At 37.5% G+C, this 126,405-nt stretch overlaps 2 protein-coding genes and 1 non-coding gene across 7 annotated transcripts; 1 reads left to right on the forward strand and 2 right to left on the reverse strand.

The window, feature by feature from the left end:
* The first annotated feature begins 5,199 nt into the window (after positions 1–5,199).
* Positions 5,200–57,142, forward strand: SPARCL1 (SPARC like 1). Of its 2 annotated transcripts, XM_054591760.1 has the most exons (12): positions 5,200–5,550; positions 40,660–40,724; positions 43,463–43,639; positions 44,051–44,204; positions 44,301–44,974; positions 46,265–46,337; positions 47,391–47,509; positions 48,612–48,732; positions 50,271–50,407; positions 52,223–52,371; positions 52,975–53,123; positions 56,705–57,142. In XM_054591760.1, exons 2-12 carry the CDS (start codon positions 40,671–40,673, stop codon positions 56,731–56,733), a joined length of 1,836 nt encoding a protein of 611 aa, XP_054447735.1. In that variant the 5' UTR covers positions 5,200–5,550; positions 40,660–40,670; the 3' UTR covers positions 56,734–57,142. The 2 variants fall into 2 exon arrangements, with proteins under 2 accessions (XP_054447735.1, XP_054447734.1); XM_054591759.1 differs by having other exon boundaries at positions 5,202–5,550; positions 44,051–44,974.
* Positions 57,143–68,735: 11,593 nt separating this feature from the next.
* NUDT9 (nudix hydrolase 9) lies at positions 68,736–110,615 on the reverse strand. Of its 4 annotated transcripts, none has more exons than XM_054591762.1 (8): positions 110,552–110,615; positions 96,447–96,686; positions 94,674–94,769; positions 91,971–92,057; positions 87,157–87,268; positions 85,371–85,517; positions 83,687–83,771; positions 68,736–70,634 (listed from the first exon to the last, which is right to left on the reverse strand). In XM_054591762.1, the coding sequence occupies exons 2-8, from the start codon at positions 96,641–96,643 to the stop codon at positions 70,456–70,458; spliced, it is 903 nt and encodes a 300-aa protein (XP_054447737.1). In that variant the 5' UTR covers positions 96,644–96,686; positions 110,552–110,615; the 3' UTR covers positions 68,736–70,455. The 4 variants fall into 4 exon arrangements, with proteins under 4 accessions (XP_054447737.1, XP_054447739.1, XP_054447736.1 ...); XM_054591764.1 differs by lacking the exon at positions 110,552–110,615 and adding an exon at positions 105,719–105,841; XM_054591761.1 differs by lacking the exon at positions 110,552–110,615 and adding an exon at positions 105,446–105,841.
* A 5,361-nt stretch (positions 110,616–115,976) lies between these two features.
* On the reverse strand, positions 115,977–116,081 carry LOC129085456 (U6 spliceosomal RNA). Its single transcript, XR_008530710.1, has one exon. It is a non-coding gene; the product is annotated as a U6 spliceosomal RNA (small nuclear RNA).
* Between the last annotated feature and the right edge of the window lie 10,324 nt (positions 116,082–126,405).

Genomic DNA, 126,405 nt, shown 5'->3' on the forward strand with positions numbered 1-126,405 from the left:
GAAGTCCTTAGCTCCTCCTGGTGGACCCACCCAACTCATCCCTCAGGCATGTCCAAATTTAATCAGCGGCACATAAAACTAGGTTCAAACTGAACCCACAGACCAGAGATTAGAATTTATTCACAAACAGCTGTTACATTTTTGGTGGACTTTAGCTAATATTAACATTGATGAATAAAACATCATAGATAATTTGTCAGTGTGTCACAAAATTTCTTTACTTACTTGGACTTCAATTCTTGTCCAGTACCTATCCACCAAGGCATGTTGTAGGAAACCACAAATAGAAACATGATATTGGCACGGTTGCTATAAGGCAACATTTGCTGCTTTACGCAGTATCTTATGTTTTTCTGGATTTTTTTTTTTTTTTACATTACAAATTCTACCACTAATCATATTTTCCTCATTCCTTTGGTCAACCAGAAGTCTGGAGTCAAATCTGCAACTCACCTTGTAGTGGATTGAACTGTGTCCCTTGAAAAGGCATGCTCAAAATCCTAGTAGCTGCAAATGGAACTCCATTTGGAAATAGGGTCTTTGCTGATGTAATTAAGATAAAGTCCATATTGGATTAGGGTGGACCCTAGATACAATTGCTGATGTCCTTATAAGAAAACAGGACACGGAAACTCAGAGACGACACATGGGGGAAGAAGACCATATGAAGACTGAGGTAGAGATTAGAATGGTACAGCTACAAACCAAGGAATGCTGGAGATTGTTAAAAGCCACCAGAAGCTAGAAAGAGGTAAGCTTCCTTACTTAAAGCTTTCTTAAGGAGGCTGCGACTGCTGATTTCAGACATCTAGCCTCCAGAAGGCTGAGAAAATAAATTTCTATTGTTTTAAGCCACTCAATTTTTGGTAATGTGTTATGGCAACTGTTGGAAACTAATAGAAGTTTTGGTACTGATAACTGGCACGACTATACCAAACTCCCAGAAGTGTAGAAGTGGCTTTGGAATTGGATAATGGGTGGTAGTTGGAAGAATTTTTGAAGCATTTATAATAGGAAAAATCTAGATTGCCTTAAAGAGATTGTTGGTAGAAATATGAACATTAAAGAGATTGCAGTAAGAGCTTAGAAAGAAGGAAGAACTGTAGAGAAAACTTCTATCGTTTTAGAGAATGTCTATATTATCATGAACAGAATGTTGATAGAAATATAAATGTTAAAGGTAATTCTGGTGAGGTCTCAGAGGAAATGATAAACATGTTATTGGACCCTAGGAAAAAGGCAACCCTTTTATAAAGTGGTAGAAACTTTGCAGAATTATCTTCTACTGTTGGGTGGAAAGCAGAACTTGAATATTGAGCTGAGATTTCCAAAGTATGGAAGGCAGAGCCTGGTTTCCCTTTGCTTCTTATAGTAAAATATGACAGGAAAGAGATAAATGGAGGAAGAAACTACTAAGCAAAAACAGAACCGGAACTTAATAATTCTGAAAATTCTCAGGCTCCAAATCACAAAAAATGGAAAGCACATACTGGAAGGAACATCAAGAATGTTGCTACAGAGATTAGGCATGTGAATGTGACCCATGGATACAATCGACCTTCTCGGTGAAGCCAGGAATACACGAGAATTTATGCAGGAAAACACTGGGGAGGACCTTCTTGTCTGATAGCTTAGACCCTCATAGAGTACACAGGAGACCCAAAAGTTTCTTGAGAAGGTTATACCAGCAGATATACATTTACTCTTGGCCAAAAAAGGGAGAGACAGAATGAAAAAAAGACTGCCAGAGTTCTCGAATTTTATATGGTTACCAATGTGTATTATCCTTCAAGGAAAAGAAAGAATGACTCACGTTATTCCCATAGGCTGAATTGGGTCTCCCCAAAATTCATATGTTAAAGTCCTAACCCTCAGTAGCTCAGAATATGCCTATATTTGAAGATAGGACCTTTAAAGTAATTAAGGTAAAATGAGGTCATCAAATATAACTGATGATCTTAGAGGAGCTTAGGACACAGGCCCACACAAAAGAAAGGCCATGTGAAGACACGGGAAAGATAGTCATTTGCAAACCAAGGAGAGAGGCCTCAGAAGAAACCAATTCTGTCAACATCTTGATGTTGGACTTGTACCCTCCAGAAATGTGAGAAAATAAATTCCTGTTGCTTAAGGCATCCAATCTGTGGTATTTTGTTATGGTAGCCCTAGCAAACTAACACATGGTATAAGTGAGGAGAAGGGTCCTATAAGCCAGGTCCTAGCCAAGATAATTATCAACACTATTTTCATTGCAACTTTCCTTCATCCGTACTCACTTCCACTATTCCAAGGGAACCATGCCTCCTTCTGACAATGAGTGTTATGTCTTGTCCCTTAGACTCCTAATGGGCAGGAATGATGCTATTACTTTCGTATCACCCAGAAAACTTGCACTATGTATAACAAAAAGGCTCATCCAGTGCCTGAGTATAGATTTATAAGTTCTCTAGACCTTCATTTGAATCAGAAGTTCTTAACTTTATGGAATCCCTGAGTGCAGGAGTTAATAAATGGATTTTAAGAGCTTGTCCACAGCTTGCATCAAACTCTCAAAGGGACTCCTAGCACTAGAAGGTTAAAAAACACTTAAGCTTTGATAATGGCTTTTGTTAAACCCTTCCCTCCATGCTGATGTTATGTAGGTCAGCTCATATGCAGTCATGCAATAAGCTCTTCATTATTCAAAATTCTCTCCTTACATTTAGACACTGGATAGGCTTCTAAATCTGAGCTACAGCTCCATTTGTTAAGTGGGTATTGCTGTAGGTTTATTGTCCTCAGCTTCATGAGCTGTTTTTCACAAATGACAACTTCAGAAACAATGAGTTTGGATACCTGCCCACAAACATTCCCAAAATAAAGCCATACTTAAAAGACATCGTAGATTCAAGGTCCTTTTATTTTTTTTTTCAAAAATTCCCTATATTCTATTTATAAGAAATACATGGAAAAAAAGAAATACAGTGGATCATTTTAACCATGTCATAGATTAATAAGACCTAAAGAAAACATCCACTTATACCAGAGTCAAAACTCTCAAGCTTTGTCACCTACAAATGAACCCTCTAGGTACATATTTACACTTAATGTATAAGTCCAGTTTACTTTGAACAAATTATTTTTTATGTTAACATAGGTTTCTATAAGAAATTTCATTTTGGTCACTTTATAGAAACATATATTTACCAATTTTAATATTAGAAAAAATATTTTTGGTGGTCACAAATCTCTTTTCCATCACCCTCCAGCTAAAACTTTATCTACACTCTGTTGATGCAATCACCTGAAAATAAATATCATAAAACTATCTCAAATAAATGGGGAATGGTGTTAGACTAAGGAGTTAACATTTGGGGTCCCAGAGAAAATTTGCTCTAGCTAACTGGGCAAATCTTGAGAAATGCTTGTGCTACATACCCTGCAATAGCCCCACCACACCCGTGGCCCTTAGCAGCTGCTGGAGAAATGGTGCCTGTGTCTCCCAGACCCAGACGAGCCCAGAGGCAGAGGAGAAGCAAAGTCAAACACAGCCTACCCCTTTGATCTTTCCTCTGAGGAGACTGCCCACACCCTAGACCTTGGCTGAGGAAAAACATCCCATTGTCTGAGGCAAAAGGACATCACGTCATTTCATCCTGTGCCTGGAAAGGCAGTTTGAAACAAGTCGTCCTGATTCTAAAGACGTGAGACAGTTCCCAGCTGCGCCATGACTTGTTTTCTGTTCCTAGGCAAATTGCCCAGTTTCCTCTGCTCCTAAATTTCCCCAACTGCAAAAGAGAGGTAATTCCTGTTACCTTTCTCTTGCAGTGTTCTGAAAAATAAACAGGGCCAATGCAGATAATATAGTGCTTGGAGACAGTTGTCTGAGGACAGATTTGCCTAGAGCTAGAGGAGGACTTCTATTTATTTTTGCTGTTGTTGTTTTCTTTTGGCCTGACACTGGCATAAATGTAGAAAATATAAATTAAATTACATTGCAACGACTCATCTCATGATGATGGAGCATTTACAGTACGCTAAGCATTGTGCTAGGCACATTGAGAATATAAAGGGGGCAAGTTTCCACCTTCAGTGAGCTCATAGCTCTCTCAGAAAGAGGTGTTATAGCATAAAGGTTGTATAACACATCATAGCCATTGCCGCGGTAGCTGGGTTGAAATCCCACTCTACAGCTGACCAGCTAGGGACCCTGGAAAAATGACTAAGCTTTACCAAGCTTCAGTTTTCTCGTGCAAACCACAATAGCTAATATGTGAGTGTGTCTGCTGAGTGGCAGGAGGTATTCTATGCACTGAAATTTCCTTAAAACTCAGAACAACCACCTGAGGTAAATGCTATTATTGTCCCTATGCTTGTAACCTCCATGTTATACATACGGTTGCCGACGCTTAGAAAGGTTATGTAACTTGTCCAAGGTCATACAGTTAGGAAGTGGTTAAGCCAGGATGCAAACCCAAGCTGCATGGCCTCAAAGTGTGCAGAATTTACCGCTGCACTACACTTCCCTCAAATGGAAGCATAGTAATACCTCATATAGACTTGTAAGGACCAACTAAAATAATGCATAAAAAATGTTAACATGGTATCGGCAGCATAATAAATGTGCAGTAAACAAAGAACTAGCAGAAGAGATCAGACATATACAAAAATCACCAGCATGTCAGGTCAAAAATAAATGCATGTCTCTAGGCTATTTCATGGACAAACTCCTTCTTGTAGACCAATCACTATACAGGGGGTTATAGTAGGAGGTTGTGCTGGGGAAGAATAGTCTGTGAACTACAATATTTGAGAATTGGATACAGTGATCTGTAATCTGAAAGAGTGATGTTTCATACATATGTAAATTTCTGAAGGTCATTTACAGAAAGGTTAAGTATCTGAAGGACCCTACCATTATTAAAATTCAGACTGTCTTCGTGAGAACAGTTTCCAATTAAGCAATGGGAAAATGCATCTGCTACAATTCTCCCCTTCCTTTACTCCCACCTCCCAATTTCCTTTAGGAAGAAAGAACTGCATGTAGTTTTTGTTGTTTTTTTTTCCAAAGTCTTAAAATAAAAATCCCCTAAAAAGGGATCCGGCTTTTAAAACCTTTTAGAGTTGTTTAGGGAAAAAAAATGCATAAAGAGCCAAGCGCTCATATTCTGGCCAAGTTATGAGCTTCTGAGAACAAGAGCTTGAGGGGAAGGCTGTTAACTCTTTCCCAGCAGGTTCGCACTGCTCGTAAAGCTCATCGCGCCCTCAGCAAGAGGGCCAGCCTGCCAGAGAACTGCAGGACTCTGCAACAAAAACGATGACAGTCTAAAATACGCCCTGTGCTAACTTCCGAACTGATCTGTCACCTCAGACTCTGCCTCGTTGACCGAGCAGCAGAATTTCAACTCCAATTAGCTCAAATGTGTTTCTGGGCAAAGAAGCAAAGCTAACGAAAGAAGAGATTTAAAGAGTATTGGGTATTTGTCAAACTTTTATTCTGTGGCTGTGTGCAAGGAGGGGATTCGACTTCCATTTTCTGCCAAGGCTCTGGGTCCAGCCACCTACCAGAAGGTAAATTTTAATCAGTTTACTGTATCATCTAATTGCATTTGCTTAACTGATTTGCATGATCTGATAAAGATATCTAAGATTTTTGCCTAATACAAAACTATTCATTTATTTTCTTTAAATCCTTTTGTATGATTTATAGAAAAGCTACTTAATAGGGAATTTTAACCCCTGTGTCATGTTTCCTTTCCTCCTCCAAGATTAAGTAGTAATTACTAGTAAATGATGGTTTCAGTGTAGAGCAAGAACACAAATGTAGAACTACTGTCAGCTGGAATTGCATTCAGATCTTGGTTAAATCTAAATCCTGAACTATGTTTTGTAGAAATACTTTACTAATTATATTAAATAAATATAATGAAAGTAGTTTTAAAAAACTTTCAAATCTATGTAGCGTGTGTGTTTTCCATGCCTAAATCACGTGAAGTTATTCAGTCACCACTGTTGCCCCGGTCTGTGCCTCACAACAATGTAGAAATGGAACATTTTGCTTTCCCAAAAGGTAGAAACACCCCTAGTACTATATTCTTCTGTGATTATTCTTTAGTTATTGTGACTGTTATTCCTTTACTGGTTCCCTTTTATAGTTTTATGACTTTCTCCTGTCTCCTATCATTTTAAAGGTATTCATAAAGATATGTAAAATTTCTCTAATTCCTAATTAGGTCTTATTTATGAAGGGGAAAAAAAGGAAGGGTACTCAAATTGCTAAAGAGATGATTATAACTCATACCATAAGCTACGATCATTTCTGGCTCTATCTTCTAAAATGAAATAAAAAAATAATGCAAGTCATGCTTATTCATTCCTCCAGGTATTAGAAGTCACCCTGCAGGAGAAAACCATGCTTTCTACTGCAGCTTAATACTGTTGATACTATAACCAAGAGGTACTGCAGAAAGAGAATCTTTCTTGTACAGCCTTTCATCTGCAAGGAGGTTAAATATGTCACCTTGGCATTGTAGCTGAGCTGTTTTCTGGCCCAGGGCCTAAGTACACTGAATAGAAATGTTCACTCGTCCCACTCAGCAGAAATCCTTTTTTAAAAATTGCCCCTTTCTTATGAATACTAGCTTTATTCAGTTCACAGCTTTTTCAGCTAAACTTTGATAGTTGTGCCCATTGTTAACTATGATTACTTACAAAAAAAAGGACACCCATCTTAGGCAAGATTTAAGTACACATTTCTGTTCATTCAACAAGATCTAGCAAAGCCAAGCCATCTGTTTTACCTACTTATCATCCAATCAACTAATGCTGCTTTCTACATTTTGAAAAAGAATATGTACATGTTATTAATAAATCTTGCCTTTTCTCTTTCAGGAAATTTTGTACAGCCATTTAGCAATTAGAGTACTGGGTTTCCTTTCCAGGTCCTGTGGGATTTAATCCCAATAGTTTCTCACATGCAGTTTCACTTATCAACTAAGTAAAAATAATAAAAGGTGATGACAAAATAAAATGAATAGTCATGTATCTGGCCAACTCCAGAACATTATTCATTTTATTTTCCTCTTGACCACTTGTTATTTTTATTCAGTTGATTTGTAAGAATATGCAAACACTGCTGTTTTAGGGAAGTTTAGCATGATGTCCAGAACATGTTGCGAATCTTCTTCCACCAAGGACATAAACAAGTATTGTTAAAAAAACTTCAGGTGCCCTTTTCCTTCACACATCATTCTGCAACAGCTTTTCGTGAAGGAGAAGGGAGCCCCATAAATCCACGGGAATTTCCCCAGTAGACCTGGCTGCTCAAGAGATGCCCAACTAGCCTGGGGTCTGGTTCGTGCAGGGCCCACAGGTCATCTTACCCTAAGAGCTTTGTTCTGGGCATCAAAATGTAGACAGAATCCTGGGAAACAGAGTGACTGTAGGGAGGTGGTGCAATAAAGTGCCTAAGATCGGGGGCTCTGGAAGCATACAGACCTGGTTTACAACTGGGCTTCATAGACTCTGGAAAACGACTCTTTGAGCCTCAGTTTCCTCATTTGTTGCAAATGGGGATCATAAAATTAGCTGCTACCACAGAGGCGTGTTGTAAAAATTAAGTGAAAAAAACAGCTATGCCAGGTATATGAAGCAATCAATCGATCATAGCTAGTATTAAAGCACCAGCCTACCTATATGTCCTTATTGAAACTCTGTAGGAGGGAATTCACTCCAGTTTTTCCCTCAAGGTTTCTTCCTTATACTTACAGCTTTGCTGTATAACAGAATGTCAGTGCCCGGTCTCTGCCTCAGAGTCAGCACAGCAAGGTGGACAGAGCATGGGTTTCAGACCCTAACACCCTTGGGTTTGAATCCTGACCCTGCCTCTTACAGGTTGTGTGGTTAAGGCAGCTACTCAGACCTCCAGGACTCAGTTTACCCATTTATTAAGCAAATAGTGACACTATTACCCACAAATGGGGTTGTTGTAGAAATTAAATGATTTTTTTTTCTAATGCTAAGTATAGCAACTGGCAGAGTACTGAACACACAGTGAGAAAGTATTTGGCTATTCACTTAGAATGATTTTTTTGGTATTAAAATTGGCAATCAGGAAGGAAATAGCCTTTAAATTAATTATCTTTTTTATCGAAAGAAATGAAAAAATAAATCTGATACTACTGCATTCCCTCAGGGGCCTCAGCATGAAGTATTTGTTACTGCGAGTATGCTTCATCAATTAGTTGCCAAGTCAAATGAAACCAGAGCGTTTTCTGTTTCAGATTGCCGTTAAGGAAAATGAGAAGAAATGCTGCTCTGCAGTCAATTCTCTTTGATTGGCCTACTTGGACAGGGGAGAAGGCCCCCAGCATTTCCCCTTTCTAATCTTTTCTAAAGGAAAGAATAGGGGTTTTGACTTGCTCTAAGGGGTATTTTCCCTCTCTAAGTGAAATTCAAATGAGAGGGTTTGTTTTTTGGTTTTTGTTTTTGCAAACCTCTCCCCTATGTTCCTGTCATTGAAATGTCAGCTGCTTTTTCTGGCTACACGTAGCAGGAGCAGCCTGTCGTCATAGCAATGAAAGGGTATAGAGGGACTCAAGTTTCATGACCCACTCTGTGAAATAACTCTTAATCTGCTTTAAAATCCTTCTTCAGAAATGAAATCTCTAGTCCTGGCTTGTTTCCTTCCTATTATGCAACCAACTTATGTATACCAATTGCAGTAGCTAAATGTCTTCTTTAAAGGCTCAATGAATAGATGTTAAGAAAATGAACAAGGAAACTACTAGCATGGTGACCAGCTTATTGTGTAGTACAGGGGAAAAACAACTAAAAAGGCAAGGAAAAAGAAATAGAAATGACCTCACTTCATAGCACACACTTCACACCCAAAACACATCTGTTTTGCAAGTTCCCGTTGCCTCCTCCCAACCTCGCGATGTGCAACAGATACTGTAGTGGTTATCGAGGGGGATTCCGGAGCAGGCGGCCTGGACTCTGGTCCCAGCACTCAAAACGTCCTAATTGTTTTGTTCTTTTATCTTATCCACTTTTTGCCTCCACCTTCTAATATTTAAAATAGAAATGATAATAATAGTCATAAAATTGTCTTGGGAATTGAATGAGATACTGTATGTAAGTCTCTTATTATACCATCTGACCAGTGGTAATGGTTGGCTGTTAAGCCCGACAAACTTCAGTTTCCCCTTATTGTTAAATGGAGAAAACAGCAAATGCATGAGATTGTTGGAAGATTAACTGAAATAATGACTATAAGTGCTCAATAAGTAGTTCTTTTAATATTTTTCATAAAAGGTCTAACTCTAATTAAAGAATGGCTTTTTTTCAGTTTTGAATCTCCCAGTAATGAACTAAGGCCTCTGAGGTATTATTGTGTAAACATGAACCACTGATTTACTAAAGAGGAAAAAAAGAAAAGGAATAAGGCTTTTTACATTTATAATGACTAAAGAAGATTCTTGATTAACAGTAGGGCAAAATGTATTAACACATCTTATCTTTCATTAAAATGTTTTTCATTAAAGTTTCTGTTTTAGTTTCTCCAGTGTTTTCTGGGTCATGCAATTATGTAAATAAGTACTATTTTAATGTTATGTATCAAACAACTAATGTATTCAATGTTCTATCTTAGGCAAAATGCCAGAGACACTAAAAGGAGCAAAACTAGAGAGGGGCTGTGATCTTGTAGTTAGGGAGAAAGTCATTAATCACATCATCGCATTAATACAAAGTGTATATGCTCAAACATAAAGTGACCTCGTTACAAAGCCCTCTTCATTTCTGTAATGAAAAGTCCTCAGCCAAAGTCTTTAGCCAACCGAAATGCACAGGTGGATAATATAATATATATATTCAGGATACTTACTCTGTTGTCATACATGCATATTTTGAAATCTCATTTTATTGTAAGTATTTTTTACTTATAAAAATGACTTCTTCCCATAGTTCATGAAACAATTTTGTTAAACCTTTCCATATGCATCTTTAACATCAGGGCCTGTGTGCACTGCATCCGCTCTGTAATCATCTACTGCAGAGTGCACCATCAAGCCTCCAAATGTTGTTTACAGCACACTTCTGAAAAATCTGCTGATGCTGCACATGTGATCCCTGGGCAGGAATTCTCATTCTGTGGTGACGATCTCTACATGTTAATTACTTACTATATTCTTTTTACCAATGCTCTTTAAATGGCTTATTTGAAACCACTTTAGTCTGTGGAGTGTGGCTTTCTAAAATTGTTCTGTTCCAACATTTGCAATGAAGTCATACCTCAGGAATAATTACTAAATCTGCTTTTAATATCTTTGTCTTCTTTTGTATTGTCAAGGTGAACTTAAAAACAAAAATAAGTATTGCGTAAGGTCATCCGAGGCTCTTTTCTTGAAATGGTACTTTATTGTTCAAAATGAAATAATTGAGAAAATGACCTTTAATATGCGAGACCTCAGAATTACTGGAATATAAATTAAATCCCTCTTTTTTATAGCATGATGTTAGGGGGTAAAAAATTCAAATAATATTCAACATGTATCGTACATAGTTATACACTGACATAAGTGTTAAGAAGGCAAAGAGGGCAAAGCACTTGTGTTCTAAGAAAGTATGTGAGGAGTCTGACCTCCATTCAAGGTCAATGATGGCTTTTCTTGATGCAAAGTTTAGAGATTAACTCTGTGGGGGCGGTGTGTGTTGGGTGGTGGTACAAGTGGATGCTTGGCAAGAGAATTCTGAGAGTATAAACACCTTGCACAAAGACCCTGCAGCAGGTGGGACTATGGCCTATTCTGCAAAGAGGGAGAAGGCCAGCTCCTCTGAGCAATGGGTAGAGCAGTGGGAGAGGCAAATCCCACGCAACTCCCTGTAAGGTCCTCTTCCCTGAGCACTAAAGGTATTTATCCTCTGCTTGATTCATGTTTAATGTGTATCTTTCATGTCTCTGTTGAATTCTGGTTAGAATCAAAGTCCTGAGAGGCATGAACCGTGTCTATCCCTAGCTCAGATGCTCATGGCAGTAGGCTCAGTTAGGAAGAATTATAGGCAGTTGAAGGTCAGAGCTCCAGAAAAGTATGTACCTTTTGAGTCTGAATATATTATATACACTCCTAGGACAGGGCACCTTGATGTCAGATGATGGTGACTCAGCAGAGAACTCGAATTAGAAGAATATCTTCTTTAATCCTTCAGATAACTTTAACCCCAAGCTATAAAGCTTTCCAAATAGACTCATTAATACTTTAAAAATCCTAAAGCATCAGTGTTAATTCTGGATCAGGTAATAGCACATATATGTATGCCAAAATATGACTAAGGGGTTTGCTCTCTGATAATGAGGGCTTCAGTTATCTTGTAAAGACAGAGTAAAGGAGAATGTTTGGTTTAAGTCTGATTATTAAGTATCTTTAATAATCATTTTGTTTACTGCATTTTTCTAAAAGGAAATTTTTTCATAGTTATAATAATTACTAAAAATAGCATCCTGCAAGTTTCCTCTGATATAAATGAATTCAGCAGAAGATACCTCTTCTTGTTTGGAAGTGTGGAGGTACATACTCCAGGAAGTGATAAGACCATATCACTTCCTAGAGTATGGAACAGTACTCCAGGAACAATAATAAGAAAACTACAATAACAGGGAAACAGTCAATGTAAACCTCTCCTTCTTCTAAGGTATATGGTATGACTTTCTCAGGCCTTTTGCCTTGAGACCAGATAAGATGAACAGATCAAGAAGCAATCATCTATTTTGAAAACCAAAAATGCTAAAGTGGGGTTTTTTTGGTCCAGATGGAAAGGGGACGGACTTTAAGTGACTGAGACTGCCAACTGAGGAGCCAGCAATTGGGGCGGAACTCAGGCAAAATGAGGAAAATTCAATTAGAAAGACTTGAAGCAATAGCTACCAGCACCAAAAGTTCCACGAAGTTGTTGCTATAACCAATACAAGAGATGGAAAAAAAAATATACTCCAAGCCTGGTCCTCCCTTTAGAGGTATGGATGACCATGTTTACACCCATCCACACCTCCTGGGACCAGTTCAGCGGTGGTCAGTTTGTGAAACCCTTAAAAGAAAAAGAAAGAGAAGGGAGATAAAAAGAGAGAACAGGGTCCTGGTCAGATGGCTAAGTTGGTTGGAGAGTCATCCCATACACCAAAAGACTGTGGGTTCGATCCCTGGTCAGGCACTTTTGGGAGGCAACTGATAGATGTTCTTCTTGCACATAGAAGTTTCTTCTCTCTCTTCCTCTCTCTATCCCTTTTTTCTCTCTCTAAAATCACTAAAAACATGTCCTTGGGTGAGGATTTCTTTTTAAAAATTTACTAGAGACAAAAAATTTTTTAAAAAGAGAGAGAGAAGAGATATGTATAAGGAGACAAGAAGTGGCCAGTGGAGACATAGTTAAGTAGATTTAAGTGGCACAGCAACATGCAGAGCTCAAAAACAATATTTATCATTGTAAATGTAAGTTTAATTGTGTAAATTACTTATATTAATGTTAAAAGGCTATAGGAACTGAAAAGAAGTCAAAAAGAAAAATCTACTCTGACCTAACTTTATTCTGCTTTAAACTTTTAGAAAATATCATAGAAACTGAAATGGCACCAATTACAAATAAGAATTCAAAATGAACCAGAGTGCCCAAAGTCTATTCTAGTTGTTTGCGCAAATTCACTCCTAAATCTAGATGGAGAATGATGTTCTAGGGTGTGTCAAGCTTTCAGTGTCCTCCCTTTCTCTAGGAGATAGACATTTAAGACCAAGAGTCAGGGTTTCATTCAGAGGAATGACCTGTGTTTCCTACCAAAGGCAATGTCCGAGCAATATTTGCTGTTACACGCACTACTCTCCACCCCCGACCTGCAGGGCCAGGCACTCTGTCTTGGAAGCCAGAGCTGGCGCTGCTCTATGAGAGACTGGGGTGGCCGACACACACATAGTCCTTTCTGCCAGTGCCTTTCAGACCAATCTCAGCAGGCTCAACGGGGCTATCTTTCCAGCTAGTGGGGAAAATTTTCAGGTCCTTTTCCTGGTTTTCCTAGGGACAGAACTTGTAGACCTGCTGAGAAATCTAATTACAGTCTCCTTTCATAGTGAAATCTAATTATGACCTCTCCCTTGGTGAAAGCCAATTCTTTTGATACAAAAGGAAGCAAAATAAAGAGGTCTTGTTCAGGGGATGCGCCTGTGTTCTGCCTTCTCTCTTAAGCAACTATGCAAAAAGGTTACAGTGACCTTGGCTTGCTTTGCTTGGAAACGATAGTCATAATCTATTATTACCCTATTCCCCTAAGAGGAAAAATATTTTCTAATCTAATGCCAGGATTTTCTGGGGATTTTTCAGGGATTCATTTTTTGGGTAAAGTGAATTTTGAGTTACCCTCTTCCCAAGAGAACTTCTCTTATTGAACTTGGAAGGTAGCGTTAGACAAGTGAAAGAGGTGTGAGTTACTGAAGCCCCCATCATCTCTTTCTGACATCTTCAGCGTTCTTTGCCACCCTTTCAGCCAATTTGTTTGTTTGGGAATAATGAGAAAATGCACTGCTGCTGGGAGAAATAGCACCTAAAATTTCTAACACCTAATTGAGATCAATGGAGACAGTTATCAAAATACCCATTTATGGAAATACATATTTTACAAATACCTGGCATAAGTCTATAATTTGAAACAATAAAATTACTAACTAAGTTCTAATAAATCTTTATCACTACTATGTAATCACTCTAACCACTGAATAGGAATGAAATCCAGATTTGCAGCTTATCCCAAAAAATGGGCAACATTCAGTCAACTAATAGGTTTTTAACTACAAGTGTGGTGAGAAGTGGTAAATGCTTTATTTTGTTTTTTAATGGATGAAGTTTAGCTTAGGTTTAATAAAAGTGCTGTGCACTTTTTATCTATGTTGGTAATAGGAGTAAATAAACAAGGATGAGAATCACTATTCAGAGTGACCTTCAAACAACTTTGAAAGCAGAGCTTGTTTACTGTGCTTGATTCAACTTAAGTTACTTAGTCATCCATATAATATGATAGGGTCCCAGTGTGAAGGTGGCCTGAGATCTACAAAAGTCAGAACAATTGAATCTTGATTATGGGTCAATGAAAGCATGTAGCTGGTTTCAAGACACCGTGTGGTCAGATCTTCACACTCTCTTAGCACATTGGAATTATTTGTAACTCTCAAGCCATTAGTTCAGAGGATTCTCCAAACTTTTTTTGGAACCAAACAACTTAGAGCTAACTCTAGAGCAATACAGCATTTTCTAAAAAACCAAATAGAAATGCTAAACCCTTCTTTTTTCTTTCCTTCTTTTTTCTTCCCTGATACCCAATTTTAGCGCATAACAGTAGGCTTTGAGGACCTACCTCATAGTGGGATGTAGATTAAGTTCTCTCTAGGAAAACTTTTCAGTTATCTCCTTTTTTAAAACCACCAGCTTTTTAAAAAGATTTTTATTTATTTATTTTTAGGGAGCGGGGAAGGGAGGGAGAAAGAGGAGAGAAACATCAATGTGGGAGAAAAACATGATCAGGTGCCTCTCACACGTCCCCAGTTTGGGGACCTGGCCTTCAAACTTGGTGTGTGCCCTGACTGGGAGTCAAACCATCCACCTTTCAGTTTGCGGGACGATGCCCAACCCACTAAGCTATACCAAATTGGAGCATAATTTCTTAAAATACAGGTAGAGGAATACTAGATTTGTTTTAATCTGGGAAACTTTGGGGTTAAACCTTGGTACTCCCAAGGTTGAATTCAAGTGCTCTTGAATTCAGTAGCTTCCTAGAGAGACTTGGGGTGGTGGGGAGTGGAGTACCAGCATCAGCTCACTGATAAAAACAGCTCATCAATCTCTTCTTCTAATCTGAAAATAACTTAAAGTGATTGATTTCAAAAGCAAATGTTTTCTTATAATTTAAAAAATACTCTGGGTGGGAATGTAGGGAGTTATTATAGCCTGACGTCTGAATATGATTAACTTTTCTTTCCCAAAAGGTGACATACAAAAATCTAGCCCATGCTTACTCTGTTTGGTTCTTTGTTGTTTTATTATTTCTCAGATTCTATGGATGACAGCCACAGTAAGGTCTGTGGTCATGGCTGGAGGGAGCTGACTCACCTCAAGCTTCCCAGCATCTTGATAACAGGGTTAATATCTCTAATAGCCTGGTTATTAAATGTGGCGTGTACATTTTAGTGCCATGGAAACAAAATTATTCACCATCCAAAAAGAATTTACAACAGATTCCCTTGCACAGTACTATTTACCCACTTTGTTTCAATTGGCTAATTAGGCTACTTTTCATTAGACAAATTTCTATCTGTTCTGGGACTAACTACCCAAAAACAGTGTTTTTAGAACAATGTTTAAAAAGTTCAGTCGATTGAGTTAACGAATTGGGTTCCCTCTGGGTTGGGAAGGGAAAAGAACAGAACGACTAATTTACTTCTCAAGGTTCTAGATTAATGTTGATATCATAACAGCCGAGAGATTGCATGAAAAGAGAAATGGGGAAGAGCACCATAAAGCAAAACATGCCATGTTCCAACACAAAATTCTCTCAGAGCTAGTTGCCCATATTTCTTTCTGAATCTCTTCAACTCCATAGCACCTGCAAGTCTTGTGATTGTATCACCGAAATCATCTTTATTGCGCGCTCATCGCATTTTAATACCTTGTAGCTTTTGATTTCCTCCAAAGATAAGGCCTGCTATGCTTCATTTAAAAAATGTGTACCCACTAAGACAATGTAGGTAAGGAAAAACTTCTACTTCCTTAGGTTTAGTAATTGGGCCCTGCAAACTAAACTGATAGAAGATAGGTTAACAAAAGAAAATGGCTTATTCATTTGCACATAGGAACCAAGAAAGGTACTGACTCCCTAAACTGTTGAAGTTAAATGCTTATATACCTAACTTAGTAGGAGAAAGAGAGTGGGGAGAAGCGGCTTCTGTGGGAAGAACAAAAGCATTTCATTAGAAAAAAAGACAAACGGATGCTTAGGAAAAACGGGAGATAAAAGAATTTGTGGTGTTTGTCTCAGAGGTATAAGCAGTCTTTTTGTCTTGTTCCAGGTCAGAAGTTTCCCCTGGAGAAGCATTCATAGTAGGTTCACTCCTGTGATCTCTCTCCTGGGAGTAGAAGCCTCTCCAAGAGGAAATTTATGGCAGTTCTCATGTCTCAGAAGTTTTTGTTTTTAGTCAGATAAGGGAAGCTACAAAAAAGTTTCCTTCTGCATCTGTTGAATCTCAAACATCTTCATTTTAAAATAATCTTGATACCAACTCTAAGGTTCCAAGTAGGTCCTCACAGCAACTATAGGAAAACTTAAAACAGGGCAGCACTGAGGAGCGGGAGGCAGCTTCGTTGGCAGGAGATATGAAATTATTCACGTCCATGAATCCTAAACTTTGAATCAAGGGTTGGATTGGTCCCTGTCCCAGTAAGGAAATGATAGATTGAGGGAGGAAAAAAAGAATTAGGGATTGGAGGAGAGTATAATTTAAGGGGTTTTTACCAAGGTGTAGGTTAGGGTATAAAGGAGCTACAAGGGGTTGTAGGAACAGGTTAGTAAGAATTAAGCTGGCAGGAGCAGGGGAAAGGAGCATTTTCTGAACCAAGAGGGACACAGTCACAGAGAAGGAGCTGAGAAAATACATACCCTGATTTTACTCCCCTCCTTCCCTCAAATCTCTCCTGCCAGTGTTTTCTATTGGCCGAACCCAACAGAAACCATCAGGCGTGAGGACCTGATCATGCAATTCACTTGGGCCCCAGGACATCTCAGGGTGGATCAGGTGGAGAGTGGGCGTGAAGTGACTCTGGAAGAGCAAATGCAAAGTATCTACATATTTAGAAAAGAAAATCTCTTTTCCATAAGGAAAACAGGATTCACAGCTGCAGACCAGCAGTATCCCCTCCTTGTGCGAAAGAACCTTCTAGTGCTTTCTTTATGAAAGCATAAATAAACAGGTTTTCCGCCTTATTTTCAAAGAACTCTTCATTCCCCAGCCACAAAATCCATTAGGATCTATTGTACCTGCTTCTTTCAGAGAAGGCAGGTAATGAGTAACGATGCACCACTGGGGAAAGCAATCATTTCTCCTCTTCAATGCGCTGGCCCTCACCAAAGCACAAGAGAAGCGCCAACCATGTGCTGAATTCTGGAGGGACTTCTGCTTGGACTCAGTGCTTTCATTAGTGGTTCAAACAAGAACTGCTGGTCAAAGCCTACATTGTTCCTCCATGAGTCCCAACACCATGGGAATGAGGTTACTTGGAACTGTTCTTAGGTATGATTTGCTGTTTTCTTAATCCTGGAAGACAACTACCCCAGTGAATAATTCTTCGAACATTCACAGAGCTGAAAGCATTTGACATTCCTCTCCCAGCTTTAGCAGAACTTAACAACTGACTCGCTCTATTAACAAAAGAAGAGAAACTATTTCCACTGAATCCAAAGAGGTTTTATATTATGTTGGCAGAGTTTAACAAATAAAGAAAATTCAAATGAGAGTAGTCAGAAGAGAAAACTAAGAACCTGACATTCAGGGCAAAGAAATTCCAGGGAGGTGGAGAATAAAATAAATTAGGGGGTGGAGAGGAGAACTAATGGCAGAAAAAGAATGGGATTAATGGATCTGATCATTTTGGTGGTGAGGTAGGCTTCCAAAGGTGAATCATCATGCTATTAACACTGTGCAGCAAATCATTCAGATATTATTAGGTTCTGCAACATAACAAATGCCACAGGCAACGTGATGAGCCTTACTCAAGAGTGGATCAGAATTTATGAAGTTTACACAATGTGTAGTGTCCTCTTTTTTAAAAAATAGAAAAATCAAAATTAAGTACAGGGCTTGCACAAGTGAGAGCTGAAGATTTTTAGCTTCATGGTACATCCACCCATGGCCATAACCAAATGTCTGTACCCCAAATAATATGCAAAAAAGGGAAGGGGAAGAATAAATAAATGTAAATATTAGAAAACCTCACATTCACAGATAAAGAGGAAATGAAAGGATAGATATCATAATATGATTTGAGCAAAGAAAAACAAATACAGTCAAAATAATTTCTCCCATTGCCCCAGGGGGCAGGGTGTGGTGAAGACTTGCTGAAGGGCTAGCAAATGCCTGAGGAAAAGAGCAGGGCACTGACCCCACGGACCCGTTCCACAAGGAGTTGTGAAATGAAGCCTGGTGAGGCCAGCTGAGTGGTGAGTGGACAATAACATGAAGAACTCTGAAAGGAATGATGAAGAAGTGTGGAAATATGGCTATTGCACAATCTTGCCAAAGATAAGTTGTAAGGATCCTCTAAATACAATTAAAGTAATCCTTCAATTCCACATTATAGAAGATGGAGAATGTATTAATTTCACCTGAGCTAGAAAAAGAAAGATCTATGAAAATGTCCCCCAAAAGCCACCCCTTTTGAAATTTTCACATCCTATGGCTTCCACGCTTATTTGTGACTGGGCACAGCGGCACAGAGGGATGTGCAGGAGGCTCTCACTGGATGGATATGATATGGAGGTCAGGTCACAGTGGGAATGCATGAGTGTACATAGATGAAGTGCTTGGCATTGTACCTGACTTGTAATAAAATCTCAAAAACTGTAAGTTATCATATTAGCTACTATATTCAACAGTCAATGATTAAATCTACTTTTTCAGTAAAATAGGAATTTGTGAACATAAATGATTCTACTACTAATGAATATATTTGAGTACTATGTTACTCAAGATATTTAATGTTTATTCAAATAATTTATTGCTGCTTACAAGCTTAGTGACTTAAAACAACAACTATTTCATAATATCTCAAGATTTTGTGGGTCAGGAGTTTGAGTCAGTCACTCGAAGGTATGGAGAAGGTATGGAGAAGTGTGCAGGGTTGTCCAGCCCATGGACCACTGGCTGCACGTGGCCCAGGATGGCTGCGAATGCTGCCCAGCACAAAATCATAAATTTACTTAAAACATTATGAGATTTCTTTTGTGATTATGTGTCACAATGTATTTAATGTGTGGCCCAAAACAACTCTTCCTCTTTCAATGTGGCCCAGAGATGCCAAAAGTTTGGACATCCCTGCTAGAAGGTCTAAGGTGGCTCTACCACATGTTCTGTGTAATTATGAGGACAGGTGGACAGCTAGGATCTGCAGGGACTTTTGAACAGTGTCTTCTGTGGCATGACAGCCCCTAAAAAGTGGCTCGAGGCTCCCAAAATAAGTGTTCCGAGTGATCCAGGTCAAAACTCCAAGACTTCTTATGAATTAACCTCCAAAATCCCAGAACATCACTTCTGTCTCAGTGAGTTGATCAAGTCACTAAGGCCAGCCCAGATTCAAAGGGAGGAAAATTCAATGGAAGAGCAGCAAAGAACTTACAGCCATCTTTACTATACTAGAGTGTTTATATGTATTAAAGGGAAAAATGTTAGAAATTGTCTCAAGACTGCTACCCACATGACTTGAATAGAGTTGACGGTCCCAGTGTTTCATGAATAGAGTTCCATGCCCAGTGTTTCATCTGGACATTTGTTTTGATAGTATACAGAGCTGGCCAACAAAAAGACTCTGGACATTTGAAATTCCAAATCCTGGGTTTCCCCAGAAAGACCATATATCAAAAAAGCAGTTTAACTGTCATCTTTCAAAATTCCAGTTGAGGTTCTCCTGAAAGTTTGGTAATGAGACACTCTGTTCCTAATGGAAGGAAAAGGCCCTCCTCGAAGTTCTGCGCCACCTCTCATCTTCAACTTCTCCAGACCCATGAAGAGGATTGGTGGTTCAGGGTGAAGAAAGAAATAATTAAGAACTCTAAGTAAAGGGATGAATTCATGTCTCTGTAATTATTGGGGTTTTTAAGCCATTTTTTGCCTTATGAGTGTCTAAAAAAATTATATTTCACTTCATGTTTATAGTTGGTAAAATAATCAAATGACTATATACAATCACATTTGGGTATCAAAACAACAATAGAAAATAAATAGGAAACATACTATTATTTTTCCTATTTTGTAGGTGAAGAAACCTGTCACTTGACAAAAGGTAGCTCAGGTCAGGAACTTAGATCTTCCAATTCAGTACCAAGTATCCTTTCAACTATGCTTCTGCTTTTGAATAAGCTCATATATTTGGGAAAAATAATGTCTAATTTCACTTCAACAGTGCTTATTTAAATATTTAAGAATAATAACTCTGTATTTAAAAATGTGTCAAATTTTTCCATTTTTCTCCTCGTTTTATTTGTTCTTCTGCAAAAATAATAATCTGTGTTTGTAGAAAGTGCACACCAAATTTGAATGTCTTAAAATATATGACTTTTTACTTATCCAAGAATAAATGGTATTCATCATACTTAGCAAGAACATCATGGGTTTTATTTTCAAAGTACTTTGCAAGTAACAACTAATTAAGCCTCCCTGTAGTGTTCAGTATGACAGCTGTTTTCAAAATATCTCTCCTTTCTCAGCACATTTGTTCAGTTCCTAAAATAAGAAGCTAAAGACCATGAAATTATTTTGATGAATGTGTGGCAAATACAATTAGCTCATGAGACAAAAATGCCCAGTAACTTGTCTAAAGGACAATGTGGAACTCAAAGCCTTCTACATTCTAGTTACTGGATTGTTCCACAAGGTCTTATCTTCCAAAATTCAGCACAGGTATCTGCTTTATAATTGAAAACTTGAGGTGGTTTCCCAGTTGGATCATTCTAAATGACAACCATAGTCTGCCTTTAAGTTTTGTTTTCAGTTTCTGGATGGAAATATAAATAAACATGAAGGCCCTGAGAAACTGTTCCATCCTGGGACACAGTAAAGAGTCAGGGACCATGTAAGAAATATTGGATTGACTCTCAAAAAACCTGCGCAACTGGCCACTGAAGGTCATAGGACAAACCCTATACTTATCCTATGTTTTAATATGTCTCCCCACAGCTATGCCAAGATTCTCAGCATTCTAGTAGCTCCTCTGGAGTAAAGCCAAGGTGAAAACACCTCTTACCTGGGACTAGAAGGATATTAATTCAAGAACATTCTTATCTTCTAAGTATGGATTAGATGCATATAAAAAAAAAACTAGAATTTAAATGCATGAAATACAGGACAAGTGAATTTGCTTTTAATGAATGAACTAATTGTAAAAATGTTCTGTAACCAGGATGCCCAGGCAGCTCAAAATCCCTAAGAGGAAGAAGACATAAAAGAGAGAGGAGAAAAAGTAAGGGACAATAAAGGCTCATTTCCCTTAACACTTAATACAAAACATAAATGACTATAGTGATATTGATGAGAGGACCAGGCAGAGCAATGGAAATAATCACTTATATGTTTATGTTACTTCAGAGTTTGCAAAGAGCTTCCCCGCCTTCATGGCTTCCTTTGACAATGGAGGGAATTGTCATTCCCATTCTATAGATGAAGTTTGGAGAGATTAAGTAATTTGCTCAAAATAGCATTTAGTGCTTAGCAAAACCAAGGCCCAAAGCCAAAACCTCTGATTCCTAGCTTTCAGTCTGTTCTGCTGAACCATGTGAGAACCTTGGCTTCTAAGTCCACAGTGTGCTGTTCTAGTCCTTGCTCACCTCTTACCTTCACACAATGAGCCAAGTAATTTAGATTCTCTGCACTTCTGTTTCTTAGAGTTAAATGTTATCTACTCTTCTTTCCTTATTGGATCAAATAAGGCAGTATATAAGAAAATAATTTATAAACTGAAATGTTGTATCTTTATGGAATCAAATGAGACAGAATACAAGAAAATATTTTATAAACTTTGAATTGCTATATAAATGTAAGGAATGTGTAACCACGGCTGACAGAATGAATTGACATTCCCAGGGCTTCATTTAAAAACATCCTTACAGTTACGCTTTTCTCTCTTTTTTCTGCAAGAAAAGATAAGGAATCCCTCCTTCTCTTCAGAATTAAAACTTCAACCTATAATTTAACATTAGACCAGCAAATATTTATCCCAGGCTTACTAAGATTCTATCAGTTCACTTAATCTTCATTATCACTGTACAGGTAAAGAACTAAGATCAAAAAAACTAAATAATTTACCCAGGATTATGAAAATTAAGAATCAGAACCCAGGAAGCCCTGTTTCAGAGCCTTTTCCATTAATTGCTGTGAAATATTAGCTACACAGTGATTCAGGCAACTTCTTTGTTTTCCCCTATTTCAGATATCTATACCTGCATAACAGTCTACCCCCAAATTAAAGGACTTAAAACCATTCCCCATATTTGCACATGATTCTGAAATCTGTACTGAAATCAACTGGGTGGTTCTTTTGATTTTGTCTGGGAGCATAGTTAAGGCTGAACCATTTCAGATGGTCTCTCATTCCCCAGGGTTCCTTCCACGTGATTACTTATCATTCAACCATTTGAGCTGGTCTCTAGTCCAAGTTTTTATAGCAGGGTGGATGGCTACCACAGGAGGACAAATCCTAGTGTACAAGTGCTTGCCAAGCCTCTGCTGGCATCACGCTTCTAAATGTCCCATTGGCCAAAACAAGTCCCAGCCCAGGAGTTGTAGGTCACTAGGGTGATCATTGCTTACCACGTTTTCTCTTTTCCCCTCTGTTTTCTCATTGGGGTTATTTATACTTTCCCCTAAGCATAAAAATACTTGAATGACCACATTTTAATACAAATAAAATTTTCCTGTGATCGTATCGTCCCCTTCCTCTCCTTTCTTTCTTAGAAACCCTCTTAAATGAGCGAACTACACTCACTGTCTTTACTTCATCACTATCTACTCCCCAGTCACTACAGACTGGTCCCCATCAACACGATTGCACCAAAACTACTTTCCACCAACTCTCCAGTAACCTCTATATTTCCGAAGGCAAAGGATAATTTCTTGGCCTTTTTTACTTTTACCTCTCTGTGATATTTAACACTTTTTTTTTCTTACATGACCCTCCTTTCTCTCACCCTTTGTATCTTTAGCTCTCCCCATCCTCAAATGGACCTAATTGTCTTCATTCACTAGGCTTCTGGCTCCTGCCCTCTGCTTCACTCATTATACAGCTTCTCATGCTAATAGCACCCAAACTATATCTTTAATCCCAAACTCTATCCTTACCTGCAGACACATTCACTCAAGCATATATCTATTCAAATTCAGCATGTCCAAAACTAAGTCATCACCTTTCTTCTAAGACCAGATCCTCCTCTTAAAATTTTTTATCTTAGTAATTAATACCACCATTTACCCATTTGCTCAAATTAGAAATGTGATAACCTAAGACTGTTTCTTCTCTTCTTCCCACAATATCCAATTAGTCATTAAATATTACCTGTCCTGCCTTAAAATATTCCTCAGAACTATCGAGTGGTATGCTGGCAAATTCTTCTATTAAGTTTATTGGGATGACATTGGTTAGCAAAACCATACAGCTTTTAAGTGTACAATTCAAAATGCTTGTAAATGTTTAACAGCCAGCTTTGGGGAGGGACGAGGAGAGATTGGGTAGCATTTGATGATTTCCATGATGTAATCCTCCCACCATGACTAATTTCAAACTATTAACAAGACATCACTGAACAGAATTGAGATCAGATGAGTATTAGCACATATTATATAGTGTTTCCACCCACATATGCAACCAGCACAAATAACTCAAAGAGAGCAACTAACAGTAAAATGTAGTAAAATAAGTATGAAGTAATGAGTTTTGAGTATTTACTTCCTTTGTTTGATATAATTAATTTAAGTAAATGTGTATATACTTGAATTTTTTTTAAATGGCTTAATTTATATTCAGCTCAGAAAATTCCTAGAAATTTAGCAATTGGCTCTCATGAGCCAGTACAAACTCAATCCATTCTACTCTTCTCCATCTCCAAAACCACAGCCAAAATTTAACCCTCTGATGACCTCATACTTTAATGTTGCAGTTTCTTCCTATTAAGTCTTTCTCTGGTCTATCCTTCATACATAACTGTCCCAAAGACTATTTTTACCATGCTACAAGTTTTTTCCTTTGGTGATTCCAGTAGAAATGTAATTTCTTTTTTTTATTCTATTTTTTCATTACTATTTCATCCCCTTATACCTCCTCCCCTCTGCAATCACCACACTGTTGTCCATGTCCACGAGTACTTTTTGCTTTTTGCTCCAGCTCTCTACCCCCCTAACCTCCCACCCTCAATAGCTGTCATCCTGCTCTCTATGAATCTGTCTCTATTTTGTTTGTTAGTTCAGTTTCTTCATTACATTCCACATATAAGTAAAATCGTATGGTATTTGTCTTTCTCTGACTGGCTTATTTCACTGAGCATAATGTTCTTCAGATCCATCCATGCTGTTGCAAAGTGTAAAATTTTCTTCCTTTTATGGCCAAGTAGTATTCCATTGGGTAAATGTCCCATAGTTGTTTTATCCACTCATCTACTGATGGATACTTGGGCTACTTCCATATCTTGGTGATTATAAATAATGTTGCAATGACATGGGGTGCTTATGTTTTTTCAAATTAGTGTTTTGGGTTCCTTGGGATGTATTCCCAGAAGTGGAATCACTGGGTCAAAAGGCATATCCATTTTTAATTTTTTGAGGTATCTTCGTACTGCTTTCCAGAGCGGTTGAACCAGTCTGCGTTCCCATCAACAGTGCAAAAGGATTCCTATCTTTACACATCCTTGCCAACACTTATGGTTTGTTGATTTATTGATGATAGCCATTTTGACAGGTGTGAAGTGATATCTCAGTGTGGTTTTAATTTTCATTTCTCTGAAGACTAGTGACATTGAGCATATTTTCATATGTCTATTGGCCATCTGTATGTCTTCTTTGGAGAAGTGTCTATTCTGGCTTTTTGCCCATTTTTTACTTGGATTGTTTGGGGGGTTTTTGGTGTTGAGTTTTGTAAGTTCTTTATAAATTTTGGATATTAACCCCATATCCGATGTATCAATGAATATGTTCTCCCATTCTGTAGGTTGTCTTTTTATTTTGTTGGTGTTTTCCTTTGCTGTGCAAAAACTTTTCATTTTGATATAATCCCATTTGTTTATTTTCTCTTTTGTTTCCCTTGCCTGGGGAGATATATCAGATAAAATGTTTCTATAAGCAATGTCCAAGGTTTTGCTACCTATATTTTCTTTTAGGATTTTTATGGTTTTCAGTTCAATATATAAGTCTCTAATCCATTTTGAATTTATTCTTGTGTGTGGCATAATAAGGTGATCTAGTTTCATTTTTCTACACATATCTGTCCAATTTTCCCAACACATTTTATTAAATAAACTGTCTGTAGACCATTGTATGGGCTTGCTTCCTCTGTTGAATATTAATTGACTATAAAGATATGGGTTATTTCTGGGCTCTCTATTCTGTTTCATTGATCTGTGTCTGTTTTTATGCCAGTACCATGGTGCTTTGATTACATAGCCTTATAGTACAGTTTAATATTAGGTAGCATGATTCCTCCAACTTTGTTCTTCTTTCTCAAAATCTCTGTTGCTATGTAGAGCCTTTTGTGATTCCATGTAAATTTTTGAAATATTTATTCCTGTTTTGTGAAATACAACATTGGACTCTTGATAAGAGTTGTGCTGAATCTATAGATTGCTTTGAGTAGCATGAACATTTTAATGATGTTAATTCATCCTATCCATGAACACAGTGTATGCTTCCACTTATTTGCATCTTCTTAAATTTCTTTCTTCAGTGTCATAATTTTCTGACTATAGGTCTTTTCCATCCTTGGTTAGATTTATTCCTAGGTATTTTATTCTTTTTTGAAGCAATTATGAATGGGATTGTTTTCTTAATCCTGTTAGTTTATTATTGGCATATAAAATGCAAATGATTTCTGGATATTAATTTTGTATCTTGCTAGTTTGCTGAATTCAGGTATCAGTTCTAGTTGTTTCTTGGTGGGATCTTTGGGGATCTCTACGTACAATATTGTGTCATCTGCAAATGAAGACAGTTTTATTTCTTCTTTTCTAATTTGGATGCCTTTTCTTTCTTCTTCTTGTCTGATTGCTATGGTTAGGACTTCCAGTACTATATTGAATAAGAGAGGTGGAAGCGGATATCCCTGTCTTCTTCTGTCTTAACAGGAACGCTTGTAGTTTTTGCCTGTTGAGTATGGTCAGTGTGTTTGTCATACATGGCCTTTATTATGTTTAAGTCTTTTCTCTCTATTCCCACTTTCCTAAGAGTTTTATCATGAATGGGTACTGGATTTTATCAAATGCTTTTTCTGCATATATTGATATGATCATGTGGTTTTCATCCTTCATCTTGTTTATGTGGTGAATCACACTTACTTTTATTTTAAGAATATTTTGTTGATTGTGCTATTACAGTTGTCCCAATTTTTTTCCTCCCCTTTTTCCCCATCCTCCCTACACCCACCCACCCTTCAGCATTCCCCCTGCTTAGTTCATGTCTGTGGGTTGTACGTATAAGTTCTTTGGCTTCTCAATTTCCTATACTATTCTTAACCTCCCTCTGCCTACTTTGTGCCTATCAATTATGCTTCTTATTCCCTGTACCTTTTCCCCCATTCTCCCCTTCTCCCTCTCCACTGATAACCTTCCAAGTGATCTCCATTTCTGTGATTCTGTTCCTGTTCTAGTTGTTTCTTAGTTTTTGCTTATGATTTTTAGGTTCAGTTATTGATAGTTGTGAGTTTGTTGTCATTTTACTTGACAGCAAGTTAGTCGTCAGTTTTTCTTTCTTTCTTTCTTTCTTACTTTAATCATGTTTATTCTATTACAGTTATCTCAATTTTTCCTCCTTTGCTCTCCTCCACCCATCCTACCCCGCCCCCCCTCCCACACTAAATTCCCACTCTGTTGTCCAAGTCCACGGGTAATTCCTACATGTTCTTTGTCTAGTCCCTTTTCTTTCTTTCCACCATTGTCCACTTTCCCCATCCTCTCTGGTCACTTTCAGTCTGTTCCATGTTTCCATGCCTGTGATTTATTTTGTTCATTTGTTTATTTTGTTGAGTAGAGTCCACTTATAGGTGAGATCATATGGTATTTGTCTTTCACCAACTGGCTTATTTCACTTAGCATAATATTCTCTAGTTCTACCCATGTCGCAAAAAGGAGGAGTTCCTTCTTTCTTTCTTTTTTCTCTTTAATGTAGATTGATTTTATTTATTTTTGTTTTTAAATGTCAAGATCCACTATAAAATATTAAAAAATTTAAATCCATTATAAAGTCTTAGCAATTAAGACAACATGACACCAGCACAGAAATAAGTAGATCAATGAAATAAAATGAGCATTCTAGAAACAAATGTATTATCTAACAATGTAATATATGATTAAATTGATATTTCAAATCAATGGGAAAAATAAGACTTATTCCACAAATAAGGTGCATGGGCCACTAGTACTTGAAATAAAACAAATATAGAGCCTTATTTCACACATTATACAAAAAATATTCAGGTGAGTTAAAAATCAATATGTAGAATCTAAGGAGTTTTAGGAGAAAGTATAAAATCCTATTTTTCTTACTCTGAAGTAAAATATTCAAACCCAGAAACTATAAAGTAAAATATTGACAATTTGCTATATTAAACATTTAGGACTACACAGTAACATACATATAAAAAAAAGTTAAAGGACAAGTAATAAAATAGGAAAATATTTGCAACACATGTAAAAAAGGGTTAATAGTTTTTTTTAGGGAAAAAATTCTGCAAACATTTAATCAAAAAATGCATAAAAAAACAAAAAGTAATTTAAAGCATTTTAAAAATAATAGAAATAGGCAAGAAATATACAAAAATAGGTTCAGTGTCAACAAGTAATAAGGTAATAATTAAAATAACACATCATTGTCACAATCAGATTAATAAGTATTAAAAATATTGGTAGTATCAAGTATTGGCGACTGTGAAAGGAACTGGGTATTAATAGACTCTCTTTTTTCATCTTCTTAAAGGTTATAATGCCCCTCTCTCGCTATTGTTCGATTGTTTTTTCCAGGAGATTTTTGCACAATTTAATTGTAATTCCAGATTGGTTCTGGGAGGAGGTCAATGTGACTTCCATTAGTTCCTCCACCATCTTGATTTTCACCTGAATCACATTTTTTGATTTGTGAATGCTGTACCAACTCTACATTCCCAGAATAATCCCACTTGATCATGAGGTATGTAATTTTGAGGTACTGCTGTATTTACTTCGCTAATATTTTGTTGAGGATTTTAGCATATCTGTTCATCAGGAATATATGCCTATAATTTTCTTTTTATGTAGTATCTTTATGTGATTTTGGACTTACGGTAATGCTGGCCTTGTAAAATGAGGTTGGCAGATTTCTCTCCTTTGGAATTTTTCTCCTTGAAATGTTTGGTAAAATTCACCTGTGAAGCCATCTGGCCCAGGACTTTTGTTTGTTGACAGTTTTTAAATTACTGCTTCAATTTCACTAGGGGCAATCTGTCTATTCAGATTCTCTGATTCTTCCTGATTTAGTTTTGGAAAATTGTATGTTTCTGGAAATTTATCTCTTTCATCCACATTGTCCAAGTTGTTTGCATACAGTTGTTCATATTATTTTCTTACAATGCTTTGTATTTCTTTGGTGTCCAGTATTTCTCCTCTTTTATTTCTGATTTTATTTATTTGGGTTCTCTTTTTTTTTCTCTTGATGAGTCTGGTTAAAGGTGTGTTCATCTTTTTTCTCTTTTCAGTGAACCAGCTCTTGGAATCATTGAAGTTTTTTGTCATTTTTTTCAGACTCAATTTTATTTATTTCCTTCTCTCTAGTCGCTTTAGGCTTTGTTTGTTGTTCATTTTCCTTTTTTCCTCATTTATTGCTTTTTATTTTATTTATTTATTTTTAATTATATTTTATTGATTATGCTACTACAGTTGTCCTGAGTTTCCCCTTTTTACCCCACTCTACCCAGAAACCCCCCACTCCCTCAGGCACTCCCCTACTTTGCTCATGTCTATGGGTCATGTGTGTAAGTTCTTTGGCTACTCCCTTTCCTATACAGCATTTTATATTCCCGTGACTATTCTGTAACTACCTATTTGTACTTCTTAATCCCTTCATCTCTCACCCATTCTCCCACACCCCACCTCCTATCTCTCTTTCTTTAATCATTGGCACTTTAATTAGGATGTGTCTTGGGGTGGGCCTCTCTGTGACAATCTTGTTTGGGACTCTGTGCTTCCTGGACTGGCATGTCGTTTCATTCACCAAATTAGGGAAATTTTCTTTCACTATTTTTTCAAATCAATTTCCAATTCTTTGCTCTTTCTCTTCTCCTTCTGGCATGTCTATGAAGCAAAAGTTGAATTGCTTAAAGTTGTCCCACAGGCTGCTTGTATTATCTTTGATTTTTTTGGATTCTCTTTTTCTTCTTGTTGTTCTAATTGGTTGGTTTTTGCTTCCTTATGTTCCAAATCATTGATTCGATATTTTCAGCTTCATCCACTCTACTATTGTTTCCCTGTAAATTGTTCTTTATTTCAAATAATGTATCCTTCATTACTGACTGAATCTTTTTTATGCTGTTAGAATCCTCACTAAATTCCTTGAACACCTTATAAACAGGGTTTTGACCTCTGCATCTGATAGATTGCTTATCTCCATTTAGTTTAGCTCTTTTTCTGGAGTTCAGATCTGTTCTTTCCTTTGAGCCATGCTTCCTTGTCCCCTCGTTTTGGCAGCTTTCTTGTGTTTGTTTCTATGTATTAGGTACAGCTGCTTTGACTCCGTGTCTTGGTAGTGTGGCCTAATGTACTCGGTGTGCTGCAGGGTCCAGTGGCACATCTTCTCCTTTCACCTAAACTGGGTACTCAAGGTGCGCCCTTTGTGTGGGCTGAGTACACCTTCCTCTTGCAGTTGAACTTTGGTTGCTGCTGGCAGATCAATGGGATTTACCCAGGCCAGTTAGCTTCAAATACTGACTGACCACTTACTTCCAAACTCCATCCTCCATATACAATCAGTTGTGCAGGGGAAGGGTAGTGCTCTGACATGATATGTAGCTGTCCACGTTGTTCGTTTTCTACTTTCTTTAAGTATAAGGTTAGATTGTTTATTTGATCTTTTTCTCTCTTTTTTTTTTTGAGATAGCCATTTATATTTACATTTATGGTGATTATTAATAGATATGTATATTGTCATTTTATTTATAAACTATTTGCCTCTTTCTTTTTTTTCTTTTTCTTCTTCTTCTTCTTTTTAAAGCAAGCTCTTTACCATTCGTTGCAGTAATGGTTTGGTATTAACAAACTCCTTTAGCTTTTTCTTTTCTGGGGAGCTGACTCTCCTTCAATTTTATGATAGCCTTGCTGGGGAAAGTAACCTTGGTTATAGGTCTTGTCTTTTCATCACATTGAATATATCATGCCAATCCCTTCTGGCCTGAAATGTTTCTGTTGAGAAATCAGATGACAGTCTAATTGGAACTACCTGCTTTTCTCTTGCAGTGTTTAGGGTTCTCTTCTTGTCTTTAAGCTTTGCCATTTTAACTATCATGTGTCTTGGTATAAGCTTCTTTGGGTCCATCTTGTTTGGGACTCTCTACCCCTTCCAGAATTTGTGTGTCTTTTTTTTTCACCAGACTAGGAAATTTTTCAGTCATTATTTCTTCAAATAGGTTCTCAGTCACTCGTTCACTCTCTTCTCCTTCTGGTATTACCACGATGCAGATGTTATTATACTTCCTGTTGTCCCAAAGGTGTCTTAAACTCTCCTCATTCCTTGAAATTCATTTTTTCTTTTTGTTACCCTGCTTGGGTGATTTTTTTCTACCTTGTCTTCCAAATCCCTGATTCAATCCTATGCTTCATCTAGCCTAGCATTTATTCCTTCCAGTGATATTATGTATTTCAGATATTGTGTTCTTTATTTCTTTTTTTAGATGTATTTATGATTTTTTTATTGTTCTTCTATTACACTTGTCCTAATTTTTCCATTGCTTTTCCCTGTTCCACCCATCCCCCCTCCTACAGTCAATCCCCACCCTGTTGTCCATGTGCGTGGGTCATTTATACCTGTTCATTGATTAGACCCTTCCCCTTCTTTCCCCCTATATCCCCCTTCCGCGTCCCCTCTGGTCCATGTCTGTCTGTTCCATGTTTCCATGCTTCTGGTTCTATTTTGCTCATTTGTTTTGTTCATTAGGTTCCTCTTATAAGTGAGGTCATATGGTATTTAGCTTTCACTGCCTGGCATATTACACTTAGCATAATGCACTCCAGTTCCATCCATGATGTCACAAAATGTAGGAGTTCCTTTTTTCTTTCTGCTGTATACTATTCCATCGCATAAAAGTACCACAGTTTTTGATCCATTCACTTACTGTGTTTATTATTTATTTATTTAATTTTTATTGTTCAAATACATTTGTCTCCATTTTCCTGCCACCCCTTTCCCCTGCCCCACCCACCCCCACCTCCTACCCTCAATCCTTCCCCACTTTGCCTTTGTCCATGGGTCCTTTATACTGTTCCTTGATTTGACCCTTCCCCTTCTTTTCCCCGTTACCCCTCCCTCCTTCCCTCTTGTTACTGTTGGATTCTTTTATCTTTCAATGTTGCTGGTTATATTTTCCTTGCTTGTTTGTTTTGTTGATTAGATTCCACTTACAGGTGAGATCACATGGTATTCGTCTTTCGCCTCCTGGTTTATTTCACTTAGCATAATGCTCTCCAGTTCCATCCATGCTGTCACGAAGGGTAGTAGCTCTTTCTTTCTTTCTGCTGTGTAGTATTCCATTGTGTAAATGTACCATAATTTTTTGATCTGCTCAATTCCTAATGGACACTTTGGTTGCTTCTAGCACTTGGCTATTGTAAATTGTGCTGCTATGACTATTAGGGTACATAGGTTCTTCTGAATTGGTGTTTTGGGATTCTTATGATATAATCCCAGCAGTAGAATTGCTGGGTCAAAAGGCAGTTCCATTTTTAGTTTTTGAGAAAATTCCAAACTGTTTTCCACAGTGGCTGCACCAGCCTGCATTCCCACCAACAGTGGACTAAGATTCACTTTTTCCACAGCCTCGCCAGCATCCATTGTTTGTTGATTTGTCTACGATGGCCATTCTGACTGGTGTGAAGTGGTATCTCATTGTGGTTTTAATGTGCATTTCTCTGATGGCTAGTGATGCTGAGCACCCTTTCATATGTCTCTGGGCCCTGTGTATGTCCTCCTTGGAGAAGTGTCTGCTCAGGTCCCTTGCCCATTTTTTAATTGGATTGTTTGTCTTCCTGGAGTGGAGCCACGTGAGTTCTTTATATATTTTGGAGATCAAACCCCTGTCTGAGGTATCATTGGCAAATATATTTTCCCATAGAGTTGGTTCCCTTTTCATTTTGCTGATATTCTCTTTAGCCATGCAGAACCTTCTTATTTTCATGAAGTCCCATTTGTTTATTCTTTCCTTTATGTCCTTTGCTCTAGAGGACATACCGGTGAAAATATTGCTGCATGGGGTATCTGAGAGTTTCCTGCCTATATTCTCTTCTAGGACTCTTATGGTATTGTGACTTATATTTAAGTTTTTTGTCCATCTTGAGTTTATTTTTGGCATCATCCTAATCCCAAACCCAGATAAAGACGCAACAAAGAAAGAAAACTACAAGCCAGTTTTGCTGATGAACATAGATGCTAAAATCCTCAACAAAATATTGGCAAACTGCATCCAGCAATACATTAAAAAGATCATCCACCACGATCAAGTGGGATTCATCCCAGGGATGCAAGGATGATTCAATATTCACAAATCAATAAACATAATACATCACATAAACAAAAAGAAAGATAAAAAACACATGATCATATCAATAGATGAAGAAGAAACATTTGATAAGATACAGCATCCATTTATGATAAAAACACTCAGCAAAGTGGGAATAAAGAGGGCATACCTTAGCATAATAAAAGCCATATATGAAAAACCTACAGCCAACCTCATACTTAATGGGCAAAAGCTAAAGTCTTTCCCACTAAGATCAAGAACAAGACAACATTGTCCCCTTTCACCAGTTCTATTCAACATACTATTAGAAGTCCTAGCCACAGAGGTCAGACAAGAAAAAGAAATAAAAGACATCCAAATTGGAAAGGAAGAAGTAAAACTATTATTGTTTACAGATAACATGATACTGTCCAGAGAAAACTTCATAGACTCCACCAAAAAGCTGCTCAACCTAAGAAGTAATTTTGGCAAAACAGCAGGATACAAAGTCAATATTCAGACGTCAAAGGCATATTTGTACACCAACAATGAAATATAAGCATAAATTAGGGGAAAAGGTCCCATTTGCTATAGCAACAAGAAAAATAAAGTACCTAGGAATAAATTTATCCAAGGAGGTAAAAGACCTGTACTCAGAAAACGACACAACGCTGAAGAAAGAAATTAAGGAAGACACAAATAAATGGAAGTATATTCCGTGTTCATTTATTGGAAGAATTAACATCATCAAAATGTCCATATTACCCAAATCAATTTATAGCTTCAACGTAATCCCTATTAAAATACCAATGACATATTTCACAGATATAGAACAGACATTTCAAAATTTATATGGAACCATAAACGACCCCAAATAGGCACAGGAATTTTGAAAAAAAAAAAGAACAAAGTAGGAGGAATCACAACACCTGACATCAAACTATATTACAAGGCCACTGTAATCAAAAGTCTGGTTCTGGTATAGGAACAGGCACATAGATCAATGGAACAGAATAGAGAGCCCAGAAATAACCCATGTCACTATTATCAATTTATAGTCAACAAAGGGGGCAGAAGCAAAAAATGGAATAAAAATAGCCTCTTCAACAACTGGTGTTGGGAGAGCTGGACAGCTACATGTAAAAAATTGAAATTCGACCACCAACTTACACCATATGCATTTTTTTTCTGACTAGTTCTTTTTTACAGTTTCCTATGTCTTTTTTTCATTCTTTGGAGTATCCATATAATCGTTACTCTAAACTCTCTATGATAAATTGCTTGTCTCCCTTTCATTTAGTTCTTCTTTTGGAAGGTTCTCTTGTTCTTTCACTTGTGGCCTGCCTCTTTGTCTCCCCATTTTCACTGTCTCTTTGTGTTTGTTACTATGTATTAGGCAGTTCGACAAAGATTCTGGTGCAGCCCCGTGTCAGATACAACCCGGGCAACCTGTTTGGAGCTATCAGCAATCCACAGTTATGGCTCCCGCTGCACAACCTGTTTGTGTGCAGAAAGAACTAGGCTGCACACCAATACTGGCTTTTACTAGCACCAGGCCCGGGGAACGGTCAGCTAAGTCTCAGGCCTCCCAGAGATCCCCTTTAGTTGTTAAATTTAATCACTGTGTTAACCTCCAATTTTACTCTGCAGCAGCCTGGCTTAAGCTCCACAGGGTGCAGCAGAGTAATTCCTGTGGGGCTATTGCTTCTCCCCAGGCTGACACCACCTGGGGGGGAGTGCTCTTCTGAGAAAGATGGCTTCTGCAGTATGAGGAATGACTCAGCACAAGGATCCTGGTGGCTGTTCTTTCAGTTCTCTCCCCAGAGCCACCATCCCCAGACTCTCCTGATGTATCTCTAGTCCACTCTGCCCTCCCTCTGCTGGAGCCCAGGGTAAGTAGATGCAAACGGAATTTTGTGTCTTGGCCCTTTAAGAGGCTCTCTGCACCTCCAGCTATCTCTCCCTGGTAGACAGAAACCCTGCTGCTTTTCAGAGCTGTATGTTATCCTGGTTCCTTTCCTGGCTCTGGTGCTGTGGGCTGAGGAGCTCAGCTTGGGGTTTAGACCCCACACTTCCCAGGGGGAATCCCCCGTCTGCTGAAACATCCCTCAGGACCTTCGGCTGCTGCCCGTAGGAGCTCAGACAGCCTTCTCCCTCCACACTCCCTACCAGTCATGTTTTGGTGAAGTGGTTTCTTCTATCTGTCCTTGGTTATTAGGTTTCTCTCCTGCTAGTATTCAGTTGGTTATTCAGGATGATTTCTTTACAATTTAGTTGTAATTCCAGATTGGTCCTGGGAGGAGGCTACTGTAGCTTCCACTTACTTCTCTGCCATCTTAGATCAGCCTGGAAATTTAAGTTCTATGCTTTTGATTTGTTTAGTCTATATAAAACATTATTGAAAGGTATTTTTGATGTCATATAACCCAACCAATTTTCTTTAATCTGTCTTTCTTCTCCCAATGCTAAAAAAAAAATGTTTATTTGCCACAAATACAAAACCTTAACCCTTACGATGTTTGGAACCTCTTATTTAAAAACTCAAAGTGAATTCTGAGTTTCTTTCAATACTGGTTTGGAGTGTTTGTTTTTAACCTTCCCAACATCTTTGTGTAAGAGATAAATGGAGATCTTTATTTGCAAGAGAGCTGAGAAAATACCAGAACAGGAGCCAAGAAAGCTGGGTTCCAGTCCAATCCCCTTTTTAACAGCTCTTTGACCTTGAGCATGGCTAGTCACAGCCTTTCTAGGCCTGTGCATCTGCCTTGTCAATGGTGCTGTTGCAATGATCAAATAAGATAATATTCTATTTATAAATTTGTTGATAAACCCAAGGAACTTTGATAATATAAACTTTTAGTATCTGTTATATGTCATTACTAGATTTAAATAATGTTTATTTAAGGGTATAAATGCTGTAACACACATTTCACTCTTAGTACTCTGAATTTTTACTTATTATAAATACTCATTTTCAGAGCAGTCCCTTAGAATTAAATTTAAAACTTCAAGCAGAGTACGTGTTATTTTTATTAAAACTAGAATAGATTAGTTATTTAAGGTTATAAATGATTTGAGTTTTTTTCCCCACATTCAATCCTAGATCACCCTGTATATGCAGCTTTACTCTCCCTTTTTTCAAAAGCACTGTTTCCTAGTTTAGGTGTTTACCTTGTGAGGCTCCAATAGTGATATAGGTGAGAATGAGTTCTTATTTGTTGATAAGGATGTCTGTGCTAGCAACCATAGCCTCTTTTGCTTCAATAAAAACTTTATTTGCTAATGAAGTTAGAACCAAATACCCATAGTAATGTCTATGTGTCCTAAAGAATAAAAAAATAATAATAAATAAGGCAAATATAAATCAGATGAAGAAATGAAAACCTCTGTTAATTAAATGGGATTGACAAAACATGCACATATTTTCATTCCCTACTAAAATTCCAGTATAATAATAAGAAAAGAAAAATTATAATAGAAACTCACAATGACAAAGAAAAAAGAGAAGACAGAAAAAAAATAAAAGATACTAGCAAATTTTTAGAAGATAGATAGTAGCTGGAAGAACAGGGAAAACTTAAACCTAAGGATATTCAGAGACAGTTACCATAAACACAGAAGCCAATTCACATGGCAGAACGCAGAAATGTTTCCGGAAATGGAGGCACTGGGTAATTTGGAAGACGAAGTGAGGGTAGAAGTTGAAATCAGGAGGATTGAATAAAAGCTTATCAGATAAACAAACATGAGATCTATCCTTGTGCCTGTACAGCCAGTGTACTTCACGCCCATTTCACCTGAAGCGGGAAAGAGAAAGTTATCCCCTGGCTCTGACAGATAGGCACAATGGAGGGTAGTATGTGGTGCCACCCAGAAACCTGAGGGACTAAGTGAGAGTCAGTTTATGCAATGAGAGATCTCCAGTCCCTTCGCTCCATTTCATAGAATACTTATACCAAGCTTATACCCACCTCCCCAAGGTAGGAGATATGATCTTCTCTAGAAAAACAGTATCTCCCCAAGAGAAATATCTGACAATGACATTTAGTGTGCCCTATCAAAACTATTAAGTTCCTGCCTCAGCCCTTCCATGAAAGCTCTCCAAGGTGACAAGTCTGCCCATGAGACCTCTGATTGGCTTTTAGTGACTCACTACTAAATATTACTGGACAATGAAAGACATTAGATATCTGAGAAAAGCTTTCAATGTGCAAAATAAAGACCAAAACAAACAAACCAGAAAATGAGGGATAATACAGGGATTACCCCTTACGATGTTTGGAACTAGACATCTATTCTAGACCTAGGATTGAATGTGGGGGAAAAATCTCAAATCATTTATAACCTTAAATAACTATTCTATTCTAGTTTTAATCTATTCTATTTTTGTTACCCTTAAGGGATAACAAAAAATGCTGAGTGCTGAGAAAATTTTCCAACAGATTAATATCCTCCAAAAGATGAGTATATATTATACTAATGAAAAAGAAGAGAATAATATTAAAAGGGGGGTCATAAGGAAATAAGAAATTAAAAGCATATGAGCAAAATGTTTTAAAGTCAATAGAAGAAATGAAAGATAAAATTGAGGAAGTTTCCCATAATAATAGAAACAAGATGGAAAAGAGGAGAAAAAGTAGTAAGTTAATTAAAGAATCTTTCCAAGAATTCTGACATTTAACTAATATGAATTTCAGAAGGAAAAGACACATTTTTTAAATTATAAAGGCAAAAATTATCAAAGAACTAACAGATAAATTCTCCCAGAACTGAAATATATAAATTTCCAAATTCAAAGGGCTTAATCGGTGCCTAAAATAAGTTAAAATGAACACAAACTAAGGCAGAGATTGCAATATTCAGAACACTGGGGATAAATAATAAAACAGAAGCAAAGGATAAAAACGGTTCTCACTAGAAATAACCTGGGAAACTGACATTGGAGTTCTCACTAGCAACTCTGGAAACCAGAAGAAAATGAAACATGCTTTAAAATTCAGAGAAAAAATAATAATTTCATACTAAAATTCTATGCCCAGCCAAACTATGCATCAAGTGAAGAAAAATGCAGGTGTTCTTCTGATATGCAAAGTCTCAAAAATGTTGTCTCCTCTATGACTGTTTCTCAAGAAGCTTCTGGAGGACATGCTCCATGAAAATGAGGGAAAGCATCAAAAAATATGTATATGACACCCAGAAAGCAAGAACTCAAACACAAAAGATGAGTGCTGGTGGCTATTTCCACGGTGCTGGTGGCTAGAGATCCCAGGAGAAAATCTGTCAAATGGAGCAAGAGAAATGACACTCTGGCAGGGACCTCCAAGGGGCTGATGGGACTGGGGGGGTTTCTTTGTAAGTTCTTTGTTGTGGTTTTATTATTGTTACTGTTGTTATCCTATTAAAAGTAATTTTTAAATTTTGTTTGGAAAACTTAGGAAGTGTAAATGATGGGTACATGAAAAAATACATTAAAAAGGGAGGAAATTTCTAGGTCCAGGCAAAATCAAAATATTGTTCAAGAAATTTAATTATAATTCAACACAAAACAGATTGCCAGATATGATGAATATTTACACTGTCATAAATGTTAAATAATGATTTAAATAAAACTTGTGAGCCCTAGCTGGTGTGGCTCTGGGGATCGAGCGCCAGCCTGCGAACCAAAGGGTCTCTGGTTCAAGTCCAGTGCAGGCCAGATCCCCAGTAGCAGGTCCACAAGATGCAACCACACATTGATGTTTCTCTCCCCTTCTTTCTCCCTCCATTCCCCTCTCTAAAAATAAATATTTTAAAAAAAGAAAAGAGAAGACTTGTGATACAATTATTTTAGAAAGAGAGGGAAGGGGAAGGAGGAAGAGTTCGTATATGTGTGGACGTGCATATGTTGTGTGTGTGTGTGTGTGTGTGAAGTGATAGTAGTTACAGTATTAAATCAGTAGAATAATGCATAGTGTAGTATACTTTTAAATATAGCATGTTAAGCATGTTAGTTAGAAATATTGAGGTAACTAGCAGTAGAAACTACCCATTTTCTTTATAAACATCAAAGTGAAATTTAAAACTCTGTGGATGCATTAATGTATAAAACTATGATTGCAAAAAGTAATTTAAAAGTGTTATCTACTATTTCTGGGAGATTCAGAGGCAGAAAAATCTCTACTAAGGGCTAAATACTGTATCTGCAATCTCAGTCAGAATTCAGACTACCAGGCTTAGGATACTGTGCCAGCAAATGTAGATGGTCCACTCCTTCTATGGGAGTTCAATTTACTTAGCCTCTCAGCCTCACTTCTTTCATCTCAAAACTGAAAAGGTTAGTTTGGAACTAACTAAACTCAAATGCAACGCAAATAGCAAAAGGGAAACGCACCGGGTACAAATGCCCGCATCCCTTATACAGGATAGTCTCTTCTCAAATCGAGCCAACTGTCGGGATGAAAGTCTGTTGCTGCTAAGAGGGCCAATATTTCAACAGAAACTGCAAATATGCATTTTTAACATGAAATCTCCAGGTTTTTAAACACTAATTTAAAATACACAGTGCCTATAAAACCCATTGGCAGGCCACCACCAACTCAGATTGCCAACAAGATATTGCCGCTTCTAAATTAGGTGAACACTGATGGTCCCTTCAGGGCAGTGCAATGTCTCATGATTAAAAATCTTCACTGAATGTAAGAGCTTCTTTACCACCAGAGAGGCATTTTTTTAAACACCTGTTATTAAACACCTATTTACTTATTTTATTGTATAAACATTTATCCAGCACTTATATTCCAGGCACTATTCATAGCATTCCAAAATATTAATGTCATTGAATTGTTATAACTTTGTAATGAGGTAGGAGCTATTTTGACCCTATCAATGGGAAAGATGTTAATTAATTACCTAAGGTCACATGGTCAGTACAATCAGAGCATGGCTTTGCTCTGAGACTATGTTTTTAATCCACACAGGTTCTTTCTCTTCTTTGCTAGGTACTGTTTGGGCATGGGGGAGGTAGCAAAGCACATAAGAGTGTGCCTAGAAAAAAGTTCTGGAAAGACATGTCAAATGTTAATGTTTTCCTGTGTGGGTAGAATTATAGATAATATTTATTATTTTGCATACATTTCTGCATTTTCTAAATTCTCTGTAGTAAAGACATTTAAAATTATAACTAGAATACTATATATTTTTAAAAGTACAGTATCTTTTACAATGCTTATAATAATAAAAGCATAGACAGTTAAAGCTTAAAGGAAGAGCTGGAAGAAGACTTTGGTCTCCCTTACTTTAAGTCAGTTTTTTTTCCTTAGCTGTGTTTCTGATGCATAGTGCATTCAGCATAATGTGATAAAGAGATGACTCTTCTGGAAAACAGCCTTGATCAGGACCTACTTCTGATACTGGGAAGCTCTGCACCTTCAAACAAGTCACTTAACCAATCTGCGCTTTAGTTTTCTCTTTTGTAAAATTAGAGAACTATTTGGTATTTGGTAACGTCCATTTACAACGTTTCATGATTCTATGTATTACACTAACTAAACGGCAAATGATTCTGAGGTTGACACTAGAATACCAGTTTATTAGCTTGAAAATAAAATGAAATGACACATGGACAAAAAATAATAATAAAATACCTTATTAGTTCACTTTGCGATTTTATCTTCACTTTGAACACACAAGGCTTAAGACGCAAGATTTGCATAGAGCTTTCATTCAAGGACGCACCATCCTAAACAGAGACTGCTTCCACCAAACGTAGATGGGCCAAAATATCAGGAGTCCTTCTCACAGGGGAAGAACTGGAGAAAAGACATTAATCTGTCTTTTCAGACATGTTAGCCCACAAAGACAGCAATCACTTTTAATTACAAAGGACAGTATTAAGCTTGGTATGTGCTAACGTTATATTTTAACCTTTCATAAGGAAACTTACCCACCACTGCTCATTATTTTCTTGGTTCACAGGTCTTGAAAGCATGAAGACTGTGCTCTTTTTCCTGTCCATTTTGGGAACTGCAGCTGCAATCCCGGTAAACATTCTTTTTTCTGTGATTACATCTCTCCCTCCTGACATTTAGCTTAGAAATCCTCCATTTAAAAGAAAACGTTCTTATATAGTGGTTTTAAACTTTATTTTAAATTTTAATCATATTTTTTTTTGCCCAAGCAAGGGATGAATGACTAAAAAAATTGAGATAAGGTACTTTTTAAAAAAGATTTCTTTCAAAACTATCAGATTCTATAAGACACATGAAATATGTAGCTAAAAGTGTTGATTATCAGTTTATTAGCCAGGACATATGCCCAAATACCACAGAGAGCTGCAAGAAATAAATTCTTCTATGGAAACTCATCACATAAGTACGAGAAATCTAAGGAACTCATATGAGAAACCTTGGAGTGCACATCCACACTCTCCAGCAGCCTTTTCTTCAAAATCAAATGCAAACTGGATGAGAAATTCTGAGTCTGTGATAAAAACAAGCCAATGGCTTAGGGACAGGAAATGTACGGTAACCATAAAACAGTTTTTAATTCATCCTTTGGGGTTTGTCCAACTAAACATGATAAAAGCAGACAGCACTAGAACATTCTTTTCCTCAGTCAGATATAAGGCCCTCCCATATACACAGCAATAAATCAGCCTTACAAATCAAATCATTTGAGACATGTCAGCAGCCTCTAAGTAATGTGAAAGTTTATACACATACAGACACGGTTGGATAATCATTTGAACGTCCCCCAAAGATACATATCATCCATCCTTAATCACACTAAAGCATTTGTGTATTTTTTTTCTTTTTCACCAATTGGAGGAATAAGGCTTTTTTAAATAAAGAAAGCAATTTATCTTTTGTCCCTCCTCTCCCTCCATCTCTATGTCTAAGATTCTATCTTTGCTTTTTAGGTAACCTGGTGGGTCGCTTCTGGTTGACAGATGTGTCAGGGAAGACGAACACCATGCCTCCGGGGCCAAGCAGCCCTTAGGAAACAGAATTTATGACCACTGCTAGGAATCATGTTTAAGTTGAAATCATACACTGTCCTCAGAAATTACAAGCATGGGGGAAATTATGTTCAGCACAGAAAGGAGCTCCCACAGAACCATTGTTTTCTCCTGAAAATGTGTCTTCCCCTCACAGCTGTTGCTGCTATCTAAACAGGCAGCAAACACGTCTGTGGACAAAATGTTTGAATGACATGCCTGCATATAGACACATTCCAGATGTTTCCATTTTAGGACAATTTGTTATCACGTGGACACAGGAAGTGCTCAAAATGCCTTCTCATAGATTTACCTATTAGAAATCTTGTATAATTTCCCCCTCCTGCCTGAGTTTTCCAAAAGTCAGTTGATTGATTTTGTGCGGTTAGAAGATGCCATGCAGATTTCCAGAGGGTATATTGCTATAAATATAGGTATGAGCATAATGATGAAACAATTTCATTTTCAGAATATCTCTGAAAGAAAATAAGCTGCCATGTTCTTGTGCATTTTTCCATTTTGAGGAGGGGACACTGAAGAGGAAAGAAGCAGAGAGAAGGAGCAATTCTCCATTAATAAGCCTAAAATCTCCTACCTCCATTGACTTATATGGTGCTCCTGCCAGCAACTTGCCAACCTGGTCGTCATTCTTTCCCCTCTGAAAAATAACTTCTTTGAAAATATTTTAAAATATTATCACTCTTCTTAGTTGAAAAGATAATAAAAGCAAGAGAACCAACCAAATCTAAAATAAATCCTGTACTCCAAGCCTTTCTTTATATTGCACAATCAGTATTACAGGACCTGCTAATGGAGTAAAGGCAAGTCAATCCAAATAGAATTGAATTTTATACTTGTACCTGGCTCTGATATCTGAGTGTCCACAGCATCTCTTAAATAAAGATTCATGGTGAATACCTGCCTAAGATATCAGGCAATTTATATTATTACCACTGCATGATATTACTACTAGCTATAGTAATTTTTCACTTAAGTAACTAACTCCCTAAAATTTATAAAATATTTTAATATACATAACCTTATCTTGATATTTCTGTTCATCTGGAGAGAAGTCAGGGTAGAGATGAACAAAAAGACAGACAGATAGTAAATAGGAGAGTCACCTTGAAGGGAGGTGACTTATCTCAACTTCTCCATCAGGCCTCCAATCTTGCTAGAAATAGATGGAGTCAAATACATCATAGCTACCCTTTCATATTAGACTTGGTGCCTCGTTCCACAGCTTTTAATTAGTTGACATTAAATCGATTTTATTAAAAAGTTTCTTGTTGGATACAGGATGATAGCACTAAGAAAGTAAACAAATATTGAATAAAAGGTTTATAACCTTTCTGTTAATTATCAGTGTTTAATTAACTTAAGAAAATGTACAATGCTATACCCTATGAAAAACATACAAAGCTATGCCATATGGTTAATTTAACTTCAACTTTCTTCTTAAACAATATGTTTCAAAATTATAGTGTGAATGCTTAATAAAAATTTTAAAAACACAGAAAATAATTCCAAAACTCAAAAGTTAATTTTGCTGTATTTCCACCCAGTTTCTGCATATATAACTTTTGTTAAACATGATTGAGATTCTGTTCTTGCTTAAGATTATATTTTGAAAATTTGTATTCATAGAAATTCTAGAGAATATCTTTTTATTAATGTTAGAAATAAAGTGTATTTCTACTAATAATGATGACAATGAAAGACTAAAAATTTTAAACACTAACAAATGTACACAATAATACAAACTAGTTTTTAATTTTTCAGACAAATGCAAGGTTCTTACCTGGTCATTCCCACCCAACTGCTGATTCCTTGAGTTCTGTAACACAGGATGAAATGTTAGTAACACCTGACGGCACTACAGTACCCATTTTAAGGGCTGAAAATGAAGAAAATGAAAAGGAAACTGCAGCATCTGTAGAAGACCATCCTAACAGTAAGGTAAAAGTCACATGGTTATGCTAACATAATTTCCAAATTCTCCAAAGGTTTCCATTTCAAAGAATAGTCAAAGAGATTACTTCATTCTCGTCTCAATTCAGTTTCTTTAAAGATGACCATATCAACTGCCTCCAATCGCTAGAAGAATCATTTTACTTCTTGGGTTAAGGTGCTATATAATTGTTTCATTTCACAAAATTCAAACTCAAGTAAAACTTGTAGCTATAGAATGTGAAGAACATTCTATAATATAAGTTTAATTATATAATATACAATTATATAACTTTTCTAAGTTTACCAATTATATGAAGAAAAAGAATAAATATTAATTGTTGGCTTATGAATTACAAATGTAGCATATATATAAAAATAAAATTACCACTTGTTTAAAAATAAACCTTTTTTTTTAAGGCTGAAAAATCCTCAGTACAAAAGTCAAAGGAGGAAAACCATGACCAGTCAGCAGATCAAGACCAGAGTTACAGCGAAGAGTTGGGATTACAGGATCAAGAAGAGGAAAGCGAAACTGACTTAAGTGAGAATTTGGAGTACACACCAACTGAAGGTACATTGGACCTAAAAGAAGATATGAGTCAGCCTCAAAAGAAAAAACTCCCAGAGAACATTGATTTCCTTGCTCCTAATATTAGTTTCATTATAGATTCTAACCAAGAAGAAAGCATCACAACGACAGAAGAAAACCTAGTAGAGCTTATAATTGATTTACATCCTCAGTTGAACAGAAGCAGCAAACACAATGAAGACCTAAGTGATCAAGAAAACCAACAGCAGGATCCAAACATTCCCAGTGGAGAAGAGAAAGGAGAAAAACAGCCAGGTACAGTTGACACCCACAGTGATAACCAAGAAAGGGAGAGAGGATTTTCCCCGGAGCATTCTAACAGCAAGCAGGAAGAAGACAGTACCCGATCTGATGATATTTTGGAAGAGTTGAATCGACCAACTCAAGCAAGCAAGATGCAAAAAGATGATTTTGAGCAGGTTCACCAAGAACAAGAAGAGGATAACTCCAATGAAGAAACGGAAGAGGAAACTGTTTCAAAAATCAAGTACAATCAAGATTCTGAATGGCAGGGCCAAGAGGAAAAAGTTGGCCTTGAAGTTATCAGTAACCCTGAGGAGAGGGAGAAAAAGACTGTTTCTGAGGCTTTGCTCCTAGAGCCTACTGATGGTGGTGATGATGGCCCCAGACACAGCACAAGTGATGACGACCTCACCCCAGGCGAGGCCTTCCAGGTGGATGAGAGAGCTACTTCCAATTACTATCACATCAAACATGAGGAGCAAAGAGAAAGGGCACAGGAGAGTGAGAATGTAGGTACCAGTGAATCTGGAGAATCCCAAGGGATGAGATTATTTATGATGATGTTTATCTGATAAAGCAGCTAGTTTTGTCAAGAAACAGCCATGACCTTTCTCTGTGCTCTTCCAATCTCCTGTACTTCTCTCTCTCAGCACATTACTAAATACATGACAGTTAATTTTCCTCTGCATCTCCATCAATACACTGAAAATGCTTTATTTGTGTTCCCCTAGAAAGCAAACCCTGAATTTCAGTGCTTTTTTTTTTTTTAAGTTCAGGGAACAAAGAAGAGTAGAGAAGTTATACAGGGAAGGAAAGGAAGCTAACCAAAGGAACCTGAGGAAAGCTATGTAAAGCACATTCCTCTACATGGTCCCATGTGGACAATGAAGGAGCTGGGCATTTACACAGGTTGAGAATTGCCAGGAGGGGTGTTAATTCCCTAGAACTTGAAATCTGTCCTTTGAGCAGGTCTAATAGAATTCCATGGCTTTGAAGCCACAAAGACGCAGATGCCAGCAGTTGCAAGTCCCTGGAGCTAACGAGAATGGGACTCTGCCGGGTATGGGGGCGGGAATCCTGACAACTGCTGCTCTCATGCCTTGTCAGTGTCATGTCATATCAATTTGAATTAGCAAGGTCTGCAAAATGCTCTAACATAATAAGAGATCCAGCAATGTTTGTTAATTTAGCCTTAAAGATTAAGAAAGACTTCAGCTACAACTTATTAAGAAACACACAAAATGGTAAATGGGATACAACAGAGTGAGAGTGGGGGAGAAGCATATTGTTGTTTGGTTGTTTAATCATTTGGAGCTTTCGTGCAAAACCCTGACAGCCACCCACCAGGAGGTCCTGACACAGCTTTTGGTGGGCGAGGTCAATAATAACCTCAATTACAGAGAACTCTGTTGTCATTTTAATGTAGGAGTTTTCTTACACTTTAGAAACTGGTAAGAAACCTTTACCAGCAGCTTCACAGAGATTACTAACCACAGAATTGTATGATAATATCACATTTCTGCTCTTTTCCCAAATCCAAAGGGGAGGCTCCAGCTTTTCTCCTGATGTTAGTACCAACTTTTATTAACTAACCTCCAGAATTACAGCACTGAATACAGTTAATGAAGATAGAAATAGCTCCCATTTTCAAAAGGCTGCTGTCTGTTGGGACCGCTGTCTCTTTTTGAGATATGAAATGATTTGAATGGGAAAAGCTCTGTGAAGGTATGCACAGTAGAAACATAAATCATATAACAGCTTTCCAATAGACTCAAACTTCTCCTCTTGTTATTATAAAGGCCAAAAAAGCAGAGAGTTCACTGAATGAAGATGAAAGTTCAAGTGAAGGCAACATGAATGTGTACAATGTTGGTGAGTATGGGCTAAGAAAGACATTTGTGACTCTATCAGGAAGAGATGGAATAGGCCACATTGGGCTATTGCTATCCCTTTGTTGTGACTACTGCACAGAATTCTCCTCTCCCCAGTTCTCCCCAGGGAAATCTCTCATCAATTGCAGACATTCTCTTGCACACATATGAATATCCAGTAGTCCACCGCATTCGTGGTTTTGCATTCCACAGCTTCAGGTATCTGCAGTCAATAGTGGTCCAAAAATATTAAATTTTCCCAACCATCAACATCATCTGCTCCTCAAGTCCAACCATCAGCAGCCTCCTGATGATACAGGATCACCCAAAACCAATGATCTTCCTCCTAACGTATCATCAGAAGGTCAATAGTAGCTTAACACTGCTTTGCAATGCCTGATATCTAAATTATACAGTATCATAGGTATGTGTGTATAAGAAAAGTAACATAGCATGTTTAGTATTATCCATGGTTTCAGGCAACCGCTGAAGGCCTTGAAAAGTATCCCCTGCTAGTAAGGGGCAGGGCTATTGTACAACTACAGGTAAATGTGTTTACAAACTGGAAGTCTTATTGCAGCATTACTGCAAAAGCTAGAATTCTTTTTATCTAAATCTTTTTGCTTCTGAGAAGAATTAATTTTCCCTCTTGATTCTTAAATCCATCATTTACTAATAAATTCAGGTCTCATATCTAATTAAGACCTAATTCCCAATCACAAATACTTCAAATTTTAACACAACAAAATTCTCATGGCTTATTATCAAACAACTCACACAAAACTGTACTGCAGACTTCAGATTATGGCCATCGCAGGCAGAGATTTGGAAAGAGCTCTTTGTTCTTTCTAAGTCTCTGATCCAAAGTGCATAGAAAATCTAGGCTATTGTATAAAATAGTCTGATGCCAGAGGGCCCAACCTGCAAATTGCACTAAAACGGTTTCTAATGTTTTCCCAAATTGTCTCTTATTAATGAAAATGGAGCTAATTATCTGGATTAATTTGATTTTACATATTCAATTTAGCTTATCCTGTCCACACTTTTCTCTTAGATTCTTGTATGAATTTCCAGTGTAAGAGAGGACACATGTGTAAAGCTGACCAACAGGGAAAACCCCACTGTGTGTGTCAAGATCCAATGACTTGTCCTCCTACAAAACTCCTTGACCAAGTAAGTATTCTCCGAACTGGTCTCCCAGGGGCACCAAATAGCGATTTAAATGACAGGAACAATTGAAATTTTGGGGTAAAAAAAGGAAAAAGCCCAGGATACTATCTAATATTTGAATGAATATTAAATGGGAACAAATGCCAGCAAAATCAAAGAATTTTACCTGTGCCCTAAAAAGGTAATAATGGCACTGATCTATAAGAAATCATTTTAAAATTTATTCTCTCTTTGGAATATCTTCAGTCTTCATTCTACTCCACTCACCTAAAGCTAAAGTGCCATCACCACTGGTATAATTTAGCTGATTTTTTTTGTGCTGAGCGGGATAGTTGTGACTTTAATGGCCTCACCTACCTGAGCGCATGTGTGGCATGGCACAGTTTTACCAAACAGACTGTGAGCTTCAAGGAGTAGAGTGTTTTCCCAACGAACATCCGGAAACATGACCTTTTCCTTATGGAAGCCCTGTCCCACGAAGTCCGCTGGCTCACCATGGATGAAAGAATGAGCCGTTCCCGACACTGTTTGCCTGTCAAGGAAAGGGGAATGCAATTCTCTCTAAAGGAGAATGCCTTGAACCCCTGTGCTCAGTGGCTTTTATTGAGAAGGTTACAGAAGGGGGAAGAAGGAGGGTAGCGGGGCAGGGGGGAGCATTGGGGAAGGTAGCAGCAATGTATAGGTAATCTAATCCCATCAGTAGCTTAGGTTTACAGAGACTAAATGTTGTTTAAAGAAGACCATGGCAGGAACACACCGAACTGCTTCAGGTCCGAGTTGAGCAAACATTATGGTGCCAGGTGGGATATGGGTCAGGGTCCAGGAATTTTGTAAATTTCTTTCCCAGCCTTGAGCTGGTTATCTGGTATAAGATTAACAGAGTTTGAGGGAGAAACAGAGCATGCTTCAAGGAGAGTAATTTACTTCTAAATCTGATTTCCCCCAGGGGCCCTAGGAGTTATTATTGTGTCTTGCTTGCCTCTGCATTACCAGTGTTCCGGCCAAGTCTTATGTGTCCTCTCTCAGGCCCCAGATGGCGCGGGACTACAGTTCCCGATACCACTCAAAGCGGCCCCCTGCATTTCCTCATGCTTGTCTTTCTTAGGTTTGTGGCACTGACAATCAGACCTATGCTAGCTCCTGTCATCTATTTGCTGCAAAGTGCAGACTAGAGGGGACCAAAAAGGGCCACCAACTGCAGCTGGATTATTTTGGAGCCTGCAAATGTAAGATTCCATCACTACTACCAACCGCCATTGCTGAGATGGTTTGGGGTGAATCTGTGCATATCTGAATAATATACTTATGTGTACTCATACATATATATGCAAGTGGGAGAAAACTAATGTAGTTCTGAACCCAGGCTGCACATTAAAATAAATTGGGAAGACTTAAAAAAAATAAGAAGAATAATGCCCAGGCTTTAACTATAAGAGATTTCAATTTTATTTTACTGAGTTGGAACCTTGGCATTGTGTTTTCACTTGTTTTTGAAGTAACCTATTTAATTCTAATGTGCAGCCAGGGTTCAGAACCACTGTATAATGTTATCCGCTTAATAATTGAGATGAATCATTGAAATTTTGCTAAATTATTTCTCCTTTTCTCTTGTCAAATTAAGCCTCTGCCAAGAAGTTTAATGACAACATATTCTTCCAGAGGTTTTGTTTTTTTTTTTTTCTTTTTTTAATCGTCTTCCTTTCCCAGGATATTCCCAGTTGTCTTTGGATCTCCTCGCTGCTAAGTGGTTCTCCACATTAGCTGGGCTCTCTGATATTTCCGGTTCTCCTCTCCTTCTGGACCCATGAGAGTATTACACTTCTCAGCCCCCTTGACTTTAGATGTGGCCATATGAGTTCTTTGTCCAAGGAAATTCGAGTAAAAATCATCTATGTGCAGTCTGGACAGCAGCATTTCAGAACTGGTGTACAGTTCTCCGCGTTCCCTTTTCCTTGTGTTAAAATAGTGTTGAGATGGAGGAGTCTCCGTCACACTGAGCCCTACAGAGACTGCAATGAACAGACAGCCCTCCGACCAACTTGTACTGGACTTTATTTTTTAGCAGGACCAAAAAATAAATCTTCAATGTAATGTACAACATGGTGTCTATATGGTTAGCACTGCTGTCTGGTATATTTGAAACTTGCTAAGAGAGTAGATCCTGAAAGCTCTCATCACAAGTAAAGAAAAAAAAATTGGAATTATATGAGATGAAGGATATTAACCAAATTTATTGTGGTGATCATTTCACAACGTAAGTGTGTCAAGTCATTATGCTGCACACCTTTAATTTATGTCAATTATATCTCAATAGAACTGAAAAAAACAAACTTTTGTTCCTTTAAGTCACTAAGATTTAAAAATAGTATGCTGTGACCACAGAAAAAGCTAACCTCTACCTTTTCCTTTTTCCTCTAATAAATAACTCTGTGTCCTCCACCTCTAAATCCCAGCTCTCTGGTTCTAGAGAAGTGGTTCTCAGCCTTGGCTGTACATCAAAATTATTTCTGGAGCCTTTGAAACATCCTGATAGCTTGGCTCCACCCCAGAGCAATCAAATCAGAATTTCTGTGAATGGACGTTGGCATCTGAAATATTTTTTAAACATGCAGGGCCATTCTGTGCCACCAGAGTTAAGGGTCACTGTTGTGATGATTGGGCAGCGGGGATGCTGTGAGTCACCTCGCTACCTGTTCTGAGGACTTCCCATAGGACAGGAGTAAGCCACAAAGGTTAACACTGATTTACTTTCTGCTTGAAACAGCTATTCCTGCTTGTACGGACTTTGAAGTGACTCAGTTTCCTCTAAGAATGAGAGACTGGCTCAAGAATATCCTCATGCAACTTTATGAGTCTAACCCTGAACACTCTGGATATTTAAATGAGAAGCAGAGGAATAAAGTAAGTTATCCACCATCAGCTCCCTAAGTGTGTGTCAACAAGGCATGAGGAAAAAAGATACTGGAGGAGTGATGGGGAGGGGCACTGCCTCCCTCTGCATATAGCAAAAGCCCACTTTGACTCCCTGTGCCTGGTTAGCACATATGATTAACAGAATAATAGTGGTCACATTTCATGCCACAAGGTATGGGACACGACCAAACCACCCCGTTCCTACACAAAGGGCAGTAGCCTGAGCAAGGGCTCTTTAACTCATAGCTAGAGCAACTTGTGGTTAAGCAAAATGCACCTCAGCATTTATATATTCAGGCCTAGACATATTATTTCAATCTAAATGTCTTTTGCCCTCATAAGCCAGACATAGATTTATGATACAGGAGAATTTGTTACTTACAATGTCAGTAATATATAAAGATTAAACTGTTCAGAATATTGACTCCAGAAGTTCCTAGGAAAAAAATGTATTCATCAAATGGTTATTGAGTGCATCCTAGGTACCTGGATTGATTCATGTCCTGGAGATAAAGCAATGAACAAAACAAAAATCTCTGCCTTTATGAGCCTACACTCTAGGCAAAAAGACGGACTCAACAAATAAGTGTGTATTTAAATATATGTATATGTATATATTGATATATGCAAATATCTATAAAACATGCCAGGTAGAATGAAATGTGCTATGAAGAAAAAAATAACGCAAGAAGAAGGGTGTGCAGAAACTGGGTCAAACGCTGTGTGCAGGTTGTAAGATAAGGACTACGAGTTGGCCACTGATCTGGAATGTGGTGATCAGAGTTGACCTTGACAAGAGCTGTTAATGCAGAGTGGAGAGGAGAAAAGCTTGAGTGGACAGGGTTCAAAAGAGAATAAGAGGAATGGGTATGGAAACAGCAAGTATAAATAATATTTTCAAGACATTTTGTTGTAAAGGGAAAAAGTGTATTAGAGTGGAAGCCAGAGGGAAATGTGGATTTAAGAGTTCCCTTCTACCAGTGGGAGTTGACAGAAGATATTTGTGTGCTTCTGGAAATAATACACTAGAGAAGGAAAGATGCCCAACTGCCATAGGGTATTCTTGAGTAGATGAAAGGGGTGAGCTCGTGAGCACCCGTGAGGGATGGGCTTAGATTAGGAGCACGGGAGGTTTCATGCGTAGTGATAAAAAGGGAAGTTGATAGATGTGGTTACAGGAATGGGTAGAAGTTCCATTCTGACTGCTTCCAACTACTCAGCGAAATAATGGGTTACATCACAAGCTGAGAGTTTTACGCACATTGCTCCAAATAATTCCTGCCCTCTTTTTTTATTACATCAGCACAGAGAACCTTGAGAGCATTAGAAACAAAACAGAAATTTCAGGGAGAGTGGCCAGACAGTCTCACCACAGGGCTAAACTGAGTCTGAACCGGCAATGGGTGGCAATACACTAATGAATAAGGGAGGAATATGCCAGCGGGGAAGCACAGGGCTTTCCACTTATTAATCAACAATTTTGCCTAAATCGGTTTAGCCCTTTTCAATTAAACCTTCTCATAGATTTAAGGAATGCAATAAACATTACTTCTTTAAAAGAGAAAGTCAAAAATGACAAATTTCTTCTGAAAACTTTTCTTTTAATATTAGCCATTATTCAATATAGAAGGAAGAAAGGCTGTACCATTGATTAAAAGGTTTGTCACTTAGTCTCATACAATGGCCTGGGCTTGTTTTCCTCTGTCATGTTATTATTACTCTTCAAGTAAGGTTTAGCAAGTGATAATTTGATTGCGCTTCTCTGATTCTCTGATGCCCTATCTTGTCACTTCCTAATCACAGGTCAAGAAAATTTACCTGGATGAAAAGAGGCTCTTGGCTGGGGACCATTCCATTGACCTTCTCTTAAGAGACTTTAAGAAAAACTACCACATGTATGTGTATCCTGTACACTGGCAATTTAGTGAACTTGACCAGCATCCTGTGGACAGGTAAAAACTCTTTACATTCCCATAACTAGGTCACCTCCCTAATATAACGTCTAATTATCTTTACAAAGAACGTTCTAAACAGATTTAGGAAATTTCCTGGTTTCAGTCTAGAATGCTGAAATGCCAAACAAATGTGATTAGGTGTCTAAACATACAACTGCTTTGAAGAAAATAACACATTATGGCCGCACCCCAGATCCCAAGTTCACATGTTAATGTCCAGCCTCCCATAGAGACTCTTCTAACTCTTCCTCATTGTTGATCATAAAGTCCCAAGATCATTTGATTGGCCCAGTTTGGGTCAAGTGCCTATGTCTGGAACAATCAGGCATGACCAGACTGACAAACATGATTGCTGGGGTGCACCCCTATAAATTTGGGGTGGAGGGAGGACAGTTCTCAATGAAGAAGGGAACCTTGTAGATTGACACCCCAAAAGTTACCCTCATAAACAGTTTATTTCATTTGCAGCTTTTCGTCAGTGTACTATTAATTTGGCAATAATCAGCAACCTTGTAGAAGAAAAATGCCCTTAGTGATTCTAAGTATTAACTTTCATACACAAGCCACCCAATTAATAGGCTTTCATTTGTATCATTGCAGAGTCTTGACACATTCCGAACTCGCTCCTTTGCGAGCGTCTCTGGTGCCCATGGAACACTGCATAACTCGCTTCTTTAATGAGTGTGACCCCAACAAAGACAAGCACATCACCCTGAAGGAGTGGGGCCACTGCTTTGGAATTAAAGAAGGTAAATTCATCATCATTCTCTAGGCAAACCCTAAGCCCGGCAGCCCACCTAAGGAGGTCCTGCTGTGCGTTCAAACTGAAACCTAGACAGAGCAAGGTGGCAGCGTTCCAGGCAGGACTCCTTCAGAGTACGCGCTATCATGGCGAGGTTAAGTTTTACTCTGTTTATGATACTCTGATTTCAAAGAGTAGCATATGTGAATATTTAGGGGAAAACTGCATTGAGGTCTCAGCAGCTGGTAAGCCTAAGAAAACGATGTGAATCATGAGAGCTGTGCCAAATCTCAGAAGACTGCCCTTCTGAGGAAAGGATTTTACATCCTTTCTTAACCTCATTAAGTTACCTGGGTAACTGGGCCGAATTCTTAAAAGTCACATGTGAAGACTACAACAGCCTCCCCCTGCCAGTGGGGAATTCATAAGCAACACACCGAAGCTTGGGTCTTACACCGCAAGGTGTGCCCAGCATTATTCCTTTAATCCAAAAGTGACAATTCACTTCAGTGACTAAAATACAATAAATAAAACAAAAAGATGGTCCTTTCTTTACCACCACAGTGGAAGTATTTAAATTTAGACATTTGTTGTGCTAGGTTATATCTTAATCCACTTCCTTCTCTTTTCCTAAGTTAGACTTGTTTTTATGAGCAAGCATGTTTTCAGTAACTAAGATCTGAAAGATATTAAACATATGCAATCAAAACTGGTTGCAGACTGTAAATGAACAGTGAACATCAAATCTCTAAAGCAGAGGTTTATACATATATTCGCAACATACATGTAGGATGATATGCTACTAAGCAGTAAAGAAAAGTAAGTTCCATAAAGGTCAGAATTTCCCCAAAAGAGGTAACTTGTGCGACCTTCACTTTAAAAATATTCTTTATGCATATATATAGTGCCTTAAAATTAGAGAGACAGAGATGAGAGTACAGTTTAGTTATTTGGTCATAAACTGATGAGCAGAAAAGGTTAATTTTTTGTCTCTTCAGTATTTTTCTGTGAAATAAGCACTGTAATGAACAAAGAATATATATTTTTGTAAGCAACTAGTTCTACATATTAGTTGTCTATTGCTGAATAACAAATGACTCTAAAGCTCAGAAGTTTAAAATCCCTCTCACAGTTTCCAAGGGTCAGGAATCCAGGCACAGTTTACCCAGAAGGTTCTGGCTGAGAATCTGCCCTAAACTCCGTCACAGGGCAATTGCCAGGAGGCTTCAGCTCCCCAGGACGTGATCCTCCCCACAGGACTGTTCACAGCACGACGCCTTCTTCCCACCAGAGTGAAAGATCAGGGAGAGAGAACCCAAGCCTTGAGGCCCTGATGTCTTTTATAACCTGATCTCAGAAGTGACATATTATTTCTGCCATTTTGAGGTCACACAGACCAACCCTGCTACAATATGGGAGGACATACAAGAGGTGGAGATCGTTGGGGGCCGTCTTGGAGACTGGCTGCCTCATACAATTTATACCCTGTTAGCGTTGATAGGAAATTAACAAGTTATTAAACTCAAATTCACAAGGAACATGTATAAAGGACCCATGGTAGGAATTGACTGAGTGGGGACAGGGCAGGGGAGAGCAAAGGGGGAGAAACTGGGACAACTATAATTGAACAACAGAAAAAGTAAATAGAGACAAAAAAAGACTCAAGTTCATACAGATAATGTCAATTTCTGTTCTAACACCTATTCTATAAGCACAGTACTTAACAAATTCAAATGTATCCATAAAAGTGGCCCCTTGTTTTCCAATTCCCATGTTGAAAGATACCCAAGTACAGCTGCCCCGCCCTCTCCACTCCATTTGGAAGAGGAGGTAACTTAGCTGGGGCAGGACATACTTATGTATGCCCTTTTGTAGGGAACTTGATTTAAAAAGAGGGGTCAAAAGGCAAATTTGAGCCATTTATTTAAAAAAACCAGTCACGCTTTGTTATTCTTTGGAAACTTCTGGCAGCTCTTCAGCATGTAGGCTCATTCAGGCTCTGTGCTGGCCAGTTATCTGGGAGGAGCAGGAAGAGCTTAAGGTTCAGTGACTTGCAAAGCTCCTAATGGTCTTGTTTGTTCACTGTGGTTTGGCTGTGATTACGTTATTTTGAAGAAGGGAAAAAATTATCACACAGTAAGCCAACACAGCAGATATGAAACATTTGGTCAGAACAAATAAAAAAGTTACTGCTTTGGGATGCAGCTAGGGTAAGAAAAAAAAATATCTCTATTTGTATATATACTCTTTCTTCCCTCAAGGCTGAGAATTCAACAGAAGACAAGATAATTTTAACCAGGGTTTTCCTGAATTTTAATTGCCTTTGATGTGAACTAAATGTGCTCAAATATTCCAACTCTGTCATTAACTAGCTATGTGAATTAGGGCATGCTGCCCTTCCCCAGCAGGTCTCATTTTCCTGTACAAAAGGGATTCAATTAAGAGATGGGGTAGTCTTATTTACTGCCCAGGACATAACATACATAAACTTATTGACATATAGCACACTAATGTTTAGAAAAGCCTTCCAAATGAGACTGATAGGGTAAATGAGTCAGATCATGCAGGTCTTACCAAGCCAGTTAAAGACATCATCAGAGTACTGAAGGCTCACCCAAGTGTTTTAACCAAGAGAGTGGTTTCACTGAATTTGCATTTAAGAAAGATTCTTTTGGTTATACTGCAGAGAAGCCAAAGAACAGGGGAGAAGATATTGTGGTAAATTCAGGCAAGAATTGATGAGAACTTGAACTAGGGCAATTACATCAGAGAAAAGAAAAATAAACATATTCAAGATATAGATTAAAAATGTAAATATATTCAAGATATATTCAAGAATACAAACCTATTCAAAGATAAGCTAATATAAGTAAATTTAGAAGTAATGAGACTATTATCCCAATTTTACAAATGAAGCCTGTGCTGAAAAGAAGTATATACCAAAGCTCATACCCTTTCCCACTCGTGGAATGAGAGGAAGATTTAAATTGTTTGGGAAAGTTACCTGGTGCCCCTTACAAGGGAGTAGTTTAGTATGCTTCCAACTAATTTGCCTTAACTATTTGCTCAACAATTACTGAGCAAGGGTGGGCCATACTGGTAAGACATGGTCTTATATCCCCCAGAGGAGGCTGCCTTCTTCCACAGGTACAGCAACATGTTCTTTTCCAATTATTTGTTTGGAAATTTGATGTAACTGGCACTCTACATCTAGTTATTTCCATTATATTTTAGTGACCCTTATAGATTAGTATACTTGGCACTTCTTGGCTGGCCTTCCCTTTATCCTCTATCAGTGATTCTCAACTCTACATCAGAACTACCTGCAGAGCTTTCTAAAAATATGCGTGCCATTGTCCACCCCCCCGCCCCCCACCCGCCGGGGATTCTGATTCAGGAGCCTGGGGTGAAGCCTGAAGTTAGATTTTTTTTAAAGTTTCGCAGGCGATGTTGACATCCCACCAGGGGTGAGGACCATCGTGCTGCCTTATTAACCACTTCTCTGATCCTTCAGCTCTAACGTTTTTGTTTATATTACTCCTCTGTCTAGTTTCTAAAAATGTGCTCTTTTGTTTTCATTTTTTACAGAAGACATAGATGAAAATCTCCTGTTTTGAATCAAGAGCCGAAAGAACTCAAACTTTCCAGCATCCTCCTCTGTTCTGACCACGTCTGAAATATATGCAGCCATTTGTAGATTTAATTTAGCAAAATGTTTGCATGTCTGAGAAGACAATGAGAGCAATTGCTTGATAACTGCATATGCACCAGGCATTTAACATTAACTTTGGACATAAAACTTTAAAATTAAGCAAAGTCAATATATGCAAAATACTGTATGCTGTTTGTAAACAGGGAGCTTAACGCATCACTCTGCATCCATTTGTGAGATGTGTTCATTTTGTCTATAATATAATGTGCATGTCAAGAAAATGAAATAATGCTCATTTGTTGTGAATGTATATTATTTTTGATGTCTTAACACCCTAATAAAAACCCATAGAAACCCAAATGCTTATTGATGTTTATTTCTAGTCATTTATTTAAGGACTCACATTTCATATCAAATTATAATTGTGCTTCCTAGATCCTACAACCTAAAAAAAAAATGTGTGAGTGTGATTGGGAGAAACATTGTCTATGGGAAACAAATATTCAGTCGTTAAATGGTAGTTGCTCATGGATGTCCTTTGTCATAATGTAAACTGAAACAGAAAATAAATAAGGGGGGTTCTTTACCAAATTCAATTAAAAAATGTGAATGATTATGGTGCAACTTGGTGCAACTAATTTTAGCTTTTATGCAGGTGTCTTTATGTGTTTAGAGAGAGGGTAGCCCTGCAAAATTTCTACACATTTCACGTCCTCAAAATGAAGTAAAGATAACATAGACAGTAGAGATTCCTGAATAGTCTTGATGTCCAACATAGGGATAAATATTAGTACTGTAAATTGAAAGCAAGAAAATTTATCATAAGAGAAAAATGTGTTCTCATTTGAGCTGTTCTTTGATAACTATTAATACAGTAAAAGCCTGATTGCAAAAATATAAAAGACATCGCAATAGAGTTTTCCAAGGTCTGAGAGACCCTGTTACCCACTTTATTCTACTTAAAATATTTGAAAGAAAATAAAATGGTTTTTTAAATATATTTTTAAATATATTTTCCTACCGGAAAAAAAAATACATCACTGTAATTATCTTTGATTATTTCTTCAATCAAAAATATGTTGTTAAGGGCATTATCTTTGATAACCACTGAGAGAATGTGCCCCTAAGTTTTTATATCAGAATAATGTCTGATTAACTTCAAAACTGTATTTATCTCTTTTCTTAGTTCAATGGGTCTTAACCAGATCACATCACACCATATGTGTAGATGAAGTTCAATTTGATTAATCAAAATCTAATTATAATATTCTCCAACTAGGGAAATAAAAATTTTAGAATGTTCTTATGTTTAGCTCCAAAGAAATGTCATAAGAGGTCTTAACTAATTACAAACCAAGTTTCTACCTATGAATTTTCTGGGAACAGTGAAATTGTATTTGGAGGTATTAATTAGACCTAAATTAACATTTTAAAGGTTTTTTTTAACATGTTTTGGAATAGTGAAAAGTGATTTTAATGCTAAATACACTATCTAAATATGTACTAAAAATGTTTTAATTGAAAATAACTTTTATTTTAAAATGAAAAATATTATTTAATAATAGCGAATTATAGAAGCTTACATTTTTCTGTCTGTTAAGGCTCCTGTGTGTATTGCTGCCCTAAATGCTATATCATAGAAACACTTTAATATTCTTGGTGGTCACAGTTTTTAATTGTGGGTTGTAATAAAGACATTAGTCTAATCCCAATCAAGGGAATGGAGTTATTTTCTCAGTAATCAGTCTATAACCCTATCTCTGTGTAATTGAGATATTTTATAAGTTGGAGTTTCAAGTCTGGAAATAATTATTCAGTTTAGCTTTGAATTTTGTGACTCATATTGCCCATAACCATAAAGGCATTAGTAACACAGCTTAAATACTAGACGGGCATCAGGATTCCAGGAGATCACACTGTTCCTTGAATTCTTGCTCCGAGGCCCATTGGAAGCAAAGGTAATTTTAAAAGGACATATTTGGGCTGATTCTATTGGACCAGGTAAAAGATATTCTTGTGTTGGATAGTTAATGATTTCTAATAGTTCCAGTTAACAAAGGTAAAAAGAAAGTCAAGGATTTGAATCTGAGAAGGGAAAATACAAAGGAGAGGCATGGAAAAGGAGGGCAAGGGGGATAAGTTGTCTAAATCAGGCACAATAACATAGCACAAAAGTAAATCTGATTTCAGTTTCAAATACAAATAAAAAAGTTGATGAGCAACTTATACATAAAGAAATGTAACTTGCTTCAGATACTAGGGACAAGTCTTAATAAGAACATGATGAAGTTGATTTTTCTTCCAAAATTTATTTCTAAAGTTCGGTAATTTTAAAGTTATTCACAAGGTAAGTTCATTTGAATTAAAAATGGTTGATGACCATTTGCTTTCAGGATCAGCTGTCCGGTAAAGATGACATTTATTTGCTCTATTGAACCTACTCATATAGTGCTTGTTGTCAACCAACCCATATCATTTCCTTCTTGAGAAATGATACTTGTCAGTAACAGCATCCAGACCATGTGAGAGTCTGGTGAGTCTCACAGGGGTGGAGGCTCAATGTGGATTTATTTGTATATTACATAAGAAATCTCATTTGAGCCAGGAGTGGCACATTCCCCATACTAAGGATAATATGTCAATGGTGTTTGAAGGCTTGTGGGTAGAGATCACAAATTCAAATAACTTCAGGGACCGAACAGATATAGGTTGACCTGTGAGATTATGAGGAAGAGTAGAAATTGTATGCAATGTTATGAGCCAGAGAAAGCTAGTCATCTAACGGCAAAGTGTTTAAAGCACTGTCGTAGGCTTTCAAAACCTGAATCTAGAGACAGAATTTAGCCTGACCACCCTTTCAAAACCTCTAACTAGACAGTCTATTTACAATGGGAATAGAGTTTAGATAGAAAAAACTGACAACGATCTCCTAACCCTTCCATTCCAGACTTTCTTCAGAATGAAATTTCTCATCCTGGCTGTCCTCCTGAGCACTGCCCCTGCTCTGCCCATCCCGGTGAGTGCCCTTGCGAGCTGTCCACTCCGCTTCCATTCTAGAGACAGTATTTCTGGGCTAGAAAGCATTTTGAATATGCTTTCATTTCACAACAGAGGGAAGTGGAGTCCACAAAAGTTGTAATGTTAGGAATGTACTGTTGTCACAAATCCCAGCTTCATGTACCATTTGCTAAGTGTGAGGCCTTGAGGAAAGAACTAACCCATGACTTCCCTGTCTGTAAAATGAATTCTAAGAACTGCCTCAGAACCTTGTGAGAATGATGAAAACACATCTAAAGCACTGAAGAGTCCTAACTTTGACACGGGACTCTCAGATAAACTTGGCAATATAGAACAAATACTCTGCAATGACCTAGGTCTTAATTACACAGTTTGAATTGAATGTTATTTACAATATCCTTACCCCAAGCCATCTCATGGTGACTATAACCATGCCTTCTGCAGCTATACAAATGAGATGTAAGAGTCAAATCTGTGTCTGTTACAGTCTGAATATGTAGGACACCAAGTAGGCAAGTCTCTCCCCTGCACATTTTTTTTTCTTTTGCAACAAAGGAGCTTTGGGAGAAGTAAGGGAGCTTTTACAATTTGTGTTTGGGGATACAAAATTTAAATTTACATATCCATACTCCCTTTACTTTGAACTTCTAAATGCTAAGAAGTAAACAGAATATTGTTGATTCAAGTATAAAGAGGCATCCAATATGTAATTAACTTGAAGAAATGTGAATAAACACATTTTTTGGAAATAAGTTTAAAGGCAAAATGTACACGTTCTGATCACTGGACAAAAACAATTCAACTTTCCCCTATTAGGTAGTCAACAGTGTTTTATTTCAGAGGTGAAACTACATCACTGATGGGTAAAATGCTCCATGGTGGTTTGTTACCTGTTCTCATTTAGAATAAAATCTCTTTGTAATGAGTAATGTATTGCCATATGTTGCTTCACCTTATTGCTGTTATTGTTTTACAAGCTCGAACAATCTGGAGGCAGTTCCAGTGGTCAGGTAAACTTCTAGTTGTATTTTCAAATGACCTGTTCGTCATTTTAAAAGCTTACAGTTGTCTGCAATCGCTGACATCCATGTTTCTTTTTGCAGAGATTTTACTTTTACCCACCACAAGGACCACCATTTCTTCCTCAGTTCCCATTTTTCCCACCCCTACAACTGCCTCCGGTAAGTATGGCTTTGGGAAATCTCCAGTTGTGAAAAAAGTATTTATCAGTTGGGTGATGATTATGAAAATTTCCAAATTTTAATGCAGAGCTATGAAGCTCTGTGAGATTGCCAGGCATGAGCTGCTCACATTTCCCTCCCCACAGAGCTGCTGGTGGGTGTGACCAGGGGCTAGCAGACTTCTCCCCAGATCTTCCGTGACTTCTTCCAGTGTCTTTCTCCACTTACTATCAAAAAGGTGTTTATACTGAATTACTGTAACTATGATGAAGCCACTCTTCAAGAAGAGAATAGGAACCTCTTGCTGTAATACCCATTTTGTTTCTTTTTCTAAGTCACTTTGTTGCTTCTTTCTGGCTAGAGGTTTTTCCCAGCCCTCTTTAAGTTTTTCTCACAAGGCAAACAATAATAATTAGTTGGCTCTTCTTGTCGGACCCTCTCCCATCTTCCTAATACTGGATTCTTACAATACTTTATTTAATAAAGTCCAGAACAATGGTAAATAATAATAGAATTGCCTTTGTTCTATATGTAATGCTTTTGCCAGTACAGACGGCATTCATTCCGTTAATATTTACTATGTCTACTATATGATAGGGTCTATAGTGAGGGGCTGGAAACACAAAAAATGTAAGCCTGATGAGGAAGAGAGATTCATAGAAGAAAAAACTGTGATGTGATAAGTGCTTCTAGATGTAAATACAAAGCTGGCTTAGGCTGTGAATCAAAAACTGCATTCACAGAGGAGATGGTATCTGGCCAGGTCATGAAGGATGGGCAGTGGGCAGGGCACTCCAGGCCCAGGGAACCACAAATGCCTGGGACAGACCTAAGAAGGACATGGCAATTTGGGGGAAGAATGACCAGTACAACGAGACTGACTGCAACACAGGTTGGAAACATGTTAAATTTGGGCAGTATTTAAGCAATGATGTTTTGGAAAGTTCACACACATTTTAAAATAGGATCTTGCTTAACTTCTTGTTTATCAGCTAAATATTTGTAAAATAATATAAATAATTTTGCATAATTTTGTTTTTATATCTAAATGTAACAAACACCTTCCCTTTGCTTGAGTTTAATTTCAAACGGTTTATTTATCAACTTTAAGTAGGCTTTTGCAAATTTGTCACTGAAGTTACAGTCCTCAGGGAAACGTTCTTCTAAATATTTTCACGTCCTAACTGACTATTTGCCACTAAATTTCTAAGAACTTGCATTTTAACTAATTGCTCATTATTTTGGTTCTAGTTAAATCTATGTGCATCGTTTCCCTTTTTAGGGATGACATTCAATAAGATGTTTTAGATTAATGCTAAATCCTGGGGTCTTGGTTCATAATTGGAAGAGTGGGATTCCCAGTCAAGGCACATGCCTAGGTTGCAGTCTCGATCCCCAGTCAGGGGTGTACAACGGGACAACCTGTTGATATTTCTCTCACACATCGATGTTTCTCTCCCTCCTGCCCCCTCTCTCTAAAAGTCAATAAGCATGTCTTCAGGTGAAGTTTTTTGTTTTTTTTTTAAGGATTTTGGAATCTCTGTTATTTAAAAAAAAAAAAAATTATGTCAATCTACGTGGCCAAAAAAAAAAAAAAAAAAAAAAAAAATCACTAGTATTTGAAATAGAAACTCTTCCTTCCACCAGGTGGCAGAGTAGCATTAAATATTAGGCAAAGAATGCCTTGTAGAGAAACTGACAGATTTGCAAGAATTATCAACATGTAGAGAAGATTCCTGAGCTTTAGGTTTGACTAATTAAGCAAGCAAAGCATACCTCTTGAAAGACAAAAATTATTTAAAATCCACTAAAATCTAACCTCTACAACTAGAAGGTGGGCTCCCTGAGAGCACATAAATTGCTCAGTAAAGACTGGATGGATGGATAAATGGAAGAATGAGAAAACACCTCAAAACAAAATGTTCATATTTAGTCTATTCACAATTCACTTTTTTCCTCTTTTTTTGTAGATACCCATTCCTCTTCCTTTTCCATATGATCCAAATCAGGTAATTATACTTAAAATTCCCTTTTTAAAAGTATTTAAATGAATCCAAAATTTGAAAATTCTTTAGATTTTATCAGAGAAACTTGCTATCAAGAATTAATGGTTACCATTCTCTTTTGGGGATCATTAGTTACAGATATTTTGTCTGATTTGAGTCCTTTGATGTGCAAGCCTCGCATACCCTTGAAAACCAAACTACCTAAAACCTGAAATTTCCTTGATTATGTGGAGAGAACCTAAGAGGCTAGTAGAAAAAGCGTTTTAAATCAAATAACTGAGGATGCAAGCTTTACCATTTACTACTTTGGAGTAATCTCAAACTCCATTGAGCCTTACTTTCTTCTAAAATATAAAAGTGAAAATTTATTTATAAAGCCTATTTTACCTCTTAAATTTTATGCTTACATTTGCCATTAATGAGGGGAAATGAATTCTTGTTGAAATGGAGCCTGTTCTAGAAGCCTTTGAATGATAGCTTAACATTATGGTCGTGGTATAAAAGGGTTATTTAAATTTTACTTTTCACAAGAATTTTATTGAATGAGGAATAACTACGTATTACAAGACTGACTCAGTCACAAACCAAAAAATAAGATGTGTATATGATAGCAATTTTTCCTAAAATTATAGGACGTGACATTGAAGTTTTTTTTCATAAAGAAGTGATCCCAACGTATAGCCTTTTCCCAACCTAGTAAGCATAAGTATAATGATCTTTCCAAAGGTCCCTGCTATGCCTGGAACCCATGAAAGAAAATAAGGGAGTTGGCTATGGGGGTTTATTTAACTCTATTAATGAACATGAATCTTAATGACATAATTTTAGAAATGCTAAGAACTCTAAAAAGCATGTTTTTATTAATCAAGGTAATATAAAATGTATAATATAGAATAGATAAAATGCTGAATTTAACCTTGATTATTTGATTATTTCCTTTATTTTAGGTCCTGACACCTAATGATCTTATACAGGTAAATATCGTCTAGACTGTCAATCTATAACGTTTATAAAAATACTGCATTCCATACCCTACCTAAGATTAGCCAGTTCATTATGAAAATTACTGTCTTTATTATTCCAAGTCATTTGGAAACAAAATAAAGCACAGCTATTAAATTTAAAGACAAAAACACAATCTCAATGCCTGCAAACAGTTCTACATCTATTTATTTAATTCATCCAAACTATAATAAATCAACAAAACAACCTCCTCTATCATTGATGAAGGTGAAAGTGAAGAATCAAAAGACTTGTTACAAACTGTTTTAGGAGAGATGAAACAGACTTGATTCTTTCTTCACTAACAAAGCATTAGCATAAACATACAATGCATTAAAGATTATCAAACCTAAATCCCAACAGATAGTTTTTTTACTGAATTGCACATCATTCAACTTTTTGAAGAGGACTTTTATTGATACAATAAGTTATTCAGAATCTTAATTTACAAAAACACAAGAGAAATACTTCAAAGGAGTTACAAAAGGTAACATTAAAAAATTCTATTTCCCAGTCTAAAAAATACTTTTCACACTTAGTTTTCTGAAATCAAGATACATCTTACAACACAGACATACATTTCATCTAGGATCTCCCTTTTCTTTAAATGCTATCATTAACTAAATGGTATATTTTACAATTATGGTATCTTAGAATTGGGGATACACAATATTTTGTAAAAATGTCAGAAAAGTTAGACTTAAATCATTTGTGTGCCTAAGATAAAATTTTCAAGATTCTTTAATAGACTATTTCAAGTCAACCATCTTGAATACTGAAGCGTCCCAGAAACTTTAAGATCAAACAAGTAGCGTCCAAGTCTAACTAAGAACCTAAGTCTTCTGAGTCCAAATGGCTAATTCCTCTTCCTACAATCCATTCTATTTAATCAGCATTATAGTCCAACTCCAAAAGAAAAATGAAATCTCCGTATTTCTAACTAAAGATGTTTTAGGAAACCACTACCTTCAATGATTTTGGTAACTACAAAATTAGCAAGTTCATCTTTACATCAAAATGAGGCTAAAACAGCACTGGCCTGCGGTTGAAAAGCCCGAATTCTAATCTTGTCATTACAATTAAATTATCTGTGTGACCTTGGGTAAATATACGTATTTAGCACCAAGTTCCCTTCCAGTGAAAATTCTGACTTCCCAGACATGACTCATTCAAACTACCTAGACCTGAACACTTGATACCTATTTGTATTTCATTTTTTCTGAACTTTTTTAAAGCGCTGCTGGCCACAGCCCATGCTGGAAAGAATCCTAACAGAACAATTTACAGAAATCACTGTATCTTCATAGTCTCAAGGTTCCCCCCCCCACCCCCACCCCCGCCCCGCTCCGTGATCCTAGTTAAGTCAGGGAACAGGACAAGGCATCCTAAGAGAACAAACCTTTTCTCAGATCAAGAAAAAGTCAGGACAGTGTTTAATCTGGCAGCCCTACAAATAGCTATTTGCCTTCTTGGTAGAAAGGTCAATTTCTTGAGTAACCTGACAATCGTTTAAAAAAGGACCACGTGGAAGCTACGAAGGAATGCTTTTCCAGTGAAAGTGGTTGGGTAAGCAAACTCTCAAAGTATTCATAGGTGTCCTAAAATGTTGGTTCAAGTATCATTCGCACAGGGAAGTTGCATAATTTAAGAAAGTACTTGTATGGAAGTGTACGCAGTAAGTTTCTTAACCATTCATATCAATTTTATGTCTTTTAGTGAATACAGTGAATACAGACACATGGCAGTTATAGGAAAATACATATGTGAATTAGGGAATTTTTTTTTCTTTGTTGTTTTTTTATTACCATTTATTAACACCAATGGTATTAAGTGAAATGAGCAATTCACTAACTAGCCTTACATTAACCAAGATGTTAAACTGTCTCTGGTATTACAGGTGACTTTTTTACCAATTTCTACATTTTTTAACTACAGTTGACAAAATGAAGAAAATTTAAATACAAATACTGCATATTCATTTAAAAACCTTATACCATGCAAATAGAAAACTAAGCAGTAAAATGGAATTAACTTTTTATTAAAAACAAAGATTTTCATATAGAAAATATTTTAACTTATATGTGTACTAAGTTAAAAGTAAGTTAAAAAATAAATCCATTGACAGCACAGATTTGATTTTTCTTCTTTCAGTTAATCACTTCTATTTTGAACCAACTCCTGGTAAGTCCACATTAATTTTTAAGCTATTATAAACTACAAATCTATTAATGAACTTAATTAATATGTTTTGGGTTGTTTTTTTTTTTTTAGGGCTTCTTTGGGGTAAGACTTAATTTCTATGATTATATTGATGAAAGTGAAATTTACTCTCAGGAAAGGTAAGCATAATTCTTGGGAACCATAAAAATATATGGCAGAATTGAACCAACTGATCTAACCAAATTAGAGCTTATGAATTATAAGCTCAATTTTCTCCAAGATCTTTAAAGCAGAATTTCTGCAGGTCAAAAAAGGTATTTTCATAATGCCCATGGTATTTAACAAAATTTCATTTTACAGAAATATATGCAACATTAGGTTAAGAATTTCAAACAGTAAATATTACCTCAAACTTACTGTTGTCTTATGGACAATTCATAGTCAGCAAAAAGCAAAGCCTTCCTTGGCAGGAATGGCCTCATCTCAAGGCAACATATCTCCTTAACACAAAACATCAGCGCACTTGATGGAAAGCTACAAACCTTGAGACTTCCATTTTGATTCTCACCCAAGTTTGCTTTCATTTAAAATATATAAAAGATATATTCCTTTTTAAATATCTGGATTGTCAATTAAAATTATATACAGTATGTTATTTACTTTAATCTACTTAGAGAGAAGCCGACAAATAAAATACTCTGAATGCCAATCTTGAGAAAGGAATTAGATTTCACCCAAGTTCTCCTTCTGACAAGTTTCATTGCCCTCGTGTTCTTATTTAGTGTTTCCTACCACTTCAAATGTTCTCATCGGACTGTCAGGGGCCATAGTGGGAGGAATTAAGCTCTATGTTGAAGAAAAGACAGTTGAGGATTCAATTTATCAGCATTTAGATATAAAAGAACCACATTATTCCCTAACTCCTAACATACATGATTGTACCAATAATAACCCATCAGCACTAATATGGGAGACATGGGTGGAGAAGAAATTATGGCAAAAAAATGCCTTCACATAATAACTATAATCTGTATCATTTATTTCAGAAGAAATAAATCTCTCAGCACTATATCAGAAGTTATACAAGGTCAGTAAAACCTCCTTTCAAGCATACATTTATTATAAAATTAGTATACGTTTTAAACATTTTTATCTTGTTTAATAGTTTCAGATTGTGTACATGTTGATAAATTAATAATACTATACGCACAGGTTTGAACAAGACCAAATTAATACAAATGCTTTCTTCAAAGGATGTATTTTAAAATCAGATTATTTGTTAAAATTTCATAAATATTTTAGAAAATACCAGTAACAAAAGTCCTTACACTGTAAGACAGAGTAACATTTAGCCTCTTAAAGTGGTTAGAATTTTCAAGTGCCCTCTTTAGCTACTGAATATTTAGATTTTTAGATAGTTATGCTCTTATGCAAGTTTAGCATATGCTTCTATTTGAGTTTGAAACTCTTTCAAATCTCAAGAGTACCTACTGGCAAGACAAACACTGATTATGTATCTATCTTTAGGTTAAATTGTTTTTGGGCCAAATTATGCAAACCATGTCAACAGTACTATCCAAATCAGATATGGCCTTTAATTTCAAGCCACAAACCATAAATGTATTACTATGGGTTAGTCTTCCAAACTGCATACCTAAAGTAACAAATCATGAAAACTTCATACCCTTAATAGGGAATGCAATAGACAGAGAATAAGTTTTGAAACCAGGCAGACCAGGATTCAAATCCTAGTTCTGCCCCTTACTGAATAAACGTTGGGGCACCCTTTTTAAATACCATTTTCACCCTTGAAATGGGAATACTACTACCTAACTTCAAAGGATTGTTGTGAGGATTAAGTGATATAATGTAGAATCAACAAATGGTATCTATTATTAGTATTTATTTTACTAAGTATCTCTAAGAAACAAAAATATTCTTTATATCTAAGAAAAGCAAATACGTAAGCGATATCATCTAGTGAAATGTCTTAAACTAAAATTTTAATGTTTTTTCTCTATTACAGATGTGCTGGATACTCACAGTTATCAGAAGATTATCTACTTCTATTTTACCAATAAATTTATAGCAGTAGTTTTATCCTTTTGCATACTTTTTAAAGGTTGCAGCAAAAACTCCAAAGTGCAACAAAGAATTTATTACCTACAGATCATGTGCTTTAGTCATTCTTTAAATAAAATTTAAATATAACCTAATATCTTTACTAATATCAGTTTAAATATATAAAAACTATTAAACAAAAGTAAATGTCAGTCTTAAGGACATTGCTCAAACTTTCTCAAGAGCTTCTGTAAGGCATTTCAATTTTAAAGTATTCTATTTGGTGCCAGAAAGAAGCAATTTCTTCCTGCAAAACAGTGAAAGTAGAATTAGACTTTTATGCTGAGAGGTCATTCTACCCCTCTTGTAATGTGCATGTCCCTACTTACATACCCAAGGACCAGGAATTTATGGATTTTAGAAAAAATGCCATACATAAACCTTGTAACTCTTCAGAGGAGGTCAAGGCAAATATCCTAATGTTTCTCAGCAAAACTTGACAGCCACAATAAGGGCAAAAAAAAAAAAAAAAGCTCTGTCAGTTCAGTTTTACCACCAAATCAGGGGAGAAAAAAAACCCTAAACCTTTTGTTTTACCTTAGCCCTAGTTCTGTCCTCTAGCTACAAGTAAGCTTAATACTATTCTCAAATGTCTAAAGAAAAAACAACCATGTCTGTATTCTCTAAACCTCCTTTTCTTCAAATGCTTCATCTGTTGTCCATCTGGAATGAAGATGGAACTAAGACAGACCCCACTTTAGTTTAGCAGTTGATAATCATGGCATTTTCCCAATAGATATCTTAGCCAGGATATGAGATGCATATTCACTGAGACAAAGCACTTTTATTTTCCTTCCTCCCCCCTGCTCCCAAGAGCATTCTTTTTCTCTGGAAATTAAATTAACAGTGAGTCCCTCAAAAGACTATTTCAATCCCTAATATGCCCTAACAAAAGCAACTAACCCAAGACCTCCATCTGTCTCTGATTCTAATTCCTTTTTAAACATCTATTTTAATTCATTTATAACATATACAGTTATAATCAATAGAGTAAGATAAATATATTAATGTAGATTACTAATTTCTTGGATATATTTTTACCTTAGAATTTTTGAAAATGAGAACATAAACTCTTATTCATTGATCTTTATTGACTAAGAGGGCTGAAATTTCCTCATAAAACTGAAGCTTCTAAAGACAAGAATATATAAAGTTCCCATTTTTGAAATCAGCTTCAACAAGATCATATAAAGCAAAATGTGAAGCAAATCATTAAAAGATAACTCAGATTACACAATGTTGGTGCTCCTCCTAATGGAGCTTGATATGGCAGAAACATCCTCAGGCCACAGAAAAGCAAGGGAAACAACAACAAAAAAAGAACTGACAAAGACCGGACTGAAAGCAGAAGTTATAGCTGACCAGAAACTTACCTTCAAGAGAACATCAAGTCCTACTTTACCTGTAAAGCAGTGCAGGATAGCAGCATTTAAGGTGGAGTGAGAACATGCATACAGACAGAAAGTACACATTATTCAGTGCCGGGGAACCCCTGGGACCTGGGCCACCTAAAGTTCTACCTGCATAGCCCCTTCTTCATGTGTGAGGGAAGGCCTGGAGTGCCAATGGCATAATGTCTGTCCATTGTAGTTTATTTTTTTGTTGTCCTTAAGGCTGTGCTCCATTTTTTTTATATTAGAGCAATGGTTCAAAAAACAGAGTTAGAGTCTCTGAAAAAAATTTCAAACTTTTGATAGAGGCTAATGGGTTAATTTGGTTCTGAAAAATAAGTCAGCACACTTAACATGCCCCCTTGCTATCATAGCATCACAACAACTTTCATGCTGAGAACTAGTACTTAACAAATACAGAACTACCAGAACAGATACCACCTATGTGTAACATAGCATCTCCTGACTACATATGTTTTAATGATTTTCAATAAACAAAACTTAAATCCTCCCGCCAAAAAGCAAAGAGCATCAAAGTTGTTTAAATTTGGTTTAAAGGCATGCTTAAATAGAATACATATAAAATATGATTATATTTCTTTTGACTCGAGAGCCAAAAATACCATATTGGATTTCACCATATCTAATTTTATTCTGATGTAAAACCTAAATGAAAATCATTTTAAAAGTGAACAAAATTATTTCCAAGTCATCAACCCTGCCCTCTTGCTAGTATCAGTTCTGTGACAGTGCCGTCTTTTCAGTACATGCTCCTTTGCTGAATTCTGGTTTACATGGAGGTTGTGAGCTATAATCCACGGCAGTCAGTTTCAGAGTCCTCGCTCCAGTGTGCATCTCTCTTCTCTGCAACTAGTTTGATGAACTGAGAGTGACTAGCATAGAGCTTGAGTTTATCATTGATGTCCACCCACTTCACTTTTCCAGCATCATCTCCAGCTTCGAGGGTGAGGTTATCCATGATCTCACCTGATTAACAAAGAAAAAACCATAACCAAGAAAAAGTAATTAATTTATTCATTTCTTTTTCACATAACTCTCTGTCTTCAAGTATTCTTACTAAAAATAAATAATCATTGTCTTAGGTGGCCAAGTGAATTAAAAACTAGGCTAGTACAAATTTTCCAAATCTCCAAATTTTAACGAAGTTTCTAAACTTTAAGTGGAGGCACCAATAGGAAAACTTTTCTCTTTAGAAAGTAAGGATATTATTGTAAAAATAACAAATTCATATATAAATAAGCATAAAACCTTATATGAAAATAAATTCCAGAGAGATTAGAGATTTAAATATTAGGGAAAAAAATCATCATTGATGACTTGTTTTAGAGTTGGGTAAGTGAACTTTTCTAAGTATGACACAAAATTAAAAATCATAAAGGAAAATATTTATAATTATATTAATGAACACATGTACTGTATTGACTTTTACAATTTTAACTATAAAAAAATGTTCTCAATCACTGTTAGGAATGTAAATGGCATTTATCTATAGGATAATTTGGCAATCAATAAAAGTAATTTATCAAGTACTTTTAAAAAGCAAATGCTCTCTAATGAGCATTGATTCAACAAATATGAGTGCCTCTTATGCACCAGACACTGAGGATACAATAAACAATCCAGCATTTCCACTTCAAAGAATTTGTCATAAGAAAATACAAAGACAAATCTATTCAGGTACCCAAGGCAACAATATTTATAAAAAGGAAAAAATGTACATAACCATAAGGCACAGATTAAATATGATGGGAAAGCTACACAGTGGACCTCCATATAATCATTAAAAATGAAGCAAATCTGTATAAAGTGATAGGGAAAGATTTCCTTTCTTTGAAAGAGGACCTCAAATCCAGGGAAAGTTACATTTTTATGGGGTTTTTAATTTGGTTTTCGGTAAATACTTTGGTTTATGTTTTTATTTTATTTTCTTAAACATTTTATTGTATATGCTATTACAGATGTCGCAGTTTTTCCCCCCTGATCCCCACCACACAGCCCACCCCCGACTCCCAAAAGCAATCCCCACACTGTTGTCCATGACCACAGTCCTTCCTCTATGTTCTTTGACTACTCCCTCCACCTTCTTTCAACCAGTTCACATCTTCCCCCTCCCATCTTACAGCTGTCAATCTGTTACATGTTTCTATACCTCTGATTCTAATTTGCTTGTTAGTTTTGTTCATTAGATTTTACTTATAAGTGAGATCATATGGTATTTGTCTTCCGCTAACTCGCTTATTTCACTTAGCATAATAGTTTCCAGTTCCATCCATGCTGTTGCAAAAGGTAAGAATTCCTTTTTATAATGCTACATAGTACTCCACTGTGTAAATGTACCACAGCCTTTTTATCCACTCAACTACTGATGGGTACTTAGGCTGTTTCCAAATACTGCCCATTGTAAATAATACTGCTATTAACATAGGAGTGCATATATTCATTTAAATTAGTGTTTTGGGATTCTTAGGATGTATTCCCAGAAGTGTAATCACAGAGACAAAAGGTAGTAGCATTTTTCATTTTTTGAGGAAATTCCATACTGTTGTCTATAGTGGTTGTACGAGTCTGCATTCCCACCAACAGTAAACTAGGGTTCCCTTTTGTCCACAACTTTGCCAGCACTTATTGTTTGTTTACTTATTAATGATAGCCATTCTGATAGGTGTGAGGTGATATCTCATTGTAGTTTTAATTTGCATCTCTCTGATGGCTAGTGATGCTGAGCATCCTTTCATTTGTCTATCAGCCATCTGCATGTCACCCTTGGAGAAATGTCTATTCAGGTCCCTTGCCCATTTTTTCAATTGGATTATTTGTGTTCCTGGTGTTGAGTCATATAAGTTCTTTATATATTTTGGAGATTAAATCCTTGTCCAGTATATCATTGGCAAATATGTTCTCCCATACAGTCGGTTCCCTTTTCATTTTGATGATGGTTTCTTTAGCTGTGCAGAAGCTTTTTAATTTGATGTGTAGTCCCATTTGTTTATTTTTTCCTTTCTTTCCCTTGCCTTAGGAGATAGATCAGAAAAAATATTGCTCTGCGAGATATCTGAAATTATACTGCTTCTGTTTTTCTCTAGGATTTTTATGGTATCATGGCTTATATTTGTCTTTCATCCATTTTGAGTTTATTCTGGTGTATGGTGTAAGTTGGTGGTCTAGTTTCATTTTTTTGGCATGTACCAGTGCAGTTCTCCCAACATTTATTCAAGAGACTGTCTTTACTCCATTTTACACTCTTGTCCCTTTTGTAAAAAATTAATTGATCATAAAGGCATCGGTTCATTTCTGGGATCTCTGCTCTGTTCCATTGATCTATGTATCCATTCTTATGCCACTACTAGTTTGTTTTGATTACAATGGCCTTATAATATAGTTTGGTATCAGGTACTATGATCCCTCCAACTTTGTTCTTCTTTCTCAAGATTGCCAAGGCTATTCAGGGTCTTTTTTGGTTCCATATAAGTTTTTGGAATATTTGTTCTAGATTTGTGAAATATGCCATTGGTATTTTAATAGGAATTGCACTGACTCTATAGATCGCTTTGGGTAGTATGGACATTTTAATGAGGTTAATTTTTCCAATCCATGAACATATATTTTATATATTCACTTACTTGTATCTTCATCAATATTTTTTTCAGTGTCCTATAGCTTCCAAGTACAGATCTTTTACATCATTGGTTCAATTTATTCCTAGGTTATGTTGCAATAGTAAAAGGGGCTGTTTTCTTAATTTCTTTCTGATAGTTCAATATTGGTGTACAAAAATGCCATCAATTTCTGAGTATTTATTTTGTATTCTGCTACCTTGCCAAATTCATTTATTAGGTCTAGTAGCTTTTTGCTGGAGATTATAGGGTTTTCTATGTACAATATCAAGTTGTTGGCAAATGATGACAGTTTTACTTCCTCCTCTTCAATCTGGATGCTTTTATTTCTTCTTGTCTGATTGCTGTGGCTAGGACTTCCAGTACTATGCTGAATAAGAGAGGTGAAAGTGGTCGACCCCTGTCTTGTTCCTAATCTTAATGGAAACAGTTTAGGTTTTGCCCATTGAGTAAGATGTTCGCTGCAGGTTTTATGTATATTTCCTTTATTACGTTGAGGTATGATCCCACTAATCCTTAACCTAACCCTAATCTATCATTTAAATCATTGCTGGATTTTATCAGATGCTTTTTCTGCATCTATTGATATGATCATGTGATTTTTATCTTTCATTTTGTGTAGATGATGTATCACATTACCTGATTTGTGACTACTGTGTCATCCTTGCATCCCTGGGATGAATCCCACTTGGTCATTGTGTATGATCTTTTTCATGTATTGCTGGATCCAATTTGCTAATATTTGAGGATTTTAGCATCTCTGTTAATCAGGGATATTGGCCTATAATTTTCTTTCCTCGTTAGGTTTTTACCTGGTTTTGGAATTAGGACAATACTAGCCTTGCACAATAAAAAGAGCTTGGAAGTCTTCCCTCCTCTTGAATTTTTTCAGAGTTTGAGGAGGATAGGTGTTAATTCTTCTTTGAATGATTGGTAAAATTAATCTGTGAAGCCATCTGGTCCAGGACTTTTGTTTGCTGGAATTTTTTTGATTACTTCTTCAATTTCATTAGTTGTTATTAGTCTATTCAGATTTTCTGATTCTTCCTGATTCAGTTTTGGAAGATTGTATGTTTCCAGGAATTTGTCCACTTTGTCCAGGTTGTCCAATTTCTTGGCATATAGTTGTCATAGTATTTCCTTACATTCCTTTGTGTTTCTGTGTTACCAGTTGTTACTTCTCCACTATCATTTCTGGTTTTATTTCTTTGAATCTTCTTTTTCTTGATGAGTCTGGTTAATGGTTCATCCACTTGGTTTATCTTTTTCAAAGAACCAGCTCCTGGATTCACTGGTATTTTGAATTGTACTTTTTACTGTCTAGGTCATTTATTTCCACTCTGATCTTGATTATTTCTCCCTCCTTATTCTGAGTTTTTCTTGTTGCTTTTCTAGTTCTTTCAGGTGTAAGATGAGAGTGCTTGAGATTTTTCTGTCTTTTTGAGGTAGGCCTGTAATGCTATGAACTTCCCTCTTAGGACTGCTTTCACTGTGACTGACAGCTTTTTGGTTGTTGTATGTTTTCATTTGGTGCCAGGTACTTCTTGATTTCTTCCTTGATCTCATTGATAACCCATTCATTATTTAGTAGCCTGCTTTTTAGCCTCTGTGTATTTGCATGTTTTTGAGTTTTTTATTGATGTTGATTTCCAGTTCTATGTCACTGTGATCCAAAAACGTTTGATATGATTTCAATTTTCTTGAATTTAAGATTTATTTGCGTCCTGACATTTGGTTTGTCTTTGAGAATGATCCATGTGCACTTGAGAAAAATGTGTTTCCTGCTGTCTTGGGAAGGAATGTTCTGTAAATATCAATTAAATCCATCTGATCTAGGGTGTCATTTAAGGTCACTGTTTCCTTGTTGATTTTTTTTGTGTGTGGAAGATCTATCTGTTGGTGTCAGTGGAATGTTAAAATCCTACTTTGACTGTATTGCTGTCAATCTTGACCTTAAAGTCTACCAAGAGTTTGTGTGTGTGTGTGTGTGTGTGTGTGTGTGTGTGTGTGAGAGAGATAGTATTTAGGTGCTCCTATATTGGATGCATATATGTTCACGAGAGTTATATCTTATTTGATCTACAAGGCTGTAATAAGAGACTACATTTGCAGTGACTTTGTCTTTTATTATGGCCTTTGTTCTGAACTCTATTTTTCAGATATAAGTTTTGCCACCTAGCCTTTTTTTTCCATTTGCATGGAGTACTTTCTTCCATCCCGTGGGAATCTTTTGTCCTGAGGCGGGTCTCTTGTAGACAGCATATTTTTGAGTCATGTTTTCTTATCCATTCAGGTATCCTATGTCTTTTGATTGCAACATTTTATGCATTTACATTTAAGGTTATTATTGATAGATTCTTATTAACTGCTATTTTTTTCCTTTATATCTATGTTCTTATTTCTTCTTTTTCTTAAAGCAGTCCCTTTAACATATTTTGCAATGCTGGTTTGGTGGTAATAAACTACTTTAGCTTTTCTTTTTTTGGTGGGGGGGGAGGGGTTGGTCCGGGAAGCTCTTTATTTCACCTTCAATTTTATCTTTTTATCCTCACCCGAGGACATTATTTTTCATTGCTTTTAGAGAAAGAGGAAGGTACAGAGAGAAACATCAACAAGTGAGAGAAGCATCATTGGTAGCCTCCATGTGTACCTGAACCAGGGATCATACACATCCAAACCAGAGACTGTACACTTCCAGACCAAAGGTCACATGCACCCACACCCATATTGGCAATGAACCTGCAACCTAGATAAGTGGCCTGACTGGATATGGAAGCTACATACTTTCAGTTATGGGATATCTCCAACCAAGTGAACCATACCAGCTAGGGTTCCCCTACAATTTAAATGACAGCCTTGCTGAATAAAGTACTGTTGGTTGTAGATCTTTGCTTTTCATTACTCTGAATACTTCATCCATGCCCTCCTGGCTTGCAGTGTTTCTATTGATAAATCATCTGACAGCCTTATGGGAACTCCCTTGTAGGTAACTAACTGCCTCTCTCTTGCTGCCTTTAAGATTCTCTGTCTGTAACCTTTGCCATTTTAATTATGATGTGTCTTGCTGTTGGTCTCTTTGTGTTCATCTTGACTGGGACTCTCTGTGCTTCCTAAACTTGTATGACTTTTCCTTCCCAGGTTAGGGAAGTTTCCTATCATTATTTCTTTAAACAGGTTTTCTATCCCTTACCCATTTTCTTTTCCCTCTAGTAGTCCTATGATGAAGATACTGTTACATTCCATGTTGTCCCCAAGTTCCCTTAAACTATCCTTGTTTTTTTTAAGTCTTTTTTCTTTTTGTTGCTCTGATTGTGTATGTTTTTTCCCACCTTGTCTTCTGATTTGCTGATTCATTCCTCTGATTCATATAGTCTTATTTTAATTCCCTCTAGTATATTCTTCACTTCAGATATTGCACTCTTTATTTCCAACTGGTTCTTATTCGTAGTTCCTCTGCCCTTTTTCATGCTGATATAATTTTCACTAATTTTCTTGTAGTTTTCACTATGTTCCTTAAGCATCCTTATAACCATTACTTTGAACTCCAAGTCTGATAAATTGCTTGCCTCTATTTCATTTAGCTCTTTTTGGGGGATTCCTCCTTTTCTTTCATTTGGGGGTTATTTATCCCCCTTTTAAGCTGCCTCTTTTTGTTTCTATACATCTGAGAGATCTGCTTTGACTTTCTGTTGCTGTGGTATTGCCTTATGTGGTAGCAGTCCTATGAAACCCAGTAATGCAGACTCCTTGATCTCCTGAGCTAAATACTTTAGGAATGTCCCTTGTGTAGGTTATGTGGGCTCTCTTCTTGTATTTTGGTCTTGATCATTGTTGGCTCATTTGTTGGTACAATCTCCCCTCCTGCTGCCTGACTGAGAGCCTTAACCTCAACTATGTCTTGTATGCTGTTGCACAGGTGCTGACAGAACAAACACACACAAGCAAAAAAAACCTCAACAATAACAGCAAAATCAACAACAAAAGAGCAAAGAATAACAAAAGAGGAAAGAGAAACAGAATATTATAAGGAAAAAAAAAGAATACCAGACCAAAGGGAAAAAATGACAATGAGATGTGGGAAGGAATTGAAACAAAAGAATGAAGAACAGAAAGAGGAAGATGGCAAAAAAGAACAAAGAAAGAATAAAACAATAAAAAAGGAAGAAGATAGAAAAATGGAGTAAGAAAAGGAAAGAGTAAAATAAGAGATATGAAAGAAAATAAACACAGGAAAAAATACTAATAATGATAAGGTTATGAAAAATAAAATAACAAAATGAAAAAGAACAAAGTTGAATTCATCTCAGCAGAGTTTAGTGCTTGCCTTCTAGCTTCTCCCTTTCGATACAGCTCTTATGTTGTCTGAAGCTGGTATAAGCCAATGTCAGGTGCTGTCCATGTCTAGCCCTCGGCAGCCAGTTTAAACTACAAGCGATCCCATTTGTGGCTGTCTCCTTGGGGCTTGGCTGGGTACAGTATGAGCCAAACTGTGCTGTAAGGCTGGAATTTATCAGCAAAGCGCCCAGGGTTGGGTCAACAAACATCCCGAGGTACCACAGAATCTGCCTCCACCTTCCTCTTATTGCCAGTCCGTCAGTCTTAGTCACTGACTCCTGGATCTTCTATGGGGGAGAGGTGTCATTCAGGCTTCAAGGGAGATGGTGTGACGCATTCTCCCATCCCCAAACGACACATCTGATTCTGTCCCAGATTATTTCCTTAAAAAGCAGAGTAAGGCTCCTAGTAGGAAAGTGGGTGGGGCCTCCAGAGTCCAGAGTTTGGGTCTGCCGAAAACCAGGAGGGTGTTTCTTTGGCTCTCCCATGAGGAGGAAATGTCAGTCTGGTTTCAGGAGCATGTATGGAATGGCCACGCCCTAAAGCCAGTCTCTGACACCCCCTGAGTTTGCTCTCTCCTCAGCAGGAGTTAAGATGGAGGGTAGGGAAAAAATGTTGCAGGGTGGAGTGAACAGGAATCCAGAGGGTGAGACAAACAAGATTCTGAGATTCCAGAGGACAGGGTGAACAGGATTGTAGAAGATGGCGTGAGTGGTATCCCATGGGGTTGGATAATATTTTTCACCTGGGAGGAGCTTGCTCTTCTCAAGAAAAATGGCTGCTGGGATACTGGGAGATTCTCCAGCGCAGGGATCCCAACAGACACTACCCACATCTCTCCCTAATGCCTCCTACTCCAGACTACGCTCAAGTGACCTCAGTCCATACCACCCTCCCATCAGAGCCCAAGGTGAGTGGCTGCGAATAAAATCCTGTGCTTTGGCCCCTTAAAAAAGTATATATATTATATACTCGTGTGTGTGTGTGTGTGTGTGTGTGTGTGTACACGTATACACACCTACAAGAGGCTTTGTCTCCAGCAGGCTCCTTCTCTCCCTGGCAGACAGAAACCCCACAGCCTTTTCACTGCTACGTGGGCAGCTGACTCCAGGTCTGGCAGTATGTGCTTGCAAGGCCAGCCCGGTGGCCAGGCTTCACTCTTCTCAAGGGACGTCCATGTATCTTTAAGTGGAAATCTAAGAGGGCCCAAGATGGCAGTGGATAAGTGGAAGCTACACTAACCTCCTCCCAGGACCAATTTGGAATCACAACTAAATTGTAAAGGGGTAATTCTGAAAAACCACCTGAACACTAGTTGGAGAGAAGCCTTATAACCAAGAACAGACAGAAGAAACCACTTCACCACAACATGGCTGGTAGGGAGTATGGAGGAGGTATGAGAGGGCTGGCAGGGTTCCCCTGGGCGGCAGTTGAAGTTCCCAAGGGATATTTCAGCATACGTGTTCCCCGTGAGAAGTGTGGGATCTTAACCCAAAGCTGGGCTCCCCAGCCTATAGCATCAGAGCCAGGAAGGGAACCCAGATAATACCCACTTGTGAAAAACAGCGGGGTTTCTGTCCACCAGGGAGAGATGGCAGGAGACACAGAGAGCCTCTTAAAGGACCAAGACACAAAAATCTCTTTTCAGACACTTACCCTGCACTCCAGCAGAAGGAGGGCAGAGAGGATCAAAGAAGCGTTAGAAGAATCTGAGGATGGTGGCTCTGGAGAGAGAACTGAAGGAACAGCCACCAGGATCCCTGTGCAGTGTCATTCCCCGTATTGTAGAAGACATCTTTAGCAGGCAGAGCACTCCCCTCCAAGTGGCATCAGCCTGAAGGGAAGCAATAGACCCGCCCACAGGAATTACTCTGCCCCACCCTGCTGAGCTTAAACTGGGCGGCAGAGTACAGCTTGAGGCTATATTACTCATTAAGTTAAACAACTAAGGCAGATAGATCTCTTGGAGCTCTGAGTCTTTATCTGAGCCTGCCACAGGCCTAGTGCTTAGTAAAAGCTGGCCTTGGTATGCAACCTGGTTCTTTCTGCACACAAACAGGCCCAGAAGAGGAAGCTACATGGTGTGGATCACTGACAGCTCCAAACAGGTTGCTCAGGGCCAGTAATAACCAGCATTTGGCAAAGGTCTGCACCAGAGTTTTGCCGATCTGCCTAATACATAGAAACAAATAAAAAGAAGCAGACCTCAAATAAAAGAACAAGAGAATACTCCAGCAGAAGAACCAGATGAAATGGAGGCAAGCAATTTGTCAGAGAGAGAGAGTTAAGAGTAATGATTATAAGGATACTCAATAGCATGAAAAAAGACAGAAATTATAAAAAAAGGACCAGCTTTATTAAAAAGCTTTTTTATTAAGCTTTTTTTTTAATAAAGAATGCAGTATCTGAAATAAATAATACATTGGAAAGAATCTGCAGTAGGTTAGATGAAGCAGATGATCGAATCGGTGATTTGGGGGGAAAAAGGTAATAAAAAACACCCAGGCAGCGCAGAGAAAAGAAAAAAGAATTTAAAAAAAAAAAATGAGAACTTAAGAAACAGATTGAACAACATGAAGCACAACAACATCCACATCATGGGAATATCACGAGGAGAAGAGAGTGAGCAAGGGATCAAGAACCTATTTGAAGAAATAATGACTGAAAACTTCCCTAATCTGGTGAAGCAAAAAAACACACAAGCCCAGGAAATTCAGAGTCCCAAACAGGTTGTTGGACCCAAAGAGGCTTACACCCCGATACATAATAATTAAGATGACAAGGCTTAAAGTAAAGAGGAGAATCCCAAAAGCCACAAGAACAAAGCAGGTAGTTACATAAAAGGGAGCATCAATTAGACTATCATCTGATTCTTCAACAACAATTGCATCATGGGAATACCACAAGGAGAAGAGAGTGAGAAAATGACAGAGAACTTATTTGAAGAAATAATGACCAAAATTCAATAGAATAGAACATATACTATGAGCCCATTTTTATTTTAAAAACAGGTATAAGAAGTTTGGAAGAAAAATCAAAATGTCAACATTGTTTACCTTTACGAAATGAAATAACTGGTTTTTAAAAAAAATTTTTCTCTTTATATCATCTGTTTTTAAATACTAAACACATATTACTATTTATAATAATAATAATAAAGCTATTTCTTTTAAAAAATCAAGTATTTTAGCTCACAAGTTTATAAATTCAAAAGCTAAAATGACAGCTCTTTGTGTACCCTCATTGCAACTATAATATCCAACCATCAACTGAGAACAGAAATAAAAAGTAAACCTGAAACTAAAAGTTAAATTAAAATATACAAAGAATCACAACTTACCAGGAACAGAAGCCCACCATTAGAGCCACCAAAGTGGTAGGAACATTTAAAAGGTAATTGACTAATTTTGGGGAACTGATCTTTAGACTAACTTGAAAGAGAAAATCTCCTGAAGATCTGGTCTTGGAGTGGAGTGGAGGTCACATTTTCTTCAGTTTTAACTCCAAAAATGCCACCAGGTCCTTAGGGTGAATATTGGTAAAAAAATCCCCACTTGCTTCCAGCAGAGAGAGGAGGAAAGTAATCATTTTTAAGTACCCTCAAAGCATTCTGCCCTCAAGAAAAACTATTTACCAAAGCCTAAACAATCTGAGGGAAGAGAAAAAACCAACACTATATTTTTTTTGTCTTTCTTAAGGAGCAGGAGGGTGGAAAGAGAAAGCTGAGAAGTAGTTGTGAAGGTCATAGCCCAGGATTTGGAAAACAAATCACTAAAAGACTGAGTCCTCCTCTGATTCTTTCCCACCCCCCATCCCCATCTTACATCATCACGTCAATAGAGCTCCTATATAATAACAGAAGAATACAATTGAAAGAAAAACGTGGCTCAAACCTTAAATAACAAGTCTTTCGGGAAATTCTGACATAACAGAGGAGAAAAAAACAACACTGGAGGAAATTTTAGTTTCTGACACCTACAGCTACAGGAAATAAGCACAACCTGACTCAAACAAATCTCACCTTAAGGGCCTATTTGCTTCAGTTCCTAATCCTTTTACTGAATGCATCCTGTAGAGTTTTCAAAACACACTACAAAGGCATACTAAAAGGCAAAAAGCACAGTCTGAAGAAAAAAAGCAAGTATCTGAATCGAACTCAGAGCAGAGATTTGGGACTTACAAGCCCAGAAATATTTTAAGTTTAAAGGGAGAATAGAAGATAGTGGTTTGAACAACTAAAACTATAAAATCAACCTCTAGAAGATAAGTCATTATTTTTAACTCCAAAAATAAATATTTAATAAATTTATCAGTAGTTAAGTCATATAGGCCTGCTTGTAAGTTACATTTGCATACCTCTCCCTCTGAAATATTTCTTCTAAGTTCCCAATACCAGGATAAACTCTTCTAATACCCTGGTTAGGATAGTTGTATAGCAATAATGCAACAGAGCACATCCAGGGCCCCCCGACAAAGGGTATTTTTAACGGGGTCCAGAGATTGGGGTGTCCAAAAAAATATATTCTCCCCACCCCAGGGCGAGCAGCCATGGGGGATGGGAGCCTTGAGCAGGGTCAGTGAGAGTCATTTTGCATGTCAATAACAGGATAGCTTCATTCCTCAAATGCAAAAAGGGTTATTTTGCATATCAAGGCTAATCAGGAAGGTTTAAAAGACTTAAGACAGAATGTAACTGGGAGAGGGAGGAGGAGAGACAGGGGCCTGCAGGACAGACAAAGAGACACACACTCTGGGGAACAGTGTGAAGACCGTGCGGGAAGAAAGAGGGGAGAAAGGACTCTTGCTAGTGGGCCAGGAGAAAGTGCCACATGGTTACGGATTAAGAGCTGGAGATCACAGCGATGCAGCGGATGGTGCTGAGAACTGCAAGAGGCCTGCCTAGCTGAGCCCCGGACTTCTGTTCTTTTTTTTTCTGAAGGACGGTACCCCGGACAGGCCTGACTGGTCTAACTGGGCAAAGGGGAGAAGGCAGGACTGAGTGTGTACTGGTGATTGTTTTAAAGGGATTTTGAGATTTAAGAGTGACGTTAATCAAACCTGTATAACTTTTGAATAAATAGTTCCTTTCCTTTTCACCAAACTCTGCCTTTCAGAACTGTGATTCCAAGGGCGGTGGGCAAAGGACCCCGGGGAAGGGGAGGGGTTGTTGTTTTGGTAATAGCATCTGGGCAACCCCCGCATGGGTCCATTTGTTCCGTAACAATATTGGAAATGATGCTGTGAGCTGCCCCAAGTTCAAGAAGCAAAAGAATGTAAAAGTGAAAGATCTTCTCATTACAGACAATTTTTAAGTTAAAAAGTGTGTTCAAAAGAGCAAGTGATTTGCAGTTACACAACTCAGAATAGAGCCATAAGGAGGGCATTCAGTTCTCTGAATGGTACCCTCATTTCATTATGCTACAGATGATAAAATATTTAAAATGTCATCCAATTTAGTAATAAAATGTTCCTAAAGAGGCCATTCAATGTATAAATATTATAATAATTTTTTTAGGATAGAGTTCCCCTCTCTTTTTATAATAACAGATTTTATTTTGCCCATCCCTCCAAATTTTTAAATCCATAAACGAGAAAAGGCATTCATTTAACTTTTTTTAATATCTGGATTTTTTTGGTATTGTTTTGTGTTTTAATAGTACATACTTGTTATAAAATTATTTCAAATACTAAGACAGATATAAATCTCATTTCTTTTATCCTAGCCATACTTCTACCCAAATCTCCAAGACCTTTTGTTTTTATTTTGCACAAATGGACTGTCATACTATACAATTTGACAACCTAAAGACATAATTTTAGTCCATAAATTCAATCTTAATTTTATATGCTACCACTGGATTAAAAAAATAGTACTATGATACTTTTAACACTGTCTTCTACATATTCTTTCAATATCAACAATTTTGGTTTCATATGAATATAGTCCTACAATCAGTGGTTGATTGGCTTAAGATGCTAAAATAGTCCAGCTTTAATTTGCCCTAGTAGGCTGCTTGACTTAAATTGATCCTCTAACTCAGTCAGTTAAATAAGCATAAGTAAAATTACCTGTTTCGTCATGATAGTTCACGGCTTCTGTCTCCATCCATGCATTATCAGTGTTTCGAGGATCATCAACATATCCTTTATATATCTATTTTTAAAGCAGGCAGACAAAGAAAAAATGTGTAGGGTAAAACAGGAACAGGTAGAATAGAAGCATATTACCTTCATTAGAACCAGCAATGTAAATATCTTGTTTCAAAGAAATGTGCATATAATTAACATAACTATACACTTAAAATGATTAAAATGGTAAATTATATGTTTTTTACCACCTTAAAAAAAGAAATATAAATACCATAACACCTTTAACATAGCATTCCTTACGGTTATTTTAAATTTCCCAAGAAGCAATATTCTCAAGAACCTTTGAGGCAACACTGAAATTCACAAAACCCAATACCTCAGACTCTAACTTCAGAATTTAATAATAATAGTACTTGCAAGTCACAAGTATTCATTACATAATAAGAAGAGGTTGCATTTAGTGATTATATCATCTGCTGAAAAGTCTGCAAAAGTCCTGCGTGGTATGAATTAAGAGTGTTCATACACTTCACTATAGGTTTTACACAATAAAAAGGAGAATGAAGACTCCAAGTTGACTGTTCTAGACACATTTTCCTCATAGGTTCTTTAGAAACTTTTAGGTTACATGTCATGTAATAGACTGTACATGCATGCCTTAGTTTGAATGTTTCTCCATTTGAAAAAATACATTTCTGAGTACAGTGGAAATAATAGTAATACTTGGGCTAGGTGGGTTTTTTTGAAGTCTATAATTTAAGTATTCTTCTGTTTTAATAATTTCTGTGACTATCATTTCAGACATACAAAGATAGATTCTTCTAGTTAAACAAAGGAGATCTATAAAGTTAGTAAAAACTAATATTTAAGCTATTAATTCATGAACACATTTGAATCAAGACATCTAACACAAATGTAACCAAAAAACTAGACAATACAAATAAATAAGGAAGAGATCCTAACTCTAGAAAGAAAACGAAGCAATGCACAACAGTGTGGTCACTGCGGTGGGATGAACACTAAGTGGAGGTGAAAGAGTGTATAAGGGGGATAAATGGTAACGGAAAAATATATAATAAAAATAAATTTTGAAAAATTAAATATATAAATGTGAAAGAAAAAGCAATCCAAACAAAATCAACAAAAAAGAAAAGAAAATTTGTCCTTTTCCTTATTATTAGTAGATCAATACATGTATCGTATTAGGTGCTTTTTAAATATTAACAAAAGTATGTAGACAACACAGAAATGAGATTTAAATGTTTACAAACCAGAGAACCTCTGAATAACTTAATTTCAAATGTAAGTGTTCTTTCAAAAGAGCTGAATTCATGCAAAAAAAAATTTTTTAAGGTTTCTGTTGGATGGGTGAGCTCAGTGTCACAGAGCTCACACCCAGTCTTAAAAAAAAAAAAAAAACCAAGCAGAAAAAAATGTATTATAATAAATTATGTAATTGACCTAAAGTGGGGTTATAAACCTTGAAGTAGAAATCTATTTACAGTGAACATCTACAATTTAAGTTGTTTTCATGAATATGTATTTACAAATATAAAAGATTTCATTTTATTCACAGAATAATCTACCAGATTTCCAGGTGAACTTTAAGCAATTCTTACTAATGCACAGACCTAAATCCTTCCTAGGAACCATCATTTCTTACCACTAGATGTTCCTGGCTGAAGAGTTTGTGCAACTGTTCCTCCAATTTTCTCTTTTCAGCACTGGATTTCTGTAAGGAGTTGAGAGCTTCCTCACCAAATTCTCTTTTCAGTGTAGCACTGATCTTCTCCCCAGGATCCACCATCCCCTAAAAGTCACATTTTTGTTTAAAAAAAAAAAAACAAGCTTTTAATTCATTCAACAGATATTTACCAAGCGATCCAGTGGACGGTTACTGTTCTATCCTTTCATAATCATGATCCCCATTTTTCTGTCATATATTCTTCTCTAAACCATTTATTTCTATGAGAAGCAGCCTATCAGGTATCTCACTGATATCTGACCACAGTAATTGGTCCAGTAAGCCTATGGTAAACTGAGACAATTAGATTCCTTTCCGGTGAAGGAAGGAACTCCTGGAGGCAAGAAAGAATACAAAAAGTTGATATTTTCCCCATTGCTCGTTCTAGTCCAGCCACACTGACCTCCTCAATGTTCCTAAAATGGCCAGACATGCTCCCAGCTTAGGGCCCTTGCACCTGCTATTACTTCTGTCCAAGATGCTTTTCTCCAGATATCTACATAATTCACTCATTCATCTCCTTCAGATCCTTACTCAAATGTTTCTTTCCCAGGGAGACCTTGTCTAACCATCCCTGTCTAAAACGGCAAACTCTCAAAGACTTTCTAGTCCCCTTCCTTAATAATTATCACCTTCTACCGTGTAATTATTTATTTGTATTATCTGTCTCCCCCACTGTAATATGAGCATCAAGATATAGGGATGTTTGTTCACATTGCTGTTGTATCCTCAATGTCCAAATTATCGGCTGACAAAATATATTGATTAGATGAATGACGCTCAAAATATCAGAAATAAAGAGTTCCCTGAATGATCAGAACTTTGAATGACAATAAAAATATAAAATCCTATGATGAAATCATTATTACATTTTACACTCAGCATGAGTGAAGTCTGACTGCTTGTCTCATAATAATTAGCCTAGGCTTTATCACAGTCAGCTGAGATATTCATTTCATTCCACTGTTATTTTACAAAGAAAAATACATTCTTGCAGATAGTAGTATGTGTATAAAAAGTCATCCTCTTGTCAAAATATCTCCATTTCACAATATGGCATTAAATATAAAACCCTCTGCCACACACATACATATTTTTAAAAGCCACTTAAAATACATATATACCACTGACATGATTCAAGAAAAGTACACTCTTCCTGATATTATGGAAATTTTAAAAACTACAAGAAATAGTAAGTAATAAAAGTTATCTATTTTATCATGTCTGAAGTTATCAGAATTCAACAAAAAATGCTAAAAATATTACCTTTGGCTTAGGGTAGGAGCTGATTACTGAGACAGGACCCAACATAATGAGTACCTACATTATTCCAGCTGCTTTATATGCTATCTCTAATAATCCTATGAAATAGATATGATTCTCTTTACTGTAAAGATGAGGGTCAGAACTCCGTATGACTCTGCTGAATGCGGAAAGGCCCAGATAGGGACCTGGGTCTAACTCCAAAATCCATGTTCTTTCCCAAGAGTTTGAGATTGTGACTCAGATTCTAACAGCCTTGTATTATCCTACAGTTTTTATTGATAGTGACATGTTATTGCAGTGATGAAAGACAAAAGAATTATGAAGTTGGGAGGAAAGGAGGATAAATGGAGCAGAATAGATCCATACACAATAATATTGTGGTAAATAAAGCAACTAAAAAGAACCTAAAACATTAATTTGATTTAATTTTAATGCTCACCCCTGGGATTGCCCATTCTCCACAGTCTTTCCTTTTGATTGCAACAAACTGTAAGATGTTTTTCCCAGAAATGGGGTGGGTGATTTTATTTCCACTTTTATCCCTTTTCCACCTGTAAACAGTAATGTAAGATCATAACCAATTTAGAACACAGACCAAGTTCTATCTCAAGCTTGAGTCAAAGTTATAAAGATGTATCTTTCTTTATCACAGGGTACATATAAATTTACCTAAAATAAGCTGCTTTTACCAAAAAAAAAGTTCTGTATTACAAATATGTCTCTTTTCCATAAAAGATATTGTAGTCTCCATAATAAAAATTCATAATATATTTTTTACAGTTTTTAAATACAACCAAGTAAGTTTAAAAACAGGACAGAATTTAAAGGGTCACAATAGTTGTTTTTGTGGGTTTTTTTTAAAAGTCCACAGATCCTTTTTAAGAATTAAGGCAGTGTAACAGATCTGGTAATATTTGCTCTAAACAGTTCATTCTTTTTTATCAGAAAAGCAGATTATATAGATACAGGTACAGCTGTTCTCAAAAGTAGTGCTTCTCAATTTTTATGCCCTTTTTTGATTAAAAATATCTCACTCTATACTTAGTTTACTTTTAAATTTTGAATTAAATCACACATAGTTTTTTTAAAAAGTATCAAGGTGATGTTAACTTCAGAATGCACTTTTTTCTAACCACACATCCACTTTCCCAGAGATGTTGAGAAATCTCCCCTTCCCTTCCCTACTCCCACCACATTTACCTCCCTCCATCAAATTTTAAGTATTGTTCTAATAACTCTCTTAGGCAAAGATAAAGATTTCCAACTTCCAATTCTGAACTAAAAAAGAAAGCCTATGATCTAAACACTGATCTGCAGGAGACTCGAAAAAATAAACTAGTTTAGATATGAGTTTCCAAATTTCTTCATATCGTGGCTGACTACCATACCTAACCCATAATTCCTCCCCTGGGAGAGCTTATGATCTAGCAATGGAGCTAGACATGTAAGTGAACAAATTATAAGCTGCAGTGACAGTTTGTTAAGTACAGTAACTAGAAATGAAAGAATAGTTAGTACAAGAAGACAACATCTGGACTTCGGTCATGATGAAGGGAGACACAGACAAACGTGACTCGCCTCATCACATGACCACATCAAAACTACAGCTAAACTATAGAACAATCATTGTTCAGAACCATCAGAAATTGAGTTGAATGGAAGTCCGACAACTATAGAACTAAAGAAATCACATCCACCCAGGCTGGTAGGAGGGACAGAGATGTGGCAACGCTGAATAGGCTGGTTCAACACTGAACACTCTGGGGTGGTGAATAAAAATTACGGAGGAGTATCTCAGGAGTGAGGAGTCCCAGCCCCACACCAGGCCCCAGGGTTCCAGTGCCAGGAAGGTAAGTCCTCATAACTTCTGCCTGCAAAAACCAGTGAGGATTGAGTCAGCGGAAGAAACTTCTGAAGTCCCAAGCAGTTCCACTTTAAGAACTAGCACACGAACTTACTCAGACTCTGAGCTCCCTCTGAGCTCCAGCACCGGGGTAGCAGCTTGAATGGCACCAGTGACATATAGGGAGGAATTGAAGTGTCAGACATCAAGGCAAGAGCTAGGGGACAGCTTTCTCCCAAACAGAAAGGCAGACAAAGGCCATTGTTCCTTTTCTAAACCTTCCCCCAAAGAGCCAGCAGGCAAGTGCTATATCTGAGATTCCATCCACCTGGCTAACACTGTTTGCCCTGTGCTGGGGATTTCCTGAGGCTCCCCCCAACCACCTTACTTACATGCCCACCCAAGCTATTAACAGTGGCTTTTCCATATGAAATGCTGATCTTGGCTCATACTCCACAGCTCCCTACATTCTCTCAAATAAGCAACAGACAGCCTCAGTGAGCCCTCAGCTGACCTCTTGCCAAGCGGCCCCAGGCCCGGCACCCAGCCTGTGTTCACAGCTTGGCTTCACTGGGAACCTCCAAGTCCAGCAAAAGCAGCGGCCATCTACAGACTGCTTTGTATCTCATGTAGGATGGCCATAGGCAAAACACAGGTCAGGGTGGGCCTTGGCCTGCACCACCCAAGAAACCCGAGAGCCTGTGCACCCAGTGGACAGCTGCAGACCACGTCAGAGCACTATCACCCCGCCCCTGCACAGCTGATCCTCCATGGAGGGCAGAGGTTGGTGGTCAGCAGTCACAGCCAATTCTTGCAGCTGACTGGCCTGGGTAAATCCCTTCCATTGACCTGCCAACAGCAATCACAGCTCAATTATAAGAGATGGGGGTACTCAGCCCACACAGAGGGTGAACCTCGAGTACCCAGCTTGGGTGACAGGAGAGGCTGTGCCACTGGACCATATAGGACACCTACTACATTAGTCCATGCTACCAAGAAAAGGAGTCATAGCAGCTCCACCTAACGCACAGAAACAAACAGAGAGGCTACCAAAATGAGAAGACAAAGAAACATGGCTCAAATGAAAGAACAGACCAAAACTCCAAAAAAAAAGAACTAAAACAAAGTAGAGATAAGCAATCTATCACATGCACAGTTCAAAACACTGGTTATAAGAATGCTCAATGAACTTACTGAGGATTTCAGCAGCATAAAAAGGATCCATCAGAAACAGAGGATACACTAATTAAAATAGAGAACAATTTACAGGGAAACAACAGTACAGTGGATAAAGCCTGAGAATCAATTCAATGATTTGGAACATAAGGAAACAAAAAACCACCAATCAGAACAAGAAAAAAGAATCCAAGAAAACAAGAATAGTGTAAGGTTACTCTGGGACAATTTCAAGCATTTCAACATTCACATCATAGGGATGCCCAAAGAAGAGAAAGAGCAATAAACTGGAAATCTGAAAAAATATGAAAGAAAATTTCCCTAATTTGGTGAAGGAAATAGACACGCAAGTCCAGGAAGCATAGAGTCCCAAACAAGATGGATGCAAAGAGGCCCACTCCAAGGCACATCATAATTGAAATGTTAAAGATAGAGAAGGTTAAAAACAGCAAGAGAAAAGAAGTTAGTTACATACAGGGGCGTTCCCATGACACTGTCCACTGATTTCTCAAAAGAAACTTGCTGGCTAGAAGGGATTGGCAAGAAATATTCTGTCATGAAAAGTGGGGACCTATGGCCAAGATTGCTCTACCTAGCAAAAATATCATTTAGAATGAAGGGCAGATAAAGAGCTTCCCAGACAAGAAAAAACTAAAAGAATTCATCATCACCAAATCATTATTATATGAAATGTTAAAAGGACTTATTTAAGAAAAAGGAGATCAAAACTATGAGAAATAAAACGGCAAAAAAATACAAATCTATCCACAATTGAATCTAAAAAACAAACTAAGCAACAAGAAGAAAAGAGACAGAATCATGGATACAGACAGTATTTTGATGGTTGCCAGGTACGTGGGATGTGTACGGTAATGGGTGAAGAGGTGAGGGATTAAGAAATACAGATTGGTAGTTACAGAATAGCCACAGAGATATAAAGTACAGTATAGGAAATGGAGTAGCCAAAAAACTTATACGCATGACCCATGGACATGAACAATGGTGCGGGGACTGCCTGAGCGAGTAGGGGTTGCCAGGTGCAGGGGGAATAGGGGGAAAAAATTGGGACAACTGTAACAGCATGATCAATAAAATATAATGTAAAAGAAAAAGACAACATCTGTTTCTAAGGATTCCAGACAGAAAAATCATAAGGAGAAACAAAGTTGTAAAATAAAATGACGTGTTCAGCACACAGAGTTCCGAGTCTGTTGCTCTTTTAAAAAATTATTTGTTTATAGCATCTTTCACTGTATAAAAAAATACGATAAGGGGTCTTGCGATGTCAGCATCAGTGAAGGAAAGATGAGGGAAGAGGCTGGAGAAGTAGGCAAAGAATTCATCAAATTCATCTGCCTAGAGAACCAGAAAATATTTTTAAGCTGAGTAAAGCCATAAGCAACTTGTACTTTAGAAAGCTCACTCCCATTTACAAAAGTACAGAGGTTGTTTTGGAGGGAAGCAAGACTGGAGACAAGAAGACCAGCTGGAAGACTGCTGCCAGGATCCAGATACAAAATGGTGAGGGACAAAGCTGAAGGCAGACACAGTGAAAATGGAAAGGGGGCAGATATTACTTTCATTTCTTTAAAGACAATTTATGTAGTACTTATTATGTACCTGATACTGTAGTAAGTGCTTTAAAGTACTTATCCATTTAAGCCTCAAAATAACCCTACACAGTAGCTGTATTACCGTCTTTATTTTACAGATGTGGAAAATGAGGCACAGAAAAGTTGATAATTTGCCCAAGATTGCAGAGTGAATAAGCTGTATAAACCAAGATTTGAACCCAGGCAATCTGGTTCCGGAATCTGCACTCTTAATCACTGTACTCTTTTACTTAAATCAAAGAAACAGAATATTTATACTAATTGGGTAAGAGCAGGGATAAGAAGGTGAATGACAGCGCTGTTAACTCACAAACAGTTACTGACAATTACTACATACAACAGAAACTACGGCTTCACACATATCCCATCACTATAATATCACATAAAGTCCTTTTAACATATAGATTTTGTGTGTGTATATAGGTACATAGAGATGTTTGTATGTGAATATATAAATACATGTATGTGTACAAACATATAAACATATATATACACAAACACATAATACATATATACGTAGATGTATATGCTTGTATCTGTATGTATATATGTAAACACACGGTTATAGTCTTTATTTTTCCAATCAGCTCTCTGATACTGAAATGATTTCTTAGTTCTTACCTAGTTATGATGGGATCTGCAGCATGATTTGGGCCCCATCGCCCCAAAAGCCCTCGGCCAACCAATCCTGTCCGTCCTGCAGGATTTCTGGGAGGAAAAAAACCAACTCAATGGGTTCATCTTTTCTAACACAACTGGATATGGCCCAATAAAAGGCAGTAAGATAAATCAAAGAAAAGGGTAGCGCCACCCAAATCCAGTAGCACTATCATATATCTAGCACTGAAAGTACATTATTTCCTTACATTACTATCTTTTTTTTTTTGTAAGCTCTGGGCTTGTTCCAGGAGCAGGATCTCATTTCCAAAGCTGTTCTACAATATAAGAATTCATTTGTTTCCACATATACTCCTAAATATAAACCTTATGGACTCCTAAATCTTGGAGGATAAAATACTCTGCCCCTAATCATCTGTCTCTACAACAGTGATGATTTGTTCAGGATACTCACGCTTCTCTTCACTTTCTCAGCCTCTCTTTCTACTCCACTCTTCTACAACCCTTCCCATCAAAATATTTTTTGTTACATTCTGAAGTCCATTTTTCCTCAGTGGGTTCTGAATTTTTATTATCAGTAATATATATTTTGTAGCATATAATGAGGTAGTAGTAAGATTTCAAGTATATCAAGTACTCACATTTTAAAGAAAACAATTTTATATAAAAATGCCAATTTGCTATTTAACCTAATGCCAGAACCCAATTATTAAAAAGTCTGTCAGGAAAACATAAAACTCATACCTGAATGTTTTCTTTCAATCAATATTCATTAAATGTTCAACTTTCATCATTATGTGTCAGTAAAATGCCCCAATCTGCAATCTTACCTATTTAACATTACATCTTTTGTCTTCCCAGTATGTAAAAGTAAATTGCCAAATTTTTTCTTTCAGCCATCGCTTTTTATTCTGGTCTCCCACATCACTATTATTAAAGTTAAATGAATTCTTATATTGTTTTGTACTGGACTTAGGAATATTTCAGCACTGCAGAATTGTATACCTGAAACCTATATAATTTTATTAACCAATGTCACCTCAGTAAATTCAATTTAAAAAAAAAAGAAATATTTAAGCAAGACTTTCACATAAAGACAGAAACACAAGACCAGACACTTCACCAGGTGGCAATAATGCTACTTTTGAAATTCACGGGAGTGGAAGGGTGGCCAATAACTACCTTTCGTTCCATGTAACCACATAACCCTGAACACAAATGATCAAAGCCAATATTGAGACAGAATGTTAGCCCCTAGCTGGGTGGCTCAGTTGGTTGGAGGATCATCACATATATCAAAGTTACAGGTTCAGTTCTCGGTCAGGGCACAAACCAGGTTGTGGACTTGCCCCCCCCAGTCAGAGTGCATATGGGAGGCAACTTGATCAATGTTTCTCTCTTGATCAATGGTTTCTCTCTCACACCGGGCGGGGGGGGGTGGGTGTCTCTCCCTCCCTCTCTCTCTCTCTCCCCCCTGCCATCTCCTCCCTGCCCCATCCTTTCTCCCTAAAAATCAATAAACATATCCCCAGGTGAAGAGTAGAAAATAATAATAAAAATTTTTTAAAGAGAATGTTCGTTTTAGAGATGTCTACACCTGTAACTTGTAAACTAGAGGTTTTGAAGATGACATATAGACTATCCTATAGCCTGAGAAGCAGAGAAAGTTGTTTGCAGAGATGGAGAAATGAAGGCAACATATAAAGAAAAGCAGTGATAAAGGAGAGACAGTCCTGATGGATTTCCAATTTCATTCTTTCCTAAAGTTAGCTAAATTTCTGTTTTGGGCTCCTTGAGATGATCCTAGAGCCCTACAGTGCAGATAAACCCCACTCTTTGGTTTAGGCAAACTAGAGTTGGTTTCTGTTAGTCCAAGAGTCTGGACTACGCAACATGCTATCTTGCCTTTAGGGCCTATCCTTTTATATTTGTATATATCTTTTAATATATTTTATCAATAAAAGAACCTAAGAAATAAGTCAAATACAATGACAGTCTGACTTAAAAAGATGAAATAACAAAGAAAGGCCAATAAGTTATCAACAAAGAAAGAATTTAGCAAAACTAAGGGACCAGGTTGCAGTGAGATCAGCCCTACATCCTTGTCCTGGAGGAACGAAGAATACAAACTGCAACATTTTTACAAGGTAAGAACCATGATGACAAATCTGTGGGCCTTCCATTGGTTTATTGGGGGCATACTAATTTTTACGTTTCTTCCAAACTTTTATAATGTCTTCTTTAGGGAAAATGGAAATTTTTGGAGGTATGTAAAAAAATCATTTTTAAAAGTATAGAAAGATTCTTGATATTACATTATTGGGTTATTTTTATTTTTACTCTTACATTTGGATAATTTTTGTGTAAGGCATTATCACATTTAATCAATAACTACTTAACATACAATTTTCAATCCTTTCTCTGTTAACTTATTCAATTAATTGTATCCACCTTCAAGGTGGGGTTACAAAAAGATGCATTCAAATCCTGCCTCTGCCACTTATGAAATATATGCAAATTGCTCACATTCTATCTGTAAATGGAACTAGAGATATCTACCCACAATTATTGTGGTGATTTAATTACATCACATATATAAATACTTGTGCACAATGTCTGGCACAAACAAGCACTCAGTAAATGTTAAATGTATTTTCCACCTTTTGAAGATCCGTCATTGTAAGATGTTCTATTCCCAGTACCTACCTAGGTCTTCCATTTTCAATCTCATACAGGCCATTCTGGCTCTTTCTCTCAACATGCCCATCTTTTTCATTAAACTTGGGAGAAAAGGTACTTTCACTGAAATGAGAATACCAATAGAAAATAAGAAATAATGGTCCAAAACTACCAACAGTTTGATAACGTCAGTCAATCTGTTTTTTGTAATAAGTACTATCCCTGAAACTAAAAATTTTAAGGCTTAGTTTTGATTTGTAAATCCATTTTACTCCTTCAAAACAGTTTCTGAGAAAAAGATCTGCTAACCAAAACACCTTATCATATAAAGATAGGTGCATAACCCCTGTGGAAAGACATAATGGCAGGAGAACTGGACTTCCTCCCACATACTACAAAGAGTTCATATTATTAGCAAGAAGAAATTGTCTATGGGCAAATTATGGCAACTATTAGTTTTTATGCAGTTCCAAAAATAAGATTCCTTCTGATATCTTGATGTTTCTACTCTCTCAAAGTAATTTTAATTTCTTCAAATGTACATTGATTATAATTTATCAAAGTAAACCCACAAAACAGTGAATTCACCCCACAAACTTCATAATAAATACAATGTAAGTTAAAACAGATAGGATTTGTTGAAAATGTTCTAGATCTTAATCTAGAACTAGGTATTAGTTATGTTTAAATACAGCTATATAAACATAAAATTTTACTTGACTACACCTGCACACTTAAGAAATATGCACTTTACTGCATTTATGTCAGACCTCAATAAAAATATTTTTAAAACAGATATAAACTACTTTCCTCACCATTATGAAATCACTGACTTAACTGCACTGTCAGGGAATAAAGAGTTGTATAGTACTGGGTAGTTCATGGATAATTCTGATACAAGTTTCACTTTTTTCTTGCTTTAACTCCAGAAAGTCAGCTCAGAAATATCTGTGCTCTGTTTTGGGAATAACTTCCAATTTGAACAATCCATACATTCTCTCAAGACTTCTAACCAACCTTCCATCTAACACACAAATAAAAAGAATTAAATGGGTAAAGTTATGAAATTATAAAACCAGAATTACAATGCTCTTGGAAATCCAGAAATTCACCATTAAAATAAAAAAGCACAAACTTAATTAAAATTAAAGCATTAATGTTGTAATAAAGCTTGATTTAGATGGTGACATATTTACATGTTAAAAAACTGAATGAAAGATAAGAAAATGTATTCTATCCTCTATTTACTCTATATAGTACCCCTGCCAATGTCATTAATTTTATTTGTGCATAATGTGTATTTATAATGTATATATAAATATATACATCCTCTAAAATGGGGAAATGGAACTTTAAAAGTTCCTTATGAACTTTTAAACAAAAAGTTCCTTATGAACAGGTTAGCCTCATGATTAATTAATAATCCAAGTACTACCACTAAGTTACAAACACATCTCTAGATAAAATAAGGACACTGTGGGCCAAAACACCCATGAAAGATGTTCTATTGATAACCCAGACAAAACAAATGAAAACAGATACCACTTGTGATTTCAAAACATAAGGAACTCCATAGCAAAATAAATATACATATTTGGAATGATCATCCTAAAACCCCAAAAAGAATAAAAGAACAGGGACTATCTAGCTTTGGTAAAGTTCAAGCAAATATGTAAACTAAGTTATAACAAAATCAAGTGTTAGATAAAAATATTTCAGCTGTCAAAATAATGATTTACAAACACAACCATTATTTTCTCTAAAAGTCTTACACCCAACTAATGCCAATAATTTGCTCACCTGATCTGAGGATCTGCCCACCTAGGTCCAGCCAAGACAGAGAGTGCAGTGTATTCCACAGGATTATAGTCTTGCCACTCAACAAGCCAGCCTACTTTCTCATTAGGAACCTGGCTGCGTTGAACTTTGGAACCTGGGTAAGGAGATGTCCTAGCCTTGTTGTGAGAATTCTCTTTGGCACCATTAGAAGCAGACATGATGTTGGAGCTAAGATGAAATTCACAGGATGAAAATGAGTTTCTGGGAGGGGGGAAAAAAAAGAACATCTTAAATAAGTACCAAAAAAGAAAAAAGAAAATAAACTAATTCAAAACCAAATACATGCTTTTCCATTTCAAAGACTTAAAATTCAGAAAATTCAAATTTGATGCATATTAATATACAGCCCCAATATTTGTGAAAGATTATTTTCAAATACGAAAATTTGTAAAATACTGCTAAAACTTATTAATAGGAACCTATAATAAATTTATTTTATTTGAGGAAAAAAGACAGAAGTTTAACTTTGATTAGCACAAAAGGGGAAGGAAAGTTTATGAAAATTCAACCATAAAAATAAATGTAAAAGAAGACTGTTTAAGTCTACATGAACGAATATATTTCTACAGCTTAACATACATATATAAAATGTATGGCAAAAATAGCACAAAGGAAGAATAACTGGAAAATAGAAATATACTGTTATAAGGGTCTTATATTGTACATGAAGTAATGTAAAGTCAGGCTGCAATAAATATACAAACTCTAGAGTAAAATTAAGAATAAATCTGAAATAATTAGATAACAGACAAAAAAACACAAACCTGAACCTTAACCTTTATCTCACAGCATTAACAAAAATTTTTCATGTCTCCTCCTCATTATTCTTAAATAAAGACTAAAATTCCTAATGCCCCTAAATTAGGACACCCAGAGTGGAAAAGGGAATTCTGAGAACATGGTAAACTGATGACAGTTCCCTTCCCCTGCTCTCTCAATACCTATTTGCCCTTCTTGAAACAAACAGTCAATGGAACAAACACCAACTTGATGGGCTGGTGAAATAAGTCAACATCATGGGTCTCCTGATATCATACAGTGAGAAATACAGTCGTCACTTCTAAGGCATCCTTACAAGAATCTAGACCAGAGTCTAGACATAAGAAACTATAGAACATACCAACGTAAAGGACATCATATAGAATAAAAATCTTTACTCTCTAAATTGGCAAGGTTATGAAAGATAAAGTTAGACAAACTCTTACGCTAAAGAGATATGAAAATATCACTAAGTGCAATCAATGACCCTGGATCAGTTCTTGAACCATAAAGGAAAATAAAATTTCAGGACAAGTGGTGAAACTTGAATAGGGTTGTATAAAAAATTTTTAAAGGTGATACAAAAACCTTATTTATTTACTTCCAACAAAGAAAAGCTTAGGACCATGTAGTTTCACTGGTAAATTCTATTATATGTTTAAAAGAGAATCAACATTCCTCAAACTCTTCTGAATACTGAAGAAGGGGAAATACCTCCAAATTCTAGGTAGCCAACATTATTAACTTGATACCAAATCTAGACAGAGACACAACCAGAATAGTACAGACCAATATCCCTGATGCATATCAATGCAAAAATCCTCCACAAAATAGCAGCAAAGAGTAGTCCACAATACATTAAAAGGATTATACACCATGACTAAATGGGATTTATTCCTGGGATGCAAGGTAGTTTAACATACAAAAACTAACCAATTTAATACACCACTTAAACAGAATGAAAAAAAGAAGTGACCATCTCAATTGATGCAAAAAGTCTTGGTCAAAATTCAACACCTTTTCATGATAAACACATTCAACAAACTAAGAATAAAAGGAAACTAACTTCATATATGAAGAGTCCACAGATTTTTGATTTGATGATCAAAGTCTGAAAGCTTTTCCTCTAAGATCAGGAAGAAGGGAGTTCAAATAGACAAAACAATCTTGAAAAAGAAAAACAAAGTTGGAGGTCTCTCAATTCTTGTTTTAAAAACTTACTACAAAGCTACAGGAATCCTAACAGTGTAGTATTGGCATAAAGACAGACATATGGACCAATGGAATAGAACAGAAAGCCCAGACACAAACCCTAACATACATGGTCATGATTTTTTTACAGGGATGCCAATACCATTCAATGGGGAAAGAGAGTCTTTTCAGCAAATAGTGCTGGGAAAATTCAATATCCACATGCAAATGGTTGAAGACAGACCCTTACTTGACAGCATATACAAACATTAACCCAAAATGGATCAAAAATCCAGACATAAGACCTGAAAATATAACTCTTAAAAAAAAAAATACAAGGAAAATTTCATGACATTTTTTCAAAGAATACATACAGATGGATAACATATACATGAAAGATACTCAACATCACTAATCAGGGAAATGCAAATCAAAATCAAATGAGATATCACCTCACTCCTGTCAGAATGGCTATTATCAAAAACACAAGAAATAACAAGTGTTGGCAAGGATGTGGGGAAAAGGGAATCCTTGTGCGTTGTTAGTGGAAATTACAGTATGATCCAGCAATTTCACATCTAGGTATTTACGCTAATTTGAAAAGATATATCCAACCCCATGTTCATTGCAGCATTATTGCATTATTTACAATAGCCAAGATATGGAAACAACCTAAGTGTCTATCGATGGATAAATGGATAAAGAAAATATTCCACACACAATGGATTATTATTCAGCCATCAAAAATGAAATCTTGCCATTTGCCATAACATGGATAGACTTTAAGGGCATTATGCTAAAATAAGTCAAACAGAAAAAGACAAATACCCTATGATCTCACTTACATGTGAAATCTAGAAGAAGAAAAAAACCCAACCTCATATAGAGAACAGACTGGTAGTTGCCAGAGGTGAGATTGGGGGGTCGCGGCTGGGGGCGGGCGTTGCAAAATGAGTAAAAGGAGTCATAAGGTATAAACTTTCAGCTATAAAATAAATAAGCCATGAGAATGTAATGTACAGCTTGGACACTACAGTGAATAATACTGCATTGCATATTTGAAAGTTGCTAGAAGAGTAAATCCTGAAAGTGCCTATCACAAGAAAAAATATCCTGTAACTGTGTATGGGTGACAGATGTTAAACCAGACTTGTGATGATCACTGTGCAATATATACAGATATTGAGTCACGTTGTACACCTAAAAGTGGTATGTCAATTATACGTCAATAAAAATACAATGCAAATTTATTATAATTCTGTAGGTTAGGAGTCAGATACAGGTCTCACTGGGTTAAAATCAACATGTCATGTTGACAGCGCTGCATTCTTTCTAAAGGTTCTAGAGAAGAATTCATTTCTCTGCCTTGCCCAGCTTCTAGCGGCCACCCCCATTCTGTGGCTCATGTTTCCCCCTCCTTCTCCTCAAAGCCAGCAACAACCAAATCTCTGACCATTTTTCAGTAGTTACAGCCCTCTCTGACCACAGCTGAGAACATTGCTCCATTTTTAAAGACTCGTGATTAAATTGGGCCGACCTAGATAATCCAGGACGCCTTCCTCTTCTCACAGTCCTTAATCCCAATTACACCTGTGAAGTCTCCTTTGCCACCTACAGCAACATATGCATAGGCTTAAGGAATTAAAATGTGGGCATCTGTGGGGAGCCACTATTCTGTCTACTACAAATGTCTACACTATTTATTATATGAGACTGAGAAAAATTGAGAAGGATCTGTATCATGTTCAAAACATGGATTAGAGAATATAGTGCAGATATGGGAAGAAGGGAAAGGGAAGAGGTGAGGAAAAGGGGAGGGAGAAGGAAAAGGAGAAGGGGGAAGATGACAGGGGAGATGGGAAAGGTGAGTGGCACAGAAGGGGAGAAGGGGAGAGGAAAGGGAAGAGGGTTGGAAGGAGACAAGAAACAGAAGAAAAAGAGAGAAGCAAGCAAAAAAAAAAAATACACTAAATCCAAGGATGTATGAATGACCATATTTGTCTATTTGATCAATTTATGTAGTTTATTTGCATGAAACTTCCTTTAAAAAATATTGAAATTCTTAACCTGACCTACAATAACTCCCTATCACACTCCTCACCCCTTTGTGATTTTGCCACGCTGACCTGTCATTGCATAAAAACTTCCATGTTCCCTCTCAATATGGGAAGCCACATGCTGTGCTTTCTGCCTGCACCCCATTAACATCCTCTTCCACCTAGGTCCTTTACACCCATCCCTCCTGTCAGTTCAAAGTTCACTTCCTCAGGACAGTCTTCCTCCCTAACTCCCTAGGAGAAATATGTACCACCTGCTATCAGATATGCTATCAGAACTGTTATACTTTTCATGGAATTACCACGTGATTTTACATTTATTAGGGTGCCACATGATTTTAAGTAAATGGAGAACAGGGAGCATGTCTACTGTAGTTCAACATAACATCCTATGATGTGCCTGGCATAATGCCTGGCACATCATAGGTTCAGGAGGTCCTTCCCTGAAAGTAACAGAAAAAGGCCATGTACGTAGGGACCAAAATTTCAATTTAATTAGTGAAAAGGAGTTAGTAAAGGAGTTTAAAAAATGACATTTAAAATTACAAAAATAAATTCTACATTAGTTAAATAAGCTAGGTTATAACCAAATACATATATACATATATATACATTGTCTAACGAAGAATTACTGAAAACACTTCGTTTTCAACAAACTTGTATAACTGCATAATACAGCAACTTTCACTTTTCTTTTTACCTTCACAGATCACAGGGGATAATTCTGACAAAAACATTAGAAGCCTTCATCAAAACCTTTCCAAGACCTCCCTTAATCCTTTGACACTCAAATCATTCATTCTTGAAGCACTAGCCCATCTCGGCCCTGTCAACCTTTTTCCATGTGCCTGTCTCTGTGAATTGAAGAAAAGTAGCCAGAAAAGTAGCCAAAGTTCACGGCACTTTTTTTTAAGACAGACTTTATTTTTTAGAGCAGATGTAAGACTATTTTTTAGGGCAGATATAAGTTCACAGCCAAATTGAGTGGAATGCCCAGAGTTCCCATACACCCCCAACCCTATCCCAATGCACCCGGAGCCTCCCCCACTATCAACATGCCCTACCAGAGAGGTATATTTATTTTGATAGATGCACCTACATTAACACATCATTATCACCCAAAGTCCATAGTTTACATTAAGATTTACTCTTGGTGTTATACATCCCAGGTAATGATAATGTATCAGCCATTCTAGTACCATACAGAGTAGTTTCACTGCCCTAAAAAATCTTGAGCTCTACCAGTACATTCCTACCTGCCCCCCAACCCCTGGCAGACATGAATATTTCTATTGTCTTCACTTTGCCTTTTCCAGATGTCATATGGTTGAAATTATATGTAGCCTTTTTTGATGGGTTAGTTTCATTTAGTAATATGCACCTAAGCTTCCTCTATGTCTTTTAATGGCTTAATAGCTCATTTTGGGGGTGGGGGGGTGAACAATATTCCATTGTCCAGGTATACCAGTTTATTTATCCATACATCTACTGAAGACCATGTTGGTTGCTTCCAAGCTCCAGCAATTATGAATAAAGCAGCTATAAACATCAGTGTGTAAATTTTTTGTGGACACTAAGTTTTCAATTCTGTAAATACCAAAGGAGGCAACTGCTGGATCATTATGATGTCTTGTGAGAAACTGCTAAACTGTCTTTTCTAATTCTTAACTGATTTAATTCTTTCCTATTCTTGTTTGTCAATACCTTTATGTGGAAGTCAAGCTGTTCCCTCTTATCCTACTTAAAGACTTTGAAACAACTGCTACTTTATTTGGCACTCAGTTTGCATCTTTAAAGTATTGTCAAACACCCAAAAATCAGAAGCCTGATGGATAAAAAAAGTTAATAACCCTAGAGGGGCTCTTCAAAATATAAGGTAGGAGAATGGTATTTGACTTGTAACTGATTTTATTAAAAGTAGTAGAGTTAGTGTTTTCATATGATGGTGATTTTTGCTTGACTAAGTTGCTGTAGCTTTGGAAATCCAATGAACACTCAAAATAAGTCCTTCATCACACATCCTAAACCCACACTCAATAAAAATAAGCATAAATGCAATATATGTATACAAATAGACTTTAGGTATGTATGTTCATAAAAGGAAAATTTTATATATGGCACCTTAGTCTCTAACTGAATTCTATTATAAAAGTGGAGTTATTTTTCATGGTTTAGGAGTAGGGTAAGAAAAGTCAAGAGTATTAGTAATATACCCAACAGGAAACACTGATCTTGTTCCACTCTAGCCTAACCAAATACCAAAAATGTTTTTTAAGAATGAGGCTCCTTGTTCCGTGTGGTTTGGCAATAAGCATGTGCAATTCCACAAATCTGCTACCCACTCTGACAATATAAACTTACACACCTGATTGTTTATTTTCAAAAAAAAAATTAATTTTGCCAAAAAAAAGCAATACCTCAAAAACTATGTATCTTACCACATTAAGAAGTACTTATATCTGCTGTTTTTATCTGCTGCTTAAATGTGAAACAGTGAAAGAGATCAAAACAAGAATATATATAATATACACACATACAGCCTAGGTTCTTTTATTGGATTACTGAATAAAATTGGATTACAAAAAAAAATATTTGACCATGCCAATGGGAATTAAGTAGCTGATAAAGTTCACTTTACAAAGCAAAAACCAGTTCCTAAAACAAACTTGAAGAAATGCAGTATGGCAAATTTGCAATACTAATATCTAAATGTGTATAATACATGCTATGTGCAAGATACTGTTCTTATGCTACGTTAACTCATTTGATCCTCACAACTCTAACCTTAGGTCTTGTCCTTACTTTAGAAATAAGACCACTAAGGCCAAGAGAGGATTATATTTATCAAGGTCACAAAACTGATAGCAGAATGAGGATCCAATCCCAGGCAAGCTGGGTCCAAATTCCAGTCTCTTAAGATTACTCTGTACTAACTCAATTTCATTTTTAGCTCGCACATATACTCTTATGTGTTCACAGGAAAAAAAATAAACACCATTCCCCACATATTGCTGATAGATCCTGATGGAAAATTTGGAAGCATTCACTATATATTTACATACTATCATTTTTTTCCTAGGAAATAGGCATTTGCACCTTTCTAGTCAAATCACAAAAACAAACTGCAAAACTGACTTTCTGGATTTACCCAAATAATTAAAAGGCAGCAAAATTCTTAATAATAAATTTATTTTGCCTCTTCCAGGACACCTTGCGATATAATACACCAGATAGTCAACACACAGTTGTTGGCTTAACTTTTTCTTCTAAGCCAGTACGCAGTCATTGGTTTTAGAGATACCCTGCTTCACCTAGGGTTCCCAGCATTATAAAAATGAAGAATAACTGCCAAGCCATTTTTACACTGTTCTAGCGGCATCTATCAGAAACAGCATTAGTGACTTCCAGAGAGCACAGATGTTTAGTCCTGTCCTCCCCAAATCCCACTGAAGAGACAGATGTATAAAAGGCAACATCCACAGCAAGTGAGAGAAAATGCCATCAGTAAATGAGAGGTTTGAACCAATTTCAGAAAGGTAGAAAGTAGGTGGAATCACATTGACCTTCAAACCAAAATAGAGCAAGTTATATTTGAGAATATGCACAAAGGGGTGAAGAGATGCCATTCCTACAAGAGGACCCTGAGAGGTTTCGAGCTTGAATAAGTGGGCCCAAATGTCCTAAATGGACAGTAGGGCAGTAACCATGGAAATCAGTCCTCCTCCCTCCCCAACTTTAAACAAAAAGTTAGGAACAGTTATGTATGCCCTCAGGATAAAGCCAAAAGTTTAAGAAAATGAAGAACTAGGTTTTCTATTGTGAATACTGGTGTTAGAGAACGCAATAGAAACTTAGGCTTAGTATCTCTACAATTCACACTGAGGAAGTAAAGTTAAGGCAACTATGCTCAGCAAAGAAGTTGCTCCTCCAGTGTAAACCCTGGGGAAAAGGGGTCCCAGACTGTCCACCTGCTCACACACTCTACTGAAACCTTTCAGTCCACGCGCGCTGGTATATGGTGCCAATCCTCAATCAGCCGTCCCATTTAGAGAAAATAAGGCTTATTATCTACACTAATCAGGGTATAAATGGATAATCAGTGTCCACCAGATGTCTGGGAAAAAAACTGAAGGAAAAAGGACCAAAAAGTCACAAAACGACTGACCCAAAAGAGACAGTTCAGGAAACAGAAGGTAATATTTTATTCCACGATCATTTTTATAGATTCAAAAGACCTTTTATGTCCATAAAATAAGAAAAGGCTGCTATTAAAGAGAACAATTAGAGAAAGAAAACGTTCTTGTCAAAATTTACAATTCCATAGAAAAGATGGCTGACGGCACAGGTTTTAAGTTTGAATGAGTACTTCAGTAGCCATTGTGTTTCCTGAAAAACGGACTCAGAGAATAAAAACCTGAAAAGAGGAAAATAAAAGTAGGAGGCAATGTGAGATACAATTACCGTAATTCCTAAATTTACCCAGGGTTGATAAATCCAGAAAGAGAGGTTGATAATAAGTACATTATCTACACTGAGGTTCACAGGAAGAATGACAACTTACTTTTCATTTTACACCATTTATACTGTACACATCTTAAAACTATGTACATGTATTGATTTTAATAGTGTTTTAAGTATTGACCAGAAAAAAAATGGCATGGTATATATAACACCACACCCAATCAAGTGCTACTTAAACTCTCTGGAGACAATAATGTTGGTGGCTTAGGGAGCGTGGCAAATGTCACTATGAGAGATCAAGAAAGGTCACCATCACTAGTTTTCTTCAAAGGGAAAATAAAACATTCTGAGCCTTTTTGAAAGCGCGTACGTTTATGGCTACAAACATCCCAGACGCAAGCAAAGCCTATAAAATCCGCCGGACAGGAAGCTAGTTCCCACCCCCAACCGGACTAAAGACTAAGCAGGAGCCAGCATTAGGAGGGGCAATACCTGCACTCCGGGACGCTGAGAAAGCCCGCGGACTTAACAGTCACAGAGGCCAAGGCCACAGAGAGCGACACGGTGGCTAAAGTCTTTCCCAGGATGCGTCCGGCCATCAGCGCCCCGCGGACAGCTTCACGCAGCCTGGTCGCTCTTAGCTTGGGCCGCCGCCTCCGCCCGCCCCACAGCACCGGGCCCCGGGGATCTAGCGGGCACTAGGGCCGGGCTGCCCTCCCATTCCCAAGAGGGAGTAGCTAGGTCTAATCTCATAAACACACGGACCAGGACCTCTCCCAAAATAACAGTCCAGAGCCTTCCCCAGTGCGAAGAAGTAGCCGGATAAGGGCCGTCGAAGCTCCCAACCCCAGCAGCCGCGGAAAAAGAGATGCGGGATCGAGGCGTCTCCCGTGCGTGACGGTGCTTTACGACTGCGCCGCAAAGCAAAGACCGTACGGGCCTTGTAGCGCGTGCGTTTTTCGACCTCGCAGTCTGCGCAGGCGTTCTTGGGGCGAATTGGAAGGCAACAGCGAGAGTACAAAAAGGAAATGGAAGGAGGAAGGCGAAAGGAGGGGAGGAGTTCGGTAGAAGTTTGTTCCCTTCTTATATTAAGTAAGAACGGTTACAAACAGTTTGTGTGCTGATGCGAACCTCGCGTTTCCGGGTCATATCTGAGTGAGTGACTGCAAGAAAAGGAGTAGGCAAGAGACACAATCAGCAGAGCTGACGTTTTCTGTTCCTTCTTTACCAAATTTGCTTGGAGCTGCAACATTTCACAAGGCTTTGCCTGGTGTGGCCCTGACAAACCGGTGAAGGAGAATACCAGCTGTGAATCAGACGCACAGCCTGGAGTAGGAACAAAGGGACAAAACCCAAAGAACTCCAGGCAAAAATTACCCAAACTGCCAGACTGGAATTTGGGAATCTAGACTGTCCAAAACAGTAATATTTATCTTATTACCATGGCAAGTATTTAACTTTTAAGTACATAATGCAGTGTTACAGTGGTGTGTTTTAGACACAGACATTATGACTTTAACCATTTTAAAACCCAGATTAACCAAATTTTAAGAAGTACAGTTCCGAAGACTGCAGAACTCTGGTCATACAAGGACTCCATCTGAACCACTGCACCAGGAGACTTGACCAAACTACCAAAGCTTGTAGCAGTTTTAAGGCTTTGTCCCTAGGGTGATTCCAAAAGCCGCACCTCTCCCACTCCCGTTTATAATACTAGCCTGAAAAAGCTCAACACTGTCAGAATTTGTTTATTGCAAGCAAAACCTGGTGATAGGCAAATAAGCCTTAGAAAGCTCCCAATTATAAATCCTTTCTCTTCCTTTGGAGATGTAAATGTACCGACCAAAACTGTTTTCTCAAAGACTTTAGAGCCCCTTTCTTTGAAATGCAAATATTCAGGGGTACATTCTCTGTGCTAGCACCCAGTTCCTGTGGAAGCATAAGGTCCTAACTTCTGTGGGCGCCTTTCTTCAACTTGCACTATTGCCTTCTGCCATAAACTCAGATATTTGTTCCCTGGCCAGGTACCTCAGTTGGTTAGAGCACCATCCGCAAACTCCAAGTTTCAATCCCCATCAGGGCACATACAAGGATTGGTGTCTGTCTGTCTGTCTGTCTGTCTCTTTCTCCCCTCCCCCACCCCACCCCTTTTTTAAAAAAAAGACAGAAATTTGTTTCTTCTCCATGTAAATGAAAAGGGGCCACATACTAAACCTAACAAGCTCAGGGGAGGCCTGCGTGGTGGCCCAATAAACTCAGAGACCAAAGTAAACACATAGGATGACCTGAAATTAAAACTTTCTAACTAAAAGCAGTTCATGGCAGGTAGCCTTGTTCTAGGCTAGAACCTTCCCTGACAAAGGTCCATCTTTACCATAATTGAGCCTGTTAACATACCTTTGGAGTATCATAGTAACTTCCTTTTTTCTAACTCCTCAAAGCATAACCACCAGACCAAAGACCACAAATTTCCTAGTTGTTATTGTTATTATGTTAATTGTTTACTGTTAATTATCCTATACCCACAATGTAAAAGCAGTATGTGTCTAGTCATTTTACTTTTTATGCAGTGTCAGAGATTTCCCTGCTTTGCTTTCTCCAGCCTCCCTACTCCATCACCAATGGATTTCATGTAACTCACACCTCCTCCTTTGATTCTAATTAATATAATAAGTGGTAAAAGTGCCATTTTCTGGAGCATTTTCTCAATCTGTTGAGATTTTGCTTCCTGGCAATTATCATCAGTTTGACTCAAACAACCTTTTAAAAATGCTCACAGGTTTGGACATTTCTTACATTGACATCTATCGAGCACTGATTAAACACCATATGGCCTAGTCACATGGATCACCCACCCACCCCCTTACCACCCCTCAGTGCCTTTTCTTTAGCACATGCCACCCTTTTAAAATGGCCTCCAGCCTTCTGTTTCAGGGAAGTTGAATTCAGTTCATGCAGTAGTATTGCTGAATAAAATGTGTCTGTACAGCTTTACCTAAGGTCCAGCTTTAACTTTAACAGTTCTTTCGGGTAGTGAAGCACAATTGCTAAAATGTGCTTGCTTTATTAAAAAACCAAACAAACACACAACCTCTAGATTTGGCTTCCCCTGGTCAGATAAATTTTGTTCTCCATGTTGTCAACAGCCAAACACTTCTGCTTCAACTGGGAAGGTATCGGCAGGTTCTGTTTAAAATTCTGGCTCATTTTAAATCTGCTGATAAGTTAGTCGTTAGAGAGGAGAAGAGTAGGGCAGTGAGTCACAAAACCCCTGATCAAAGAATGGGAGAAAGAGGAAGGAGTTCTCATGGGAAGTTCTTTGAGCCATAGTGTTCTACCTCTACATTCCTTAAGGGAGGTTGGAGAGGACTTAGATTAAAGACCCACCACTCTGCAAAGAAAACCAATTCCATGGCTGTGGGATTGCACCAGTTCAGACAACTGGGCCTCCCGGATTCCTCCCCTCAGGAACTGTACTCCCAGGTAAGGTAGAATTTAAGAGTGTATGCTGCAGGCCACTCTTGGGCAGAACCTAAATGCCATCTCAGATATTTACTGTTTCATATAACTGTCCATTTACCCACATCCCAAATTAAATGGGTGTCATCGGAACTTACGTGAAAGCTTTTGTTTTATTTTTTGATTTAGAAACCACATACCAATTTTAAGGGCATATCATAATAGTTGGTGAGACAAGCAAAAGATGCTGAGAAATAAATATTTGTAAATAGGAAAGCAGTGTGTGGGATTACTGGAATTAATAGATATACTAAAAATAAGAGTAACTAAGGATTCCAACCTTTTCCCCCTTTTCCCATTTATTTCATGATGCAACAAATACTCACTGATTACTTACTATTTACCAAGCATTGCCCTCAGTGTCCGGAACACAGTTGTGAACAAGATGAACAAGGTCCTGCTCTCACAAAGCTTACTTTCTAGGGGAGGGTAATCAACTATAAATAAGTATAATAGGAATTGCAGATTAGGAGAAGTGCTGTGAAGGAAATAGACAACTTTCTGTGGAAAAGAATAACTGAAGGAGGAGTGACTATTTTGGATTATATGGGAAGGGTGTCAGAGAAGGCTTTTCTGGAAAGGTCGCATTTGAGAGATACCTAAAGACATGAAGCTGCCAGCCACTGGAAAGCTGTATTCCAGGCAAAGGGGACTATGAGTGCAAAATCTCTAATGTAGAAAAGAGCTTGGCCATAATCAAGGAACAGAAAGGTCAATGTGTGTAAAACACAGTGTCGCAAAAAAATTGGGGGAATCCTGATCTACGATAATGCACGGTGGACACAGTTCACTGCTTCCCAATACCAATGTACCCATTCTCCCTTCTTCTATGTCATATGTAGAAATGTGTCCACTCTCTGTGGTCCCTAAAGCTAAAGGTACCATATGACCCTACCTGGCCACCCTGACATGAAAGTAGAAGCCTACTTGTGTCGATCTCTAGGAAGGCTATTATTTTTCTGGTGAAAAGAGATTGGTTTATTTGGCATAAACTGTTAACTCTTTGCCATTCCCCCTACCTCCTTTATTTCTTCTTGAAATGAGGGCACAATTCCTAGAGAAGGACCAAACATATTGAGACCATAAAGACACATATGGATGGCAGAATAGAGTGCAAGAGGGAGCCACCAAACTTCATTCCTCACAACGTAGAGAGATAGATATTCTAAAAGCTGGATCTGGATAAACAGCAACAATGGGGCAGGGGTTAGAATAGAAAGTTAGGTTAACTACTGTAGATTCTGAACACTCCCCTTTGCTATAGTCATCTCTGTTCTTTCGCATAATCCTCTGGGTCAGAAGTAACCAGCTTCCTTCTTTCTGTTTCTTTATGGCAAGGATATTGTTTACATCTTTTTTGTTATTTTAGTCATGGGAGACATCATACCAACCAGCTGTGTTTCTTAAGCTAATGCCTGTTGAAGGACATTTTAAAACCCTGTTTTCAGTTAACAAAGGCTGGCTTTCAAGATTAATCCTGTACTAGAGACTCAGAATTCCCATTTGACAGTCACTTCTTTGTTCTAATTCATATCTCTTCTTCCCCCCTGAAACACTGAAACCATCATGTCAATGGATGGGGTATCCCAGAGCAATAAGATACATAGAATGTCCAAAAAATCTAAAAATATTTCAAAAATATTATCCTCATAATATTTTTATTTTGGTCATGTGATCTGGGCAAATTATTTAATTTCCCTATGCCTGTTTCCTCACCTGTAAAATGAGATATGGTACTCAACATCACAGAGCTATGAGAATTAAAGAAGATACCTTTTGTTAATGTCTTACGGAATCATAACAATTATTCTTTTCAAGCATTTAAAAAATGGGAGCTACTATTTGTTATGCACATTACACATATTACCACTTTTAATCCTGATGATAATCCCAAGAGGGCTGATGTAATTGCCCCTACTTTAGAGATGAGGATACAGACTCCAGAAAGGTAAATAACTTGCCTAAGATCACACAGCCTATCTAATAATTTGTAGAGTCAGGTGTATTCATTTCCCAGAGCTGCTGAGACAAATTACAGCAAACTTAGTACTGTAAAACAATAGAAATTTATTTGCTCACAGTTCTGGAGACCAGAATTTGTAATTCAGTTTCTTGTGCCAAATCAAGATGTCATCAGAACCACACATCTTCTGGAGGTTCTTGGGGACGATCCTTTCTTTGCCTCTCCCAGCTTCTGGAGGCTGCTGGCGGATCGTGGCTGTGGCCACAGCTTTTGGCAATATCCCAGATGGTCACACTGCCTTCCCCTTTTCTGTTTGTCTCAATTTTCTTAGGGCAGCTCTTATCTTAAGGATCAGAGCTGACTCTCTCTTATCATTAAGGACTCTTGTGATTTCTTTTAGTGATCACCCGTATAGATAATCTCACCATCTCAGGATCCTTAATTCCATCCACAAAGACCCTTTTCCACATTAGGTAACATTTACAGGTTCCAGGGTTTAGGACCTGATTTTCAGTGGTTTCTGTGATTTTCTGTGATTACTCAACCTACTACACCAGGACTCAAATTTAAGTCTGTCTGACTATAATCTCAAATTTTTAACCATGCATTTGTTCAGTAAATATTTATTAAACCCCTGATGTGTGTAAGCACTGTGGTAGCTACTGTAGTACAATGATGAGCAAAACCAATCAAGAGCACTGCCCTCATGAACCTACATGCTAGCTGGGGAGAAAGACATTGGGAGAAATAATCACACACACACACAAATGTCATGTTGCAACTATCATCAATGTTATAGAGGGAAGTTTCTGGTGCTCTGAGAATTATGATAGGGAGATTTGTTCAAGTTTGGGAAAGCCCCACTTAAGAAGTAATACTCAGGACGAGATCTGAAGGAAGAAAAGGAGTCAATTAGACATAAAGTGGAGAGAAAGATAAAAACCCTTATGCGGTCCATTTCACAGGATACCTGGCACATATTCATGCTCAGTAAATCAAGTTCTCTCTTCCCTATCCCCTTCCTTCCTTAGGGAATCTACTAGCACAGCTACAGGGCTATTCAAAGAGATATAGAACTACTACAGTGAGACCCCTGCACAGGTTTCCCTAAGAATCTTCCCAACCCACACCGTATGCCAGCGTTCACGCAGTAGCTGTCTTCACAAAGTTACAGTTCATCTGTAGCTGAATAATAAATATATCTGTAATGTATTGAATAGGTTGCATCAGCAGGACAAGAACAAAGAATCAAACTCAGTCTACTGTACAAAGACCCAAGCATGCTCTCAATGCAATCAGCATTACAGGACGGGACGGAGATGATGAGGACATTCAAAAAAATACTCCCCCAAAAACCTCCCTTAATAGAACATTTATGAAAAAGAAGGCCTTCCTGACTCTCTAGTTTTTAATAACAGAAAAGTTGTTCAAGGACAATCTTTGCAAATTTTACATGAATGAGATTTTAAATGATGTTCTTTTATAATTGAAAGTAAGTACTTTCCAAAGTTTTCATTGATACTCTGTTGGAGTTGTTCTTTTGAAATGGTTTTTGGGGTCCTTAGGGAATATTCCTGCAGTGGAATTCAATTTGCATCTCTCTGATGGCTAGTGATGCTGAGCATCCTTTCATATGTCTCTGTGACCTGTGTATGTCCTCCTTGGAGAAGTGTCTGGTTAAGTTCTTTGCCCATTTTTTAATTGGATTGTTTGTCTTCCCGGAGTGAATTCATGTGAGTTCTTTTTATATTTTGGAGATCAAACCTGTGTCTGAGGTATCATTGGCAAATACATTTTCCCATACAGCTGGTTCTCTTTTCATTTTGCTGATGTTTTCTTCAACTGTACAGAAGCTTCTTATTTTGATGAAATCCAATTTGTTTATTCTTTCCTATGTTCCTTGCTCTAGGGGACATATCAGTGAAAATATGTTAGAGTTGTTGTGTAAAAGGAATAAAGTTAACTTGTTTAACAACTAGTTAAAGAAAAAACACGTTTTGTTTCCACATTTTAAGTCAGTAATTTTTTTCTTTCCATGAATTCCATAAGGTTGCATAAATAAGCTCTCATCAATATTTATTGCTAAAGAAGGAACTTAGAAGCATGGGTTTATGTAAGATCAAACTACTGCATACAGTAGCAATGATGCAAGGAATATAAGCGCTATCTGGAGAGATCTCTATCATTATCCTTCTTTCCACCTTCCATTTCTTCTATTTATTGGAGCATATGTGCATTTCATTTGTTATTAGTTTGGGTAGGGCATCTATTGAAGGCAATATCTTGTTTAGTTATTTGTTTGTTTTTAAGAGTTAACTTGAACTGATCAAAAGGAACAGATCATTTTCACCTAAAGTTCACAGGGGTAGAGGGGAAAAGAGCAACACAAAATACTGTATGAACGTAAAACGGCACAACTCTTTAGGGTGGGTGCTTAGGCAGTCATGGTACGCACAGAAGAAAGCTGCCCTCCTCAATCCAGCAGCATCCCTAAAGGGCTTTCCTTTTGGTACAGAAAATTGATTGGACTATAGTTGACTAATCCATATTTATGGATAGCTTGTTAAAGGGATTTGGCAGACTGCTTGCTCACTGATTCTACCACTTGACCTATACCACTGGGAAAATACAAATTAAATGGACAAATTATAAATTAAAAGAAGTTTATTCTTTCTGAGAAGAGACCCCTCCTCCACTTTCAGAATCTGTGTGCCCTTTTCATACATAAATATCTTTAATGGCCAAGTCTCTAACCAGTCTCAACAGTTTACTAGGTTTCACTAGTAAAGTGTTATTTGAGAGTATGTGTGGCGAATTCAAAAGCTTGTCAGAGAGCTGGAATCCCCTGTGCATATTTGAGCTAGGATTTTTAGGAAACAATGTCTAAAGTGGGACATTAGTGTTTAACGAGGGGATAAGTTAAAAGTGCCATACTAGCACAAGGAAAAATAAAACTCCAGATAATGAGTTTAAGAGCTAGGAATATACAGAAAATGTGGCAGTGTCCCCATGACAAGGTGAGGGAACTCCAGGCCATATTCTTTCCCTGTGCCCAAATCAGTCCCGTAGAGACAGTGTCCACCAATTCTGGAGAATAAGCCCAATTTTCTTCCCTCTGAAGGAAACACCAGACAGGACTCCATGTTCGTGCCACCAAGCTTTTCCTATCCTGGTTAAGGGTAAGCCAAAACAGAGACTAGGGTTCATTCATGAGACCCAAGATGCTGGCCATTTGTTCTCCTCCCTTCTCAGTCTGAGAGATTTTTTTGGGCACACCACATTCACAAGCAACCCCCATTTGCATGTGGGGGTCTATTTGGGAAAATAGACCAAGTACTGGCAGTCACTTTGAGGAATCCACAATCAAGTAGTGCATGGGTATATAGCTTTTATATTTTATTGTACCTGTAACACATTTAAACTTTATCATTAAATCCTGAGCATAAGTATGTGTTTGTCTTATGTCTGCAGATTTTTAAAAGGCAGCAATAAATGGATGAATGACTTAAAAAATGAGACATAGTAAACATTAATTGTAGAATCTAGGTGATGGTAAAATTCTAGGTAAAAGTTGTACTTTAGAGCCTCCAGCACTAAGAAAGAGAAACAATGTGTCTTTGGGGTTCGCAGGTGGCATATACACACGGGACAGTTGTGGGAATATTTCCACACCTCACTTAACTCCGAATGCTGCCAGTTTGAGTGTTGCTACAGTTTCAGAGAAACAGAGTGCTCTGCATCAGGTCCAGGATGTGCTGCAAGCTTGCCTGCTTCTTGGTCCTTTTCGCCCTGCAGATCTTTGGGGCAAGAGTTCTCTGTGGTGGATAAGGAAGCTTTGTGGACCACACAAAGCAAAACCCCGAGGGCTCTGGAGCAGGACTGTGCCCTCCAAGGCAGAGAACTCCTTGCTATTTGGATTTCAGCTAAAGGAGTGTTACTTGGTCCTTGTAAATACCAAGTGGCTGATCATCGGAAATCAAGTGATGAGGTGAATCAGGCTTCTGTATTAACAATATCATGTCATTAAGACAGCCTTTAATACACTCAAGGAACAATTTTCAAATGACCTTCCCAATTCTATTGGATTAGTAAATCTTCCTTGGTTTGTTGACTCTTCTTATACATTTGTTCCAAAGAAATAGATTATGTCCACTGTTCATAAATCTCAAAGAAATCAGGTTCTGTGTTTAGTTTCTATGGAAGACATAGCTGTGCTGATGATTGAGGGATTAAATGTGAACAGGGAGTCATACAGAGACCACGTAGACATCACGTAGAACTTTGTAGAAGAGGACAAAGAGTTTGGATTTTATTCTAAGTACAATGAGAAGCTTGAGTGAATTAATCAGGAGACTGAAAATCTATTTTCATTTTTAAAATATCCCCCTGACTCCTATGAAGAGGAGCTGAGAAAAGGACTGGCAGGTGAGAGGAGAGGGCCAGGGTAAAGGCAGAGTGTGTTGTAGTGGTCTTATGCCAGTGAGAATCATTCGGTGCAGTGCTATGCAGGGGTCCAGAGTATGCCACTGCAGCATCAAAATTATGTTAAGATGAAGGCACTCAAAAATATAAGGCTTTCTAAATGAACTCCCTTATCTACTTAAAAGCAGAACCTCCTCAAAACTCCAATTGTCATAAATCCTCTCACCAGGAGTTTTGGGAGTTTCAGAGCTAGGGAAGATTGTCACAGAACTATCGCATCCTCCATGTATTTTCCTAAGGTCCTATTTATTTTACCTAAAAGTCATTTGTTTACCCATGAGTGCCCTTCTCTCCCATCCGTTTCGCTGTTAAAATAATTTACAAGCCCCTATTTCTAATCTCCTCCTTGAATCACATTTTTGTGTGGTCTCCTGTCTTTGCTCTTGCCAATCTGTGTGGGGTTTCTTTTCCTTTCTTTCTTTCTTTCTCTTTCTTTCTTTCTTTCCTTCTTTCTTTCTTTCTTTCTTTCCTTTCTTTCTTTCTTTCTTTTCTTTCTTTCTCTCTCTCTCTCTTTCTTTCTTTCTCTTTTCTTTCTTTCTCTTTCTTTCTGTCTTTCTTTCTTTCTTTCTTTCTTTCTTTCTTTCTTTTTCTTTCTTTCTATTCACAGAACCTCGATTAGTTAACACAGAAGAAATAGGTTTATTCCTCAATAGCTAGAAAATAATATAATAAAAATATCACAGAGCTGACCCCCAGGGCTCTGGAGAAGTATTTGCTTTCCAGGCAGAGAATTACTTTTAAGAATCAGCTCTAGCAGAAAGAAGAGGAAGTAATTGCAAAAATGAAGTTCTTCAAAACACTGGAAGGGCAGGAGCGGCAGGAAGGGACAGGATCCAGTGCCCAGTAGAGGAGTTTCCCTGATGATATGGGAGAAGGGATCTTCATCTGTAGGAACAGGAGAGGAGGCAGGGAGTCTGGAATCATGTGCAGAGTCTGACTGATTTGGTAGTTGGACAATGAGGACATTCCTTGGGATCGCTTCAATTTTTGTCAGTTGAGATAGGTTCATCAGCTGAGAGTAAGGGTAGGAAAGGGAACATAGGCAGTTTGAGGAGAGAGGACAATGTGAACCACTTTGTGAATTTGTGTGTCATCTTTGCCCAGGGACAAAGTTAATCTTCTCTGTATCATTCCAATTTTAGTACATGTGCTGCCAGAGCGGACATGAGAGAGGATGACATGAGATATGGCCCCTTTCAGAGAGTAGGAAAGGAAGCGTCCCTGGAAATTTCCTCCCACGGAGCACTTCACAACCAGCTGAAATTTGTGTGCACAAATTCTCTCTGCGTGGTTGAGGTTGTTTATTTATTTAAATTTAATCTTTATTGTATTTTTTCCGTTACCATTTAGTCCCCTTATATTCCCTTCCCCCAGCAATCATCACAAGGGGGACAGGTTTTTTCTCCTCTGTGGCCTATTTTCCCAAGGCCTCCTTGTTCAGCTCGAGACTTGGGGCCCTCTCACCTGTTGGCAAGGCTATAGTCCCTGAAACCAGGTGGGACAGTTCCCAACAGAAAACTATGGAATTTCCTCAAAAACCTGTTAATAGAACTCCTACTTGACCAGTGATCCCACTTTTGGGAATATAGCCTGAGAACCCCAAAACACCAGTCAGAAAGAATATAAGCATCTCTATGTCCACAGCAGCATTATTTACAATAGCCAAGACCTGGAAACAGCCCAAGTGCCTATCAGTAAATGAGTGGCTAAAAATTTGTGGTACAGTTACACAATGGAATACTATGCAGCTATAAAAAAGAAGGAACTCACCTTTTGCAACAATGTGGATGGACCTAGAAATTATTATGCTAAGTGAAATAATCCAGTCAATGAAACAAATACCATATGACCTCACTTATATTTGGGATCTAGTGAACAAAATAAACTGGTAAACAAAATAGAAACAGAGGCATTGATATATGAAAAAGACTGCAGCTGTTGTGGGGCAGAGGGACTGGATGAAAGAAGGCGAAGGGATTAGCCAAAAAACACATTCGTATAACCCACAGACACAGACAACAGTGTGGTGATGGCCAGAGGGAAAAGGTGGCAGGGGCAATGGGGAGGTAGACAAGGAGTGCAAAAGTGGGGACATCTGTAACAGTGTAAACAATGAAAATAAAGTAGAAAAATTCAACTAAGTACAGTTTGGCTTTATTTAATGATTCATGAATTGGGAAGCATCCCATTTAGCAGATAAAAGGAGTTCTGAGGAGCTGTGTGAAATGAAAGACTTCTATAGGCAGGAGGGGGTGGGACGAAGAAGTTATTCTATTGGCAAAGAGCAGACTACTTGTGGCAAAGTCACCTTCTTTTAGGGGATAGCAGGACTCTGTCAGGACCCTCACTAGTGCTGACCAGGTAATTCCAGACTGACTAGTTTAAGATTCCATTCCTGGGAGAGGTTGACACTATAATTTGATTGGTGACATGGAACATAGCATAAGTGACTCCATTTTGGGCCTATTGTCTTGTTTTTAACAGATTTTTTCCCTCAGAAATACTCAGCTTTTTGGTGCAGGCAGAGAGTAGAAAACAATAGGTTTTCACAAGGGCTGGATCTTCACCAGGTAATGGAAGGGGTAAGAAAGTATAATTGATTACAATGAAGGGGCTTGTATCGAAGCTGAGTAAGGAGAGGAGGGAGGAACTGAGTGGGGTGATCAGGAAGTATATGAATCAGCTGATTGAAGGACCCCAGTCAAGTAGTTCCTTTAGTGGGTGCATTCAGGTGAGTGAATTGGCCAGGGTGGGCTGACGGTGAGAGCATGGGCGGTTCCACGCTGAAGCTGGGATGTGATGCAGTTGCTGGGATATCAAGATCATGAACACAGCTCTGGGAATGGGTGGTAAAGTGAACTGAGAAAAGACCAATCTGTCTTTTTTTTTTTTTTTTTGTTTGCCTTTTTCTAGCCTCTTCTCTGCACATTGGTATCCAACATGTAACTGATTTTTACCATTGCACAATAGCAGTAGATGTGACAGTTCTCAGAGGACATAGTCAAGGTTTATAAAAGGTCAATGAACTCTCAAAGGTTCACGTTGACAGGTAGATAATGAAGGCACATTAAATAGATTTTTAAAATTCACACATGAAAGGTCATAAGACAAAGTGTTCTGGCAGCTCCACAAAAAATCGAAGGTAAAAACTCATTTGTGGTTTGAAATGCTGCAGGAAATAAAGGTGAGAAAAACAGGATAGTGTTGAGTGCTATTGCTTACAATGAAGTAAATTGCTCAATAGTGGGAAAGAGAAACTGAATTAAGCAAATTAACTCTAATTCTCAGGGTTACAAGTCAAGGACAAATAGCTCTGTGTGCTCTTTAATTACTTCTTCATCTCTCTCTCAGGGAATATTTTCCTGTTAAATGAATCAGTTATAATGGATATCCACAGCAGCCTGAACAGGAAAACAGGTTAGAACAGAACAAAGGAGGAGTTTATAGGAAGGATTCTGAACCTGTTTCTCTCAGTACAAGGTTTTCTCTGAATGACCAAGTTATAGAAAATAGTAAGTACATTAGATTAAAAACAGTATTAAATTCTGGGGCAGAGAGTAAATGCCAACTTTTTTCAAATCCTGGATTAAAAATTGTACAGTTTGCACAATATATATGAGAAGTTCTTATATAAGAAGTCCAGGTTCAAATTCAGGTCTCATTTATGAGGCAGGAAAAATGTTTATATACCCAGACCAACTGCATTAACATATATTTGGTTCAAGAACTTTATAACCCCATTGATCAATTTACTGATATACTTTCCTCAGAGCACAAACTTAGATAATTTCCCTATTAGGGTGTTTTCTTACTGGTCATCAAATTTATAGATCACTGTTTTCTGAAACTTTCCACTACTGTGGAAATTATTCTTAGAAACTATTAACTTTTGTGCCTATTTGATTCCTTGTCTTTGATTCAATCAATATAGTCTCATTACCCTTACAACATAGAGCATTGAATTAAGTTTTCTCTTCCAGATCAATAAAAATGTACTACTTTTTAAAAAGAATCTAAAGAATAAAATTTTGGTTATCTTCCCAAATGCTATTCAAATACTATTTGCTTCCCTATTATTAAGAAAGTCATTTAAATATCATTCCTTAATCATTTATGCTACCAAAAAAATTACAATGAAAAAGATGAAGACTAAAGGAAAGATATGAGCCTGTATTACCCTCACCATTAGGTATGATTAGAAAATAAGAAAAGCTTCAAGCAAAACTGCCACAAAGTTAACTCTTCTTTCAAACAGTTTTCTGGAGAGGAGGTACACTATATACACTAGTTATGTTACTCCTATCATGAATGAAGAAACTTCTGGAACCCACTGGGCTTAAATACTGATTCTCAACTGAGGGTTAAAATAGACAAGAGGGCAAAACAGAGGCCTGCATAACCAGGATCCCAGAACAATTTGTAATCGCGGAGGAAGGGTGCGTATTAAACAGTAATAGTAATTAATTTTAATAGTAATTCTCAAAGACATAGTTCAACATTAATTAATTGAAATTATTTTTTGTTCAGTAATGTCAAATAACATTAAAGAAAGCGTAAAGCTTTTAAACTATTTTTAAAAATCTAATTGTCCTCAAGCTAAAAAAAAAAAAAAAAAAGCCTAGAAACAAATACCGGGTCTGGCACAAATAATACCCCTTTTTTATTACAAAATCTTTAATTAAAAAATCATAAGTATGTAATTCTGTAATATAACAATATCACGCTCAAGCATACCATGTGACATTTTAGGTGAAATGTTCCAGTTGCTGTCCGTTTCATGGAGACATTCAGGTACCCTACCAACCACAGTCAAGCAAGCATTACTTGTGCTAGACCCTGAATTTTGTTCTCTGTCCTAGGCCTTGACTGGTATGTGCAGGGTCAGAAACCCATGCCAGTCTGACTTTAAAGCTGTATGTGTTTCACTCACATAGGCCAGGTACATCCTACCTTAGGGCCTTTGCACTTGCACTTGTTTTACTTGCAGTGTAAAAAATATTTCTTTCTATGGACTCTATTTTATTTTATTGTTTTACATTTTTATATTTTTACTTTATAAATCACGTTTATTCTATTACAGTTGTCTCAATTTTATTCCCTTTACCCCCCTCCACCCATCCCACCCCCACCCTCTGCTCCCACAGTCAATTCTCACTCTTTTGGCCATGTCCATGGGTCATTGACACATGTTCTTTGTCTAGTCCCTTCCCCTTCTTTCCACCATTGTCCTCTTTGCCCATCCCTTCTGGTCACTTTCAGTCTATGCCAGGGTCCAGCCTCGGCAGGTCTCCAGCCTCAGGGTCCCCGAAGGAGAGACGGCTCGGCGAAGAAACAGAGGGAGGCAGAGGGTGAGGTGCGGGAGGACAGCCAGACTTGTGAGTCTGGACTGACTGCCTTTAAGCTCAGAAACTTTATTTTTATAGGGATAAAACAAGGAACTGATACATGGCGTGATTACATCAGAGGTTATTACAAAAAAATAGCACAGCGTAGTACAGGAAAACTTAAAAACAATCATTTTTAGTAAAAGTTACTTTGATTGGAAAAGTACCATTGTTTACAGGTATAATAGTACTAAGCAAAGGTTATTCTGACCAGGAGGGCTCTTCAGACATTCAAGTAGAGCGAGAAGTACAGAATATTACTTCCTACCAAATGTCTAGCAATAATTCTCAAAAATTAACAGAGTTTAAGAAAAATTCAATAGAGCAGTTATTCTATAAAGGTTATTTTTAAGCCTTCAGCGGCTACCTGTCTGGGGAGACAGTTGAAGTCTTGCCTGTTTTGTTTAAGTGCAGCCCCTGTGTCCTGCGCAGTCTTTAGAACCAACCAAGGTCATAGAGGGTTCAGCAGCCCTAGGGGCTGTTCCTGCGGAGGTTTAGCTTTAAGCCATACACAAAGAGGAGCATTTCTATGTATTCGTTCCTAAGTACTTAAGTCATAATACCTAACTAACTTCCCTGGCCTTTCACCCACTTGTCTCCATTAATCCATGCTCCCGTCCAGGGTATTGGAGGGGTAGTGGTTTCCATAATTCTGGGAGGTGATGTCCTCCCAGGGGGAACTCTCAATAGAACTTCTCCACTTTTCTGGCAGCTGGTCTGCCCAATGTCTAATAGTAACATTCCTGACAGGGGAAGTGAGAAGCAGCGAGGTGTGTCATGGGCTTTTGCTCTGCAATTAATAATTCTTTCTGGGCAGTATCAGAGGAACTGTGCGAGTTCTTAGCAGTAGAATACAAGCGCCGTAAATACCCACCACCAACCACCAATAATAACAGGCATGCAAGGAGGGATAACCGAGAGATCCAGCCGTGGCTGCTTCTGCTATGCAGTCTTGCCTCATTTGTCCCGACTATGTCAAGGGTCAGCTGTTGGTCGACTCCCAACATCTCCCCCTTTTTTATTTTTTAAACACAAGGTTTCCACCTCTAATTGAACTCCTCAGATTCCTCGTGCAAGGAGTCAGAAGGTGACTGGAAGAAGACAGATTCCAATTAGCACAATTCCAATGATGAGTGCCAAGGTGATTATAAATGATAGGAAATTTTGACCATTAATGAAGGTTTTTAAGTTATTAAGACCAAGGCATGTCTAGTTTCACAGGAAGCATGACATATGGTGGCTGCTGAACAATAATTAGTACATCAGTTGGTCCTCTTTGGGAAATACAATTGGTTAGTATGCAGCCTTCACCTGAGACTGAATATAGAGATGTCCTATCGTCTTTAAGGTTGATATTTAATACACTATGGGGCCCCTTTACTAAGATTGCATAAGGGGCCTGTACACAGGCCTGAATAAAATAAACTTCTGGAGCTGCTCTAGTTTTACTGGGGCGTCTCATATGCACTGTGTCAGTTGCTGCAACTAATTGCCATAATTTGGGTTGAATGTACTATCTATTATTAACTGTCCTGGTCAAAACACCATCTACCCATCCTGCTGAATACCATCGTGTCAAAGAAACATTAGCAGGGGCAGCTCCAGAGATATAACCACCAGAACCAAGGATTAGACTGGAAACAGAAGGGTCATTAAACGTCTGAGAGGGATTGGGTATGGACCAATCAGTAACTGTATAAGGGTGCTGTGAAGCATAATGTGTAACTCCTTTGGAAAATACACAGGAACGCCATGGTGGGTACCCTGTAGCTTTGTCTATAGAGGTCCATACAGTATCATTGGGAGGGTCACAAGAAGGGAGATGAGTAGGGGGAGATTCACATGAAATACTATAGAAAAGTTCAAATTCTGTATTTGCTATAGTCATAAAAGTTATAGACCAGATTCCGTGTGGGCCTGCAAAGTCTCCATGTTCTTTGCTACTAGGCAGGGAATCAGTAAACCTTACTCTAAGATAAGAATTTAAACATCCAGGAGGAGGTGGATTTCCCACAAAGGAAATACAAATGGGACGTGAGTCAGACCCTCCAAAAAAGGTGTAATTGGTATTTGTCTGAGGGGTTGTGTGATAATTTGACTCTCACACCAATAGTTTGGTGTTGTTTATAAAGATGGGGATGTCTCCTGCCTCCCATTTAGCCAACTGAAGGATAGCTAGTTCAGGGATATAAGCCCAATGAACTTTTTCTAAAGCGAAAGTAAAAGATACCTGACATGCAAGCACAGCTAACACGGCAATAAACATAGTGGAGGGAGTCCTGTTCGCCTGCTGTTGAGTAGCGATTCTTTCAGCCTCTTCAGTGAGTGCTTTGATTTGACCCCACGTGGGAGGATTAGTAGTCCTGGTGGATCAAGCGAGGCTGTGGCCTCTGCTTCATGCAAGGCTGCTATGCAGTCTTGCAAGTCTGTTTCAAGCCGTGGCTGCTTCTGTTATGCAGTCACACCTCATTCGTCCTGACTATGTTAAGGGTCAGCTGTTGGTCGGCTCCCAACAAATCTGCTCCATGTTTCCATGTCTGTGGTTTATTTTGTCCATTAGTTTATTTTGTTGAATAGAGTCCACTTATAGGTATGATCATATGGTATTTGCCTTTCATCAACTGGCTTATTTCACTTAGCTTAATATTCTCCAGTTCCATCCATGTTGTTGCTAAAGGTAGGAGTTCCATCTCTCCCTTCCTTCCTTCCCTCCTTCCTTCCTTCCTTTCTTCCTTCCTTCTTTCTTAAATGCAGATTGATTTAATTATTTTTTAAATGTCAAAGTCAATTATAAAATATTAAAAAAAATTTAAAACCATTATAAATTCTCAGCAATTAAACCAACATGACACCAGCACAGAAATAATCAAGTAGAGCAATGAAATATAATGAACATTCTAGAGACAAACGTATATATCTGTCTAACAATATAATATATGATTAAGTTGATATTTCAAATCGATGGGGAAAATAAAGCTTATTCCACAAATACGGTGCATGTACCACTATTACTTGAAATAAAACAAATATAGAGCCTTATTTCACACATTATACAAGAAATATTCAGGTGAGTTAAAAATCCATATGTAGGATCTAAAGAGTTTTAGAAGAAAATAGAACTAATATTTTTCATGACCTGAAGTAAAATATTCAAACCCAGAAGCTGTAATGTAAATATTGACAATATGACTATAATAAACACTTAAGACTATGTAATAATATACATATAAAAAATTTGAAGGACAAGGAATAGAATAAGAAAGTATTTGCAACATATCTAAAAAAGGATTAATAGGTTTTGGGGTTTTTTTAAGGGAAAAAAATTTCTACAAACTTTTAATCAATAAATGGATAAAGAATACCAAAAAGTCATTTAAAGCTTTTTTAAAAAAATAATAGAAATAGGCAAGAAATATACAAAAACAGGTTTAGTTTCAACAAATAGTAAAGGAACAATTAAAATAATATCATTGTGACAATCATACTAATACATATTAAAAAATATTGGTAATATCAAGTATTAGCAACTCTGAAAGGAACTGGGTATTCATAGAAATTTTTTCTTCATCTTAAAGCAGTCCGTTTAGCATATTTTGCAGTGCTGGTTTGGTGGAGGTGTATTTTTTTTAGCCTTCTTTTGTCTGGGAAACTCCTTATTTCACTTTCCATTTTAATTGAGAGCCTTGCTGGGTAGAGCAGTCTTTGTTGCAGGCCTTTCCTTTTCATGACTTGGAATATTTCTTGCTATTCCCTTCTGGCTTGCAGTGTTTCTGTTGAGAAGTCAGCTGCTAGCCATATTGGGGCTCCCTTACATGTTACCACCTGTTTCTCCCTTGTTTCCTTTAGGATTCTGTTTGTCTTTGATATTTGCCATTTTAATGATTATGTGTCTTGGAGTGGGCCTCATTGGGTTCCTCTTGAATGGGACCCTCTGTGCTTCCTGGACTTGTGTGACTTTTTCCCTCCTCCAATTAGGGAAGTTTTCCATCATTACTTTTTCAAACAGGTTCTCTCTCCCTTGCTCCTCTTCTTCTCCTTCTGGTATCCCTATTATACAGGTATTATAATGTTTCAGGTTGTCCTGCATTTCCCTCAATGCCTCTTCACTCTTTTTGAGTCTTTTTTCATTTTCTTGCTCTTTCTGGGAGAGGGGCTATTGGGTTCTCTGACGCTGATGCCACTCAGGGGGAGTGGTCTCTGCCCAAGCAAGATGGCTGCTGCTGCATGGGGAATGAGTCAGCACCAAGATCCTGCTGGCTACTCTCTCAGTTCTCTCTCGAAAGCCTCCTTCCCCAGTCTCTCCTCCAGTGTCTCTAGCCCACTGTGCCCCCACCTTCGCCAGAGATCAGGTTAAAAACTTACGTGTTGGCCCTTTAAATGGTTCTTTGCACCTCTAGCCGCCTGTCTCTGACAGAGAGCAACCCTGCCGCTTTTCACAGCTGGCTGTTTTCTGTGTACTTTTTGGGCTCTGGTGCTGTGGGCTAGAGATTCCCGCTTTTGGTTTAGACCCTGCTCTTCTCAGGGGGATCCAACTGGCCCTTTCAATATTCTTCTGGTGCTGCTGCCCATGGGCACCCCCCTCCCCACCTTCTCGAGTCTCTACTGCACTCCTTACCAGTTAGATTGGGCTAAAGCCGTTCTTCTGTCTCCGAGGTTACAAGGCTCCTCTTCTCACTATTGTTCAGTTGTTTGTTCCAGGTGATTTCCCCACAATTTAGTTTTAATTCCAGGTTGGTCCTGAGATGAGGTCAGTGTGACTTCCACTCACTCTTCTGCTGTCTTGATTCTCCTTGGACCCTATTTTAAAGACACTATATTACATCAAACTTCCTGCACTTCTCTACTCTTTCATACCTGATGCCTCCTAAACCCAGGAACAGAAGCCTATTCTATAGTTATATAATGAAATGAAATTTTTGATAAAGTCGTAGTTTTTTAAACTACATGATTTTGTCTTTCCGTACTCTTTCATAGATCATATGTCATTGTGGTTGTATTTGGTTATTAAACATTTTAGAATTTATGCAAAAATATGAACAAAAAATCAGCTGTTGGAATGGCATTTCCCTTAGACTTTAAGAAGATAGAGTTTAGCTACATATACTGAGCTTGTGGTTGTGAGAGAACTTAAGGTATAAATGTATAATAGGAAGCTGGACAAAAAGTATGAAGTTCAAGAGAATGGTCAAGGCCACAGCAGTGCATTCTGTGAGCCACTCTGCTACAATTTGAATATTTGTGTGCTCCCACATTCATATGTTGAAACCCAATACCTACTGTGATGGCACTTGGAGTTGAGGTCTTTGAAAGGTGATTAGATCATGAGGGCAGAACCCTCCTGACTAGGATTAGTGACCTTACAATAGTTTCCTCATCCCTCTGTCAAGTGAGGACCCAGAGGGAAAACAGCCACCTATGAACCATGAAGCAGGTTCTCACCAGATACAAAATCTTGATCTTAGACCTGACAGCCTCCAGAACAGTGAGAAATATATTTCTGTTGTTTTTAAGCCACTCAGTCTATGGTATTCTGTTACAGCAACCTGAACAAACTAAGACGCAATCAGAGAGAGGTGGAAATCCAAGTTATGGGCTTAGGTTAAATGTCTAAATAAAGGAGTATTTGACAGATTTTGCTCTACTGCCTATCAAGTAACTGGAAACAACCGGGTGCACACACAATCCTCCTCCCCATCTACCTATATGAAGCTGATATAAAAGTTTCACCAGAATACTCACCGAGAACAATACCCTATAGTATTTTCTTTATAATATATATTTTTAAGATTCTGGTATGACCTAAATTGATTTCATAATAAAATCAATTCCTTGACTCACTAATAGATAATGAAGCACAATATTTTTAAAACTCCAGATTAGAATATCAATACACTTTCTTTCCCAGTTGGGCAGGAGTTCCTTCAGTCAGCTTAGTTGTTGATGAAGCAAGTAATCTTGATGATATTGAATGGATTTAAAAGAGTTTAATAATCTTAAACAAAATAGAGTGCACTATCTGGAAATGGAGACTCTTCTTACATGGGCCAACATAATTTTTTTCCTACTTGGATTTAGAGAAGATTGAAATGCCCCTCCCCAATGTC

The sequence above is a fragment of the Pteronotus mesoamericanus genome, unplaced genomic scaffold (assembly GCF_021234165.1).
Source record: "Pteronotus mesoamericanus isolate MK-2021 breed Mesoamerican mustached bat unplaced genomic scaffold, CSHL_Meso_final scaffold_232, whole genome shotgun sequence".
NCBI classification, from domain to species: domain Eukaryota; kingdom Metazoa; phylum Chordata; class Mammalia; order Chiroptera; family Mormoopidae; genus Pteronotus; species Pteronotus mesoamericanus.

Coding starts and splice junctions, on each gene's coding strand:
- SPARCL1 (XM_054591759.1), top strand. CDS start 40,671: ATGAAGACTGTGCTCTTTTTCCTGTCCATTTTGGGAACTGCAGCTGCA. Junction 40,725..43,462: donor GAACTGCAGCTGCAATCCCG/GTAAACATTCTT, acceptor TTAATTTTTCAG/ACAAATGCAAGGTTCTTACC. Junction 48,733..50,270: donor TTATTTTGGAGCCTGCAAAT/GTAAGATTCCAT, acceptor TGCTTGAAACAG/CTATTCCTGCTTGTACGGAC.
- NUDT9 (XM_054591761.1), bottom strand. CDS start 105,552: ATGGCCGGACGCATCCTGGGAAAGACTTTAGCCACCGTGTCGCTCTCT. Junction 96,687..105,445: donor CTCAGCGTCCCGGAGTGCAG/GTATTGCCCCTC, acceptor CCCCCCTCCCAG/AAACTCATTTTCATCCTGTG. Junction 87,269..91,970: donor GCAGATCCCATCATAACTAG/GTAAGAACTAAG, acceptor TACTGTTTACAG/GTGGAAAAGGGATAAAAGTG.